This window comes from Chiloscyllium plagiosum, unplaced genomic scaffold (genome assembly GCF_037043375.1).
Source record: "Chiloscyllium plagiosum isolate Xiang-an unplaced genomic scaffold, Cpla_swu_hap1 HiC_scaffold_23, whole genome shotgun sequence".
NCBI lineage: Eukaryota > Metazoa > Chordata > Chondrichthyes > Orectolobiformes > Hemiscylliidae > Chiloscyllium > Chiloscyllium plagiosum.
Genome location: NW_028270161.1, coordinates 10,668,420 through 10,812,598, shown reverse-complemented (window position 1 = coordinate 10,812,598; position 144,179 = coordinate 10,668,420). Strand labels below are relative to the sequence as shown.

The following is a 144,179-nucleotide window of genomic DNA, read 5'->3' as shown; positions in this document are numbered from 1 at the left end:
ACTTTTCTAATACACAGGCATTTTGTGAGAGTGGGGAGAACTGAACAGTCAGTCCATCAGTCCGAGGGGGGAGGGGTACTGATTGTGCCACTCTGCACCATGGAGTTATGTCGATCTGAAACCTAGTGTGTGCCTTCGGTCTGCAGGACAAATGAATGAAAGCCAAAGGGAGCAAATTGTACTCAGGTGAAGGAGAGATTCAATAGTGGGCACCACCACAGTCAGTCAAAGGGCTCACCAATTAGCGTTCAGGAGTTGGCTAGAGTCACTCAGAAACTTGGTTCTACCAGATTCTGGGATTGTGTCCTTACAGTCCAAGGGATGTCACTGTTGTAGGCTGAGTGGGGATTATAGGCCAAGGCACCGTGGCGATATCAACTAGGGGCTCAGATGGGGTATGATGGTAGTTTAGTAGTTAGCAATGCTGCCTCACAGTGCCAGGGACCTGGGCTTGATTCCACCCTTGGGCGACTGTTTGTGTAGAGTTTGCACATTTTCTCTGTAGGTTTCAAGGTCAGAAGAGGGCAAGCAGGAAGCTGGTTTGAAGTGTGTCTAACACAATGCCAGGAGCATCCGGAATAAGGTGGGTGAATTTGCAATATTGGTTTGGTACCTGGGATTTCGATGTTGTGACCATTTCGGAGAGATGGATAGAGCAGGGACAGGAATGGTTGCTGCAGGTTCTGGGATTTAGATGTTTCAGCAAGAACAGAGAAGTTGGTAAAAGAGGGGGTGGTGTGGCACTATTAATCAAGGACAGTATTACGGTAGAAGAAAGGATATTTGAGGATTCATCTACTGAGGCAGTATGAGCTGAGATTAGAAACAGGGAAAGAGAGGTCACCCTGTTGGCAGTTTTCTATTGGCTGCTGAATAATTCCGGACATGTAGAAGAAAGGATAGCAAAGATAAATTTCCTTGTTAAATGGAAGAGGGCGGCCTATGTAAAGATGAGGCATGAAGGTTCAATTGGGGTGATTGAGAGTTATAAGGTAGCCAGGAAGGACCTGAAGAGAGAGCTAAGAGCAGCAAGGAGGGGACATGAAAAGTCCTTAGTTGGTAGGATTAGGGAAAACCCTAAGGCTTTCTATAGGTATGTCAGGAATAAAAGAATGACTAGGGTAGGAATAGGTCCAGTCAAGGATAGTAGTGGGAAGTTGCGTGTGGAGACTGAAGAGATTGGGGAGACACTGAATGAATACTTTTAATCAGTATTCACTCAGGAACAGGACATTGTTGCCGATGTGAATACTGAGTCACAATTAAGTAGAATGAATGGCTTTGAGGTATGTAGGGAAGAGGTGTTGGAAATTCTGGAAAGGGTGAAAATAGATAAGTCCCCTGGGCCTGATGGCATTTATCCTAGGATTCTCTGGGAAGCAAGGGAGGAGATTGCAGAGCCATTGGCCTTGATTTTTATGTCCTCGTTGTCTACAGGAGTAGTGCCAGAAGACTGGAGGCTAGCAAATGTGGTTCCCTTGTTCAAGAAGGGGAGTAGGGATAACCCTAGTAACTATAGGCCGGTGAGTCTCACTTCTGTTGTGGGCAAAGTCTTAGAGAGAATTGTAAGGGATGGGATTTATGAACATCTGGATAGGAATAATGTGATTAAGGATAGTCAGCATGGTTTTGTGAAGGGCAGGTCGTGCCTCACAAACCTTATTGAATTCTTTGAGAAGGTGACTAAGGAGGTGGACGAGGGTAAAGCGGTAAATGTGGTGTATATGGATTTTAGTAAGGCGTTTGATAAGGTTCCCCATGGTAGACTACTTCAAAAAATACGGAGGTATGGCATTGAGGGTGAGTTGGAGGTTTGGATGAGGAATTGGCTGGCTGGAAGAAGACAGAGGGTAATAGTTAATGGTAAAGATTCATCTTGGAGTGCCGTTACTAGTGGTGTTCCGCAAGGATTTGTTTTGGGACCATTGCTGTTTGTCATTTTTATAAATGACCTGGAGGAGGGGCTAGAAGGTTGAGTGAGCAAGTTTGCGGATGATACAAAAGTCAGAGGAGTTGTTGACAGTGAGGAAGGATGTGGCAGGTTACAGCGGGATATAGATAAGCTGCAGAACTGGGCAGAAAGGTGGCAAATGGAGTTCAATGTAGCTAAGTGTGAGGTGATTCACTTTGGTAAGAGTAACAAAAAGATGGGGTACTGGGCTAATGGTCGGATACTTGGTAGTGTGGATGAGCAGAGGGATCTTGGTGTCCATGTACACAGATCTTTGAAAGTTGCCACCCAGGTAAATAGTGCGGTGAAGAAGGCATATGGCGTACTGGCTTTTATTGGTAGAGGAATTGAGTTCCGGAGTCCTGAGATCATGTTGCAGTTGTATAAGACTCTGGTGCGGCCGCATCTGGAGTATTGTGTGCAGTTTTGGTCGCCATACTATAGGAAGGATGTGGAGGCACTGGAACGGGTGCAGAGGAGGTTTACCAGGATGTTGCCTGGTATGGTAGGAAGATCGTATGAGGAAAGGCTGAGGCACTTGGGGTTGTTTTCATTGGAGAAAAGAAGGTTTAGGGGTGACTTGATAGAGGTGTACAAAATGATTAGGGGTTTAGATAGGGTTGACCGTGAGAACCTTTTTCCACGTATGGAGTCAGCTATTATGAGGGGGCATAGCTTTAAATTAAGGGGTGGTCGGTATAGGACAGATGTTAGGGGTAGATTCTTTACTCAGCGAGTCGTGAGTTCATGGAATGCCCTGCCAGTAGCAGTGGTGGATTCTCCCTCTTTATGGGCATTTAAGCGGGCATTGGATAGGCATATGGAGGATAGTGGGCTAGTGTAGGTTAGGTGGGCTTGGATCGGTGCAACATCGAGGGCCAAAGGGCCTGTACTGCGCTGTATTCTTCTATGTTCTATAATTCTGGTTAGGATTAAGAGTAATAGGGTTGCTGTTATGTGGACCTTTAACTTTCCAAATATTGACTGGAAATACCATAGTTCAAGTACTTTAGACGGGTCAGTTTTTGTCAACCCTGTGTTGACGGTTTCCTGACACAGTATGTAGACAGGTCAACAAGGGGCAAGGCCACATTGGATTTGGTACTGGACAATGAACCTGGCCAGGTGTTAGATTTGGAGGTAGGTGAGCATTTTGGTGGTAGCGATCACAATTCGGTTATGTTTACTTCAGCGGTGGAAAGGGATATGTATATAACGCAGGGCTAGAGGTATTGCTGGTGGAAAGGCAATTATGATGTGATTAGGCAAGATTTAGGATGCATAGAATGGGGAAGGAAACTGCAGGAGATGGGCACAACTGAAATGTGGAATTTGTTCAAAGAACAGCTTCTATGTGTCCTTGATAAGTTTATATCTGTCAGGCAGGGAGGAAATGGTCAAGCAAAGGATCCATGGTTCACTAAAGAAGTTGAATCTCTTACCAAGTGGAAGAAGAAGGTTCATGTTAGGGTGAGATATGAAGGCTCAATTAAAGAGCTCGAGAGTTACAAGTTAGCCAGGAAAGACCTAGAGAGAGAGCTAAGAAGAGCCAGGAGGGGACATGAGAAGTCATTGTCAGGTATGATCAAGGAAAACACTAAAGCTTTCTACAGGTATAGCAGGAACAAAAGAATGTGTAGAGAAAGATTAGGGCCAATCAAGGATAATAGTGGGAAGTTGTGCGTAGAATCTGAGGAGATCGGGGTCATGCTAAACGAATATTTTTCATCAGTACACACTGGAAAAAGACAATGTTGTCCAGGAGAATACTGAGATACAGGCTACTAGACGAGATGGGATTGAGGCTCGCAAAGTGAGGTGTTGGCAATTCTGGAAAGTGTGAAAATAGATAAGCCCCCTGGGCTGGATGGGATTTATCCTAGGATTCTCTGGGAAGCCAGGGAGGAGTTTGACGAGCCCTTTGCTTTGATCTTTGTCATTGTCGTGCCTCACAAACTTTATTAAGTTCTTTGAGATGGTGACCAAACAAGTGGATGAGGGTAAAGCAGTTGATGTGGTGTATTTGGATTTCAGTAAGGCATTTGATAAGGTGCCTCATGGTAGGCTATTGCACACAATACATAGGCATGGGATTGAGGGTAATTTAGCAGTTTAGATCAGAAGTTGGCTAGCTGAAAGAAGACAGAGTGTGGTGGTTGATGGGAAATGTTCATCCTGAGTTCAGTTACTAGTGGTGTACTGCAAGGATCTGTTTTGGGGCCACTGCTGTTTGTCATTTTTATAAATGACCTAGATGAGGGGGTACAAAGATGAGTTGGTAAATTTGCAGATGCCACTAAGGTCAATGCAGCTGTGGATAATGCTGAAGGATGTTGCCGGTTACAGACAGATATAGATAAGTTGCAGAGCTGGGCTCAGAAGGGGCAAATGGAGTTTAATGCTGGAAAGTGTGAGGTGATTCACTTTGGAAGGACCAACAGGAATGCAGAGTACTGAGCTAATGGTAAGATTCTTGGTAGTGTAGATGAGCAGATGTGTAGCTGTAGATGTCCATGTACATAGATCCCTGAAAGTTGCCACCCAGGTTGACAGGGTTGTTAAGAAGGCATACAGTGTGTTATCTTTTATTGGTAGAGGGATTGAGTTTCAGAGCCACAAGGTCATGCTGCAGCTGTACATATCTCTGGTGCCGCCACACTTGGAGTATTGCTTACTGTTCTGGTCACCGCATTATAGGAAGGATGTGGAAACTTTAGAAAGGGTTCAGAGGAGATTTACTAGGATGTTGCCTGATATGGAGGGAAGGTCCTCTGAGGAAAGGCTGAGGGACTTGAGACTGTTTTCGTTAGAGAGAAGATGGTTCAGAGGTGACTTAATTGAGACATGCAAGATAATTAGAGGGTTAGATAGGTTGGACAGTGAGAGCCTTTTTCCTCAGATGGCGATGGCTAGCATGAGGGGACATAGCTTTTAATTGAGGGGTGATAGATATAGGACAGATGTCAGTGGTAGTTTCTTTACTCAGTGAGTAATAGGGGCATGGAACGCACTGCCTGCAACAGTAGTCGACTTGCCAATTTTAAGGGCATTTTAATGGTCATTGGATAGGCATATGGATGAAAATGGAATAGTGTAGGATAGATGGGCTTCAGATTGATTCCACAGGTCAGCACAACATCAAAGGCCAAAGGGCCTGTACTGTGTTGTAATATTCTATGTTCTATGTTCAAACCTCCATTAAACTGTAGGACTGGGTGGAATAATGGCTGACCTTCTTCTTGTCATATTGACATGGCCAAAGCTTAATGTTGGAACAAACTAGGAGGAATGAAATCTCCTACCTCTTTTCTTTCTGCCACATTATAAGGTTAGATAATGTTCACCCAGGCCGTGAGTGCAGGCAGTGCTGTAATGACACTCCACACTTTGGTAGTGAAACTAGGAACTCCAGAGTGCCAATTTCAGAAAAAAAAAGAAATATTTACCATGGAGGTGTTTCTATGAATTTTCCATGAAGCTGCTTGAGGATAATCTAACCTGGAAGTGTTTGGCACACACCCAACCCAAAACAAGGGAAATGGACCTATTCCGCAAAACATCCAAGCTTACATTTGAATAGCATCTTGCTACATCTTTCAGAAATCTCCCAAGCTGCCTCACTATGTTCTATAATTGAAATGAATTGAATTGAATTTATTGTCACGCGTACCGAGGCACAGTGAAAAGCTTTGTCTTGTGAGCAATACAGGCAGATCACAGAGTTAAATAGCACAGATAAGTAAATAATAGGTAAACAGCGGCAAAACAAAAACACAGGTACAGGCGAATGTTAAGAGTTTGTGAGTCCATTCAGTATTCTGACAACGGCAGGGTAGAAACTGTTTCAAAACTGGTTGGTGCATGTGTTGAGGCTTCTGTACCTTTTCCCTGGTGGTCGAGGTTGTAGAAAAACGTTGCCAGGGTGGGGTGAATCTTTGAGAATGCTGACAGCCTTTCCTTGACAGTGGGCCTGGTGGTGGATTCTATAGATGGGAGGTTTCTATAGATTGTGTTCAGTTCTGGGAATTCACTACATATACATTGTCAAGACCTTGAGAGAGCGCAGAAATGATTTGTGAGAATGGTACCAGTGCTTTGGAGAGCCTGAAGAAGTTGGGGTTATTTTCTTTACGAGTAAGGGAAAGGTGAAGTCACCATACTCCCAGAGGGCTGCTATTTTGTTGGAGAGAGACAACTAGTGGTGGTTTAACATGATGGTCACCACACCCCAGGCAAGAGGAGAGGTTGAGAAAGAGAGGCCTTCATGCTAACCTTAGTTGGGGTAAGAGTTTAACCTACACTGTTGGCATCACTCTACATTTCAAACCAGACAACTGAGCTAACTGACCCCAGCAGTGAAGGTTAAAAGGATGTTTGATGTATTTGAACATATCAATTTAGGAGCAGGAGTAGGCTATTCAATTCCTTTAGCTCAGACCACCATTTGAAAAGACCATGGCAGACTTGACTGTGGCCTCAACTTGCTGATTTAATTCAACGAGATAAAATTTTATTTGGAAACAAACCAATTTTTCAATATTGCCTTAACTAAAAGAAAAACAGCAAAAAGGTGGTGGAGCTTCTCGTCAAAAGAAAGAAGGTAGCTTACATAAGGTGGAGGAAGCTAGGGTCAAGCTTAGCTTTAGAGGATTACAGGCAGGTGAGGAAGGAGCTCAAAAATGGTCTGAGGAAAGACAGGAGGGGGCACGAGAAAGGCTTGGCTGAACAGATTAGGGAGAACACAAAGGCATTTTACACTTATGTGAGGAATAAAAGAATGGTCAAAGAAAGATTAGGGGTGATCAGGGATAGCATAGGGAACTTGTGTGTGGAGTCTGAGAAGGAAGGGGAAGCCCTAAATGAGTTTTTTGCTTCTATCTTTACGAAAGAAACGAACTTTGTAGTGAATGAAACCTTTGAAGAGCAGGTGTGCATGCTGGAATGGATAGAGATAGAGGAAGCTGATGTGCTGAAAATTTTGTCAAACATTAAGATTGACAAGTTGCCAGGCCTGGACCAGATTTGTCCTCGGCTGCTTTGGGAAACGAGAAATGCAATTGCTTCACCACTTGCGAAGATCTTTGCATCCTCGCTCTCCACTGGAGTCGTACCTGGGGTGTGGAGAGAGGCAAATGTAATTCCTCTCTTCAAGAAAGGAAATAGGGAAATCCCTGGCAATTTCAGACCAGTCAGTCTCATGTCTATCGTCAGCAAGGTGTTAGAAAGGATTCTGAGGGATAGGATTTATGACCATCTGGCAGAGCATGGCTTGATTAAATGCAGTCAACACGGTTTTGTGAGGAGCACGTCATGTCTCACAAACCTTATCGAGTTCTTTGAGGTTGTGACTAGAAATGTTGAAGAGGGTCGAGCTGTGGATGTGGTGTATATGGACTTAAACCAAGTGGACAGGGTTGTTAAGAAAGCATATGGTGTTTTGGCTTTCATTAACAAGGGGATTGAGTTTAAGAGTCGTGAGATCTTATTGCAGCTCTATAAAATTTTGGTTAGACTGCACTTGGAATACTGCGTCCAGTTCTGGTCGCCCTATTATAGGAAAGATGTGGATCCTTTGGAGAGGGTTCAGAGGAGGTTTACCAGGATGCTGCCTGGACTGGAGGGCTTATCTTATTGACTGAGCTCGGTTGACTGAGGTCGGGCTTTTTTCATTGGAGAAAAGAAAGAGGAGAGGGGACCTAATTGAGGTATACAAGATAATGAGAGGCATAGATAAAGTCAATAGCCAGAGACTATTTCCCAGGGCAGAAATGGCTAACATGAGGGGTCATAGTTTTAAGCTGGTTGGAGGAAAGCATAGAGGGGATGTCAGAGGCGGGTTCTTTACACAGAGAGTTGTGAGAGCATGGAATGCATTGCCAGCAGCAGTTGTGGAAGCAAGGTCATTGGGGACATTTAAGAGACTGCTGGACATGCATATGGTCACAGAAATTTGAGGGTGCATACATGAGGATTAATGGTTGGCACAACATCGTGGGCTGAAGGGCCTGTTCTGTGCTGTACTGTTCTATGTTCTATGTTCTATGTTACAGATGTGTGAAAAAAAAAGTTACAAGCCTGTACTGAAGCACAGAGCATGTTCGATCTTTCTCTCTTTTGTTAAATATTGTAGCTGTGAGAGCTACTGATCCAATATTAGAAACTTAGCTCTGATTTCTTTCTGGTTAATGCTCAATCTTTCAATCTGTGACAGGTGTGTGCTCACAGAAACTGATGCTGCTAATCCTGATGATCTTCTGCCACTGAGATCTTGAATTCTATTTTTGTACAAGTGACCACCATTCGTAACCAAGTTGTCATATTATTTTCCTCTGGCAAAGTATTTTATCTAATGCGGCAATGCTTCCATTATCTCCCATAACAAAAGAAGCTGAGAAAGGGCAGGAGAGTGGACATGTGGAATATCAGACCAGCCATCACCCTATTGAATATTGGGACAGGCCTCAAGAGTTAAACAGTCTACTCCCGATCTTATTTCTTATAGTCTTATGGAAGTGGATATTGTGCATTGAAGAATACAACTGTCCTAACGAATATATACAAATGTTTACAGGCAGCTAAGTATCTGGAAAAATATTAAATTGTTGGATTACAGCAGAACAGCATGCTTTCAATAGGGGGTCATGCTTCAAGTGATTCCAGGATAAGCTGGAGTATGTGACCATTATGGCCTCAAATCACAAGCTATGATACAGTGAAGATATCATGAGCATTCACTCAAACGTTTATTGAGCCATAACATATGTAAATCACATTTATTAAGCTTTCAACATAATACAGTCACTATTAATCCATTTGTTAATTCTTGGTACAGAAATCATTGCCATATATTACCTTGTAGAAATGTAACTCAATGTTTTCATGTGAATTCTGTTCTTGATAGTTTTAGAAGTCCGTGAGCAGACTGGATGATTGAGCAGGTTGTGCCACAAAAGCTACAAGCAGGCTATTTTTATTCAGAGTTTATGAAAATCATTATCCATATGTAACATTTTGAGATAAAGTATCTGTGTTTGTGTTCATGAAACCAGAATGCAATTTAAAATTAATTTTCTTTTTTGAGAAATTCAAATATGAAGCTTCTGGCGTTTAATTTAAAGTACTTTTTTTTTTCAAATTTCTCTTGCACAGTATGCTAAACATCACTGACTCTTACTGGGTAACCAGGGATTGTTTTACTTATTTCAATCAAATGACAACAGCTTAGAATTTCTAAGGTTCTCTTGTGATTGCTTAGGTTGACTAAGGGATCATGAGTGAGGTTGTGCACTTTAGAAAGTATTAATGTGAAAGATTCAGTAGTTTTCTTTCAAACAAAGAATTTTTTCTGTGGAGTTTCTCTGAGAATAATTAAGCACCAGTTCAACAAATAAAATCCTGTTCAAAGTGATTACCTTAAAGTCTGCTCTGATGAGTTCTGATGAATAGTCAACAGATTCAAAATGTTTATTCTGCTTTCTCCCCACAGATGTTGCCAGAGTTCAACCAGCAATTTCTGTTTTTTGTTTCAGATCTCCAGCAGTTCTTTGTTTTGTATTAGTTTGTGACAGGGCTTTGGATGTTAAAGACATAGTCACCTATCAATTGCTGATCGTTATCTTTAATGTGGAGAAGGGGGAAACCACAAGCTGTTAAACCTTGGAATAGAGAATCTCCTGGCACTCCATGCAACCCAACCCATCTCTATATGAATGGTCAGAAAACTATCATTTTCCTGCACCCAGCTTTAAGTTATTTTGCCTCATTGTTCTTCCTCCTCACCCACGTGCTTCCAGCAGTGAAGGATGTGCTATACACTCCTTTCGGGCTTTCTTCGATGTCCCCACATGGGTCTCCTGTAGTGACTCACCCCTTTACATTCTCTTCCGAGCGTGTGGCGCAGTGTCTACTCTGCACAAAATCATGATAACTTTGGTTAAAATGGAAGCTAGCCAGCATGGGGATCAAAGGTGTGCCTTTGACCATTCCATAAAGCCAAACACAAGCACAGATTTCACTGTCTCGATTTCCCAACTGTAGGATTTGCATGAGAGGCTATTTTCCTACTTTAGAACTAATTCTACTCTTGCAAAGTAATTGTCTTAGAATGTTTAGCCTTTTCTGATTTACAGTACTGGGCCCTGGAAAGTGAGGAGCAGCAGTATTACAGCATGGAACCCTCCCATCTCAGCTACATAGTGTCATCAGCCTCCACTCCCTTGATATAGGTAGCAGGAGTAGATGGAGAGAAATCTAAGTGTGCCTTCACCCCAACCTTAGAAACTAGCCATCCTGTATCACTTAGGCAATTTACATTCTCCCCACAGGTCTGAAGATCAAAATACCTTTTTGTTACCAAAATATTAGAAATGATTTTATTCTGTACAACCAAGTTTATTGAGAATGAGTCAAGCAATCAAATTTATATGATGCAAATATTTTTTGCATGATGAGACTTATCCCATTATTTATGAATGGGATTCAGAGAGAAAAGGCCAATGTGTCCAGAGAAAATTCTCTCCATTGAAATTTATTTAAAAACGCATGGGTAGAAACTTCACAGTCTCTTGGATTGTGGTTTAAAGACAGGACTGGTTTAAAGGAGTCAAAAGGTGTTGCACTGGAAAAGCACAGCAGGTCAGGCAGCATCTGAGGAGCAAGACAGTCAATGTTTTGGGCATAAGCTCTTCATCAGGACTGGTGTAAAGCTAACTTCAGATATCAAGGGATTATGGTAACTGCTCCTTAGCTATCATTTTGTTAATTACAGTTGGTGCAGCCATATTGAACATGTAAGATACTCAACTGCAATGCGAGAGAGACTTAATTATATTCATTCATCCATGGGATGTGGGAATCACTGGTAAGGCCAGCACTTGTTGCCCATCTGTAATTGTCATTGAAATTAGTGGGCTTGCATTTCAGAAGGTAGTTAAGAGTCAACCAGGTTAATGTGCATATGGAGTCACATGTAGGCCTGAAAGGTAAGGGTGCAAATTCCCTTCTCTTGAATCAGAAGACTCTTTAATGGCAATTGATGATAGTTGTCATGGTCACCATTACTCAGACTAGATTTATTAATTCAATTTAAATTCCATCAAGTGCTGTGATAAAATTTGAACCAGCATCACCAAAGCATTCGCCTCTGAATTACTAGTCAAGTGACCTATCCATCGCCCCCTCACACTGAAGCAACACCCAACACTTTGCAAACAATGGATGACTCCTGAAGTGCACTTCCAGTTGCTATGGAAACAAATGCTGTGGTTGAGAAAGAAACGGCCAGGAAGTATATTGTGGAAAGGTACATGTCTCTAAAGAGTAACAAGACTGAAATGGTGAACAATTTTGGGATGCTGGAAGGCAAATAAGGGTGATGAAGCAGAGAATCTTGATGGTAACACACTAAGGATGTAGAGGAGAATGATTTTGGAGAATGGCTGTGTGGAGTGTGGAGGCAATGAAAGGTTGAGCAACAATAGATAACACAGCAAGAGAAAGGTCTCTAATCAGACAGCAGATATCTTGTCAGATTCTAGCCCTTTGCACAAGAGCTCCACTGTGGATTATTCAAGCATAGTTTTACAGTACAATGCAGCAAATAGTGCACATAATATTTCTTTCAAGCTGCCTCTAGGAATTACAACTATGTATTATTATGATACCTGGTCATAGCAGGACCTACTAGACTGCTAGATTTAAAACGACAGAAAGATTGCCAGACGCCATCTATAAAGATCTCTTGATATTAGTCCCCAAAGGCATATCTTTAGAGATGGGTTGACGTGCACATTGCCTGCTATTAACAAAATACACGGACAAGCCAGTTTTACAAAAGATAGACTTATTAAAGCAGTCATTGAGGGCAGAGTACTCCTTTCATCTTTAGGCAAAGGACTAACTGGAGCACTTCATATTTTATTGTATGAAATCATAAATCATCACAGCCACAGATCATCCATTTCAATTTGTACTCAGGTTTCAAACTTGCTCATCATTATGCAAAAGAAGTCTTCTGCACTGCACTTCAAGAAGATCAAAACATAGTGAAATATCCCATTTATATTAAACTGCAGCCATCCATCTGCTTCCATTCCTTAGACAATAAACATGACTCGGACAAAAGATGCATAGGGAGATTACTGACAGATACCAGTGGTAGTGGAGGAGCATGCAAAATAGAAGTTCAAAGAGGCTACGATTATGACTGAGGAAACCCAAAGGAGTCCAGGCTGTGAACAGAGCACTTGGTGCTTTACTTTTATAATAGCTGGTCAGCATGGTGGCTCAGTGGTTAGCACTGCTGCCTCACAGTGCTAGGGATCTGGGTTCAATTCTACCCTCAGGTGAATTTTGTAGAGTTTGCACATTCACTCTGTGACAGTGTGGGACTCCCACACTCCAAAGATGTGCAGTTTAGCAGGATTGGCCATATTAAATTGCCTACAGAGTCCAGGGATGTGCAGGCTAGATGGGTGAGCCATGGGAAATGTAGGGTTACAGGCATAGGGTAGGGAGGTGTGCCTGGGTAGGATGTTCTTCACAGGGGTAGTGTAGACTTGATGGGAATGGAATAAGGACAGTTATGGGGAGAAAGTAGGAACAGGGATACTGAGTTGGATAATCAACCATGACATTATAGGGGCTGACCGGCCTGCTTCCACACTATACATATTCTATGGATAGTTGTAGCATGTGTCAGAATAGCTCCTGTTCCTGCTTACTGAAGTTAAAGAAGTTCCTTTCGTGTTTCCTCTTTAAAACCTCTTGTTAATGAAAAAGGCACAGTCAACAGTTGCCTAAAAGTCGTTGGGTGACTTTACAAATGGCCATTCACAAGTTCCATGACAATTGGCACTGTTGGAGTAAGCAGTAATGTTCTCACCTGTGAGTCTGAAGGCAGTGGAGAGCAAAATCAAGGCTAACAGCCCCATTAAGGGAGAACTGCACCATCGGGGATGTCATTTCAGATGAGACATGAACCAAGTCTCCATTAACACTTCGAGTGAGTTGTGAAGGATTACCAATGACAATATTTAAAAATGGACAGGGCTATCATGGGTAACACTTGATCATCACTGATTAAAACAAAAATTAACCAGTCATTTCCTCATTGTCATTTGTGATACCCTTGCTGTGTACAAATTGATTATAACGTGCTTTAGGACCCTCTAGGTTAGTGAAAGAATCTATATAAATGTAACTTCTACTTATTTTTCAAAACCTAAGATGTCAACAAGCACTCACTAGTTATTTGAAAGGTGAAAGTAGTAATGGTGTCCTTGATTGAAGTCCCACTTTTTAAAAAAGGGGTCATTGAATGTTGTTCCAAACCACATTCCCTGACTGATTTGCTTTCCTTACAGCCTCCCCCCTTTCAACTAGACATCAACAATTGTTGGTAATCCAACATAGACTTGCTGGTTTACTTTGTCCCTCTGTTTTGCATCTAGGGATAGTAAGAAACAAATTAAATATTTTCAATTGATGACATACAAGGGCTACTGTTGAGGCATATGCAGCAAAATTGAACATTTACAGAAACATAGAAAATAGCAAGACTGGGCCATTCACCCCTATGAACCCGTTGTCATTCAACATGATCATGGCTGACCATCTAACTCAGTCTTTAGATCAGAGTGGTGCTGGAAAAGCACAGCAGGTCAGGCAGCATCCGAGGAGCAGGAGAATCGACATTTAGGGCAATAGCCTGATGAAGGGCTTTTGCCTGAGACGTTGACTTTCCTGCTCCTCTGATGCTGCCTGACCCGCTGTACTTCTCCAGCACCACTCTAATCTGATCTCTGGTTTCCAGCATCTGCAGTCCTCACTTTTCTCTATCTAACTCAGTCTACTGTTCCTACTTTCTCTCCATACCTTTCCTTTTTTTAAATTCCTTATTTTATTCTCACGACCTTTACCACTTTTACACAATATCCCTAACTATTCAACTCACTGCCAATCATTTTCAAAAAGGTTAGAATGTTCAGATGATTCATTGTAATTCTGATCAATAAAAGAATTGTCTCCAAATCTCCTGAAATGTGTTGTCTCTAAGAAGCTCAGCAGTCACAGTTCATTAAAAACTTCACGATTATATTCTTATACTGTCACATGGTTTAACCATTCTACTATTGAGCTATATTAAAGCAGGACATTTTTGGCACATCATCACTCAAAAAAACAGCAAGTCCACACAGCCTGCCCTCTTCTCGGACAAGGTTCTTGGTTTTATTTAGCATCGTATTGTGGAGATAAGGCCACATCAATTAGAAGCATTCACAAAGCATCTGGGACAGCCCATCCAAAACATGGCTACGAGCAGGTTGTTAACTCTGGAGAGTGTGGAACTAGGAGTCACAGATCACGAGCAGGGTGGGACATTTCGAAATAAGGTGTGCAGAAATTTGCTAATCCTTGGCATACTCTATAACAAAGAACTGTGGACGCTCAGTAGGGGTTTTATGAGGAAAATTGATAGATTTTTGGACACCAAGAAAGAGGATATATTGAAAAGTGGGATCAGTATAGAAGATTGATTATTTACTGGATGCAGGAAAAGGTTTGAGCAACTAAAGAGCCTATTGTTTTATTTCCTGCCTTCTTACATAACACTTATGCAAGCATACATAGTGTAGTCAGACTTGGGCTTATTTCCTTATGGAACTTGCTTGGCTGATATCTCAGACACTAGGCTATGTGATTTACAGCTGGTTATTCTATTGGGAATGACAATCCAAGGCAGAGTTTAAAGCCTCCTATTTCCCAAACTAACACAATCTTAATGCTGCAGTTATCTGCATTATTCCTTAGCCGGGAATGTTTACACTGATGCCTGAAATAGCTGTTATATCCAACTGAGGAAATGTGAAGCAGGATCCCTCTTTTCAATCTTCTCAACCAACCACAACAAAATGTATTAATTCCTTTTAGAAAGCTGTTATTTTTCCCTTCACCTAAACTGCGGCTCACTAATTAGAGTCATAGAGTCATAGAGATGTACAGCATGGAAACAGACCCTTCGGTCCAACCCGTCCATGCCGACCAAATATCCCAACCCAATCTAGTCCCACCTGTCAGCACCCGGCCCATATTCCTCCAAACCCTTCCTATTCATATACCCATCCAAATACCTTTTAAATGCTGCAATTGTACCAGCCTCCACCACTTCTTCTGGCAGCTCATTCCATACACGTACCACCCTCTGCGTGAAAAAGTTGCCCCTTAGGTCTCTTTTATATCTTTCCCCTCTCACCCTAAACCTATGCCCTCTACTTCTAGACTCCCTGACCCTAGGGAAAAGACTTTACCTATTTATCCTATCCATGCCCCTCATAATTTTGTAAACCTCTATAAGGTCACCCCTCAGCCTCCGAAGCTCCAGGGAAAACAGTCCCAGCCTGTTCAGCCTCTCCCTGTAGCTCAGATCCTTCAACCCTGGCAACATCCTTGTAAATCTTTTCTGAACCCTTTCAAGTTTCACAACATCTTTCCGATAGGAAGGAGACCAGAATTGCCCGCAATATTCCAACAGTGGCCTAACCAATGTCCTGTACTCAATACTCTGAACAATAAAGGAAAGCATTCCAAACGCTTTCTTCACCATCCTATCTACATGCGACTCCACTTTCAAGGAGCTAGGAACCTGCACTCCAAGATCTCTTTGTTCAGCAACACTCCCCAGGACCTTACCATTACGTGTATAAGTCCCTGCTAAGATTTGCTTTCCCAAAATGCAGCACCTCGCATTTATCTGAATTAATCTCCATCTGCCACTTCTCAGCCCATTGGCCCATCTGGTCCAGATCCTGTTGTAATCTGAGGTAACCCTCTTCGCTGTCCACAGTTAATCATTAGGCTATTTCAAATGAAAGGAAGAGTACTTTTATTACATGTTAATCCTGGGAAAAGTAATTAAGCTGCACCATCAAATGCATGTACATAAACATCCGTACAAAATTAGGTTTTCACCTGAGATTATGTTCGGTTATGGATGTCTTTGATCAACAGCAACCATAAATATCGTAGATATCATCGAGTTACTTGAGTGTTTGGATGTTTCTTCAATTTCTTTTGGCAGTGGTCTATATCCCTTCTGAGAGAGGGCACAGATAGAAAGAGAGAACCTTCTCCAGTTCCAGTCACAAATTTACAGCCCCAGTTCTGCCAATTCTGTTGTTGGCGCAGCACAGTGTCTCAGTGATGAGCACTGCTGCCTCACAGTGCCAGGGACTTGGGTTCAATTCCACCCTTGGATGACAGTCTGTGTAGAGTTTGTATGTTCTCCCTGTGTCTGCATGGGTTTCCTCCAGGTGGTCTAGTTTCCTCCCACAGTCCACAGATTTGAAGGTTAGATGAATTGACCATGGGAAATTGCCCATAGTGTCCAGGGATGTGTTGGTTCAATGGATTAGCCATGGGAATGCAGGTAGGGTGGGCTGCTCTTTCAAGGATTACTGTGAATTTGATAGGCTGAATAGCACATTGTAGGAATTCTATGAAATGTAGCTCATTTGTTTATTCTGGAGTCTGGGTTTATTGTTTCAGAGCTGAATAATTATACGTGACCTTCTCATCAAAGTTAAAGTCAACCAATAGATAAGTTACGTTGTGCCATGCTGTTTTCAATGTCTTCATAAAAAATATTCATTTCCGTTCAGACTGCTACTTGTTTATGCTGTTTGAGAAGGAATTCCAGGATTTTGACCCAGCGATATTGATGTTACGCCAATATTTTTCCAAGTCAGGATGGGTAGAAATAAACAGTTGGTGGTGTATCTCCTGCCATTGTTTGGCTGAAGGTTGTCAAAAAATCTTCAATCTTATCTTTTACACTGAAATGCTAGGCTCCCCCATCATTGAGGATGGGGATATTTGTAGGATCTCCTCCGCCAGTGAGTTGTTTGATTGTGAATCACTATTCATAACTGGCTGGGCAGGACTGCAGAGTTTACGTCTGATCCAGTGGTTGTGGGATTGCCTAATTCTGTCTATGACTTGCTGCTTATGCTATTTGGCAGACAACAGTCTTGTTTTGTAGCTTCACTAAGTTGACACCTCATTTTTAGGCATGCTTGATGCTGCTTCTGAGATGTCCTCCAGCACTGTTCATTGATCCCATGGCTTGATGATAATGATACAAGTTGGGGTTTATTGCCAGGCCATGAGGTTGCACATTGTGTTGCAGTGTGATTCTGCTGCTGCTGTTGATGGTGCACGTTGCATCTTAAATGCCCAGCCTTGCGTTGCTAGATCTGTTTGAAGTCTGTCCCATTTAGCATGGCAATAATACCATGTAAAGCATAATTTGCATGTGTGCCAAGTTTAACCCCCTTCACAATTATTACACAGTGCAGCATTTCAAATACCATAATCCATACCTGACCTGCCTGTTGAATCCTCATATTTTTGCCATTCAATCTCCCAGAAGTGATGAACGCTTTTTTGTAAATAGACAATCCTTTAGTTTATACCTTTTTCATGACAATTCTGTCCTCGTCTGAAAAGTACTTCAGGGACACCTGTCCTTAAGTCATGGTTAACTTGTTGATGCAGTTGTATTTATAAGCTACTTAATCAGTGTTAGTGAGCCCATTTTGTTATTTTTTTTAAAATCCTAAACTCCTTTGTTCAGCGAGTTTATGACACACCTCTGGATCAGGTCGGACTTGAATCTGACTCCCCTGGTTCAGAGATGAGGAAACTACCACAACGGCTGCAGACAAGCTTACTTTTCGTTTAATTTAACTGGGTTTTGCTAATGAACCTGTTCAGAGATGCTATTACACAGCCATGGAGCAGGTGGGACTTGAACTCAGGCCTCCTGGTTCAGAGATAGGAACACTACCACCGTGCCACAAGAGGGTACCTTTGTAAATGAGCCGGGCGAATTAATGAAGGTCAGTGACACACATAAAGCTGTGTTGACATAAAAACCAGCAGCTCCCAAATAGGAAGGCTAACCCAGGAAGCATGTAGAGAGTATATGCAAATCTCAGTGCGTAAATTATACCTGCACAACCTCCGCAGAGAGAGAAAAAATGTAAGCAGACTTCTGAAAACTAGGTCACCTTCATTCCAAGTGACTGAAGTGGAAGTGAAAACTACTACCATCACTGAAGGCTGGTATTTGGTGCTGAGACAAGGAGCATTGCAAATATTAAACCGAATGCTGCTCTTCCTGTGGAAATGATGCCAATTCTTGTGATTGTCTCTCAATCACGATTTCAACATCAAAGCCTGAATGAAACACTGTAATTTTAAATCTCGATGACACATCAAATATATTTACTCAGCATTAAATTGAAGATCCAGAAAATGAAAATACACCAAATCTAAACGGGTAATTGAGCTCAATCTCCAGTTGTGTCTTCCTTACTGAGGCTGGTCACAAGAATAATAAAGGCTATTCAGTCCCTCATGCCAGCTCCACTATTCATAGGTGATCTGTGTCTTCACTCAATTTGAGTACCTTAACTCCACATCTTGAATGTTCATATCTAACAAAACAGCACACACAAAACCGCTCCACAGGCCTGTAAACATCCAGTATTCTCAAGGTTGAGATTCTGGACTCAAAGGAAGTTGAGGAATATTTGGTGTGCACGTATTGAGGTCAAGAATTACCATTATACATTCTGGCTGGTGTAGAAGGATCAATGAGCCATATGGTCAACTTCTGCCCCTATTTCCCAGTACTATTCATATTAGATGTCATTGATTCATCAGAGGAGGCCAGCATAAAAGTTATAACAACATAAGAAATAGGAGCAGGAGTAGACCATCAGTCCCATTGAGCCTGCTCCGTCATTCAATAAGATCCTAGCTGATCTTTTCATGGACTCAGCTCCACTTACCCACCCACTCACCATAACCCTTAATTCCTTTACTATTCAAAAATCTAAAATAATTCAACAAGGTAGCCTCAACTGCTTCAATGGGCAGGGAATTCCACAGATTCACAACCTTCTGGGTGAAGAAGTTCCTCCTCAACTCAGTCCTAAATCTGCTCCCCCTTATTTTGAGGCGATGTCACCTATGTAACCATGACTTAAGGACAGGTGTCCCTGAAGCACCTTTCACGTGAGAACAGAATCGTCATGGAAAAGGTATAAACTAAGGGATTGTCCATTTACAAAATATGTTCATCACTCCCAGGAGCCTGAATGGCAAAAATATGAGGATTCAAAAGGTGGGTCAGATGTGGACTATGGTATTTGAAACACTGGACTGTATAATAATTGTGAAGGGGGTTGAAATTGGCACACATGCAAATTATGTGTTGCATGGTATTATTGCCATGCTAAATGGGACAGACTTCAAACAGATCTAGCAACTCAAGGCTGGGCATTTAAGATGCAATGTGCACCATCAACGGCACAGCAGAATCACAATGCAACACAATTTGCAACCTCATGGCCTGGCAATAAACCCCAACTCGTACCATTATCATCAAGCCATGGGATCAATGAACAGTGCTGGAGGACATCTCAGGAGCAGCAACAAGCTTCACCCGTCAATGGAAACAACATCATTGCTTCTATCTTATGTATGCCCTTCATAATGTTGACAGACTCTTTACAATAACAATTGTGGCAAAGCACTTCCAGATTTTAATGGTCACACAATCCATTTCAGAAATCAGGCTTTATCAAATGAAGCCAACAATGCTTCAGCAAGGCTATACTTTAAGACTCAAATAACGGTCAGCCTCTGTTGGTAGCGCTGCTGCCTCTAGGTCAGGAGGTTATGGATTGAAGCCTCACAACAGCATGAGCAGTAAATCCAAAATCTACATTCAGGAGCACTGCCCGTAAAAGAGGGGGAGGAGGCTAGAGGGATTTTGATTTAGTGGCTCTTACGAGGGCAGCTCAGGTGTTTGATAAAGACTCCAGGATTAAAAAGCTCAGTGGGTTTTGGCATAGAGATTTCAGCTGTAATCTTCCAGTTCAGCAAATATTACCAAGAAATCACTGAGTTACTGCTGGTTGTGCGATCTTTCTGAGCATTGTGGGTCTCCTGTGTTTGCATACAAAGCAAGTCCTTCTTTCTGGCATAATGATTTGGAAACACATTGATGTCCAGATTACTGGATTTAGAGCCATCCAGATATAGAGATCTACAGCTCAGAAGAAGGTCCTTCAGCCCATTGAGTCTGTGCCAGTCAAAAACAAGCATCTTACAATTCTAATCCCATTGCCCAACACTTAGCCTATAACCCATCATAAACGTACAGCCAAATGCTTCATAAACGTTACGAGGCTTTCTGCCTCTACCAAACTCACATGCAGATTCTCACCGCCCTCTAGATGAAAAGGTTTTTCTTCACATGTCTTCTACACTTCCTGCCCGTTACCTTCAATCTATTCCCCTGGTCATAGATCTCTCTACCAAACTGAAAAGTTCTTTCCTGCTCACCCTACCTAAATCTCCGCTGTTCCAAGGAAAACAAGCCAAGTTTGTCCAATCTCTCTTCAGAACTAAAACTCTCCAACCCAGGCAACATCCTGGTAAATCTCGTCCATCCTGATAAATCTCATCCATCCTGATAAATCTCGTTTTCTTGCTTTATGAATGTTTTAGGTAGGGCACACCTTGTCCAATTGGTGGTTCAGGATGAGGTATATATATCCTTTGCATAAATACATTACCAGATCAGAACTAATTGTACAGGAAAAGGAGAACACAAAGAATAAAATACCTGATTTCTACGACTTGCAGCCTCTTTGGGGCTCTTTTATTAGCAGCTCTATAAAGAGAAGCACACACTTCAACAATAATCCCAGCAGAATAAAATCCCCCACCAAAATAGTTTTTAGCAGGTGAAATTCTTCAGTGAAACACTGCAGTGTGTTCAGAGAATAATATGAATTATAAAATGCTGAGAGTTTGAAAACATTTTCCTAATTCTATTCCATAATACACTTCTGCATTAAAAATTCATTCGCTGTACATATTTTTCTGAATATTTTATGTAACAGGTGACATGCACATTTTGAAAACTGTAAAAGATACTTGGTTCTGAAGAGGGTTAAAGGACCATATTAATTAATACACAACAGAATTTCAACATCCTCCCAAAATGCTGCATTGCGTTCTAGTAAAGTCGCTCCACAATTAAACAATGCGAGAGGTAGTCATTAGATGAGAAATTCAATTGAATCCAGAACCGGATGCTCTGGGGGAGAGATGCTTATGGTATTCTTTTATTCTCATCTGAAATATGGGAAGGTTGGTATTGGTTGCCCAGTTACCCTTTAACTGACTGACTGACTTTTTGGTCCATTTCAGTGTAAGCCGTGGGCCTGGAGTCACATGTAGGCTAGATCTGGTAAGGACAACAGACTTCCTTCTTTACAGGACATTAGTGAACCAAACAGGTTTTTACAACAATTGATGTACAGTTGCCATTAAGCTAGTTTTTAATTCCAGATTTTTTAATTGAATTCACCACCTGACATGATGGGATGTGAGCCCCCCACCCCAGAACATCAGCCTAGGGCTCAGTGACATTAACACTTTACCACTATGCCTCCAATGCTGCTATTGTTCCTATACGTCATGCAAGATTGGTCATAATGATTTATATATTAATGGATTGTAATCTCTCAACATTGACACCCAACCAGTTTGAGCCAATAATAGTTGCAGCGATCCATGTGGTACTCTGCAGCATGTGGAAGGCTGCAATGAAGTTGAAATCAAATCCTAGCTGGTCCTGCATCACTCTGTTCCTGGGGAATGGGATGCTGGAGCTCTGACATAGGCAGGGAACCTTTATGCCCTTCCTGACACATTTTGGGCAGTTTGCTTAGGGAGGCCTTCAAGTGTTTATGAAAAAGATTTACTAGAATGGCGCCTGGGACGTGCGAATCCAGTCAGTGGAGAAACTGAAATATCCAGGATTGCTCTCCTCGGAGTAAGGAGATTTGCTGAAGGTGCTGGCAACATTGAAAAGTCTGATCAGTGTGACTAAAGTGAAAAAGGGAGTTGGATAACTGTTCGATAGGTGTTGGTTCCGAAAATGTTAATGTTGAAATTGCATCAGCTTCACCCATTCATTTGTTGTCACAAGGTGGCTCAGTGGTTAGCACTGCTGCCTCAGAGCACCAGTAGTCAGGGCTCGATTCCAGCCTCAGGTGACAGTTTAGTTTAGTTTGGGAAACGTGGTTAGCACGGATGAGTTTGCATGTTCTCCCTGTGCGGATTTCCTCCGTGTGCTCTGGTTTCCTCCCACAGTCCAAAGATGTGTAGGCCAGATGAATTGTCTACGTTAAATTGCTTATAGAGTTCAGGGATGTGTAGGCTAGGTGCATCAGTCAAGGATAAGTATAGAGTAATAGGGGTAGGGGAATGGGTCTGGGTGGGTTACTCTTCAAAGCGTTGGTGTGGACTTATTGTGCCAAAGGGCCTGTTTCCACACTGTAGTGATTCTATGATTCATACACACATGCTGGAATCGAACCTGAGTCTCTGACTCTGTGAGGAAGCAATGCTAAACACTGAGCCACCCTAACTAGACAGCACAGAGGTTCCTAAATCGGACTCCAGATGTGTATTGATCAATTTAATCTTGCCCAGCGTAAATGCTTGGGTGTTCAAGGTTATCTGAGTACTTTGAGGCCAGGGATGAGTATAGGAGGTGCCTGAATGAGAGAGTGGGAGCATTACAAAATAAGGTAATTGCTGATAGTTATTGTTCCACCACTGCCACTGCGTAGGAAATAATGAGCAAGGACCACAGCAGTGATGACCCCACTGATACACATACACAAGAATAAACCAATCAAATGAAGCAGAATCATAGAGTCACACAGCACAGAAACAGAACCTTTGGTCCAACTCATCCATGCCAACCAAGTTTCCCAAACTAAACAAGTCCCACTTGTCTGCATTTGGTCCACATCCTGCTAAATCTTTCCTATTGATGTGCTGTTAAATGTCTTTGAAATGTTGTGACTGTACCTGCATCAATCCTAATAATTCATTCAAAAGCCCACAGCTCCAACAACACAAACCTCAAGACCCCAGTGGGGGCACTTGAACTCAGAACCTTCCCGATTCAGAGGTAAATTTATTACCAACTAATCCACAACAGTGAAAGCCATTCCAATGCTGAAATAAAATGGTACTGATCAATTGCTTCAACAATTGTCTGACAGCTTTTCATCACAGTACTTCGCTGTTATAATCAGTTCTGCTAAAATGCGTTACTTCCGTTCCTGTGCAATCCTGTGTTGAAGAATATCATGAAATAGCAGCACCATTTAAACTAATGGTGTCAGAATTGTGTTATAACCAATACACTTTAAACGTTTGTGCTTTAGAAACAGTGTCCCCAATCGCGTTGCAGTGAATTTGCGTTAACGAAACGTGCATTATAGCCTGTATTTGAGTGTTATTTTTGTGAAGTTGACTGACAGATAAGTATCAGTGCAGGCACCAGGGACAATTTCCCTACTCTTCAAAATAATGATGCAGGTTGATTTTCTTTCACCCAAATTGCATCAGTCCTAACAATTCACTCAAAAGACCAACAAAGCAAGCCTTAAGGCCCCATTGGGGCACTTGAACTCAGAACTTTCCTGATTCAGAGGTAAGTTTATTACCAACTTATCTACAACGTTGAAAGGGACTCCAATTCTAAAATAAAATGGTGCTGATCAATTACTTCAACAATTGTCTGACAGTTTTTCATCACGTTACACACAGAGAAGAGAAAGAGTCTGATTTACAAAACCTGGTAAAGAATGCCAAGCTCACAACTCAGTCTTGTGCACAATCATATCTTGTATCTTGGTAGGGTTTTTAATTTTGTCCAAATAAGGACAGAGAATGTTTTTATATCTCTGCAGCACCAAATCAGTCACACAAAGGCGATAAGGGGGAAGCTGCAGTCAAATCTACAATTTCCATTAATTTTCAAGGTCTCGCTTGACTGAGGAAATTAAACATCGAGACTGGAAATGTCATGAGATGCCCTATTTCTGCAAAGAGAACACTTTCATTAGCACATCCCATTTCTCTCATTCGGTGATTGTACCCAGCATGGTGCTGTCGTAAGATGGCCTCTCGTTTCCCAGAATATACAGCAAACTCAAAGCACTTGAGCACCACTGATGTGAAGTTCACAGAAAGTGGAAGGATATCTGGACCAGTAACAAAGCAGTGCCTTTCCACAGTGTCAATTTGAAGCTGTCACTTAAAGATGTGACAGAGGGACGTGCTGCTGAAAAGCTTGTGTTTTCATTCCCTCTGCAGATGCTCAGCTCCTTAACGTATTCTGACCATCTTGCAGCAGGAGCAGGCTTCCCACGACAGAGGAGGCTATTCAATGAATTCTTTTCTTGCTAACTCTTTGAAAGAGTGAACCAATTAGTTCCAATCTCCTGGCTCGTTTTGAGAAGCCTATTAAGCATTTTTTATTTTACAAATATTTGACCAATTTCCCGGTTGACCACGCTTAGATAGGACCACGCTTAGAATACTATGTGAAAGAATAAACTGTCTTCCCTTCTGAAAAAGGGCTAAACCCGAAACATTGATGTCTCTACCTCCTGATGCTGTCTGGCTTGCTGTGTTCTTCCATCCTCCTGTTTGTGTCCTGTATTGGTCAGTCGTGAGAAGGTTACTTTGGTCCCAAATCAAATGTAATTATGGTGTAATAAAAGAAACGCACACACACACACACAGGTGAGTCCAAACAGTAAAAGTTATAAACAAGAACATAAGAACTAGGAGCAGGAGTCGGCCGTCTGGCCCATCGAGCCTGCTCCAACATTCAATAAGATCATGGCTGATCTTTTTGTGCCTCAGCTCCACTTACCCACCATCTGGTGGAAGAGACTTTAAACGACAAGGAGCTAGTAGGATAAGTATGTACAAATGATGCAACATATCCATGAGAACCTCTTCTGTCATTCATGCCTACACCAAATGGATTACAATAATTCAAGAAGGCAGCCTACCCCCTCCTCTACACATGCAATTAGAGACAAGCAGAAAATATAGTGATGCCCACATTCCATGAATGAAGAGAAAAATCATATTTAACAGCTCTGTATCTTAACTGCAACTCCGTGCAATTTGTTCTGTAATCATCAAAAGCAAAACTCGATTCAACCACAAAAAGAAAATATATCAAGTGCAATTTAGCAATTTTCAATTGCCGCCCACCTGAGCAGTATTTTCAGGAAGAAAATTCCAGACTTCCACAGTCTTCCATGTGAAGACGCATTTCCTCCTATCACTCTTTGAATGGCCTTGATTTAATTATAAGGTTCCTCCCACACTCACCATCCCACCTCACTGCCTACTGACAACAAAGGACAAAAGATAGGAGAGAGAGCCAGGGCAGTCCCAAACAATACCAGGCAACTCATCTTCGAAATGCCATGCTGGGCTGCCATTAGTTTCCACAGCCACAGTCAAACACCTGACAGATGACAATACACATATACTTTGATATTAAAGGTAAACTCACAACTGCACATCTGTCACTACTTGTAGCTAAGGTCCTGATTGATAGCCCACTGTTCTACCTATGCATATGCAGAATGGCACAACATCGCATCCTGGCTAATGGGCTCAATGGTCTTTTCTCATTGCGGATTTAATGGTGGTGCCATTCCGAAACACTGATGTCAGAGGAAACTCTGAACCAATTGTGCCTTTTGAGTTTGCAAATATTGAATCACTGGAATTAAGTAAAAGCCAAGAGCTTTTAGTATCATTTTTCATCTATTTCAGAATAACTGAGCCGCAGTTTGTGAGTTCAGTAGCATCAAACGTCAATTAATTACAGTCTACATGAGACAAGACAGCTCTAATCATCATCAAATTATTTTATGTTTCTCAAAAAATAAGTATTCATTTAAGCCACTCAATAAATCAGAAACGTAAAGCCTTTGACACTTTATTGTGGTTTAATCAATTGACTTGCAATCAGCAGGAATATAATTCAGTGGTTACTGGACTGTTAAAACAAAAGAGGTATCATGGGAGCATAATAATAAGAGTTCATTCAAGCTGTGTTAGTCTCAAGTAAATTCCGTCATGGCAGCTGCTTGAGAAATTTGGTTTCAAGAAACAAAAGGAAGAAATCTCTATTACCACAAAAGAATCACTGAATAGCATTCCATTTGACCCATGTAAACTATTTCACTTTCTTGCCCCTGTACTGTACTGGAATATACAAGGCCATATTGCGGTGTATATATGCTCCATTTCCACTCCTCTCACCTTATCTACTGAAGATGCTGTTTTCTCTTGAACTTGCTCCCACTCCATGGACAGAACCTTGTGCTCTACACTGGGTTGTCTGCAGAAGGGCAGCAGTGCAGATTCCACCTCAGTCTTTACTCATTCCTATTAAGATGAAGGCAGATGGGTTACGGGCAGTCTTCACCCCCAACCCTGTCAATCAGGACCCCATTAAAAGACCTCATGCAGCCAATCGCTTGTATCAATACAATGGTGAGTCTTTGAGGGGGCACGGGTTGGGGTGGGTGCTCACCATGTGGGGAGAACACAAACTTGTGCACCATTGCCTGCGGCTTCCAGGAGTTGGGTGAGCATCCCTCATTCAAAGGCACACAACTTCTGCCCAGATTGAGCCAACATCTGATGTGGTGGAGGATATTGTGAGCGGTTTTGGGCCCCGTATCTAACAGAGGAGGTGCCGACACTGGAGGGGGTCCATAGGGGCTTTACAAGAACGATTCTGGGTATGAAGGTCTTGATATATGAGGTTAAAAATCACACAATACCAGGTTATAGTCCAACAGGTATAATTGGAAGGACACTAGCTTTCGGAGCGACGCTCCTTCATCAGGTGATTGTGCCTGACAATCACCTGATGAAGGAGCGTCGCTCCGAAAGCTAGTGTGCTTCCAATTAAACCTGTTGGACTATAACCTGGTGTTGTGTGATTATTAACTTTGTACACCCCAGTCCAACACCGGCATCTCCAAATCATGATTGATATATGAGGACTTGGTCTGTACTCAATGGAGTTCAGAAGGATGACAGGGGGATCTTATGGAAACTTACAGAATACTGAGACACCTTGATAGAGCAGACATGGAGGAGATGTTTCCACTAGTAGGAGAAACTAGGACCTAAGGACGCAGCCACAGAATAAAGGATGACCCTTTGGAAAGCCTTCAAAAATGAGATAACAAGAATCCAGAGACAGTATATTCCTGTTAGGGTGAAAAGAAAGGCTGGTAGATGCAGGGAATGCTGAGTGACTCGAGGAATTGAGGTTTTGGTTAAGGAAAAGAAGGAAGCATATGTCAGGTATAGACAGCAGAGATAGAGTGATTCTTTAGAAGAGTATAAATGTGGTAGAAGTATAGGGAAATCAGGAGAGCAAAAAGGGGACATGAGATAGCTTTGGCAAATAAGGTTAAGGAAAATCCAAAGGGATTCTATAAATACATTTAGGACAAAAGGGTAACGAGGGAGCAAATAGGACCTGTCAAAGATCAGCAAGGCAGCCAATGTGTGGAACCACAGGAGATGGGGGAGATACTAAATGAATATTTTGCATCAGTGTTTACTGTGGAAAAGGACATGGAAGTTATAGAATGTGAGGAAACAGATGGTGACATCATGAAAAATGTCCACATCACAGAGGAAGTGGTGGAAGTCTTAAACTGCATAAAGGTGGATAAATCCCCAGGACCTGTTCAGGTGTACCCTAGAATTCTGTGGGAAGCTAGAGAAGTGATTGCTGGGCCTCTTGCTGAGATATTTGTATCATCGAATGTCATGGGTGAGGTGCTGGATGACTGGAGGTTGGCCAACATGGTGCCACTGTTTAAGAAAGGTGGTAAGGACAAGCCAGGGAACTATACACCAGTGAGCCTGACGTTGGTGGGAATCCTGCGGAACGGGATTTACATGGACAAAGTGAGGACTGCAGATGCTGGAGATCAGAGCCGAGAGTGTCGTGCTGGAAAAGCACAGCAGGTCAGGCAGCATCCAAGGAACAGGAGAGTCTATGTTTCAGGCATAAACCCTTCATCAGGAATGAGTCTTGTGGGCCAAGAGATTTGACCTGTCCATCTTCCTTCCTCCCTATCTGCTCCAACCTCATCTCCAACCTATCACTTTCACCCCCACCCTCATCTACCCATCACATTCCCAGCTCCACTCCACTCCCAGTTATCTTTCAGACCCCCGGCCCATAAGCCTCATTCCTGATGAGGGACACGATGTCCAAGTATTTGGAATGGCAAGGACCGATTAAGGATAGTCAACACAGCTTTGTGCATGGGAAATCATGTCTCACAAACTTGATTGAGATTTTTGAAGAAGAGGATTGATGAGGCAGAGCGGTGGATGTGATCTATATGGACTAGAGGCCATAGCTTTAGGGTGAAGGGTGAAAAATTTAAAAAGGACATAATTGCCAACTTTTTCACGCAAAGGGTAGTGCATGTATGGGATGAGCTTCCAGAGTAAATGGTGGAGGCTGGTAAAGATACAAGATCTAAAAGGCTTCTGGATGGGTATATGAATAGGAAGAGTTTAGAGGGATATGGGCCAAGTGCTGGCAAATGGGACTAGTTTAGGATATCTGGTCGGCATGGATGAGTTGACCGAAGGGCCTGTTTCCATGCTGCACATCTCCATGACTCTATGGCTCTGTAACTGAGATGAGGAGGAATTTCTTCAGCCAGAGGATGGTGAATCTGTGAAAGTTATTGTCAAAGAAGGCTGTGGAAGCCAAATCACAGGGTGTATTGAAGACAGAGATAGATTCATGATTAGTTGGGGGAATCAAAGTTTATGGGAAGAAGGCAGAAGAATAGGATTGAGAAACATATCAGCCATGATTGAATGTGGAGCAGATTCAATGGGCTGAATGGCCTAATTCTGCTCCTATACCTTATAGTCTTATCAGAAGTGGCTGCACTGAATCAGCACCTTCCCACAACACTCACCCATAATCTGCCTCTTTCACTTTCTCATGCCTGGCTTGGGATCCAAGACGATGCTAAGCCTCGGGTGGCTGTCAAATCAGGAACAGCTACCATCTTTCCCCCGCTGTTTGATAATGCTGTCAGCCTCCAATTGGCTAGCAGGTCTGGGCAAGTCGAACTCCATAAGAACATAATTCATAGGAGCAAATATTAGGCCATTCAGCCCATTGAATCTGCTCCACTATTCAATAATGGATTATAAATTGCACAATCCCATTCTCCCTCTTTCTCCCCATTGTTGAGTATCCTCTTGATACTCAGGAGCTATCTCTCTCACTCTTAAATATCCTCAGTGACCTGGCCTCTACAGCCTTCTATGGCAATGAAGTCCATAGATTCCCCACTCTCTGGCTGAAGAAGTTTCTCCTTATCTCCATTCTAAAAGGTTTTCCCTTTCCTCTAAGGCTATGCTCTCGCGTCCTAGTGTGTCCTACCAATGGAAACAACTTCCCAACATCCACTCTGTGCAGACCATTCAGTATTCAGTAAGTTTTAATTAGATCCTCCCTCATCTTTCTAAACTCCATGGAGTATAGACGCAGAGTCCTCAAATGTTCCTCATATGTTAAGCTTGTCATTCCTGGGACCATTCTTGTGAACCTTCTGGGGACATGCTCCAGGGCAAATATATCCTTCCTGAGATATGGAGCCCAAAACTACCCATAATACATTTCCCCACATTCCGGGGCAATTATGTGGCGAAAGGCCCATCTAGTTGCCCTGAGTGGAGCAAAACATGGCGGGTTTTCTCACAAAGTGGTGGCGCGGAGCCCTCACCATCTCTCCTGCCAGTGTCTTTGCCCAGGTGACCTCTGCAGTGTTCCACCCTAATTGTCAATTCGATTATCCTCTACCTAATGGCAGGTCTTGGGGAAGGCAGGGGGATGGTGGTGGTGGTGGGATGGGTGTGCACCATGTGGGGAGAATGTAAACTTTGCACAATATTGCCTGCTGCTTCCAGGACGTGGGGCAACGTCCCTCATTCAAAGGCATTCAGTGGCTGCTCAGATGGAACCAACAGCTGGTGTGGTGGGGGATACTGTGAACAGTTTTGGGGCCCCTTATATTAATTTAACCAGCTCTAAGCCAACTTTTCTAGCTTCCAGCTGTATGAGTGGGAGTGAAGAATGACACAATTGGGGAATTAGATGATATAACAGCAAGAGATCGATGTGATTCTGGTAACAAGGATCTAATTCATGAGAATAGTCCAAATGCCTGCAGTTGTTCACCTTGGGCAAACTGACCTTCTCAACATGAAGTAGGGAATGAGCAAAATTGATTCAAATAAATTGTTGACAAGGGTTATAATTTCAAAAGAGCCAGGGTAGCTCAACAACATTTCAGCGGTGAGCAGTAATTGAGGAGATTGCTTCATCCCAAGTCCACCAGAATTCAGCTACAGTCTTAAGAAGTAGGAGCACCGACAAGAACATTATCTCACTAAAGAGGATACGCTTCTGAGAGAGGGCAAGACAGAAAGCAAGACACATAGAAACGCACAGAGAACCGCACATGCACAGATTGTCAGAGACAACAGACAGACACAAGTGGTTCAATTTCCTCTCTTTGAGACGAAGTGTAGGAGCCAGGAGAGTTAAGAGTCACTAACTCGGTATCCCTACCGCAGAGAAAATTCGATCAATTGTTAAGAGCTGTCTGGTGAGTGTGTGGCCTATTGCATACCTCAACAGGAGAGTCTTGGCTTCTGAGAGATTGTTGCTTCCTAAAGACCATTGTTTGAGACCATCTCTTCAGGGGTTACTATGGCATTAAAGTAAGTTTCCTTCTTTTGCTTCTTACAGATTAGGGGTTGGAGGAGAGGTGGGGAGCGACAGGGACTATGGAGACAGTGGCTTTCTGTGATAACCCTCTTGTCACTCCCATCCTTGCCTCTAACTAGCCCCACATTTGGGACAATTGAACGGTGCCCTCCTGGGGCCAGCTGATTACCCAGTTAGCATTTTCAGGCAGTCAGGGAGGTATCGAGCTGAGCTTCTTAAGTGTCTGTTAATTGACCACTGAAGGGACTCACTTGGTGGCTAGTCAAGTAAATCTTGAATGGACCTACTCATCCAGAACTGAATTGGTGATGTGGTTGGGGAGTGGGGTGGGATTGCGGGGATGTTAGGTGAACATCTCTCTGGGGCCAATTCATCCAATTATTTCTGCTTCCCACCAATTCTCTTGCCTCTTTTGGGGGATGAAAACTTTGCCCATCGAGAGAAAATGAGAGATGAACGTAAAGGTAAATACACAAACAGAACAACAGACAGAAATTTACAATCAAGAAATATGTGATAAGCATTCAACAATTCACTCACTCACTCACGCACGTATTCATTCACTCACACTCACATTCACGCGTTCACTCATACAATTGTTCACTCACTTACATGCTCATGTTCCACTCACTTGCTTGGAAATGGTAGCAGGGCAGATCGAGAAGGTGTTAACATAACTGTATAAAATGTTTGATTCATAAAATTAGAGATGTAATCACATCCAACACTGGTCAGGCAACTGTTGGAATTTTGTGTATGTTTCATGTATTACAGGAAGCATATTGTTGGTGTTGAGATAGTAAAGAGAAAATTTACAAGGACATTTCTGAGGCTTGAAAATTACGGTTATTAGGAAGGATTAGATGGGCTGAGGCTATTTTAATTAGAACAGAGGAGGCTGAGAGGTTACTTAATCAAGATGTGAAAAATAACAAGGGCCTTGAATTGAATGGACAGAGAGAGCACGTTTCCCCTCATGAAGAATTAGTGATTATAGAATCCCTACAGTGCAGAAAGAGATCATTTAGCCCCATTGAGTCTATGTCAACCCTCTGAAGAGCATCCTATTCAGACTGTTGTGAAAGTATGGGGTACTGCATCTTTATGAGAATTGAAAGCTAGACTTAGAGAGGCACAGAGAGTCCGGAAAAAGGTAACACTGTAATGCTTGGACAGAACAGCTGGCACTGGCTAGGTTGCTATGAGACAAAACCAAATTCAAATTCAGCCAATTAGTTTAAATTATGCCCCAAGATACCAAACTCTAATCAACTTTGAATTTGATATTTTGACAATATTAAGACCAATGAAACAATCTGATGCTTTGGGGTATAAGACAGGGGAAAATTGAGCATTCAGAGAAGAACTACCAAGCCACTAACATTTGCAGACTGCCCGTAGAATAGCTCTCTTAAAGGTACCTTTATCTATCAATGACCTATGAAACAGAAACCCTAAGAAGAAGAAAAGAAGACAGAGGAAGATACAAAGAGAAGATTCGACAGCTGGCTGGTTGTGAAGTTTGATTTTTTTCTGTAAATCTTAATCAGGGGTTTTATCAGACTCGTGTTGCAGAGGGGAAAGTAAAAGAAAGGTTAGCGAAAGGAGTTGTGAATAATTGTTAATTAATTATTTTCTGTTAGAGTTTAAAAATAAAGTTGTTAGTCTTTACTTTAAATAGTGACTTTTGGGATAGTTCTTTGCCTCTCAAATTTTCAAAGATTACCGCATGGAGTAAATCTTTTCTGTGTTGCTGGTTTAAATTAGCTTGGTGGGGTTACCTTGTGTTGTAACACAGACCTAGGCCCCCACCCTAACCCCATAAGTCCACATTTCCCATGGCTAACCCACCTAGCCTACAAGCCCCTGGACACTATGGACAATTCAGCATGGCCAATCCAGCCTAACCTGCACATCTTTGGACTGTGTGAGGAAACCCACGCAGACACAGGGAGGACATGCAAACTCCACACAGACAGTCATCCAAGGGTGGAATCAAACCTGGATCCCAGGTGTAATGAGGCAGCTGTGCTGACCACCGTGCTCTGTGCCACCCTTGTCAGAGGGCACAGGTTTAAGGTGACTGGTCGAAGGATTAAAGGGGACATGAGGAAAAGTGCTTTGACCCAGAGGGTCATGGCTAGCTGGAATTCACTGCCTGGTTTAATTAGTGAGGAGAGAGAATCTTGATTGATTTACCTGAATCTGCAACTGATGTACTATAACCTGCAAGGCTATGAGCCAGGAACTGGGATTAGCTGAATGAATTAGAGTTGACCATTAGTTTTTTTTTGTTAGTACAGGCAGGTTGGGCTGGGTGGCCTCTTTCTGGGTTAGTTACATTTTTATTGTTATGGGTGCATGAATAATGCACATAATTTTTTTTTCTCCTGTGACGCAAGCCGTCAGTTAAATTACTTCATGTTGATATTTGCTCTATCAGGACCCCCAAGCAATTCTGTCATCCACAGCAGTGTCTCAGAATTTCTGAATTCCAGTGCATTCTTCAGCAATCAGTCTCCTGTTCATTCTGATGGGTAGCAAGCCAATTATTTTTACTTAAAAAGCTACCATAACTGACCGTTTTTACTTTTTGTTTTGAACTGCACAGCATTCATAAAGCTTGCACTATCATACCGCAACTTCCAAAATTATGACCCTATTTAGCACACTGAAGGAGCTAAGCATTGCTCCTTGACGTGAGTGGGAAACGCAGTCTCATTAGTCTCCTCAAACTAGTGACATAAGTTGGTCCTGATCTGACACTCCAGACAATGATTCACTGTCTGCAGCACACAACAGTGCACAGCTCACACAGCGCTGTGTCGGAAGTTCCAAATTTGTTGCAAAGTTTTGGAATCAGCGATTGCTCAGCCCTTCATTGAAGTAGGCCAAAGGACTTGTATTTATGTCAACCCTTTTACAATCTCTGGGTGCACCAAGACATGCTTCACAGAGGACTAAGCCAACATGGTTGTAATGTAAAGAATAGCAGCAGCCAATTTTCACACAACACGGTACCCAAACACCAATGACCACAGAGTCTGCCTAACCCACAGTTATAATGTATACCCATGTTCAGTGCAGCCACATCACCATAGGCCTCAGGTTACTCATTCCTCTATTTGTTACTATTATTGAGGCACATGTTCAAGTATCATAGGTCACATGCTGCTCTTTCTCATAAGAATTGCATATATTTTCTTATCAGTCTATTTGGAGATGTTGCTACACAGCTTTGCAGCCTGACACCCTGTGCATACTCAAACTGACAAAGCCATTGTCTCTTTTATGAATGTGCAAGAGCTTTTCTCCTCTACCTCTTCCATTTTGCCTTCCTTAATTACCTTGAGCTAAGAGAGCAACAGGTTATTATTCAGATCACCAGCCTAAAAACAGGCCGATTACGCTCGTCTATGGACATTTTTTGCATGGAAGAAAACATCAATTTCTACTGCTTATCATTTTTCAGCAGCACCTTGTAACTATTCTTCATCCAGAAAGATCCAGCCACTCACTTCTGAGATGAATGACCATGTAATTTGGTTCTTTTGGCAGTGTTTGTAAAGGGAAGAATGTTAGCCTGTATATCAGCAGAAGGTGAATTCTTTCTGAATTGCTCCATCTGGGCTTTTTTAACATTCAATATTTTGATAGAAACTTAAAATGCAAAAACCAGGATGCTGGAAGGACACTCGGTTTTACGCTGCAGCTGTAAAACAACATTTCAAGTAAATTTCCCTCTGGGAACAGAAGGACGTCACCTGAAATTTTAACCCAGTCTTTCACAATGCCAAAGTAGCCTAGATTCTTACTGTGCTTATATTAGATTCCCCTTCAGCGGCAAACAGGTCCTTCGGCCCAACAAGCCCACACTGACCCTCCGAAGAGTAACCCACCCAGACTCATTTCCTGCTGATTAATGCACCTAACACTATGGGCAATTTAGTATGGCCAATTCACCTGACCTGCACATCTTTAGACTGTGGAAGGAAATCGGAGCACCAAGAGGAACCCCACGCAGACACAGGGAGAATGTGCAAACTCCACACAGACAGTTGCCCAAAGCTGGAATCGAACCTGGGTCCCTCGTGCTGTAAGGCAGCAGTGCTAACCACTGAATCACCCTGAAACAACTTGCAGTGGTACTTGTGTTGCCCTGGTGCTATATTAATGCAAGAAGGAGCACTTTCTGACCAATCTGTTCAGAGATGTTACTGGACATCTCTAGACCAGGTGGAACTTGAACCCAAGCCTCCTGGGTCAGAGGTAGCAACATTATCACTGCACCACACAAACCTTTGGAAATTGCAACACACATCTCTCAGCATGAACAATCAGACACAGAGTACGTAAAATGAAAACTGTGGATAAATTGACAGCTATGTCCATGCTGTTATCTCATTACAGAAAGGTAATCCAATGTTGAAAGGTGAAAAAAATTGCTGAACTGGAAATCTAAAACAGAAACAGAAATTGCTGGAGAAACCTGACAAGTCTGGCAGCATTTGTGAAGGGAAAACAGAGTCAACGTTTTGGGTCCAATGATCCTTCTTCAGAACATGTAATTCTGCTTTCTCTCCACAGATGCTGCCTGACCCCTGCTGAGTTTCTGCATTGGATAATAAAGGTAAAGTCACAATACTTCCAGAGGACCATAGGACTGTCATCTCATTGGAGAGAGACAGACAGACAGACAGACAGAGAGATGACTGATTTAACCTGAGGATCATCAGGCTTCACTCTAAGGGAGAGGTTGAGAAGGAGAGCCCTTTATGGTAACCTAAGCTGTGGTGGGTATTGAACTGACTCTGAATAAAACCAAAGAAATTAATGTGTTTGCTGGAATGGGAACATTCAAACTTATAACCTTCTCATATCCCAGCCCACCAATACCCTTGCCATTCTTTTCTTCTGAGTCTCCTGATGACCACTCCTGCTCAATAAACCTTCAAGCATTCATAAGACAATCATTGGTAGACTCAGACAATGAAGGAATAGTATTTATTTTTTAATCAGTGAGCCAAAGTGAGCCAAAGTCTTTTACCACCACAGAAATGGCTGGAAGAGATCTGCAGGTCTGGCAGCATTTGTGCAGGGAAATCAAAGTTAACGTTTCAGGTCCTAGTATCCCAACAGTGTGCAAACAGGCCATTTAGCCCAACTAGTCCACACCAACACTTTGAAGAGAATCCTACCCAGACCCATCCCTCTACCCTATATTTGCCTTGGCTCATCCACCTAGCCTGCCCATTCATAAGACCATAAGACATAGGAGCAGAAATTAGGCCATTCAGCCCTTCAAGTCTGCTCCATCATTCAATCATGGCTGATAAGTTGCTCAACCCTCTCCCGCTTCCTCCCTGTTCCCCTTGATCCCTTGACAATCAAGAACCTATCTATCTCTGTCTTAATGACCTGGCCTCTACAGTCTTTTGTAACAATGAATTCCATAGATTCACCACTCTTTGGCTGAAGAGGTTTGCCTTTATCTCCATTCGAAAAGGTCTCCCCTCTACTCTCAGGCTGTGCCCTTGGGTCCTAGTTTCTCCTACTAATGGAAGCATCTTCCTAACATTCACTCTGACCATACCATTCAGTATTCCCTAAGTTTCAATTAGGTCCTCTCTCATCCTTCTAAACCCCACCGAGCATAAATCTAGCGTCCTCAAACATCCCTCGTATGTTAAGCTGTTCATTCCTGGGACCATTCTCGTGAACCTCCTCTGAACACGTTTCAGGCACAGTACATCCTTCCTGAGATATGCTGCCCAAGACTGTGCACAATACTCCAAATGTGGCCTGACCAGAGCCTTGTAGAACCTCAGAAGTACATTCCTGCTTTTATATTCAAGACCTCTCAAAAGAAAAACCATCATTGCATTTGCTTTCCTAACTACTGACTCTACCTGCAAGTTTACCTAGAAAGAATCTTAGACTAGAACTCCCAAGTCTCTTTGCACTTTAGACTTCTGAATCTTCTTCCCATTTAGAAAATAAGGCAGAATCGTATGGGTATTGCAGCATGGATAATCCACCTAACTTGTACACCTTTAGACTGTGAGAGGAAACTGGAACACCCAGAGGAAACTCACACAGACACAGGGAGAATGTGTACACACTACACACATAGTCACCTGAGGCTGGAATTAAACCCAGGTCCTTGGTGCTGGGAGGCAGTAGTGCCAACTGATGAGACACAGTGCTGCTCCAGATCAAGTGGCCCAAAATGTTAACTGTAATTTCTCTCCACAGATGCTGCCAGACCTGCTGAGCTTTTCCAGCAGCTTCTGTTTTTGTTTCTGCATCCGCCGTTCAGCTTGTTTGTTTCAAAGACCTTTAACAAAAGTGAAGTAGGTTTTTTTTGCATACTCCTTGCTATGATGTTGTAAAGGCAGCAGGCAAATTGCACACATTGAGCTCCCACAATAGAAATATGATAATGGCCATTCAATTTGGTTCTGTGGCTTTAGTTGGAGGCTGAGTCTGGAATAATGGGGTAAAATCCTCGACTCTTTGTTGAGAAAAGTGTCAGCAGGAATTTTTGTGTCCACGTGTGAAGGCAGACACATATACTGACATCTGACTGAAAAAGATAGCACCTTCAACTGTCTCCCAACTTTATGTCTCAGAAGAAAAGGCGCTCTCAATTCAGCTACAGTAGACAAGCAGAGAACACAGCAAGCCAGGCAGCATCAGGAGGTGGAGAAGTCAACATTTTGGGTATAACCTTTCTTTAGGAAGGTTTAGCTGATTCCAGAAGAAGTGTTATACCCAAAACGTTGACTTCTCCACCTCTTGATGCTGCCTGGCTTGCTGTGTTTTCCCAGCCTACTGCTTGTCTACTTTGGATTCCAGCATCTGTAGTCTCTCAATTCAGTGACAGCTCACACAAACACTGGTACCCCACAGCTTTGTCAATCAGCAATTCACTTTTATCCAGCTCCTTGGTACAGAGAAATTAGTGACGCTTGCCATTGCTTTAAATGTCACCCAGTGATGGAGGTTCACAGCTGGAAGGGAGACATCAAAGAGTGTAACAGGCTAGGGCTGGCTGAATCATAGAATCCCTACCGTGTGGGAGCTGGTCATTTGCCCCAGCAGTAATACTAACCAACTGAGCCACTGTGCCAGATGGTGGAGGATACAATGGCTGACAGGAAACCAAGCCAGAGTATGAATAGAAGATTAGATTAGATTAGATTACTTACAGTGTGGAAACAGGCCCTTCGGCCCAACAAGTCCACACCGACCCGCTGAAGCGTAACCCACCCAGACCCATTCCCCTACATTTACCCCTTCACCTAACACTACGGGCAACTTAGCATGGCCAATCCACCTAACCTGCACATTTTTGGACTGTGGGAGGAAACCGGAGCACCCGGAGGAAACCCACGCAGACACGGGGAGAATGTGCAAACTCCACACAGTCAGTCGCCTGAGGCGTGAAATGAACCCGGGTCTCTGGCGCTGTGAGGCAACAGTGCTGCCACCGTGCCGCCCACAAAGAGTTAAATGTGATGAGCTAATCAATGCTTGGAAAATTGCTATATAGAGATATATATTTGATTTGATTTCATTTATTTATTGTTACATAAACAGTGAAAAATCGTCACTCTTCAGAAAAATAAGCCTGAAGTGTGGAATACAAAAGCAGAAACAGAAAGAAATAAAGAAAAAGTGTTCACATTTGCAGTCCTTCTTATTGAGTGGTTCATTAGGGGACATGCGCCTGGTGGCCAGGCTGTGTCTCCTTCGCCGTGTTGCCACTACAATGGAAGTTGATGCACTTCAGCACTATCTCACTCCACCGACTGCCCTCACCATTCTAAGTCCTTGCTGGGCCTTGCCAATGCAGATGCCACCAGTCACCCATTTCAGGGCGACTCCACCAATGGCTGCTGATGCCACAGGGTCATGTACTGGGCTAACACTCACCTCTGCCGCAGTAGCCATGAGTCAGCACTAGGGTGGCCTCATCGATGCCAGAGTTGCCGGGAATCCACAAGTCCCCGCTGCTGGGCTCACTCACTGCCACTCACCAAGCTCCTCACCAAAAGGTACTAAAATAAAATAAAACAGAAAAAAAATACGGAAAGAGAGAAAAACAAGTAAAAGAAAAACAGGCACAGTGGTAGGGTCTCAGCTCAGAGGTCCTACTCCACTGCCATCTTGCTGGAAGATAAACCTTCTTTTATTCGTTCACAGGATTTGCATGTCACTGGCTAGACCAGCATTTATTGCCTTACCCTAAATGCCCAAAGGGCAGTTGAGAGGCAATCACATTGTTGTGGGTCTGGAGTCACATGTAGGCTCGACCAGGTAAGGATAGTAGTTTCCTTCCCTGAAGGACATTAGTGAACCAGGCAGATGTCTCCTGGCAATCAGTTCATGGTCATTGTTAGACATTTAACATCTTTATTGAATTTAAATTCCACCATCTGCTGCGGTGGGAATTGAACCCAGGGTATCCAGAACATCAGCTGAGTTTCTGGATTAATAGCCGAACAAATATACCTCTGGGCCATTGCCTCCTGTAAAGGAATATGTTCTGCTGATTCAGATGGAGGCTGCTTACCTGGTGTTGCAAGTTTTCAATAGTTTGGACATCTTAACCCAGGCAGCATTTAACAGCGCGGTGTTGTTTCCAAAGCCTGAGGTGCCTTCACAGCAGTATTATCAAAAAGAAAAGCCACCATAACACATGAGCAGATAATAGAGCAGGTGAGGAAAAGTTTGGTCAATGATGTAGGCTTTAGAGAGCAAAAAAGCAGAAGGAAAGGTTGAGATATAAAGAGATAGAGGCAGGGAATCCTAGAACGTGGGGCCCAAGCAGCTGAAGGTATGAGTAGGAGACAGTAAGGACTGCAGATGCTGGAAGCCAGAGTCAGTAGATGTGAGGCTTTGCTGTTCCAGTTTTATATCTATTGACACTGAAGGTATGAGCGCTCGTGGTGGGGAAATAAATACCAGGGAATGTGCAGGAGGTCAACATTGGATAAGAACAGGGATCTTGTGCCGATGTAAAGTAATCAATTGCAAACTTATTCTCTAAATTTCACAACCCAGATTGTATTATTGATGCGTGTGTGCTGCATCGCACAAGGTAATTTGTTTCTCAAACCTTCCCACTGGAAAAAATGCAAATACAAATGCACCACCTGGGAAGTTTACAACTAACCAATGAATATATATAAGGAGCAACTGAAGTGCCAGAAATAGTCAAGGGATAAAACTGGCCACTTCATGAGTCCATAGTTAGGTTGGTGAATGAGCTCTTCCACTCTTTTTCAACAATATTGCCTTTACACCAGCCTACAGTTGGTCTTTTGAAAGGAAGTTGCAAGCCAAGTTCATAAGAATGAAATGAATTATATTTTAATAAGGTGTCAAGTCAATGATTGCAGATGAGGCTAAACAGTCTGGTCAGACAAAGACACTTCTGTATCTTGTCCAAGTGGAGCACTTTGAAACTTTCAAAGACATGTCAAAAATGAGAGCGTTAAGGGAGGGATTGGATTGAGTTATGAATTCTCATCAAACATATAGACGTTCCAGGATGAAAAGCTTCTGTGTAGGTTTTCAGTCCTTGTCAGATTATATAGCAACTCAGTGGGGTAATTTTTTTTCCTTTATACACCATTCAATATTAGAAAGGGTCAAATTGTGTTTCGGTCTCCCTTTCCCAGTTTTTCTCATGCTTGTCACAACTCAGAGCTGATCTCCTTTCTAGTCACATCACACTTTCACAAATAACAGAATTAAGTCCATCATAATCGCACAATGCAGTGGAAAAAGACAAGGCAAATTGCGCTCCCTCTCACTCACTCAAACCTCTTCTCCGAGTTAACTTCAATTTCCTCCAGTGTAATCATTTTCATTTCCTCCCAATCTAGGTTCCTCCATTTACAAATCATGATGCATTTAAATTACCGTTAATAGCAACTTCTTCAGTAAATATCTGTACATGTCAATTAGGATCCTGCTGGGATTCAGGCTCTGAAGGTTCATTGCCTACTTACAAGGACAATTGAAAACAAGCGCTGCATGATTCAATTGGCTTTCTAGCAGGGCTGGAAACTTGGGCTAACTTAACTGATGACCGCATTTCAGGTTAAAATCCCACCCACGCCTAATTTTTAGTGATGAAGTTCTGCACTTAAATCAAAAACAAATGATTTTGTCCTTGCTGCTTTAAGATTCGAAAATGTTCAGAACGGGCTATGGTTTCTTTACATTTCACTTGGCAGGAGACTGTTAACTGTGCTAGTATTATTGTCTATCAAATATCTCTCACTGAGAGAGCATTTACCTAGGTATCTCCCATGACAAGGGACTGACACACAGCTCTTTTATTCCCCCAGATGAATTATCCATTAATGTCATCATTGTCAGGGATGTCTTCAAATCACTGTCTTGAAGCAGATATCCATTGTCATTGTCGCCTCGTTATAAGTGTTATGGACCTGACAAAATGCCCTCAACATATATTAAGAAGGTAGCCTAGACCCTACCTTTTTCTTATTTTAAAGGTAAATATCAGATGCTGTATTCCAGATGCAATTTGATTGGTCGAACTACTTGAAACACAATTTATTCAAACACTATTGTTAAAATACAACAAAAGAATGAAGAACTTTGAATAAGTTAAAAATTACACAACACCAGGTTATAGTCCAACAGGTTTATTTGGAAGCACGAGCTTTCAGAGTGCTGCTCCATCATCAGGTGGTTGTGGAACAGGATCACAAGACACAGAATTTATAGCAAGATCACAGTGTCATGCAACTGAAATGATATATTGAACAAACCTAGATTGCTGTTAAGTCTTTCATCTTTTAGAATGGGTTGCATTTCAGTTCATTAATATGTGAATCCCAGAACTTCTTTTAAGTCACATTCTCGAGATAACTTAGGGTTTTATTTTTAAGAAGTGCCATCTCAGCTCAGACAATGCTGAGGTGTGAGGTTAGAGTTGTCTGTATCCCACTTGAGTCAGACTGGTTCTATTTCCAAAGTGGAATTTTTAAAATGTTACATGGATTGACTACCTGCATTGACTGTCTGCAGATTGGGTGCTTTTTGAGCAAAATAGAATGTATCTGCGAATACAATTCTGCAAATTTGGTCCACCTCAGTCCAACACCAGCCCCTCCACATCAGAATTTGGAGTAATTTAACTTAACAGAATAACAGATACAGTAACTATTACTAATTAATTGTTCAAATATAGTAACTTCCCATAAACACACTGTTGGCAAAAGGCAAACTCAGAGAACAAACTTTGTCTCAAATGCAATCTAGCAGTCTAGGAAGAGAACCCCCCAGCTTTTGGCTGTAATCAAGAGAGAGAAAAATAGCTTCCACTTCTTCAAGACCCCAACAGCAATGGCAGATAGAGAAGTCTGAAAATGCTTGGGCCTATGACACTACACTGTGGTAGTCCTGTATGGATGCCCTGGAGCTGACAGAACTGATCTCCAGCAACCTTGCAGCCATCTTCTGGGTGCTGGGTACAACTCAAACCAGTGAAGATTGTGAAAGACTGGAGAGATGAAACAGGCTGGGACCCAGCTTTAAAAACCTGAGAGGAAGTGTAAAGGGGAAGGGAATGATCTGGGGAGGGTGGGGGGAGGGGTGGTGGTCCTGTAATGTGTACATAGGAACTCTCTGAATGAGTTATACACCTTCCTTGCCTGGTAGTCGCTACACAGTGAAAGTTACTGGAGTACCCTTTCTGCTACTGCCTTCTGTTGCCACATATAAATTAATGGTGCACAGTGGCCCTCAAGTAGCCATTAATTGGCTGATGAAGACCTCAAGAGGTTCAAGTGTTAGTTGCCTGTTGCCTCCCCTGCTTGGTCTAATCTGAGGGACAGGCCAGGGTTTGAGGGGACAACAGTGGGGCCACCATCGTTTCATTTTGACAGTCCCACCACCATCACATGTGGAGAACCCTACAATCTAGCCCCATGGAAACTGTTTAGCCATTGACATTGTGCCTTGTGCTTGTGCAGGATGAATGTCAACGTGAAGTGAAGATTGTGATGCGACTTCATAGCTTGATATGACTGAGGAAAAGGAAACTGGACATTGTTGACTGAACAATACCAGAACCTGTTCTGAAGCAGCAATGTGATCATTGTGCAGCAGAGTGATGACTCTGAGCTGGTGTGGGGACTGGTGACTGGGTGACAGTGATTAACTCTGTGGAGGTTACGATGTCACTGGTCTGGTCATCCAGAGCTCTCGGCTCATCTTCTAGTGATGTGAATTCAAATTCCACCATGGCTGAGGTGAAGCTTGAATTTAACAACCTTATGGAAGTGGTGGAGGCTAGTACGATTACAATATTTAAAAGGCATCTGGATGGGTATATGAATAGGAAAGATTTGGAGGGATATGGGCTGGGTGCTGGCAGGTGGGACTAGATTGGGTTGGGATATCTGGTCAGCATGGATGAGTTGGACCGAAAAGTCTGTTTCTGTGCTGTACATCTCTATGACTCTATGACATAATCAATGATAGACATATAACCACTGTTGATTGTTGTAAGTACCCCTGTGGTTCACTAATGTCCTTTAGAAATAGAAAGCTGCAATCCTTTCCTGGTCTGGCCTACATAAGGCTCTAGAGCCCTCAGCAATGTAGTTAACTCTTAACTACCTCCTGGGCAATAAGTTCTGGTTCAGTTGGAGACACCCATAACCAATGAATAAAGAAGTACTATGTTTTAACAATGCACCACAGCAACGTATTTGTATAGCTCCATTAACAAAATGAAACATCCCAAGGCGCTTCATAGGAGTCTCATAAAGCAAAGCCCTGCACTGAGTCACATAAAGAGATGCTTAGTCATGCTTTGTATTGAATTAAATATTATTATATTTAAGGAGTACCCTTGAGGAAAAAAAAAAGGTAGAGATATGGAAAGATGTAGGAAGGGAAATTGGGAGCTTGGACCACAATGAAGGAGTGGCCACCAAAGGTGAAGTAATTATATAAAAAATTTATATACACAAGAGGACAGAATTCAATGAGTGCGGAAATCCCATAGAGTTGTGAGGCTGGAGGTGGCACAGATATTGTGGGTAGCAGGGGGAGCAGGCAGACAATATTATGGAGGGATTTGGAAATGTTAAAAATTTTAGAATGAAGATGTTGCTTCACCAGTGCTCAACAAAACTCAATGAGCACAATTGGACAGGGGAATGGGATATGTTGTAAGGTCCCTAGAGTCAATGGGAAGTGGGCAGTGGGGTGGGGGGGGGGGTGTGCTGTGGTGGAGGGCGGCGGGAAACGGGTGGATTTCCACTGCTTGGAGCTATACCCAACACACCAGAAATTGAATGTGGTTGTTGGAGGTCAGTCATCTCAATTTCGGAACATCTCTGCAGGAATTCCTCAGGGTAAGCCCTCGGCCCAATCATCTTCAGCTGCTTCATCAATAATCCTCTCTCCATCATAAGGTTAGAAGTTGGGGGATGTTCATTAATAATTGCACAATGGGTTAGGATTAGGATTAGGAATAGGGTTAAGGCTAGGGTTAATGGTTAGGGTTAAGGATGTGGTCAAAACCACTTGCAAATCCTCAGATATTGAAGCAACCACATCTAAATGCAACAAGACTGGACAATATCCTGGCTTGGGCTCAAAAGGGGCAAGAAACATTCATAACACACAAATAACAAGTCAATGACCATCTCCAATGAAAGGTAATCTAACCAGAGAACTTTGAGTTTCAAAGGTATTCTCATTACTAAGATCCCCACTATCAACATCTGGTGTGTTATCATTGACCAGAAGCTGAACAGGACTTGGCTGTGGTTATAAACGTAGATCAGAGGCTAGGAATCCTGCAGTGTGTAACTCACCTCCTGTCTACCAGGAGTGAATCCTGCCATGGCAGAATAATAAAATTTCAAATCAATCAAAATCTGGGATTAATAGCAAAATAACGATCATGAAACTGTTGCTTATTTTCGGAAAAACCCATCTGGTTCACTAATGTCCTTTAGGAAAAGGAATCTACCATCCTTACCTGGTCTGTTCTATATGTGACTCCAGATCCACAGCAATGCGAATGTCTCTTACTCCCTTCTGGGCAATTTGTGATAGGAAATAAATGCTGCACAATCCTGTGATGCACACACCCTATGATTTTTTTTTTAAATTACTAAATATAGTTCAAGAAAGCTCAACACCATCTGCTTGAGGGTAACTAAGGATGGGCAATAAATACTGGCTCAACCATCAGACTCACATTCAATGAATGAATATAACAAAAAAAATCATAGAGTAGCAAGGTTATGACTTTTACAGAGGGTAGAACCTGGGAGACCAGTCAGGAGCCCCCTTAGGACAGTTAACCTCAGAGGTTACAAAGTATGAATGGGGTTTTTAGAGGCAGAATTAATTCAGACTTTAGGGGTAGATGAGATATATGGGGTTAATAGGAGCCTTCCTCCGAGAGGAGCATGCTGACTGTAGTCAGATTTAACCCTTCATTAAAAGCTTAATTGTCTTCTGTCAGCGAGCAGCTTTCAATATTAAAAACAGTTACAGAAACATTACATTGTGCTGGTAATTATATTGCCAAAGTTACTTTGTGTGTGGCATAATCTGTATGATTTTATGGAACAATATTTTGCGGTAATGCTACCTCACGTGGAAAGATAAAGCAGATTGACAATAAATGTTTACACAAATTAGAGCCTGGTGGGATAACAAGTGCAAATTACAGTGACAATTATGACTTTTAATAGACAATTCCAGGAACCTTGATGTGAGATGGAAGAGTGGAATGGTCCAGGGGTCAACATTGGCACTCCTGCTGTTTCTAATTTATATTAATGACTTCGATGCAGAATGTCAAAGCAAATTGGTCAATTTGCAGAAGCTACTAAACAGGGATGTCCGGAGGTCTACCAGATAAATTAGATGAAATATGTAGGTGGGACGAGTAGTTTAATTGAAGTTGTATGTAGCCGTGTGAAAAAATACACAAGGCATCGTGAGAATTCCATAGCTGGTGTCAAAGGAGTAACTTGTGAAGTTGAAGGAAGGTTTTAACTAGGTACTGTACTGTCCAATAGCTGGGGTCATACCTGACATGAAGGTCAGTTTTCTCAACCTGGGAAATTGCTTCAGGAGTTCCTCAATGGAGATATTTTTAATCAACCTGTTCAGAGATGTTAAGACATATCTCTAGAGGAAGTGGAACTTAAACTTGAGCCTCCTCACTCAATGTTAGGGACACTACCATTGCATCCCAAGAGCCCTGAGTTCCTCTGTATAGTGCCCTTGGCTCAAGCATTTAAAGCTGACTCATCAATCACTTTCTATCCGTTGTAAGGTTAGAAGTGAGGATATTCACAGATGAACAGCACAATGATCAGCACCATTTGTGACTCCTCAGATATAGTAGCAGTGCCTGGCCAAACATAAAGTTACCTGTCAAACTTTGTTTAAACCTGACAACAAATGCAGGACTGTCAATCAGACTCACAAGCTCTTCCATGATCTGAACACTACATATATTAATACTCTATATTCCTTGTTGTCATAAAGTTACCCTTTGCCTGTTTGAACTGAGCAATGTAGGTGAGAGCCTGTCTCTGATTCATTTCTCAGGCAATGCTTTGACCAGCCTGTATCAGCATTTTCAATTTTCAAAGAGGCCTTTCAGTCCATTGAATCTGTACTGCCAAATATACACCACTACCTACGCTCGTCCCACTTTCTCACATTAGTCCCATAGCCTTGAATGAATGACATTTCAAGTGCTCATCTCAGTACTTTTTAAAGATTGTGAGGTTCCCTGACTCAACTCCTAGGCAGTGCATTCCATACCCTACCAGACACTGGGAGAAAAAAACACTCTCCTCAAATGTCCACTAAACATCCTGCCTTTCACTTTAAAATTATGTTTTTTTTTGACTGTTCAACTAAAGGTGAAAAACTGTTTTCTGTTCACCTAGTCCATGTCCCTCATGTTTTTGTACAACTCTATCAGGTTTCCCCTTCAAGCTTCTCTGCTCCAAAGAAAACAGCCTGATTTATCCAGTCTCTCTCCACAGATGAAATGCTCTATCCCAGACAACTATACCTCGACTGATAACAGCAAGTGACCCATTGCCTTCTTAACCAAACTATTAACCTGTCCTGTCCCAAATACCCCAAGATCTTTCTGTTCCACTGAGCTTAATAACGTCCCTTGTCTTGTTCTTTCTTCTACCTCACTTTTTTTATTGGAGTTAACTTCCATCTGCCACTTATCTGCCTATCAGACCAATCCAGTTCTATCCTCCTGTAACCTACCACCTTTCTTCTCACTGACAACCACCTGGCCAATCTTTCTGCCATCTGCAAACTTACTTATCACGCTGCTCCACAATATTCTCATCAATATCATTGATGATTATCACAAACAATAAGGGACCCAGCACTGATCCCTGTGGTACACCACAGAACACTGGGCTCCAGTCAAACACACACACAAAAAATGAATGTGTTTTTACTTTCCTTTTACTTTGGTATTTCTTGCAAATTGTCCAAATTCGTACAAGATGAAAAACTTTACCATAATATGTCTTTTTTTTCAGCAACACTCCAGGTTTGCATTGCCAAATGACTACATGGGGCCTCTATGCTTCTGACATCAGTTTAGATTATCTCATTAGATCATGGTTACAACATTGTAGGAGGCCTTTCAGCTCCTCATTTCCATGCTCTCCTCCTGCAGGAGCAACTCATCCAATGCTACTCCTCCACCCGAGCGGAAAGTGTGAGACGGCCAATGGATTCATCTGCTCTGGATTCACAGTGTAGTGCATTGTACACTGGGCTATACAAAAGCAAGCAGCATGAACCCCTCCCTCAGGTATTAAATATTGATTTACACAGCAACATTAGAGTAGAGGAAATGCACTTTAAGAAGTAATGCCTCCCTCAAGTTATATATTAACTGATTAGGTTTATGATGGATGGATTTTCGCATTGCACATTTTATGCCAGTGCTAAGTTTCAATGACAAGAAAATGTAATTCAATAGTTAAAGCAAGGAATCCAAAGACAGCGGCTAGCAGAGGTTATTCCGGACTGCCTTCAACAGGATGGAAAGCAACCCCTACAGGTTTTCCCCAAATCAACATCCTTCGCACACCCCATTGTGGAAAAGTCAAGATAGACCCGTCGAGAGATTACAAGTAATTTGCAAAGGAGTTAAATTAGGTCTCACCTGAGTAAAGTCAACCTTTACAAGGCGTACTTTTCTTTTCTATATGCCCAGGAGGAGAAGGAAACCTAATACAGCAAGTCGAGAGAACAATTAGTCACAGGAAACCCAAATCTGTCATAAAGGCAGGCAATCAATAAATGAGGTAAAGTCTCTGCATTCGGATGACTAATGCAAACAATGGCCACACAGAGTGAGTATAATGTACCTTCAATGATTTCAGTCAAATATAAAAAACTCTCCAAATCAAATTAAACAATAACTGGTGTCATACAATAGCAATTACAGGAATGGGAAAGGCACACTGCATCTCCATTTTCAGAAGAAATCTTCACAGTTTCGCTAAGTATTGCAAATGTCACAATTGTTCCTGCTGGGTTAATTTTTCAGTCTGGGTATTCTTTATAGACAGACTGCTGCACATCTACCGCCTCCTGCCCCACATCCCTTTGTGATGAAAAGAGAAGGAGGATGGTTTCTATAAGAAACCCACAGGGTGAGTTTGATTCTCTTGCAATTGATGATGAACTCTGTTTAGCAGCTTCTTAATAAATAGCCCTTTCTCCATCACCTTGACCTCACTAAACAAATCATCAAGGTGATATATGATCAGAATAAAACTGATTGTATTAATCCATTTGAAAGTGAAGGTTCAGAGAATCAAGATCAACCCGAGAAACTAAATTATATAAACTAGGGTGTTCCTCTATTATGGTATAGCGGATATGTGGAAAGATCAGAAGCACAAATTATTGAACCAAAACACTGTCTGTCTTCTTGGGTGAACAGAGACAATCTCTTCTACCACTTCAGGCTCTGAAGAAGACTCATATTAGCCTTAGAGTCATCGAGTCATCGCGATGTACAGCACAGAAACATATCCTTTGGTCCAACTCGTCCATGCTGACCAGATAGCCTGATCTAATCTAGTCCCATTTGCTAGCACTTGGTCCATATCTCTCGAACCCTTCCTATTCATATACCCATCCAAATGCCTTTTAAATGCTGTAATTGTACCAGTCTCCACCACTTCCTCTGGCCGCTCATCCATACACGCACCACCCTTTGTGTGAAAAAGTTGCCCCTTAGGTCCCTTTTATATCTTTCCTCACTTACCCTAAACCTATGCCCTCTAGGTCTTTTCCCAGCCCAGGAAAAAACCCTAGTCCATTTATCCTATCCATGCCCCACATAATTTTATAAACCTCTATAAGGTCACCCCTCAGCCTCCAACGCTTCAGGGAAAACAGCCCCAGCCTATTCAGACTCTCCCTTTAGCTCAAATCCTCCAACCCAGGCAACATCCTTGTAAATCTTTTCTGAACTCCTTCAAGTTTCACAGCATCCTTCCAACAGGAAGGAGACCAGAATTGCATACAATATTCCAAAGGTGGCCTGGCCAATTCCTGTACAGCTGCAACATGACCTCCCAATTCCTATAGTTGAGACATTAATTTGTTTCTCTCTCTCTATAATTGCTACCAGAACTGTTGAGCTTTTACAGCACTTCGCATTTTCATTTCGGATCTCAAACATCCACACTATTTTGATTTTATCTTAATGAAAATAACTTTTGAAGAAGGGCATGGTTGATCTTCCCTTGTTATGGCCACTTACTATTGTCTGAAAATACCCCACCGTTATAGGTTAGTCGGTTTAGTCGGTTATCTCATTAATGTTTGTCGGACCTTGCTGTTTGGGTGCTGCATTTCTGACATCACCATAATGATTTTATATTGAGCTTACTTCATTGGTCAAGTACAATACGTTGGAATGAGGTTATGATATAATTAAGTCCATGAGTATACTATGTATAATTATTTAATTTTGCTTTAAAACAGTTGTCGATACTATACTAGGAGTCTGAACACAGACTGAGGGATTACTTTGCAGAACACCTCAATTCAATCCATAGACTTGCCCTTGAGCTCCCAGTTGCCAGTCATTATAATTCTCCACATTGCTCTCAACCTGCCTGGTCTGTCCATGGCCTCATGCATTGTCTCATTGAATTTTAATGTAAATTCCAGGAAAACAAAAACCTTCACCTTTCCATTAGTCACTTTACAGTCTTTCAGCTTAACGTTGAGTTTGACCATTTCAAAGTCCAATGTCTCCCTCTGTTCTGTTCCCATTTCTTTATATGGTTTGGTTTGATTCTTACTTTACTCTCATTTTGCTTCTGGTGACTCTATGTGACATTCTGCCATTCTGCACCCATCCAGTGTTTCTTCAGTTGCTACATTCTCATTCCATTTGGCCCTACACCACCAATTTCTTTTGTTATTTAATCTCTCCTCGTCTTCTCCCTTATCTCAGACTTCTCTTTCAGTTCTTTATCACCCTCTCCCCTTTTATTTGCATAAAAACCTGTGGGATTTCTCAACTTTCCCAATTCTGCTGACTGTCCCGAAGCCTTAATTCTGTATCTCTCACCAGAACCTACTGGAGCTGCTCAGCATTTCCACCATTTTCTGCTCTGATAACAAAGTTGGTCATCTGTTGTCATGCACTCAAGAACTTAATTCCTTCACGAAAATAGAGAAAAGAAAGTAAAATAAAAGATGGCACGATCTAAAATCAACTAATTTTGGCTAATTTTGAAAAAGTCTGCATCCATGAGTTTCTGCAGAGTGTAGTTTGATTCTCACACTAACATTACAAAGAGGAGCCCAAACTAAAACACAGAAAAGTACAGCACCCACGGGATCATTCTTATTTCCTTCATGGTTTGTGAACAGAGCTCAGGCAGGCTGCAGCTGCACACATTTCATATCAAACAACGTGTGCGTCAGGCCAGGTCTGTGCTCTGCTTGTCCAATTCCGCACAACTGACTTTCCCAGCAGGAATCTTATCTGACAGCATAAATGCAGCTGCAAATCATTCACGGCTCCCTCCAGAATAGCAATAACATTTGTTCTTTTCATTAACAAATAAGAATTTCATCTAATTAACATCTGTCTCGTAAGCTGAGGAACATGAGGCTTAGAGTGTGTGCGTGCATGTGTGCGTGTGTGTGTAATCTTTTCCTCCCTAAAGAGCCATGAAGGACAGCGACTCATGCTTTTTTGTGCACATCTTATGATCATTAAAGAGAGGGGAGTTAGTGCAGTGAAATGGAACACTTTCATTTTGGTCTCTCAGCTTCAGAATCTTTGCCACGCAACATAGATCACAATTAAACAAAGTAAAACAAAAACACCCTCTACTCTTGCCCAACAATGAATATTAAAACCAGCATTCGAGGAGAAAATCCTTCCACATAATTTCCCAAATCAGACATCTTGTGATCTTGTTGAGTGAATTCGCTAATGTCATGTCAGTTTTGGTGGCATAGACCATGTGATTATCAGCAATATGTTTTGCAAGACAGTGCTTGACAGCTGTCTCCAATCTTTTTGTCATAGAAATGCCACCTTGACTCCACTCTTTTCCAAGTTGTTTGGTGACATAGATATCTGCTGTAAATTGAATTCATGACTTAATTCCGGAGTCAAAGTCTATCAGCTGAACTGAACTACAACCAGACTCACAAGGGAGGGCTTCATCGAGCAACCTCAGCTCTGGCGTAGTCAGTTCCTTTGGTCAAAAACATCAGGGTACAACATCGCTTGATGTAGCTCAACCAGAACTGGCAATGAATGGTGAACGCAGACGTCCGCCATCAATCTTGGACTTCAAGCAAGCAGACGCTCATACCACGGTGGAAGAAAGCTGTCAAAACTGGTTGGTATGAGAAATATTGAAGAAAGAATCATGAGGTGCAGATATGGATGCTCTCCCAAGGTTGGATGGGAGTATTTTACTGAACCTCTGTTGGTTGACCAAGAAATATTTGATGCCAAAAGTGCTCAATTCCCACAGTATTGGCATATGTGACCTATCAATAAAAAGCAATTTCCTCTAACCATCCTCAGAGCATGCACTGGAACAACTGATGTGCCCTTGGGTATCAGTGATGGACAGGAGATTTCTTGTCAGCAAGAGACCTCTACTTTCAGTGAAAAGTCTCTCATTAGGATAAAGAAAACTTGACTTCAAAATATACTGGTTGACAGGACAGTGAAATCGCAATGTATTGGTGTGCTGGAGGGGGTTTAAGGACAGATTGGTGACAGTTAAAGAGAGAAAGAGCCTATTTCCAATCCTCCCGTGTTGTCTGCATTCCCCAATTAATCACTGCCTTGATATCATTATTGATTCTATAAGTTTGGAAAAATTCTCTGCTGATTGCAAGGACTTGGCTTTCCCATTATTGTACTAATTCTTTCAGACTGAGATAGTAGATACTTTAGTTACATCTTTGTGAAACATGTTGACTTCAAACAGCTACCAGAAATTTGTTTAAACAATCTTTTGTGACAACATTTTAACAGCCAAATTATTGCAATTATTAACATTAACTTGTTACATGGATATTAATCCATAAAATATAATTTGAAGGTTGCTCATAATCAGTATGTAGATATGGATGAAAAGGGAACTGTGTATAATATCATAACAGCTTAGGAGCTATCCTTTTGTCTGTTTAAATCAGATAGATAAAGAGAATCCATAAGCCAATCCTACCAAGCACTGTATGAATGCAGATTAACAGCAACTGCAAAGCAAACACTTAAAAGTCAATCTTCGTTTTTAATCTGTTTTAAGTTCATGAAGGTGATTCTATCAGCCTTTTCCCAACATTCAACAGCAGACTAGCATTTGGGGATTAGCGATGCCAAAAATGAGGGCTGAAATTGGAAAAACACCTCATGCAGCATCAATTAAATAAGCAAACTTGACAACATGCAAGAATTCTCCTCCCAAATTTCGGAGATGCCGGTGTTGGACTGGGGTGTACTGTGATTTTTAACTTTGTACCTCCCAAATTTGTTATGCAATAAAACTCTCTTTTTCCTTTTACAAATTCCTCTGCGACATTGTCCCTCCCTATTGCTGTGTTCTCCTGCAAGCCTCCAAGATCACTGGTGTCCTGCAATGCTGACTGGTTGGGTAAACCTTAACTTTCCATAAGTTGCAGTGTTTTCAGCTGCATAGACCCTAGACTCTGGGATTAATTCCTAAGTTTCTTGAAGCTGACATCATCGATCCCTTGATCATCTTTCCTCATATTGTCTTAACTGCCTCATTCTTGGATCATATTTAATACTTTGAGAAGATTTGAACTATTGATGGTGCTATATAAGTGCAGGTTGTTGTATCATGCAGGAATGGCACAAGTTGGAGGCTGAGGGGTGACCTTTTAGAGGTTTATAAAATCATGAGGGGCATGGATAGGGTAAATAGACAAGGTCCTTTCCCTGAGGTGGGGAATTCAGAACTAGAGGGCATAGGTTTTGGGTGAGAGGGGGAAGATTTAAAAGGGACCTAAGGGGCAACCTTTTCATGCAAAGGTGGTGCATGTATAGAATGAGCTGCCAGAGGAAGTGGTGCAGGCTGATACAATTACGACATTTGAAAGTCATCTGGATGTGTATATGAATAGGAAAGGTTTAGAGGGATATGAGCCAAGTGCTGGCAAGTAGGACTACATAGTTTACGATATCCAGTCGGCATGGACGAGTTGGAGTGAAGGATCTATGACTCTACGACCACCATAAAATCAAACAACAGAGTACTCAACCCAGGAATATGCTCAAAAGGAATAAAACGGAAATGAATACTAAAATTTATCACAGCATTTAATGGAATGACAGCTATTAATTTATACCTTTCCACTCCACAGAATTATGGAAGGCATGGACAGAACTCTCTGTCATAACATTTCAAGAGTGCAGGAAATGGTCTTCATTTACTATGCCTTTAGCTGTGTGGGTGGTACATCATTACTTATGATATAAAAATATCCTTGGAACCTTGTAAATATTCAACCGTTCTTCCTCAGCAGCTTATAAAATGTATGCAGTAAATAGATAGCTGGAAGTAAGGTAAAAAAAACACAAAGAATAATTTTGTGCTTTGTAAAAAAACAGTCAATTATTAATAAAGCCTCAAGAAATGAGACCTTGAAAATCAAATCTTGTTAAAATGAAAATTAGCACACAACGTTAGATTAAGGTCAACTTTCAATACGTCAAGATGCAATTTAATGAGCTTCAGAATCATCATCTTTCAATTAAAAGAAATACATTAATTTTTAGCGCTCACTACTTTCTGCGTGGGGGTGGTGGCATTTGAGGAATACTTCGATAAATATGCAACAGTTCAATACTACACAAGTACTTCTAGAAGTCATAATAGTTTGCAGAATAAGAACAGTTATTGACACTCCTGTCGATCATTACATTTTGCTTCTGGCAAAAATAATGTTTTGTTGTTTTTCTTCCCTGCTTAATAACTCATTCAAAATGTAATATTACAGTTGCAGACCAAATGCTTTGTTAGGACAAAAAGGTTTGTTAGGACAAATCTAAGGCTTTGTAAAATTAAAACTCTTTAGTTTTAGTGATTGCTACTGCTATTCTACACCAGGACATAATTAAGAACTAATTTTCCCTTGAAATATCTGTCAAAGGTCACTTGCTTTGAAATGGTTGTCATGATGTATCTAGCTCTGGTTACACAATTATTGAGCATTAAACAGACCTACTACCCTGGAGCTGCAAAAAGTTTGTGTCTGTAATTGTCTGAGAAAATTAGTGATAAATGGGTCAACTGAAGGACAAGACTCAATATCGAAGCCATGAATTATATTTACCATGGAATTCCCAATCTGGGAATTAAACGCACTGTGAAGAACATAAAACTTCAGGGATGGTCGACAACATGACAAAATAGTTGAAAACTCAAATGTAACCTCTATTATCCTGGGACACATTTAGTTTGGATCTTGAATGACCAGTGTCATTGTTTGTAGTGATAAACCGAACTATCTTGTAAGAAAATAAGTCTTGACTTTATTTAGCATTCTTTACAACTCCTGCCATTCCGAAGTGCTCTACAACCGTTAATGTACTTTTAAAGTCAGTCATTGTCTTCAGGCTTGTTTTCGCCTTCACATAGAACTCTTTTGCCTTATCCACTAGCACTTGTTCAGAGGTACATGCACCTTCCAATTTCATTAATGAAAACCTTTTGTGCAATGCATGATCCAAGTCTTCTTGTTTAGAAGTATAAACTGTGTGATACTACATCATGTTTTTATCACTCTAGAATTCCCAAAGAACTTGTTTAAACTTTCCACTTTGTGCTTGTGTGCCACAGATTGTTGATGAACCATCATTGAATCATCACAGATTAAACACCCAGTGTTTAATCTGTGGTGGGTGGGGGAATTTGTTCTCTGGGGACTGATGGCACGGGACTGTCTGTAGACCTCTGGGACAGGAGCAGGAAGGTGAGCGATGATGGACCCTTGATCACAGAAGCACTCAGTGCCTGATTGATACTTCTCTCCTCTTGATCCTGCATCTATTATCACTCACTTGAGCCTGGGATCTAACAATGGTCCAAGGCCTCAGGAGGGTCTCTTATATACAAGCCCTCTATCATTCAACGAAGCAGCCAGCCTCTGATTGACTGACAGGTCTTGATCATAGAATCACTACTGTGTGGAAGCAGGCCATTTAGCCCATCAAGTCCACATCAACCCTCTGAAGAGCGTCCCACCAGACCCACTCCCCCACCCTGTCGCTGGAAACCAGCATTTCCCATAGCTAATCCACCAAGATAACATGGGCAATTTAGCATGGCCAAAGCATCTAACCTGCACACCTTTGGACTGTGGGAGGAAACCACACCACCCACAGGAAACCCTGTGCAAACACAGGGAGAATGTGCAAAACCCACACAGACAGTCTCCCAAAGGTAGAATCGAGCTCCCTGAATGTGGCAAGATCTGCTGTGGTCAGCTCCGCAGCCAATACCATGGACCCACAAAGCTCTGTTAAATAGCACCCAGACTAAGTGGGTATGTGGAGCTCCAACAGTGTGTGATAATACATGGGAACCTCAGCCAATATTTCCCTCTTAGGTTTGGAAAATCCTCAATTAATAACAAACCACACATTTCCCCAGTGATGGGACTCTCTAATGCAACAGGGATCAAGGATTGAATTTGCAATCTGTCTCATGCAAAAGTTCTATGTTGTACCACATAATGATTTTAATAACTGAACCAATCCTTTTCTGAGGCAGTATAAGGGGAGAGGATGAGCACAAACATGTAGAATCGGCTGCTTAGCACCGTAAGGATCAGAAGATAAGGCTGATCGACAACTTTGAAAAATCCAATGCATTTCTTACTCATCAATCATTTTCCATGCCAAATATCATTTTATTTCCCTCTTAAGTGGATTAGTACAATCACCTGCACTGTCTCCTGCTACAGTCAGATCATATACTCACATTTCTCTGTGTAAAAGAAAGGTGAACCAACTATTCTCAGGTGCTACTCTTAATACTTTTGCCAAGATCAATTATAAACATTGAACAGTAAAGTCCCACTTCTGGACTCTAATTTGCTCTGCTGTCCAATTAGAGGGTCTATCATTGATCGCTGCCCTTTGTTTCTTGCTATTTCGGCAATTTATTATCCAATTTAGTCCTTCTTTTATCCAGGAGCTTTCAGTTTAGCCACAAACCTCTTGTGAGGTCTTCTGAAAGCCAAGATATATAGCATGCACCAAATCTGTTACATTTTTCCAAAATTTCCAATAAATTTGTTCAGTTTGACCTGCCTTTCATAAAGCCATGTTGGATTGAAATTATTGTCTGTAGTCTTGTAAAAAGCTCTTGAATTACTTCCTTTATAATAGACTATACTGTTTCTCTTACCCTGGATGTCATGCTAACAGGCCTATAATTCTCAGATCGTGTACCTGACCTTTTGTTAGAAAAATGGAACATTAGCTGCTTTCCAATTTTCTAGTACAAGCTCTGCATTTAATGAGCTGCAAAAAATGTTAGCTACAACTCCCCTCAGAACTGCCACCAGTCTTACCTCAAAGTATTTTTTTTCCAATTTTAATCCAATTGTATATATTTATATATTTAAAAACACGTGTTTAGTCCCTTTGTTGTTCCTGTTGTTGGCATTCTTTACCTGTTCTATCTGTCAATCTTTACCATGAAGCTTCATGAACATAAAAAGAATTTTAACACTCCTTAAATTACGAGGTGAACAGGTGATGGCAAGAGGGAAGTCTGTCATGGAATAATCACACAAAACTTTGGACTGCGCAGATTTAAGAGTCCCTCTGGATTATTTAACAAATGCGGTAACTTTGTAGAATCGCATCTATTGTTGGATGCTGAGTTTTGAGGTTTGAGTTGGGTACCTTGCCCTCTACAAAGGTTTGAAGGGATATGCTGCTTGATATGATTTGTCTATCTTTGGGGATATAGGAATGACAGACTTGGTATCACACTGGCACTCAAATTCATATACCACATTAACCAATTGCCTGGCAGGCAGAATGTCAAATTGGTTTGTTGGTAGCATTAAGGTAGTGGTGATCAGACATATGTTAAATAATGCCAAGAAGAGTTATTCTGACAACCAGTTTAGGATTATCAGTCAGCCTCAATGGATGTGTAGTGGAAGCTCTGTATATTGATAAATGAGGCCCTGTTTTTTGCAGACAGAAAGAACACTGCAGCTGGCTCAGTTCAACAATAGGTAATAGCCAACCACTGATTCATTTCTCAGGGCAATGCCTTGACTAATAAGAGTCAATCTGCCTGGGTTAAAATTTAAACAACGCTTGACTATTAATTGTCAATCATCATCCTGGTGGTGCATTCTTCATGTCCTTGCTTTTTCCATCAGAATCCACTTGCCAACCAATCAGCTCTCCTTTCTCATGCAGCACAGGGGTTGGTGGGCTGGGTGTTGTGGGTGAGGGGAGTTGGAGGCAAGTACAGACAGCCTTGTCTCTGTATCAAGTGGATGTTAAATATCCCACAATACTATCCATAAAGGAGTCCTGGTCAATATTAATGATCTTGTAACATAAGGAACCCTTAAGTTTGCGCAAGACCGAGGCAGACTGAGAACCTATACTGGGGAACCTTTACAGACTAAGTATATAGCTTCAGTCTGGTCATACATGAAAAAAAGCTGGTTCAGCTATCAGTGACTATAGTCAAAGACTCAGAAACAAGCTTGATGGGGCAGGAGATTCACCTAGATTGGTTCAATGTTTTTAACTTAGAAAATGGATGCCTGAGTGAAGTCCTAATTAAATTGTCAGAAATTTTCCAGGAAAGTCCAGGGACTTTCAGAGGAACCAAGGCCACTTTATACATTGACCAGGAAGCAATTCCACCATTCTGCCAGGCTTGCCCAGTGCCATTTGCCTAATGGGCAAAAGTAGAGGCAGAAATCAGGAGGCTGGAAAGTGAAAGAATCATCAAACCAGTCCAATTGCGGGATGGGCAGTACCAGTCGTACTGAGATTGAAGCCCAACAGATGAGTTCACCTTTGTCGGGATTTCAAACAAAAGGTGAACCACATTTTGCAGCTGGATAAATACCTAATCCTTTGGATAAAGGACTTTTATACAAAGTTGAACATGAGCCGTGTTTACTTGCAACTGTGTTTTGATGAGGATTCCCAGGAGTATGCTACAATTAATACTCATAAAAGTTTGTTATGAAGCTGCCATTTGGGGTATTGTCAGCATGTTGAACATTTTAGAGGATGATAGAAAACATTTTGCAAGCTCTGCCTCAGATCACCATCTACCCAGACGACCTTCTTGTAACAGGGAAAGCTTTTTCCAAAGCAGGGATAAATCTTGCAAGGGAAAAAGTGACCTACTTGGCCTGCAGAGTTGACAAGACCAGGATACAGACTTTGGAAGATAAAGTGAGGGTGATCAAATGTGCCCCAGCTCCCACATCTGTCCAGGAGTTTAGGTCATTTCTTGGGCTGATGAATTACTGTGGAAAGTTCATCCATAACCTGGCCTCCATCCTGGCCTCTTTGCATCAACTCCTTAGAAAATTTCAGCCTTGGAAATGGTCACATTGACAAACCTTACCTTCCAGTGAAGTCAAGAAACAGCGATCATTCTCTAAGGTGTTGGTGCATTATTATCCCAGGAAAGATCTGGTATTGACATGCAATGCCATCATTTAGCAGCATGGAATCTGACTATTCCCTAAAGTCGAATGGTATTTGATGTATAAAGGCAGCTCAATTCCATCCATCCCCCAATGGTCTGACTGAAAGAGTAGTCCAGGCTTGAGGAGAAAGTGAGGTCTGCAGACGCTGGAGATCAAAGTATAGTCCAGGCTTGAAGAAACAGCCTACAGCTTCATTAGATACAAAACTATCCTGGTTCTTATGTGATTATTGGACCACACCAAATGTAAATCCAGGGATTGCACCTGCAGAGTTGCTTATGAGTAGAAGACTCCACACCAGGTTAAGTCTGATTTTCACAGGCCTGAGGGTGGTGATAGTTAGAAGGTTGGGGAGGGGGGGTTTGTGAAGCTGAAACGGCATCAGGAATGATAATGCTGGACACAAGACTCCGCCAATCGAGAGAGACAGTTTGACATAGGGGACAAGGTTTTGTGTAGGAATCGTGGCAATAGCTCTGCATGAGTAAGAGGCATGGTCAATGTGAGCTCAGGACCAGTGACGGTAAAGTTCGGGTAGGTATGATGGTCCTGAACAAGCATGTGGACCATGTGAAAGCAGTGAATTTGCCAACGGTGCGAGAACATAACATGCCCTACCCCTTGAGATAGTTGGAAATTGTGCTGGAATCCGTGGTCCACCCTCCCCATCAAGCATTAGAAAATCTTCTGAATCAGGGATGGACAAATTGGATGCAGCCATCTTGATGCTTTCATCACTGACCCAATGTTTTTGCTCAATTCAGTAAGACTTGCATTCTATATTCCACTCACAAATCATGATGGAACAGTTCCTTCAGACTCAGTTAATACTGATATATAATTTTATGTGAGAGATATGTACACACACACATACACACACACCGCTGCACTACATTGCTTCAGACAGTATGCTAATATACTAAGGCTAGATATCCCCTTACAACCAAGTGCTAGTTAACATTCAGAAAGGTTAAAGCAAACTGTTAGGAATCTGAAATATCATTTCTAAAAAAGAAAGCAAAATGAGAATTAAGCCAGTCCAAGATGAAATGGACAAGAAATAGATTTGTAAGAAATTGCACTGGTCCCCATTATTGTAGTTAATGCAAGGCAGCAGTGACAGAATCTGGCGTACAATTCTCCCCTGTGCTGCCTTCAGCCAAGCAGAAAAGCTGGTGGTCTCAAACCAATTAAGTTTCAAATGAAATTGAAAGACAAGGGATCTGAAGGGGAAGCCAGTTTGTTCCTGGCCTTCTTCCACTCCCTCCTTTCTGCAGTCTCTATGGTTTTAGAACTGACAGTCTCTGGTTTACAGTATAATTCTCCCAGACTGAGGCATACAATCAGAAAGGTTAAGGGCAAAATATAGAATTGAGCAGAAAAAAGCCATGAAGATCTGATAATTTATTTGTTGCAATGACTTTTGAAAACTCAGGATAATTATTTTGACGTTGTGTCCGTTCTGAATCTTATCTTGATTTCATTCTTTCTTTTCCACAAAATGGAACACTGAGTATGCTGAACTACAGAATTTGGTATGAATTTTAAACATAAAAGTAAGAAGGGGACTGAAAGCATCTTTTGTAGGAATTAATGCATTTTGTATCTAGATTGACAGTAGTCTTCAATAATATTTAATGCTGCATAGTCGAAGATTCTTCCAATCAAATAACCTTTATCATGTCCCTCATAATAAAACCTCCTTTCAAATCAAAGAACTACAGTGAATGGATTCATGTTGGACATGAAATTACAATTGAGTCTTCCTCCTGACTGGACAATCTCTGATTATATTTTAGCAGTAGAAAACTCAGGACGTTGTCAGTTAGCGGTTTGACTGAGGTGATTATGGTAGGATTTGTGATGGAACCTCATGAGGAATTCAACGAGGGTTATCTCATGTTGGGTTTTTTTTACTCTATCTCTTCATGCTTCTGACAAACAATGTGCAAAGTTTCTCACTGGTTTGTGGCAAATTGCCAAGTAAAAGGGGTTAATGCTTATTAAATACCAGATTAGGACCACAGCTTACTACTTTAATATTCACCTTCCATCTGAATTTGAATTTGAATTGAATTTATTGTCATGTATACCAAGGCACAGTGAAAAGCTTTGTCTTGTGAGCAATACAGGCAGATCACAGAGTTAAGTAGTACAGATAGTAAATAATGGGTAAACAGCGGCAAAACAAAAACACAGGTACAGGTGAATGTTAATCGGAGGAGCTTCAAACCTGTGAGTTTAGATAAAATGTAGTTATTAGTAATTTTTTAAGAGTATGCTATTACATTTAAAATGTGTAGAACGATCATAGGCAATCAGAAACTCAGATCTGCATGCAGAAGCTCGCAAGGAGTCGACCATATCCAGCACCATCTTGCATCATCTTACCTTATGTGCTAAGCAAGCTAGGCATTCAGAAAGGTTGGAGTCGAGAGTGTGGTGCTGGATAAACACACAGGCCAGGCAGCATCTGAGGAGCAGGAGAATCGACATTTCAGGATGAGTGCTTATGCATGAAACGGCGATTCTCCGGTTCCTTGGATGCTGCCTGGCCGGCTGTGCTTATCCAGCACCACACTCTCGACTCTGATCTTCAGCATCTGCAGTCCTCACTTTCTCCTATTCAGAAAGGTTGGCATGGAAATCAGAGCTGATACTTGGTGACCTTCGCTCAGCACTTGCTCCAATGGATCTCCATGTTGCTTTGGACCAAAAACATCTCAGGGCATGATCTACAGAAATCAGCAGCACGTACCTCATTCTGTGGAAGTGTTCAACAGGCGCATCACTTTCTGGGTTAAAAAAAGTTCTCTTAATCTCAGGTTTACCTCATCTTGAAACCATAATCCCTTGGTTCTAGACTCTCACCCCATCGAGAACATCCTTTCTCAACTCTCGATGTGAATGACAGAGGTCAGCTGCATCTGACAAGACAAGGCAAACAGGACCTGATTGACACCAGGGTCCAGGAGATGCAGTGAAGACTGTTGTGGTTGATCAAAGTCAAGCTGCCAGCATTTGGTTTTCATTGTAAGTCTGAACTGCAGACTCCTAGAATTCCTATAGTGTGGAAACAGGCCATTTGACCCAACAAGTCCACATTGACCCTCAAAGAGTAACCCAACCATTCTCCTACCCTATTATTCTACATTTACCCCTGACTAATGCACCTAACCTACACATCCTTGAACACTATGGGCAATTTAGCATGGACATTTCACCTAAGCTGCACATCTTTGAACTGTGGAGGAAACAGGAACCTGCAGAAGAAATACATGCAAACATGAGGAGAATGTGCAAACTCCACATAGACAGTTGCCCGAGGCTGGAATCAAACCCGGATCCCTGGTGTTGTGAGGCAGCAGTACTAACCACTGAGCCACCATGCCGCCCTTCTGACCTTAGCTATCTAAGGACCGGCCGACTGTGCGACATGGAGTTTACATGGCATCCAAGTTGAGAGAATGGTAGAGTATGTGCGAGGGAGAGTCAGCCATGTTGTCCATGTGCCATGGCAGCGTGGCTCTGTGGCTGCTGTGGTACTATTTTCAATTCTTGGCCAGGTACTCAGTGGCCTCTCAAAGATGGCGCTAGTGGAAGGGATGCTAACCATCGGACAGATATCCAGTGTGTGGCAAGTTATTCTGGGAAAGGCACATGGCAAGAGGGGGCTAGGGATAGGACACTCTGGGGTGGGGACAGTAGTGAATGAGGTGTCGCAAGTTATGGTCAGAAATCGCACTAGGTCTAAGGTAAGAAACCGTCCACAAAATCTGATTCAACTCACAATTAGTCAAAAGAATGTAAGATTCAGCCCTTAGATTGCTTCTAGGATTCACCAGGCTATTGGCAATAGGTCACTGTTGCCTGCAGGATAACAGAGATCTGTAGATGCTAGTAGTAAGCTGAGCTTCTTGCAAATAAAACATTATCAGAGATTGAATAGTCAGGAAAGTAACCCAATTATAATTTTCTGACCAACATAAATTCAGTCTGTTATAAAGGTATTTTGATTGGAGGAAGCCATGGGTATGCAGCTTTAAATAGTCGTTCATTTTATTTTGAAGATTAATTTCCAGCTAGATAGCAAATGCTTTGGAGCCCTCAAAAATGCTGTACATGTCTCTCTCTCTCTCTCTCTGTTAGAGAGTCTTTTAGAGACTTAAAATGTATTTGGGGTTCAAGTGAATTACATCTTTATAAAAGGAGCTAACTAAAGTCTAAACAAAGTGGATTCCAAAATCCAGGATAGGTCAATGCTCTCTGAAGAAAATGTTTCCTCTGATACAAGATTGGCAAGAAAGGAGCAGAATTATCTTCAATGCTATGAATGGCAATTCCTTGAAAGAGGTTTGTATAAGTATTGTATAATAATATAGGTCACTGTGTACTGAGGTTAATGTGCTGTGCTCTAAAAGAAAAATCAATATTATGTGACAAATGCTCATCATTGAATAGTTTTGGGTTTCTTTGGCTATGTAATTCACTTAGACTGTCATGTACATCTACGTTGAGTAATCAAAACATTAATGATTTCCCATTTACTTCATGTATAGGACTTCTATTCATAAGAGTAGAGCCATCACTCATAGGTGGTATGGTGGCTCAGTGGTTAGCACTGCTGCCTTACAGCACCAGGGACCCAGGTTCAATTTCATCCCCAAGCAACTGTCTGTGTAGACTTTGCACATTCTCCTGTGTCTGTGTGGGTTTGCTCAGATGCTCTGGTTTCATTTCACAGTCCAAAGATATGCAGGTTAGGTGCATTGGCCATGCTAAATTACCCATAGTGCCCATGGATGTGCAGTCTAGGTGAGTTGGGAAAAGCAGGGTTATAGGGATGGGTGTAGGTCTTGGTGGGATGCTGTTTAGAGGGTCTGTGTGCACTCGATGGATCAACTGGCCTGCTTCCACCTTGTAGGGATTCGCTGATCTATCACCTGCTCTTTGTTAGAGATGAGCATAAGAACTCAGTGCAGCAGTAAGTAATTTAATCTTTCAAGTGTGCTCTGCCATTCAACACAATCATAGCTGATCTCTACTCCACTTTCCTGCCTGCTCTGCATAACCCTTCAAACAATTATGAATTAGAAATTTGTTTACCTCCTCCTTAAATTGACTCAATGTCTTAGTGTCCACCACACTCAGGGTGGTGGTGGTTGAATTCCACAGACTCATGACCCTTTGAGAGAAGGAGCTTTTCCTCAACTTTATTTTAAATCTGGCACCCCTTACCCTAAAATTAAGACCCTTCATTCTAGATTGCTGCACAAAAGAAAACATCTGCTCTGTATCTACATTGTCAATCCCCCTTAGCATCTTATTGACCTCAAACAGATCTCCTCTCATCCTTCAAACTCCAGAGAATATAGGCCTAAACTGCTCACTCTCTCTTCAATAGACAAACCCCTCATCTCTGGAATCACTCGAGTGAACCACTGTCTTTTGGCATTAGGTTTTTAAATTAATTCAGTGGCAAATTGCTGGAAGAGGAAGTTGATAATGTCATATTGAAGGAGCCTGGGGAGCACTGCAAATCACTCTGCCTTTATGAAATGTACCAGGTTGAAGGATTGTAAAATAAACAGTGCAAATGAACGAGAAGGAAGTGTAAAATGGCATGGATGAATTCAATGTTAAATCCAGTACAGAAAAGGAAATGAAGAGAGGAAAGAAAGTTTGGATTAAGAAAACTTGGATGAAGAAAGGGCTACAACAAGGAACAGAAAGGAAAATTACTTTTAAAAAAAAAGCACGCTTGTCTTATTCTTGTCTTAAAATTAAAATTTGAAAGAATAACAATTCAATTTGGTGATAGATTTAAGACAGATGTCAGAGGCAGGTTCTTTACGCAGAGAGTGGTAAGGGCGTGGAATGCCCTACCTGCTAATGTAGTCAACTCAGCCACATTAGGGAGATTTAAACAATCCTTAGATAAGCAAATGGATGATTTTGGGATAATGTAGGGGGACGAGCTGAGAATAGTTCACAGGTCGGCGTAACATCGAGGGCCAAAGGGCCTGTTCTGCGCTGTATTGTTCTATGTTCTATGTTCAAACATGTAATCATTAATTTTCACTCCCAGAGAGGTTGTTTGCCAATGCTTAAAATTTATTAAAAAGGATACTTGAGCTGGAGTAGATGAGTCTCTCTGTGACAGGAATAGCTCATATCTACTGCACTGGCACAGCAGCTGTAAAGTATTCAAAGTATATATCAAGTAAAAAGCCAGACAGTGCAGTACAGCACAGATTGCAACTGTTGGATATTTTAGTTTAACTGCACATTTGCCCCCACTGAAATGTACTTTTTACATAAAGAATGAAGAGTGCCTTTAGCCTCATCGCCATTTTGACAGGGAAATCTGGGCCAAAATGTCTCTTGTTGGTGATGGGTAATCTGTTAATTCCTGAATGTAGCCCAGTGATAATTCAATGCAATTTAGGGAGCTGTCACCTTTCCAAAAATATCACATCCAAAACCAGCAGGACAACAGAAAGTCAGTGTAACTCAAATATAATCCAATTAAAATCAGTGCCCAAAGGGACTGCATGGCATGGTGGGTTGTGCTGTTGGCTTTTTAATTCTCAAAGCTGGGCTGGAATCCAGCTTGGACCATATAAGTTTCTTCTATCAGATGACTGTACAGGTTTGCACAATGCTAACTACAGTTAAGTTGGTACCATTTTTAGTGAGTCCACTCACTGCATAGATCAGATTATTTTATTGCTGAACATCTCTGTGTGAAAAGCTTGCCCCTCAGGTCCCTTTTAAATTCTTTTATTCTTCTGTGGTAGGGGTCAGACAGTTATTGGATGATAGTAAGGCTGTAGTTATTTGTAATAAATGTGACCTAGCAGTGGTTGGAACAAAAGTGATAATTTCTACATTCGTGATTCCATCATGAACAAGTGATTATCTAGTGATTCACTCACACCCACTAAAATCTTCAACTTTACATTCCATGCATACCACCAATGTAGTATAGTGCCTCAATGGTGCACACAAATGACAACAAGATTACAACATGGACTTCAAAAAATGTACTTAACCCTTCTGATAACTTGTTATAGTTTTTTGACAAAGAACTACAGTGGTCAGAACATTGAGTACAGGAGTTGGGAGGTCATATTGTGGCTGTACAGGACATTGGTTAGGCCACTTTTAGAATATTGTGGGCAATTCTGGTCTCCTTCCTATCGGAAAGATGTTGTGAAACTTGAAAGGGTTCAGAAAAGATTTACAAGGATGTTGCCAGGGTTGGAGGATTTGAGCTATAGGGAGAGGCTGAACAGGCTGGGGCTGTTTTCCCTGGAGAGTCAAAGGCTGAGGGGTGACCTTACAGAAGTTTATGAAATCACAAGGGGCATGGATAGGGTTAATAGGCAAGGTCTTTTCACTGGAGTGGGTGGGTCTAGACCTAGAGGGCATAGGTTTAGGGTGAGAGGGGAAAGATATAAAAGAGACCTAAGGAGCAACATTTTCACACAGAGGATGACGCGAGTATGGAATGAGCTGCCAGAGAAAGTGGTGGAGGCTGGTACAAGTATAACTTTTAAAAGGCATCCGGATGGGTTTAGAGGAACATGGACCAACTGCTAAGAAATGGGACTTGATTAGATTCAGATATCTGGTCAGATCGAAGGATCTGTTTCCATGCTGTATATCTCTATGACTCTATGACTCTGTGCTGGAAATCAGAAATAAAATCAGAAGCTGCTGGTAAAGCTCAGCAGATCTGGTGGTATCTGTGGAGAAAAAGGACAGTTAAAGTTTTAGATCCAGTGACCCCTCTTTAGAACTGATAGTACGTTGGAAAAGGTCTTCAAGGAGAATACATATTTTGCTCTCATAGACTGCAGTTATATGACAATAAATGCAAGTGATTCAGACTTGATTGGCGTTCCTATGATCTATCATCCTCCTTGTCAATGGAAGTATCCAAACCTAATGTCCACCTAGAGAGTGCATCACATATTCATCGTAAAGATTTAATAATATACAGATCCTATAGTCAGACCAGGTACTTGCATGGTGAGAGTCCCTGTTCTCACATAGACCTTCAATCCAGTTTCTTCACATAGACAGATACATAATAAAATACCACACTGCAACTATCTATACACAGATAAAGCTGAAAGCTCTTCACTCTGCCTGAAATGTATATCCCGAGCCTTATCATTCTGAAAGTCTGTGTGACAGTAAAACAACTGAAGTCTGCAAACAAAAATGTTTAATTGTGTATTGCTGCAGGTTGGTCAGGAGTTGTGTGTTCTGTGGACCCCTAGAGACTCATCACTTCACTGCCCTGCTTCACTGTTTTATAGTGCACTCTTCCCATACATTATTCCACACAGTGCCTTTTGTGGAGGGAGGGAGCTCGACCTTGCACTGAAATACACATTGCAAACAATCAGGGGAAGTTCATTCAATGTCAAATAGTCTGACAGTCATTCTCATGCACTTCACAAAATAATCAGAACACCAACGATGTACTACTAGGCTCAACAAACAGTCTCTGAAAGGGTGCTGGGAGCTCCTGCAGCTCTGTTCAAGAATCTAGTATGGAGCAGTGCAACAGGGTGTGGTTCAAAACGCTGAAAATACTGAGGAAGTATGAAAAGTATGTTCGCTTCATTTTCATCTATATATGTTACAAAACCAGACTTGCCCTCTAAAATCCTAAGTAACCTTACAATTCTCAAATATCTATGCCCACACATTACTTGGAGATCTGCTTTCAGAGCTCAAAATGTTAAAGGTTGTATCTGACCCCAATTACAGCTGACCTGGAGTTGAGGTTGTACTTTCTGCTCACAAGATTCCTCCATCTTGGTCCTGATTTTCTCTGGAGTGTAGATTAGATTAGATTCCATACAGTGTAGAAACAGGCCATTTGGCCCAACAAGTCCACACCGACCCTCTGAACAGTAACCCACCCAGACTCAGTTCCCTCTGACAAATGCACCTCACCCTGCGAGCAATTTAGCATGGTCAAGGATTCTGGGTAATCCAAAATGGAGGACTGGAAAAATTTCTGGCTGTAACAGCTGCTCCTTTTTTGAAGTATTTTAGGTGTTGGAGGTGATTTCCTCGAATTCCAAGGAGCAGCAATTGCTGTTTTATATGCTGTTGCACTGTTTTGGAACTTTGGAGAAAAAAAAAAGTCAAATCAACAACAGTTTTAAAAGGGAGAAGAACAGACAAAGGAAGCACATGGTGAGGATAGTACAGAAGAGAGAGAGAGAGAGAGAAACTGACTGAGCAGTGAATCTGCGCAGTTACTGCCTTTGCTGTTTGAATTCATGTATCGCTGGACATTGGAGTGCATCCAGGGTTGGAGGATTTGAGCTATACTGGGGCTGTTTTCCCTGAAGCATCAGAGGCTGAGGGATGACCTTATAGAGGTTTATAAAATCATGAGGAGCATGGATAGGATAAATAGACAAAGTCTTTTCCCTGGTGTGGGGGAGTCCAGAACTAGAGGGCATAGGTTTAGGGTGAGAGGGGAAAGATATAAAAGAGACCTAAGAGGCAACGTTTTCACTCAGAGGGTGGTACGTGTATGGAATGAGCTGCCAGAGGAAGCTTTGGAGGCTGGTACAATTGCAACATTTAAAAGGCATCTGGATGGGTATATGAATAGGAAGGGTTTGGAGGGATATGGGCCGTGTGCTGGCAGGTAGGACTAGATTGGGTTGAGATTTCTGGTCGGCAAGGATGAGTTGGACCGAAGGGTCTGTTTTCATGCTGTACATCTCTATGACTCTAATTCACCTGATCTGCACATCTTTGGACTGTGGGAGGAAACTGGAGCACCCAGAGGAAACTCACACAGACACAGGAGGAATGTATAAACTCCACACTGCCAGTCACCCAAGGCTAGATTCGAACCCGTGTCCCCTCTGATTTCAGTGGCTTCTTTTAACTAGTTATCCAGGTCATTTCCCAGCACAGTGGCTGAACAGTAGTTTGATGTTACAATGTAATTAGCATAATTTAAATTAAGCTTCTATCTCAGGAAGGTTTGTTAAAAAGACAGTATTAGATATTGGAATTTACCCTACTGATTGACCGGACTTAAGGAGCCGACTGTCTTAAAAACAGTTCAACTGAAGCTCAGATCTATTGTTCCACCCAAAACCTTGCAGCACTCTCTCATCAACAACCCATTCAATGGTCAGTCAAGAGGAATAGCTTCCATATCTTTCTGGTTCAACCCAATTTGCTAGTGAATTCTGCAAGCTTCCTGACATAATATCTCAGTTCCACTCTCTCATCAATACCAATGCGATATAACCAATCAGGCTTACAAACCCTGTCTATCTGGGCCTGATCCAACTCCCAGCACACTGTCCAGGTGGCCGGTTTTCCCAACATGCCATTCAGTTAGCCAATATGGCTTTCAGTGTTCCCAAGAAAGCTGTCATTTATTTAGAGGGTCATTCCACTACCTATAAAGATAGAAACATAGAAGATAGGAGCAGGAGGAGGCCATTCAGCCCTTTGAGCCTGCTCCATCATTCATCACTGACCACCCAACTCAATAGCCTAATCCTGCCTTCTCCTTGCCCCATTTGCCCCAAGTGCTATATCTAGTCGCCCCTTGAATACATTCAATGCTTTGCCATTAACTACTTCTTGTGATAATGAATTCCACAGGTTCACCACACTTTGGATGAAGAAATGTCTCCTCATCTCCGTCCTCAATGGTCTACCCTGAATCTTCAGACTATTTCCATTGCAGTTTTGTTGAATTTGATAATTCTCTCAATAAATGGAAGCAGTTTGCACAATCAGCAGAGTCTCCACCTTATATTTTTTTTAACTCTCCTTTCCACAGATTGTGGCACTTTTGCAGTGAGGTGTAGGAGGATACAAAAAAAAAATCACACTGGCAATTACAACGTCAATATGTCCCAAAATACGTCAAAGTGAGTGGACTACTGTTTGAAGTACAGTATGATTGTTACATATGGACCGGTGGCAGTTAAACTGCGCACAGAAATTTCTGAAAAGCAGCGATGAGGTAAATAATCTAAGAGATAATCTGTTCTTCTGTTCTTTCACAATGGAAATTAAGTATATTGCAAGTTGTAGGCAAAGTCGACCACAGTTAAAGAATGAGTAGAGAACTGAAACAATTCATTTCTTAGCCTCACCTAATTCCTTTTGATATATTTGAATATTGCAGTGAGATTGAAGCTAAAAAGAATTAACACGGCAGAGTTTGTTTCTTTTTCTGTAATTTGGGAATTCTATTGCTCAATGCTGACTGAATTTCTTTCTGTATCAAATAATCTTTCCATGTTGAACTTCAATTTGAAGAATAGCTAGCACATGTTTAAGACAGAAATGATTGTTGCAATACTGAGGCTTCTACTGATCTTTGTCTGACACGAGTAGCTTTGTGAAAGAACAAAGTTCAAAATATTTAGGATGCATCGGAATATGAGGTTAAATGCTGCCTTTTAAGAAAGCTTAACAGCAATTTGTTTTACTCGAGAAGCAAAACTGCAATCAGAAAAAGGAATGGCAAGTCTTCTGTTATCCATGTGCAAGCGTGAGTGATGGATCCAGCTGTAGCAGAGATCATTGTCACTGTAGTCATCATATATTAAAAATGCAGAGAAATGGAAGAGTTACACATTCCTAATGAAGGGCTTTTGCCTGAAATGTTGATTCTCCTGCTCCTCGGATGCTGCCTGACCTGCTGTGCTTTTCCAGCACCACACTCTCGACTCTAATCTCCAGCATCTGTAGTCCTCACTTTTGCGGAGTTACAGATATGCCACTCAAGCTCAGGATCTTTATCAGCTTTCAGCAGCTGCCAAATAGCAGCCAGGTGAAGACCTCACAGCTGAAAGCTCCCCAGAAAGCACAGGAGATACAGGAGGCCTAGCGCATGTTGTCCTTAGTGCTATTTCCTTTGGATGAGTGCAGACTGAGGGTGTTCTGGCACCCTGTCACAGAACAGCACCACCTGCTGGAGAGGGACGTGCTGCGCTGAAGGAGTGGGTGATCTGCCCATTGCAATGGCAGGGCAAGGTGGTATCAGCATTGAACTTTGATTTGACTGGCTCTGTCCTTGGACCCTCCGGTAACCTGTGGGGGGATCTCAGAATTGTTCTCCTGCAGAAGTATCAAGGCTGTGACCGATGCCAGATCGCACTGTTCCATTTCAGTTTCCCTGCGGAATGGTCAGTGCCACACCCTGTGCAGCAGAATTCGAACACATAGCGGTGTGCTGCCTGAGCATGGTCTGCATTGAGAGGCCCAGCTCAAAATGTAACTGTTGGAAAGGGTTCTATTCCATCAATGTGGAAGCGATCTGTCATCATTGGTGCAAGTCTTCGAGGTTTACGCCCAGGATTTGCTGTGATCCTGGAGAACTCTTATCTTCCTGATGTGTTTGGGTGCCAAGTGGCTTACAAGGATGGTTGCTAGGGTCTATCCTCTATGACCATGGCTGATGACACCATTATGCACCCCCTTGATTGAGGTGGGACATAGATACAGTGCTGAAAATGTGTTGCTGGAAAAGCGCAGCAGGTCAGGCAGCATCCAAGGAACAGGAGAATCGAAGTTTCGGGCATAAGCCCTTCTTCAGGAATCCTTAAGAAGGGCTTATGCCCGAAACGTCGATTCTCCTGTTCTTTGGATGCTGCCTGACCTGCTGCGCTTTTCCAGCAACACATTTTCAGCTCTGATCTCCAGCATCTGCAGCCCTCACTTTCTCTCATAAATACAGTGCAGCCCATTCTTCAACCAAGGCCATGGGGAGCAGCGGATAGGCCTCTTGAAAATGAGGTCCTGCTGCTTGTATCAGCCCAAGGCAGCCTAACAGTACAGTCCGAATAGAATGTGCTGCTTAATCCGAGCATGCTGTGACCTTCTCAACTGAAGCCTCCTGCTTGTCTACCATCTGAACTGAAGCAGGCAACGAGGTACTGTAATAGAGGCTTAAGAGCAGGGACAGAGGGATCAGTCCTCTGAGAAGGAGGACCATGAGCAAGAGGAACATCACCTTCTGCATGATAGAGAGCTGCAGCAGCTGCTGCTACAAGCCAGACAGGACATCACTGACATCCCTGTCCAGTAGATGAGAGATGGGATCATTCATTGACAGTAAAATTGCTGGTTCTTGACTTTCAAGCAGTCTGTTTCTGTTACTTTCCTTTCTGGATGTAAGTTTGCTCGCTGAGCTGGAAGGTCCTTTTTCAGACATTTTGTCACCATACTAGGTAACATCATCGGTGAGCCTCTGGTAGAGCACAGGTGGTATGGTCTGCTTTTTATTTATCTGTTGAGGTTTTCTTGAGCTGGTGATGTCATTTTCTATGGTGATGTCATTTCCTGTTCTTTTTATCAAGGAGTGGTAAATGGGATCCAAGTCAATGTGTTTATTGATAGAATTCCGGTTGGAGTGCCATGTTTCTAGGAATTCTTGTGCAAATGACATTACCCACTCTCACTAGTATCCTTAAATACAGATGAGGAAGGACACCATTTTGACTGGGACAACACATCCATCCTAGGACGAGCCAAGCAGAGACATGTGCAAGAATTCCTAGAAGTATGGCACTCCAACTGGACCTCTATCAACAAACACATTGTCTTGGATCCCATTTACCACTCCCTGAGAAAAAGAACAGGAAATGACATCACCAACCCAAGGAAACCTAGACACATAAATAAAAAGTAGGCCATACCAACAGTGCTCCACTTGAAGCTCCATGATGATTTTACCTAGTATAGGTTAGGTGAAATGGCCATGCTAAAATTGCCCATAGTGTTAGGTGTAAGGAAATGGGTCTGGGTGGGTTGCTCTTTGGAGGGTCGGTGTGGACTTGTTGGGGCCTGTTTCCACATTGTAAGTAATCTAATCTAAAAAAAAAACTTTTTTGAGTTTTCCAAAACGTGATGGTTCCACATTGAGCAACAGGAAGATACTGAGCAACAGGGGGCATTTGAGAGAGAGGAGCAGTGACATTGAGGGTTAGAAGAGGGAACATAGCGAAGGACATGTAATCAGTGTGGCTCTGTGCTTAAACAATGGTTGGGGTAGGAATGAGATGGGTTGTTGCTGCCCACTGTACTACTACAAACATACTGAAAGGCAGCTCCAGGCTGCCAACACTTGTCTGGGTATACAGCTTGGGGTCAAAGTTGAAGCCAGTTCTGGGGATCCCTGGATATCCCAGCTATGACAAGCATTTCTATCTATGGAGAGTGGGAGACTCTAGGTAGTCTCAGGGTCGTGGTACCTACTTATTGACATGAGTTTGGGAAGATCACTTAGAGAAAAGTCCTTCATGAAGCTCAGCAAAAATGACACAGCTGATTTTGGGTCAAATACAATCACATATTTTTAAAACTCATGATTTAGTGCTGGGATAAAAATCTGGAGCTCAATATAATTATTGTTACGAGCCGATAAGTAAGGGTGAACTTGCTCCTGTCTTCTGGATTTCTTCAGGTGGCTGCAATAAAGATTTATATTCTCATTCGTATGAGATCTTGCCTCTCTATGTTAAGATGCAGTTTTTTAATTTCTATGGTAGCAATAAAAAGCAAAAATTACCTTGAGAGAAATAAAGAGCAGTTTTATTGTCAGCTCATTCTGAGAAAAAAAATGACAAAGTTCCGATATCAAGCATACACAGATACAACTTTATAAAAGGATTATGTCCATTCAAAAGGAAAATGAAAGGAATTTAGTGTTAATATACATACGTTGTCCTTAAGACACAAGGTTTTAATCTGAGACTACAATTGTTAAGTTGGTATTTTTCAGTCTCACTGAGGTTGAGCGATGGAGATAAACCTACTATTCCCAGAGTCATTGCAGAATTTAAAAGGTTTATAAAGTATACAATGTTTCCCAATTTACTGATATTCAGGCTCAGACTGTTAGGAAGTATGGACCAGGTTTCTGTACTGAACAAGAACTCTTACTTATTATAAGGAAATCAACTCTAGCTATAGGTTCCACCTTCGGGTGATTGTGCAGAATTTGCACATTCTCCCCATGTCGACATCGATTTCCTCTGAGTGCTCCAGTTTCCTCCCACAGTCCAGGTTCAGAGGATTAGCCATCAGGAGGACAGGCTTACAGGGATGGAGTAGGGGATGGGTTTTGATGGGTGCTCTTTGGAAGATTGGTCTGGACTGAATTGGCCAAATGGTCTGTTTCCACATTGTAGAGATTCTATGATTCTATGATTTAGCAAAAAGTAAAGTTCCATGCTTAAGGCTAAGTGCATTGTCAGATAGTTTGAGTGATCCACTGCATTGTAGAAAGGGCAGCGCAGTGGCTCAGTGGTTAGCACTGCTGCCTCACAGTGCCAGGAACCCAGGTTTGATTCCACCCTCGGGCCTGTGTGGCGTTTGAACATTCTACCTGTAACTGTGTGGGTTTCCTCCGGTTGATCTGGTTTCCTCCCACAATCGAAAAATGTGCAGGTTAGGTGAATTGGCCATGCTAAATTGTTTGGTGTCCAGGGATGTGCAGGCTAGTGGGTTATCCATGGAAAATGCAGGGTTACAGGCATGGGGTTGTGGGTCTGGGTAGAATGCTCTTCAGAGGTTCGGTGTTGACCTGATGGCCCCAATGGCCTGCTTCCACACTGTAGGGATTCTATGATTCTCCAGGTAAACAGCTATAAACCACAAGCATACAGCATTGCTAATTGAGCTCTAATGCTGTTGTAAATTCCTCCTTACACAAACAGACAGGGTAAAATAGGTAAGGACAAAAGAGAAAACTAGCATAGTTCCCAGTTCTGTGTCTGAGATTATCCTTAAGTTATCTGGTCACTAGTTCATAGACCAATCCATTTCTTGCTGACAACAACGGCTGAATGTGTGTACCTGCATGCGCAACTCAAATAGGTCAGACCACACTGAGAGTATTGCATTCAAAGATGTGCAGGTCAGGTGAATTGGCCGTATTAAATTGCTCATAGTGCTAGGTGCATTAGTCAAAGGGAAATGGGTCTGTGTGGGTTACTCTTTGGAGGGTTGGTGTGGACTGGTTGGGCCAAAGGGCCTGTTTCTGCACTGTTGGTAATCTAATTCTGGTTGCCACATTACAGGAAGGATGTGGAGGCTTTGGAGAGAGTGCAGAAGAGGCTTACCAGGATACTGCCTAGATTGGAGGGTACGAGCTGTAAGGAGAGGCTAGATAAACCTGGGTTGTTTCTCTGCAGCCACGGAGGTTGAGGGGAGATTTGATAGAAGTTGATAAAATTATGAGATGCATAGATAAGGTTGACAGAATATTTTTCCCAGCGTTGAAACTTAGGGGCATGCATTTAAGGTGAGAGTGAGAAAGTTCAAAGGAGATGTGAGGGGCAACTTTTTTACACAGAGTGTGGAACGCACTGCCAGGGATGGTGGTGGAGGCAGGTACGATAGAAGCATTTAAGGGACTTTTAGATAAGTACATGAATATGCAAGGAATGGAGGGATATAGACCAAGGACAGGCAGAAGGGATCAGTTTATTGGCATCTTGTTCAACAACTTCATGGGCCAAAGGGCCCGTTGCTGTGCTGTACTCTTCTATGTTTTATGCTTGTTCAATCAGTTGTTTACATGATATCAGCAAGGGATGTCAGGTTCTTGATTTTCTAAACCTACAGACACCCTTTCAAACATTGGTTTTAAAACAGTTTTTTTTTCATTTTAATCCACAGATTTTTAAAATAACACAGAATAAAACACAGTCATTTCAGTGTCTTGAATCATCAGCAGTAGTGAATGTTGAAGTTATCCTTTTACGTGTTGGTGTTCTGATGCGTCTTTTTAATCCGTCTCGTAACCAGACACTTGTATTGCTTGAAAGACAGAAAAGAGAGAGAGAGGGGAGAGTGATCTTCAGCTTCAGTTCTGCAGTCACAAATCATCTCCTGCTGTAAGAAGCTCCTTGAAATATAAGGATACTGAATGTTTTGTGTATTGCATCGGCAGAAGTTGTGTATTTTTGTAGGCTTGCTAATTGCTGGTGAGGTTCCATCTGTGACGTGAAAATTCCCATCGAGGGGTAGGTCAAAATCGGAGATAAAAGCCTTTTCATGCATTACTGAGTCCCTTTTGATAAAAAAAATAATTTTAGTTCAGATAATTGCATTTCATGTCAGTTGCACAAGGTTTGGATAATCTATCTGGGCAGCTGATTCATATGGCCAAATCAAATCAATGGTTTCACAGAATCCCTACAGGGTGGAAACAGGCCCTTCAGCCCAACAAGTCCACACTGACCCGCTGAAGAGTAACCCAGCCAGACCCATTTCCCTATCCTATATTTACCCCTGACTAATGCACCCAACCTGCACATCCCTGAACACTATGGACAATTTAGCACGGTCAATTCACCTAAACTGCACATCCTTGGATTGTGGGAGGACAGCAGATCAAACTCCACACAGACAGCCGCCCACAGCAGGAATTGAACCTGTGAGGCAGCAGTGCTAATCACTGAGCCACTGTGCCGTCCTTTTTGACCCTTTTGAAAACCAATTCATTAAAGTCATAGATATTAAAATCAAATGATGAAGGTAAAGCAGCAATAGCCCATGTTTTATCACCATAAGACATAAGAAACAGGAACAGGCATAGGTCATTCAGACCCTCAAGCCTGTTCTGCCATTCCATAGGATTATGGCTGATCCAACATTCCTCACGTCCACTTTCCTGCATTTTCCCCATAACCATTGATTCGCCTTCTGTCCAAGAGTCTATCTCAGCCTTAACTATACCCAAGGACTCTACCCCCACAGCTGTATATGTCAAGGAATTCCTAAGACTCACAACCCTCTGAGAGAAGAAATTCCTCCTCATTGCAGTCCCAAACTGGCACTCCATTGCTCTGAGACTATGCCTTCTGGTCCTAAACTCTCCCACGACCTGCAAATTGCCTTAGGGATATGAAAATTAGGGAGGTAAACACATGGCTAAGGGAGTGGTGTGGGAAAGAGGAGTTCCATTTCATGGGGCATTGGCATCAGGTTTAGAACCGGGGGTGGGGGATGAGGTGTACCGATGAGACGGTCTCCACCTGAACTGATCTAGAGCCAGTGTTCTAGCGAAAAGAATAAATAGGGTGGTCACTCGAACTTTAAATTAGTGAGTCAGGGGGATGAGAAAGGGAAAATGGCAGGGAGTATGATGGTACATAAAAAGATAAGCAGCAGGTTAGCATGTGTGCAGGAGGGTTTAACTACAAGGCAGACTATGAAAGAAATAAAAAGGAAGGATAACTCAGGAGGTATTTTTAGAGATGTTGGAAATCATGAGGGTCAGAAAGCTAGCAGAAGGTCACTCTACCTGAATGCTGATAGTATTTGTAACAAAGTTGATGAGTTAATGGCACAAATCATCACAAATGAATGTGATTTAGTAGCCATTACAGAAGCATGGTAACAGGATGGTCATGACTGGGAGTTAAATATCCAAGGGTATCAGGCTATTCAGAAGGACAGACAGTCAGGAAGGTAAGGGAGGTGGTGTAGCTCTGACATTCAAGGACGACATCAGGGCAGTGTTGAGACATGATATAGGTTCTATGAAGAATAAGGTTGGATCCATTTGGGTGGAACTTAGAAATTCGAAGAAGGAAAAGTCACTAATAGGTGCAGTCTATAGGGCACCAACTAACAACATCATATTAGGCCGGGCAATAAACAAATAATTAATTAATGCTTGTAAAAATGGTACAGCAATTATCATGGGGGATTTTAATCTACATCATAGAATCTCTACAGTATGAAAACAGGCCCTTCGGCCAACAAGTCCACACTGACCCTCTGAAGAGTAACCCACCCAGACCCCTACCCTATTACTTTACATTTACCTCTGACTAATGCACCTAACCTACACATCCCTGAACACTATGGGCAATTGAGCATGGCCTATTCACCTGACCTGCACATCTTCAGATTGTGGAAGGAAACCAGAGCACCCGGAGGAAACCCACGCAAACACGGGGAGAATGTGCAAACTCCACAGACAGTCATCTGGAATTGAGCCTGGGTCCCTGGTGCTGTGAGGCAGCAGTGCGAACCACTGAGCCATCGTGCCACCCAATATTGATTAGTCAAACCAGCTTGGTCAGGGTAGCCTTGAGGAGAAGTTTGTTGAATGTCTCCATGATAGTTTTCTTGAACAGTATGTAACAGAACCAATGAGGGAACAAGCTATCCTAGATCTGGTCCTGTGTACTGAGACAGGAATAGTTAATGACCTCATAGTTAGGGATCCTCTTGGAAGGAGCAATCACAGTATGATTGAATTTAGAATATAGAAGGAGAGTGTGAAGATAAAATCCAATACCAGGGTCCTGTGCTTAAACAAGGGAGATTACAATAGAATTTGGGAGGACTTGGCTAAAGTAGACTGGAAACAAAGATTTAATAGTGGGATAGTTGATGAGTAGTGGAGGACTTTCAAAGCAATTTTCCAAAGTCCTCAGCAAAAGTATATTCCAGTGAAAAGAAAGGACTGTAAGAAAAGGGGCAAGCTGCCAGTGGTGTCTAAGGAAATGAGGGAGGCTACCAAATTGAAAGAGAAAGCATAGAAAGTGACCAAAAATAGCAGAAAACTAGAAGTTTGAGTAAACTGTAAAGGTCAATAGAAAGCCACAAAAAGTTCTATAAAGAAAAGTGAGACAGGACATGAGAAAAAAACTAGCACAGAATATCAAGACAGATAGCAAACATTTCTATAAATATATAAAACAAAAAAGAGTGACTAAAGTAAATGTTAGTCCTTTAGAGGGTGAGAAGAGTCATGGGATATGATGAAATGGCCGAGGCAGTGTACAGGTATTTTGAGTCAGTCTTCACAGTTGAGGATATGAATTACATGCCAGCAAGTGACAAAAGAGGACCTGAAAACAATCATTATTACAGAAGTGGTGGTGTTGGGCACGCTAATAGATTCAAGGATAAACATGTCTCCTGGCCCTGATGGGATGCATTCCAGGATACAAAAGAGATGGCAAGAGAAGTAGTAAGTGCACTGGTGGTAATTTTCCAAAAATTCTCTGGACTCTGGGGCAGTCCCAGGAGGTTGGAAAACAGCAAATGTGACACCCCTTTTTAACAAGGGAGGTAGACAAAAGATGGGGAATTATCGACCAGTTAGCTTAACCTCTATAGTGGGGACGATGCTTGAGTTTTTTATCAAGGAAGAAATAGCAAGGCATCTCAATAGGAATTGTCCTGTTGGGCAGATGCAGCATGGGTTCATAAAGGACAAGTCATGCTAAAAGTAGACAATGGGGACCCAATGGATGTAGTGCATCTAGATTTCCAAAAGTCCTTCAATGAGGTGCCACACAAGAGGCTGCTGCATAAGATAAGGATGCATGGTGCCACAGGTAAAGTATTAGAATGGATAGAGGATTGGTTGATTAACAAGAAGCAAAGAGTGGAAATAAATGAGTGCTATTCTGGTTGGCAGTCAGTGACGAGTGGAGTGCCTCAGGGATCAGTGTTGGGACCGCAATTATTCATAATTTATATAGATGATTTGGAGTTGGGGACCACATGTAGTGTGTCAAAGTTTGTAGATGACACTAAGATGAATGGCAGAGCAAAGTGTGCAGGGGACTGTGAAACTTTGCAGAGGAACATTGATACATTGAGTGAGTGGGCAAAGGTCTGGCAGATGGAATGCAATGTTAATAAATGTGAAGCCATCCATTTTGGTAGGAATAACAGTAAAAAGGATTATTACTTGAATGGTAAAAAGTTGCAGCCTGCCATTATGCAGAGGGACCTGGGTAACCTTGTGCATGAATCACTAAAGGTTGGTCTGCAGGTACGACAGGTAATTAGAGATGGAAATGTGTTGCTGGAAAAGCGCAGCAGGTCCGGCAGCATCTAGGGAACAGGAGAATCGACGTTTCGGGCATTAGCCCTTCTTCAGGAAGGGCTAATGCCCGAAACGTCGATTCTCCTGTTCCCTAGATGCTGCCGGACCTGCTGCGCTTTTCCAGCAACACATTTCCATCTCTGATCTCCAGCATCTGCAGACCTCACTTTCTCCTCAACGACAGGTAATTAGGAAGGCAAATGGAATTTTGTCCTTCAATGCTAAAGGGATTGAGTTTAAAAGCAGGGACATTATGTTGCAGCTGTATAGGGTGCCGGTGAGGCTACACCTGGAGCACTGTGTGTAGTTTTAGTCTCCTTCCTTGAGAAATGATGCACTGGCACTGGAGGGGGTGCAGAGGAGGTTCAGTATGATGATTCTGGAGTTGAGGGGGTTGGCTTATTAGAAGAGACTGAGTAGATTGGGATTATATTCATTGGAATTCAGAAGAATGAGGGGGGAATCTTATAGAAACATATAAAATTATGAAGGAAGTAGAAAAGATAGAAGTAGACAGGATGTTTCCACTGGCAGGTGAAACTAGGACAAGGGGGCATATCTCAAGATTAGAGGGAGCAGATTTCAGACTGAATTGCAAAAGGACTTCTTTACCCAGAGGGTTGTGAATCTGTGGAATTCCCTGCCCAGTGAAGTAGGTGATGCTACTTAAGTAAATATTTTTAAAGTTAAGATAGATATTTTTTTTGAACAGTAAAGGAATTAAAGGACACGATGTGAGGGCGGATAGGTGGAGCTGAGGCCACAAAAAGATCAGCCATGATCTTAGTGACGCAGGCTCGAAGGGCCAGATGTCCTACTCCCGCTCCGAGTTCTTATGCTCTTGAATTCTCAACATCTGCTCAGCATTTACCCTTAAGAATCCTATAGGTTTCAATGAGGTCACCTCTCATTCTTCTAAACTCCAGTGAGTTCAGCCCCAACCTGTTTAACCACTGCTCAGGAGACAATCTCTCCATACCAGGGATCATCCCAATGGACCTTCTCTGAACTGCCGCCACTGTACTGATATCTTTCCTTAAACAACTGTACAAAAAACTGTTCACAGAGTGGCCTCACCAGGATTTTGCACATTTGCAGTAAAACATCCCTACTGTTATACTCTCAGCCTCTTGAAATATGGGGCAATATTCCATTCACCTTCCTGATTACCTGCTGCACCTGTGTGTTAGCTTTCTATATTTCATGTATAATTACCCCCAAGTTCCTCTGTGTTGCAGTTTTTTACAGTTAATTTTTCTCCGCTTAAATAGTCTTCTGCACCTTAGTTTCAACATGAACAGCTTCATGTTTTCCTACACAATACTCCATTTTCTAATATTTTTGCCCATTAACTTAACCTATCAATATCACACTGTAAACTGCTTGTATCACCATTATGTTGCAGAGTTTACAAATTCTTTCTAGGAGGTTAAAGTTTAACATGTTTGGTTTTTTTCATGTTAAAGTACTGGTATTGATTAAATATTGTATAGTTTACATTAACACTACCAGCTCTGTCTTCAATGTCATGTCTCATGTTTTGGACTCAACCTGAGGGTGAATAATTAATGATCAGTTCCTACTATTAGCCAAATGCGACAAAACTTTCCTACATATTGCAAAATATTTGAATTTTACTTGTTATTATTCCCATTGCAGCATCTTTTTTAAAAAATAGGCTATCTGTTAGATTCTGGATGTAGGTTTGCTCGCTGAGCTAGAAGGTTTGTTTTCAGATGTTTCGTCACCATACTAGGTAACATCATCAGTGAGCCTCCGGATGAAGCACTGGTGGCACGACCTGCTTTCTATTTATGTGTTTAGGTTTCCTTTGGTTGGTGAAGTCGTTTCCTGTGGTAATGTTATTTCCTGTGGTGATGTCATTTCCTGTTCTTTTTCTCAGGGAGTGGTAAATGGGATCTAAGTCAATATCAGCTAGATTGCCACAACTTAAAAAACAAAGGCATCCTCTTAACAATGCTATTGAAAGTAGTATGTAAAGACACAGGAAGAACTTGCAAGGTTCAATAATACACCCAGGGGGTGTAACATATGTCCACTGTTTGGTATATTCAAAGATCAGCAACGGCGGGGGGGCTCATGAAATAAAATAAAATAAGGGTAGCCTAACTGAAGGTGTGGATCCCAAACGGGACCCCTCGGCTTCGAGATTGGTCAAAAGAATCAATGAAATGCAGTTTGTATAAAGCAAGGTTATCAGTTTAATAAAATAAGGCAGTCTGATGCAATTCTGTCTAGCAGCACAGAGGTTAAAGTTCCTGTGCTCTGTGATGGAATTACATAATTACAATTGAACAATAAGCATCTTTTATATGTTTTTTTAAGAGACAGTACAGCCTTAATTACAAGAAAAGACCAATCAACTGCAATATGATGACATGACTGACAGCCAGTAATCCAATGATATGTGCTGGGAAATGGTTCTTGTTTTACGTAGACCATCATCTTATGCTAGCAGGTCAAGGTTAGTTCAAATGGTCAATTAATGTGTTAGCATTCATTTTATGAAAACTCCATTGTTTGCTTGATTTGCTATTTCAGCTAATTCAGCAAAGCAGCAGTACAGGTTCACAAAGTCAAATCAATCATTTGTCCAATCAATCTGGCAACTGTCAAGATGTTCGGCTCATGCAGAGGAAACTGACACTGTTCTAAAGTAGTGGGCAAGTAGATGCAGCTGCTAAGCAGGCAGCGCTACACCCTAAACTTCTGGTCCCATTGGGTCCCCAGCCAAACCCGGTCAGACATAGTATAAGGACGGGAATGCCAGACCTGGGTAAGATGCAGAAATCATGGGGGAGGTCTCTGCTGAAGAGCACAAAGTATGGCCTCCAACAGGGTACTCCTTCGATACTTAAACCAGAATATGGGTGAACCCCCCCCCCCCACTACTGGTTTGGTTGGGGTTCCTTCTTTGCTGCTGCCTATTTTAATTGATTATGTGTATTTTGTATATACTTGGACAAGGAGGAAATGGTTTATACTGGATTACAAAGGACACTCCACAAACTCCATCCTCTTTGGGAAGGACCCTTACAGGTCCTCCTCACAATCCAACTGCTGCTAAGGTTGCCAAACGTTCATCTCCATCATTGCAAGCTCTTCAGACGAGCCCCTTGCAAGGGGGAAGACAATAAAGATCGAACTTGCCCTGCTGTGTGGACTTGCCATTGCCAGCATTGGTGCACAAGAAGGGACAGTTTATCTGTGCAATCCTGAGCAAACATAGACTGTGTACCAACTATGCCAGGAAGATGTCTTTGTGTGCCGAGAGACAGAATGTTACCAATAATGATTATTGCAGTGGTCAACTGCGTCAAAAAGATTGAAAGGTTCATTTACAGAACAAGTCTAAATGGTCTTTACCCTGTAAAGGTGTTGTGTGCCAGTTTGATTCTAGTTATGCAATGGGCAACCCTGGTAGGCCGTGCCCCCATCCAACTAATTAATCAATATGGCCTTGTACGCTTCTATTATTTTTGTTGGTCTTTGTGTTGGTATTGCTATTGTTAAGTGTATTATTGCTATGATATTAGTTTCTATTGACAACTTTGATTCCACACAGAAAATGCTTCTTCTCCACTTAGATGAAGATGAAGAAACACCATTGCCTGCCCCTGGTCCCTCTTTAGAAGAAGAGGAAGTATGGCAGTCTTTGGCTGCCATCGAATTGGATTAATTTGATCCATGCCTTCACATTTATGTTGTGGTCATGGAGTGACCAAAGTGGGGGGAGATGAGAATTCAGATTTTGCATCCTCAGACGCAACAAATATATGTAGGTTTTTGTTATTAACAACAAAAAAGCTTTTCAATTTAAAATAACGCAACAAAATGGCTGCAGGTTATGATTTGACTTTGTGAATTAGTTGAAATAGAAAATAAGGCAAAAAATGGAGTTTTCATAAAATGAATACTGACACATTAATTGACCATTTGAACTAACCTTGAACTGCTAGCATAAGATGATGGTCTATGTAAATCATTGGATTAATCGGCTGTCGATCAGGTCATCACATTACAGTTGATTGGTCTTTTCTTGTAATTAAGGCTGTTCTGTCTCTTAAAAAACATATAAAAGATGCTGATTGTTCAATTGTAATTATGCTATTTCGCCACGGAGCACAGGAGTTTTAACCTCTGTGTTGCTGGACAGAATTGCGTCAGGCTGCCTTATTTTATTAAAGTGATAATCTTGTTTTATACAGACTGCAACAATTTGATTTCAGATAGTCAACATGGTTTCGTCAAGGGCAGGTCGTGTCTCACAAATCTCATTGAGTTTTTTGAGAAGTTGACCAAGCATGTAGATGAGGGTAGGGCAGTTGACATGGTATACTTGGACTTCAGTAAAGCCTTTGATAAGGTTCCACATGGTAGGCTGTTGGAGAAAATGCAGAGGCATGGAATTGAGGGTGATTTAGCAGTTCGGATGAGAAACTGACTTTTTTAAAGAAGGCAGCAAGTGGTGGTTGATGGAAAATATTCAGCCTGGAGTCCGGTTACTAGTAGGGTGCCACAAGGATCTGTTTTGGGACCACTGCTGTTTGTCATTTTTATAAATGACTTAGACACAGGATTAGTAAATTTGCAGATGACACTAAAGTTGGTGGAGTAGTGGACAGTTTGGAAGAATGTTACAGATTGCAGGAACTCTTGGATAAACTGCAGAATTGGGCTGAGAGATGGCAAATGGAGTTCAATGCAGCTAAATGTGAGGTGATGAACTTTGGTAAGAATAACAGGAAGTCAGAGTACTGGGTCAATGGAAATATTCTTGGTAGTGTGGATGTGCAGAGGGATCTTGCAGTCCATGTACATAGATCCCTGAAAGTTGCCACCCAGGTTGATAGTGCTGTTAAGAAGGCATACAGTGTGTTAGGTTTCATTTGTAGAGGGATTTAGTTTTGGAGCCACAATATCATGCTGCAACTATGTAAAATGCTAGTGTGGCCATAATTGGAATATTGTGTACAGTTCTGGTCGCCATATTTTGGGAAGGATGTGGAAGCATCGGAAAAGGTGCAGAGGAGATTTACCAGGATGTTGCCTGGTCTGGAGGGAAGGTCTTATGAGGAAAGGCTGAGAGACTTGGGTCTGTTCTCTTTGGAAAGAAGGCAGCAAAGTGGGGATTTGATAGAGACATACTAGTTGATCAGATGATTAGATAGGGTAAACAGTGAAAGTCTTTTTCCTAGGATGACGCTGTCAGTTTGTACAAGGAGGCATAACTACAAATTGAGGGGTGATAGATTTAAGACAGATGTCAGAGACAGGTTCTTTACTCAGAGAGTGGTAAGGACGTGGAATGCCCTACCTGCCAATGTAATTAACTCAGCCACATGAGGGAGATTTAAACAATCCTTGGATAAGCACATGGATGATGATGGGATAGTTAGGGGGACGAGGTGAGAATAGTTCACAGGTCGGCATAACGTTAAGGGCCAAAGGGCCTGTTCTGCACTGTACTGTTCTATGTTCTATGTTCTATGATTCTTTTGACCGATCTCGAAGTCGAGGGGTCCCGTCTGAGATTCATATCCACTTGACCAGTCCTGATTGTTGTAAAGCATTAGGCAGACTGCCTGCTTATTGGCCTAAAAAGGCCGTTATCTGACTGAGCACCAAATGGTCCCATTCAGTCTCTGTATATGTCACAGAAATAGACAGAAACAAAGCAGACTGCCTGGCATCTTGCAGTCTACAAAGTTCTGGTGGGTAGCAAGGTGTATGGCTGCCTTTGTCCATCAGAGACATGCCCCACCCAAGGTCATACTGCTATTACACTCTCTTAAGCCACCCACATGACCTCAAAATTGCTGGTTTCCATTCCCAGGCATCTGCCATCTAGAAGGAAAGACTAGTAAAACTTCCAAATGATGCATTCTGGTCTGACTAATTTTGTCTCCTTCAGAACAGTGCTTCACATCTGTAAGAAAATAGTGCTTACAGACTTCCCAGTTATTGGGTGCTGTTGGGGAAGAGAGTAGTCTGTCACCATACATAGCTCCCTTTGTTTTCCCTCTCTGATGGTATAAGTATCGTTACCTCAATCAACCAAGTTAGACAGGACTTGAAACCAGAAATAAAACAAAGAACTGTGGATGCTGGAGATCTGAAACAAACAAAAACAGAAAATACTGGAGAAGCTCAGCAGGGTGACCATCTTCTGAAGAAGCACCGCTGGACTCAAAACATTAACTCTGTTTTTCTCTCCACAGATGCTGCCAGACCTGCTGAGGCTCCTCAAGCATTTGGGAATTGAACCATGAATGTCTGACCCAGAGATAGGGACACTACCACTGTACTGTAAGATCCTGCTTGGTATATATACAGAGGAATGACACGGACGGGGATTATTTTGTTTGGATAAGTGAAATTCGGATAATCGAATGCTGGATAACACAGTTTAGCCAAGCATTGAGACCTTGCAATCTTGTTGGATAATCTGAAATTTGGATAATCAAATGCCAGATAATCGAGGTTCCTTGGTATTTGGTCACCTCGTGTGGACAAAATGCACAATGTCATTTTCAACAGACTATACTTTGCTTTCATGTCCGACAAGACAATGATTGGCATCTGTCCCTTCTCTGTAGTTAATAACATTTACTGCCAGAGACACTTTCAAGACAGAAATATTAGAGTTTTACTTCCTCTCCATGGCACTTGGAATAATTCACTTATCTCACAAATGTCGTACATTAGTTTCCAACACACACAAACATCACATTCAGGTTGGGAGTTCAGTTGTGGGTGGAAACAGCAGGGGGTGTGAAGAGGAGGATGTGGAGGAGGTGTGTTTTGAGTTGAATACAAAATTTCAAATGCAGCAATTAAGAGGAGGTGTGCTATTAATGTTAAGAGTCCTGGTCCAGTCTATCATAATGCTTGACAATTCTGTTCCAATCTCTGCAAGCAATTATACCGACTGTCTCGATCATTGAGGTTTTTAAGGGATGCTCACTCAGCACAGTGTGACTCTGCTCTGCTTCTCACTAAAGAAAAATGTGACGCTACCAGACATTGATTTCTTAAAATCATGAGCTGGCATTTTTGCAATTTCTTTTCCGGACTGCAGAATTTAATTCTTATCTAAGGCTTGAAAATGTAACCAGATTGCTCACACCATCTGGAATTCACAAGACTACTGAAAATGTGACAGAACTCTCTATCTTAATCTTATCCAGAGAAGGTTGGGCTCTGAGCATTGCATTATATCAGACAAGGACCCAAGAGAATTCTGATTGCCGGACCTCACTCATGTTTAATTCATTATTGTACAGGCATGGGGAATGAATAGAAAGTAGCTATTTTGATTGGGTGCAGAGGAATAGGTTTAAATGAGGCGAAGAGTTGTGGATTAATGTAAAAACATAGAGCCCAGATATGGAGGTCAGTGCTGAGCACCTGCTGCTAACTTTTACTCTTGACCGCAGAACTTCTATGGGCCTTTGTACTCAAATCTCAATCTCAGGGACTCAGCACTGTGTCAGAACCCTGTATAGGGGAACTACATCAACAGCAAGCGATGGTGCATTCCCTTAACAAAGCAGATTGAAGAATTCTCCCTGACATCCCTCTGAAATTCAGCTCTATACTGCTGGGCCACTTAGAGACATAGAGTCATAGAGCTGTACAGCACGGAAACATACTCTTCGGTCCAACTCTTCCAGATATCCTAAATTAATGTTGTTCCATTTGCCAGCACTTGGCCCTTATCCCTCCGAGCACTTCCTGTTCATATACCCATCCAGATGCCTTTTAAATGTTGTAATTGTACCAACCTCCTCCACACCTTCTGGCAGCTTATTCCATACACTTTGGGACATATTCATCCTTGCTTGTGCAGGGTACTCTATTTGCAAGGGCACCAGTGTGGAATGTGCCACGTACCCATCAGAATCAAGTGGAACGAACTGATTCATTATTTTCAACAGCCTCTGACAAAGTTAAGCCCTAAATATGCTGTTTACAATTCTATAGGTCCTGATAATACTGCTGTTTTACTCACTCCCCGACTGAGGAACCATCAATTGGGTTTTTGATGGGATTACCATGGGACTTACACTGAGATGTTTCTGACTGTGTTTTTTAACTGCTGCACGGTGTATGAATCCATTGTGTGCTCTGTGTTACTGGAAATGCTTCAGGAATCACAAGGGAGTGCTGCTGCATTTTGAGAAGAAAGTTGGAGAGGAGCTATCAGGAGAGACCCAGCTTTCAATAATGAGGGTTGGGTGGGATTGCTCTGATGGTAGATCCTCTTGATGTAAGGCATCTTTCCTGATGAGGGGCTTTTGCCTGAAACAATTTTCCTGCTGCTCGGATGCTGCCGGATCTGCTGTGCTTTTCCAAGCACAACACTCCTGACCCCAGGATCCTGCAACAGGCAACAGAGGGAGGAAGCTGTGAGCAGAGACACCTGGAGGGCTCTTAATGCTGTACCCACTAATGTTCCTCTCAGTACATTTCTTGTACCATCATCTGATTCAGGAGAAGTTGGCTATCTTTCCACAAAGGGATGGTGACTAAACTGTGCCACCTTCTGAAAACTGGTCCACAGCCACAGAGCAGAGGGACAGAAGTGCTGTCAGTGACTTGGACAATTACTTTGGCTCTCAATTTCAAAGCCAGGTGACTCTTTCCAGGCTGACATCGCCAATGTTTGACAGCTTGCTGCATCAGGAAGGAAACAGCAGAGGGGGAGACATCAGTGAAACCAGAATGCTGTGGATGCCAGTAATGTGAAGTAAGAACATTGGAAACACATGTTAAGTTATCACAGCATCTGTGGAGAGACCAGAGTTAATGTTTCAGGTCTGTGACTTTTCATCTGAATTAAGCATGCTTTCATCTGCCTTAATTGACAACTTAAAAGATGTACTTGCGTGTTGTTCTCCCATTCGATAATAGGGCTGCATCACTGCTTCTTCAATGTAGATGGTGATAAGTTTTCTGTTGTGATGAGAACTTAAGGTAGCACAAAGAGGAACTGGCAATTATTTTACAATTGGGAAAATGGTGTTAGATTAATCAAGTCTCACTGAAGAATGGTTACAAAGGCCCATCGATGTCTCTTCTTCCTCAGGCAGCTAAGGATATTTGGCATGACGGCGAATACCCTTGCCAACTTTTATAGGTGGACTATTGAGAGCATTCTGTCTGGATGTATTACTACCTGGTATGGCAACTGTACCATTTAAGATCGGAGACAGTTACAGAGAGTGGTGAACTTGGCCCGGACAATCACAAAGGCCAACCTCCCATCTGTAGAATCCATCAACCAGGGCCACTGTCAAAGAAAGGCTGCCAGCATTCTCAAAGATCCATCCCACCCCGGCAATGGTTTTCTACAACCTCTCCCATTGGGGAGAAGGTACAGAAGCCTGAACACACACAGCAGCCAGTTTCATAACAGTTTCTATCCTACTGCTGTTAGAATACTGAACATACTCACAAACTCTTAACATTCGCCTTGTCTGTGTTTTTTGTTTTTGCCACTGTTTACCTATTATTTACTTACAATACTACTTAACTCTGTGATCTGCCTGTGTTGCTTGTAAGACAAAGCTTTTCCCTGTGCCTCAGTACACATGACAATAAATTCAATTCAATTCAATTGAAGAATTACTCCTGAGTTTTAACTTATTGTCTCATGCCAGGCAATTTTGAACCAGATCCATTGACCCACCATGCACAACTCTGGTGCTTCCTCAAGACTGAACTGTATTTCTTATGGACAAAGTTAAAAATCACACAGGTATAGTCCAACAGGTATATTTGGAAGTACTAGCTTTCGGAGTGCTGCTCCTTCGTCAGGGAGCTAGTGGGGCAGGATCATTAGACACAGAATTTATAGCACAAGATCATAGTGTCATACAACTGATATAATATATTGAACGACCTAGATTGCTGTTAAGTCTTTCATCTCTTAGAATGGGTTGCAGGTTTTGATTAATTAATATGTAAATCCCAGAACTTCTTTCAAGTCACATTCCTGAGATAAATTAAGGTTTTATAAAAAGAAGGTGACATCTCAGCTCAGACAATGTATTAAAGGTGTGAGGTTAGAGTCTGCATATATTACCTCACATCTTTAATGCATTGTCTGAGCTGAGACGTCACCTGTTTTTGACAAAACTTTATGTTATCTCGGGAATGTGACTTGAAAGAAATTCTGGGATTTACATATTAATTAATCAAAACCTGCAACCCATTCTAAAAGATGAAAGACAATAGCAATCTAGGTTTGTTTAATATATCATATCAGTTGCATGACTCCAAGATCTTGTGCTATAAATTCTGTGTCTTACAATCCTGCCCCACTAGCTACTTGATGAAAACGCAGTGTTCCAAAAGCTAGTACCTCCAAGTAAACCTGTTGGAATATAATCTGATGTTATGTGTGATTTTTAACTTTGTCCACCCCAATCCAACACCTGCACGTCCTCATTTTTTATTATGAGGATATTATCTTTACATTGTGTTGTAATATGATACTGCACAAGAAGACTGAGACTCGTTTTCTGAGATTTTCCCAGAAAAGTACCTTAATTCTAGTTATTACTCTCCAGTTCTGCTGAACAGCTTGCAGTCTCTATGTATACTTGCAGTTTACACCATCTATATATAGTATCACATTCTGAAATGTAGACATTGATGTTACAGTCTTTGTGCTAAAGGGAACAGAAAAGCAAGGCTCAAATGGCTCATTCCAGAAACTTCAATAATGCAGATTTCCTAAAGGCCATAACATATGTTTGTAAACAAATACCAGAAATTAGTGTAATGTTCAATATTTTGCCTTAATGCTTCCATCAATTTCATTGGTGGGTAAGTTTCTAGAAACAATTATTCCGGATAGAACTAGTAGTCACATGGAAAAAGGTTGGTTGATTAGGACAGATCAGTATGGACCTCTAAAGGGGAAGCAATGTTTGATTAACTAACTGGACTGTTTAGAAGAGATAGCAGAAAGGCTTGATGAAGGGAACACAGTTGATATGGTGTACATGGACTTCTAGAAGGCATTTGAAATCGTGCCGCCCAAAATACTTCTGAGGAAGACTATAGATTATGGCAGTGTAGCTACAGATTTGGACCGAGTAATAAGAAACAGAGAGTAGTGGTCAATGGATATTTTTCAGGCTGGAGGAAGGCTTGCAGTCGCGTTCCCCAGGGATCAGTATCAGGACCCTTCCATTTCCTGATATATATTAATGATCTGGATCGTGTTATACAAGAGAACACTTTGAAGTTTAGAGGAGTCATGAAACTTGGCAGAACGGTAAACTGTGAGGACTACGGTGTAGAACTCCAAAAGGAATTGACATGTTAGTGGATGGTGTCGGTAGAGGTTCAATGAAGAGAATTGTGAACTGATGAACATGAGTAGGAAGAACATTGACAGAAAACCTGAAGTAGGAGGTTCAATTCTAAAGGTGGTGCAGGAGCAGGGAGAGCTGTGCACAAAGCACGGGTAGAGGGTGATGTTGATAGACCAATTAATAAAGCATATAGCATGCTGAGCTTTATTTGTAGAGGCTCATTTTGAATTGGATGCTTGTTAGGGACTCAGCTGAAGTAATATGTACAGTTCTGGGCATCACATTATTATAAGGATATGAACATATTGGAGAGAGTACAGGAGTGATTTACAAGAACAGTTCCAGGAATGAAAACTTTCAGTTGAAGAAGTTGACACAGTTCACCTTGGATTGAAGAAAGATGACAGAAGATCTGATAGAGGGGGCGAGGTAGGGTGGATAGGGAATATCTGTTCCTGCTTGTAAAAAGGATCCAGACATTGAGGGGGTAACCTCATAGAGGTTTATAAAATCATGAAGGGTATAGATAAGGCGAATGGCAGATGTTTTTCCCTAGGGTGAGGGAATTTCAAGACTAAGAATGTACATTTTATTAGGTGAGAGGAGAAAGATTGAAAAAAGGTATGAGAGGGAATTATTTTTACACAGAGGTTGATTTGGCTGGAGGAATGAACTTCCAGAGGAAGTGGTGAATGTAGGTATGGTTACAACGTTTTAGCGATATTTAGGTAAGAACATGCCTAAGAAATATTGGCGAGATATGCAGGTGGGTGGGACTAGTTTAGTTTGGGGTTATGGTTGGCATGGATTGGTTGGACCGAAGAAACTGTTTCAGTGCTGTATGACTCTATAACTTTCTAACCAGAGAGCTCTGGTTGATAGTGATTTGCAAAAGCAGTAAATGCGAGTTTAGAGAAAAAAAGCTCTCACACCAGTGAGTAATTAGCCAGAAGTGAATTGCCTGCAGTTGTAATGGAGGCAGGTTCAACTGAGGCATTCCAGAGGGAATTGGATGATTATCTGGATAGAAATAGTGTGCAAGGATATGAGTAAGGCAGGATATTGGCAGTAGGTAATGATGCTCACTTGAAGAGCCTATGCAGACACAATGGGCTGAATCGCCTCCTTCTACTAACACTTTAGTCTGTGATTCTGTGACCACTGATCGACAGGGGTGTAGTCTATATTTTACTTTGTCTGATGCTGATTTAATGGTCATCCTTCAATAAGCATTTCCAATATTTTATCGATAGACCGTGGCTTTAAAACCCACTCAGTAATCACGGAGGATAAAGGTTCAGGTTTTGATTTATGAAGGAGTTAAGTGAGTGGGAAAAAAAAACCTGGCTAGATGGAACACAATGCTGGGAATTGTGAGATTATGTACGTTGGCGGGAAGAACAGAGGAGCTGAATAGCATTTACATGAAGAGAGACTGCAGAAAGCGACAGCCTAGCAGGGTTTGAGAGTCTTCTTCTGTGAATCATAAAAATCTAACATCCAAGTTCAGAGAGTAATGGGGAAGGCAGTTAAAATATTGTCCTTAATTTCAAAGTGAGTAAACCAGCAAAGTAAGGAGATTTCGCTAAACCTATATAAGACACTAGTCAGACCACAGTTGTATAACTGTGAACAGTTTTGGCCCCTTTATCTAAGGAAAATATTGGCATTGGAGGGTTCAGAAAAAGTTCACTAGGTTTTTGTGAAGTATGGGAGGGACTGTATTCCGAGGAGAGGTTGAGTAGATTTGGCCTGCACTCACTGGAATATGAAAAGTGAGATCTGGGACTTTATTGAAACAAGATTCTTTAGAGACTTGACAGGACAGATGTGTAAAGGTTTATCCCTCTTGTGGGGCAGTCTAGGATTGGAGTGTATAATCTCAGAATAAGGGATTGCACGTTTAAGGCAAAGGTGATGAGAAATGTCTTCTCTTAGATGGTAGTGAATTTGAGGAATTCTTTACCACAGAGGGCTGTTGAGGCTGGTCATTAAGTTTATTCAAGGATGAGACAGACACATTTTGAATCAGTAAGGAAATCAAGAGTTATGGACAAAATACAGGAGAGCGGAGTTGAGGGTTAGCAGGTCAGTCATGATCTTACTGAATAGTGGAGCAAATCTGATGTGCTGAAGGGCCTACTGCTCCTACATCTTATGATCTTTTCTTGGACCACTGAAGGCAACTTATTAAGCTACTTATATTGATGTTAGAGAGAAGGCTAAACTACAATAAATATTAATACACTATTTAACACCATGAGCACCAAGAATGCGATGACTAAATAAAGGGAAACAATACTTGAGATTACACACTGCATAAAAGATGTTCTGTACTGCTGGTATCAGCAGGTGCAGAGCTCACTCCACAGCACATCCTCACCTGTTGCAACCATTCAGTTAGATACCAGGAAAGTACAGCTTCTGTTTAAAATTCTGGGAGTGACCTTTTGATAATTTTGATATAATTCTTACCAAAATAAATAAATGAATGCAAACCTCAAGATCTCAAACATAACTGATCTCAATCATGCACTAAACTGTAAATAGATGCTCCCATAATATGATTGTGCTATGTCCTGGTCAGATATTCCCTTCATTCAAGGATTAACTTTGACTTTAACTTTAAGCAGCTAAATGCATCTTGTGGGGATCTCAGATTCTGGATAGAAGTTTTTTTTTCTTTTATGTATTCAACAGGATGAGGGCATTGCTGGCTAGGCAACATTTATTACCCAGGAGAAAGTGAGGACTGCAGATGCTGGAGATCAGAGTTAAGATGCTGGAGGATCGATGCTTCAGGCAAGAGCATTTCATCAGGAAACGTAGATTCTCCTGTTCCTCGGATGCTGCTTGACCTGCTGTGCTTTTCCAGCACCATGCTCTCCACAACATTTATTACCCATCCCTGATTCCCCAGAGGGCAGCTGAGTGTCAACCACATCCTTGTGGATTTGGAGTCACATGTAGCCCAGGCCAAGTAAGGATGGTAGTTTTAAGGGAAATGAATTATTTTAAACATCTTGCTATTATATATTTTGCAATTAGTAGGCAGTAATGCTCTGTGTAAGATGCAGCTGAAGGAAGTTTCCATGCTGATTAGAAAGTCACATATTGGATTTCATTCTAAAAGCCTCGGAAATCTGCTCAGAAGAAACATTAATTAGTAGGAGAGGTGTTATGCAATATACCTTTAGGAGACATGGTTTTCATAGCACCAATCTAACACAACATCTGACCCAAGGGTATAAAGGACTCAGACTTCACCTTATGTGATGCTATTTTAGACATGACATATTGGTGAAAGTGCATTACAGTTTGTAATCAATTTTTCAATCTGAGCCCAGGTACTGAAGCGTCCATGACTGTACTATTTGTATTTAAATATCAGGAGCTGCAATAAACTTTTTTTGAATCTTTCAATACCATGTTACTCACATCTAGTTCGCAGGTTATGGAGCCAATGCAAACATTACTCTATCAGATACAAGTACCCTCATAGAGGCAAAGATTACATCACAACGGCAGTTGACTTTTAGCATGTAATAGCTCTTCTACAGTACTTCATATTAATAGCTATTTCCAGGTCCTTGGTTCTTGCTTTTACCTGAAATATAAAGGAACTTCAAGAAAATGTCTTAGTAATATATGCAGGATATTGAGGCCTTTCAAGCCTGTTCACCATTTTATTAGATCATGGCAAATTTAAACTTACTTTCCTAACTTTGGGTCTATAACTCCTACAATACTAAGCTGACAAAACAAAAACTTGGAAGTTTTCTATTTGCCTCCATTCTCAACAGATTTCTCATGATTTCTACCATCCTCTGTGTGAACAAACAGTTCCTCATCTCACTCTCCCTTCAATGGTTCAAGATGATGGTTTACCAGTACCTTCTCTAGTACAATTGGAGATGGATACTAAATGTTGGTTTGGTCAGTGATGCTCACATCTCATTAACTAATTAACAAAAAGCTGAAAATGTGTTGCTGGAAAAGCGCAGCAGGTCAGGCAGCATCCAGGGAACAGGAGAATCGACGTTTCGGGCATAAGCCCTTCTTCAGGAATGAGGAAAGTTTGTCCAGCAGGCTAATATAAAAGGTAGGGAGGAGGGACTTGGGGGAGGGGCATCGGAAATGTGATAGGTGGAAAGAGGTCAAGGTGAGGGTGATAGGTCAGACTGGGGTGGGGGCGGAGAGGTCGGGAAGAAGATTGCAGGTTAGGAAGGCGGTGCTGAATTCAATGGATTAGACTGAGACAAGGGGGGGGGAGGGGAAATGAGGAAACTGGTGAAATCCGAGTTCATCCCTTGTGGTTGGAGGGTTCCTAGGCGGAAGATGAGGCGCTCTTCCTCCAACCGTCGTTTTGTTGTGGTCTGGCGATGGAGGAGTCCAAATACCTGCATATCCTTGGTGGAGTGGGAGGGGGAATTGAAATGTTGGGCCACAGGGTGGTTGGGTTGGTTGGTCCAGGTGTCCCAGAGGTGTTCTCTGAAACACTCCGCAAGTAGCCGGCCTGTCTCCCCAATATAGAGGAGGCCACATCGGGTGCAGAGGATGCAATAGATGATGTGTGTGGAGGTGCAGGTGAATCTGTGGCGGATATGGAAGTTTCCTTTGGGGCCTTGGAGGGAGGTGAGGGGGGAGGTCTGGGCGCAAGTCTTGCACCTCTTGCGGTTGCAGGGGAAGGTGCCGGGAGTGGATGTTGGGTTGGTGGGGGGTGTGGACCTGACGAGGGAGTCACGGAGGGAGTGGTCTTTACGGAATGCTGAAAGGGGAGGGGAGGGAAATATATCCTTGGTGGTGGGGTCCGTTTGGAGGTGGCGGAAATGACGGCGGATGATGCGCTGAACATGGAGATTGGTGGGGTGGTAGGTGAGGACCAGTGAGGTTCTGTCCTGGTGGCGGTTGGAGGGGCGGGGCTCAAGGGCGGAGGAGCGGGAAGTGGAAGAGATGCGGTGGAGGGCATCGTCGACCACGTTGGGGGGGAAATTGCGGTCCTTGAAGAAGGAGGCCATCTGGGTTGTGCGTTTTTGGAACTGGTCCTCCTGGGAGCAGATGCGGCGGAGTTGAAGGAATTGGGAGAATGGGATGGCGTTTTTACAGGGGGCAGGATGGGAGGAGGTGTAGTCCAGGTAGCTGTGGGAGTCGGTCGGTTTGTAGTAGATGTCCGTGTTGATTCGGTCGCCTGAGATAGAAATAGAAAGGCCGAGGAAGGGGAGGGAGGAATCTGAGACTGTCCAGGTGAATTTGAGGTCGGGGTGAAAGGTGTTGGTGAAGTGGATGAACTGTTCAATCTCCTCGTGGGAGCACGAGGCGGCGCCGATACAGTCATCGATGTAGCGGAGGAAAAGGTGGGGGGTGGGGCCAGTGTAGTTGCGGAAGATGGATTGTTCCACATATCCTACGAAGAGGCAGGCATAGCTGGGGCCCATGCGGGTGCCCATGGCTACTCCTTTCGTTTGGAGGAAGTGGGAGGATTGGAAAGAGAAGTTGTTCAGGGTGAGGACCAGTTCAGTCAGTTGAAGGAGGGTGTCAGTGGAAGGGTACTGGTCAGTACGGCGGGAAAGAAAGAAGCGGAGGGCTTTGAGTCCTTCGTGATGGGGGATGGAGGTGTACAGGGACTGGATGTCCATGGTGAAAATAAGGCGCTGGGGACCGGGGAAGCGAAAATCATGGAGCAGGTGGAGGGCATGGGTGGTGTCCCGAACGTAGGTGGGGAGTTCTTGGACTAAGGGGGACAGGACGGTGTCAAGGTATGCGGAGATGAGTTCGGTAGGGCAGGAGCAGGCGGAGACAATGGGTCGGCCGGGGCAGTCAGGTTTGTGGATTTTGGGCAGGAGGTAGAAGAGGGCGGTGCGGGGTTGTGGGACTATGAGGTTGGAGGCGGTGGATGGGAGATCCCCCGAGGTGATGAGGTTATGGACGGTCTGGGAGATGATGGTTTCCCCTCCCCCCACCTTGTCTCAGTCTAATCCATCGAATTCAGCACCACCTTCCTAACCTGCAATCTTCTTCCCGACCTCTCCGCCCCCACCCCAGTCTGACCTATCACCCTCACCTTGACCTCTTTCCACCTATCACATTTCCGACGCCCCTCCCCCAAGTCCCTCCTCCCTACCTTTTATCTTAGCCTGCTGGACAAACTTTCCTCATTCCTGAAGAAGGGCTTATGCCCGAAACGTCGATTCTCCTGTTCCCTGGATGCTGCCTGACCTGCTGCGCTTTTCCAGCAACACATTTTCAGCTCTGATCTCCAGCATCTGCAGACCTCACTTTCTCCTCAAAGATAATTAACAAAAAGACCGGACCTCTAGAATTGGAGAATGCAGTTGAAAGAACATCTTCAAAACATTCTAAGAAAATGATGGAAAGATATAGAGATCTCAAAGAAAAGTACTGAAGCCCTTTCAAATTGCCAACGCTCTAATGAACTGTATTATTGATAATGAGAAGAATTCAAATGATTGAGTTCTAGCAAAGGTTTAGATTTTGTCTTCTTTCCAGTTGTGGGACATTGGTTTTGCTGGCTGGGAGAAAGTGAGGAATGCAGATGCTGAAGCTCAGAGTCGAGAGTGCAGTGCTGGAAAAGGACAGCAGGTCAGGCAGCATCCGAGGAGCAGGACAGTCAATGTTTTGGGCATAAGTCCTTCATCAAGAATAGCTGGCTGGGCCAACATTCATTGCCAAACCATGGTTGCTGCTAATGAGGCAGTGGTGAGCTGCCTTCTTGAACTGCTGCAGACCATATGATATTGGCAGACCCACAATGTCATTTTGATCCAGCGACAATGAAGAAACTACTATATATTTTCAAGTCAGGATCGTGGTTGGCTTGGAGGGGAACTTGTAGGTGATGGTGTTCCCATGTATCTGCTGCCGTTGTCCTTCTGAATGGAATTGGTTGTGAGTTTTCTATGCTGTTAAAGGATCTTTGGCAAATTTCTGCAGTGCATCGTGTAGACAGTACACCGTGCTGTTCCTGAGATTTGATGTTGGAGGGAATGGATATTTGTGGATGTGATGCCAATCAAATGGGCTGCTTCGTGCAGCGGAGAGCAGCGGGAGCTGGGCGGAAGTGAAGTCGGAGCGCAGAGCTGGTTGGGAAGGTAAGTGATTGTTATTTGAGTGGAGAAGGAACCCGAGACACTACACATGTAGTATCTCCCACCCTCCCTCCTCCTCTAACCTAAAAAAAAGGACTCAGTTGGCTGAACAGGTAAGCTTAGTGGATGTTTGAGGTAGGGGTGACCACCGATGCTCCTGCCGACTTCATCTGCAGGAAGTGCAGCCAGCTCCAGTCCTCACAGACTGCGTTAGGAACTGGAGCTGGAGTTGGATGAACAGAGAATTATTCAAGAGGCTGAGAGGGTGATAGATAGAAGCTACAGGGACATAGTCACGCCAGAGAATAGAGGTAGCTGGGTAACAGTTAGAGGTGGGAAGGGGAGGAAGCAGGCAGTGATCGTTCCCCTCAAAAATAAGTATACCGCTTTGGATACTGTTGGGGAGGATGGTCTAGCAGGGGTAAGCTGCAGTGACCGGGTCTCTGGCACGAGGCCCGGCACTGAGGCTCAGAAGGGAAAGGGGGAGAGGAGGAGAGTGCTGGTTATGGGAGACTCTATAGTTAGAGGAACAGACAGGCGGTTCTGTGGACATGGGCGAGACTCTCAGATGGTTTGTTGCCTCCTGGGTGCCAGGGTCCGAGACATCTCGGACCATATCTTCAAAATCCTTAAGGGGGAGGGTGTGCAGCCAGAAGTCGTGGTGCACGTTGGCACCAATGACATAGGTAGGAAGGGGGGGGGAGGGGGGAGGTCATTCAGGAGCTCAGGGAGTTAGGCTGGAAGCTAAAAGCTAGGACGGACAGAGTCGTCATCTCTGGGTTGTTGCCGGTGCCACGTGACAGTGAGGCAAGGAATAGGGAGAGAGTGCAATTGAACACGTGGCTGCAAGGATGGTGTAGGAGGGAAGGCTTCAGGTATTTGGACAATTGGACTGCATTCTGGGGAAGGTGCGATCTGTACAAGCAGGACGGGTTGCACCTGAACCAGAATGGCACCAATATCCTGGGAGGTAGGTTTGCTAGCACTCTTTAGGGGGGTTTAAACTAATTTGGCAGGGGAATGGGATCCGGACATGTAGTCTAGCAAGTAGGTTAGCTGTTTTTCAGGATGTCCAAGAATGTAGGGAGGCTGTGGAGAAGGTAGTACTGACAGGGAATACTTGCGGACACAGAGATGGGTTCAAGTGTGTATACTTCAACGCAAGGAGTATCAGAAATAAGGTGGGTGAACTTAAGGCATGGATCGGTACCTGGGACTACGATGTTGTAGCCATCACAGAAATGTGGATAGAAGAGGGACAGGAATGGTTGTTGGAGGTTCCTGGTTACAGATGTTTCAGTAAGATAAGGGAGGGTGGTAAAAAAGGAGGGGGTGTGGCGTTGCTAATTAGAAATGATATAATGGCTGCAGAAAGGCAGTTCGAGGGGGATCTGCCTGGAGGTAGTATGGGCTGAAGTCAGAAATAGGAAAGGAGCAGTCACCTTGTTGGGTGTTTACTATAGGCCCCCCAATAGCAGCAGAGATGTGGAGAAACAGATTGGGAAACAGATTTTGGAAAGGTGCAGAAGCCACGGGGTAGTAGTCATGGGTGATTTCAACTTCCCAAATATTGATTGGAAGCTCTTTAGATCAAGTAGATTGAACGGGGAAGTGTTTGTGCAGTGTGTCCAGGAAGCTTTTCTAACTCATTATGTAGATTGTCCGACCAGAGGGGAGGCCATATTGGATTTGGTACTCGGTAACGAACCGGGACAAGTGATGGGCTTGTTAGTGGGTGAGCATTTTGGGATGGTGACCATAATTCTGTGACTTTTATCTTGGTTATGGAGAGAGATAGGCGCATGCAACAGGGTAGGTTTTACAATTGTGGGAAGGGTAAATACGATGCTTCAAGACAGGATCTGAGGAGCACAACTTGGGAGCATAGGCTGTCAGGGAAGGATGTCATTGAAATGTGGAACTTTTTCAAGGAACAGATACGACGTGTCCTTGATATGTATGTACCTGTCAGGCAGGAAAGAGATGGTCGTGTGAGGGAACCTTGGTTGATGAGGGAGGTTGAATGTCTAGTGAAGAGGAAGAAGGAGGCTTACATAAGGTTGAGGAAACAAGGTTCAGACAGAGCGTTGGAGGGATACAGGATAGCCAGGAGGGAGCTGAAGAAAGAGATTAGGAGAGCTAGGAGAGGGCATGAAAAATCTTTGGCAGGTAGGATCAAGGATAACCCCAAGGCCTTTTATGCATATGTGAGAAACATGAGAATGACAAGAACGAGGGTAGGTCCGATCAAGGACAGTAGTGGGAGACTGTGTATTGAGTTGGAAGAGATAGGAGAGGTCTTGAATGAGTACTTTTCTTCAGTATTTACAAATGAGAGGGATTGTATTGTTGAAGAGGAGAGTATGAAACGGACTGGTAAGCTAGAGGAGATACTTGTTAGGAAGGAAGATGTGTTGGGCATTTTGAAAAACTTGAGGATAGACAAGTCCCCCGGGCCTGGCGGGATATATCCTAGGATTATGTGGGAAGCAAGAGAGGAAATTGCAGAGCCGTTGGCAATGATCTTTTCGTCTTCACTGACAACGGGGGTGGTACCAGGGGACTGGAGAGTGGCGAATGTTGTGCCCCTGTTCAAAAAAGGGAATAGGGATAAACCCGGGAATTACAGGCCAGTTAGTCTTACTTCGGTGGTAGGCAAAGTAATGGAAAGGGTACTGAGGGATAGGATTTATGAGTATCTGGAAAGACACTGCTTGATTAGGGACAGCCAGCACGGATTTGTGAGGGGTAGGTCTTCACTTACAAGTCTTATTGAATTCTTTGAGGAGGTGACAAAGCATGTGGATGAGGGTAGCGCAGTGGATGTAGTGTACATGGATTTTAGTAAGGCATTTGATAAGGTTCCCCATGGTAGGCTTATGCGGAAAGTCATGAGGCATGGGATAGTGGGAAATCTGGCCAGTTGGATAGAGAGCTGGCTAACCGGTCGAAGTCAGAGAGTGGTGATAGATGGTAAATATTCAGCCTGGAGCCCAGTTACAAATGGAGTTCTGCAGGGATCAGTTCTGGGTTCTCTGCTGTTTGTAATTTTTATTAATGACTTGGAAGAGGGAGTCGAAGGGTGGGTCAGTAAATTTGCAGACGATACGAAGATTGGTGGAGCTGTGGATAGTGAGGAGGGCTGTTGTTGGCTGCAAAGGGATTTCGATATGATGCAGAGCTGGGCTGAGGAGTGGCAGATGGTGTTCAACCCTGCCAAGTGTGAGGTTGTCCATTTTGGAAGGACAAATAAGAATGCGGAATACAGGGTTAATGGTAGGGTTCTTAGTAAGGTGGAGGAGCAGAGGGATCTTGGGGTTTATGTTCATAGATCTTTGAAAGTTGCCACTTAGGTGGATAGAGCTTGTAAGAAGGCCTATGGTGTATTAGCGTTCATTAGCAGAGGGATTGAATTCAAGAGTCGTGAGGTGATGTTGCAGCTGTATAGGACCTTGGTAAGGCCACATTTGGAATACTGTGTGCAGTTCTGGTCGCCTCATTTTAGGAAAGATGTGGAAGTTTTGGAGACGGTGCAGAGGAGATTTACCAGGATGTTGCCTGGAATGGAGAATAGGTCATGCGAGGATAGATTGAGAGTACTAGGCCTTTTCTCATTAGAACGGCGAAGGATGAGGGGTGACTTGATAGAGATTTATAAGATGATCAGAGGAATAGATAGAGTAGACAGTCAGAGATTTTTTCCCGGGTACAACAGAGTGTTACAAGGAGACATAAATTTAAGGTGAAGGGTGGAAGGTATGGGGGGATGTCAGGGGTAGGTTCTTTATCCAGAGAGTGGTGGGGGCATGGAATGTGCTGCTTGTGGGAGTGGCAGAGTCATCATTGGTGACCTTTTAGTGGCAATTGGATAGGTACATGGATAGCTGCTTAAGCTAGGACAAATGTTCAGCACAACATCGTGGGCCAAAGGGCCTGTTCTGTGCTATATTGTTCTATGTTCTATGTTCATCTCTTTGACTCAGTTTTGTCATATATCCAAATGCTTGAACTGAAAGGAAACTGTACAGAAAAGACTCAGATACAAGACGGCAGCCAAAAAATATTTGTGATTTTTGTAGTTTATGAGTGTTGTTTTCATCGTTAGCTGTTTTACATTTTGGAAGGTCAAAACAGGGCAAGACTCATGCAGTCAATGATAGAGCAGTGGGGAGTATTATAGAACAAAGAGATCTAGGAGTACAGGTTCATTGCTCCTTGAAAGTGGCGTCAAAGGTAATGAAGGGTGGTGAAGAAAGCTTTCAGCATACTTGCCTTTGTCAGCCAGAGCGCTGAGTGGAGGAGTTGATGTCCTGCTGCAGCCACATTTGGAGTACTGTGTGCTAATATGGAAAGAGTGTTATTAAACTAGAAAGAGTGCAGAAAAGATTTGCTAGGGTGCCACCTTGACTGGAATGTTTGAGTTGTAAGGAGATGTTGGATAGGATAAGACTTTCTGCCCTGGAACGTAAGAAATTGAGGGGTGGCCTTATAGATGTCTGTAAAATCATGAGAAGTACAACTAAGGCAACAGCTTTACCCCATGGTAGGGAGGTTTAAAACTAGAGGGGTTAGGTTTAAGCTGAGAGGGAAGAAATACAAAAGAGTATAGAGGGACAATTTTTCCCACAGAGGATGGTGAGTGTTTGGAACAGTCTGCCAGAGGTAGTAGTGGAAGTGAGTACAATTCTGTTATCTACAAAACACTTGGCCAGGTACACAGATGGGATAGGTATGAAGGGATATGGGTCAAATACAGTCAATTTCAACTAGTTTAATTGTGAAAATTAGATGGCATGGAAAAGTTGGGCCGAAGGGCCTGTTTCCATGCTGTAAACCTCTATGGTTCTATTCCTATGTCATTTATAATTCATAGTTTTCATTCAACTCCGTGATTTGTGACTTTTGTTCCGACTTAACTATTGATTCATATGTCATTTGAATTACTCTTATACAGGTTGGTAATATACCAGTCACGTGTGAGATTCACACCAATGTGGAAAAGACAAAAATGCATTCTTCATAATGCTTCAGATTTCAAGGTATGAGATCGCTTTTGGCATTGATTATCACAATTCAGAAGGCGAGCTGTTTTCTGAAATAAAAGCTTCAGCACATCCTTTGGCTGAGGCCCCTTTATTGTTTAAGAATCCAATTGTTAAGCAAGCCCGAGTCAATAACTTTATTTATTGTTTGGGTAGGAAATGTTACAGATTGAGAATTGCTCAGAAATGTCAGGTTGCATTTCAGAAGCACCCAACCTCTCGACCTACTTCTTGTTGTTAAAGATTGCTTGCATTGGCAAAGTTTGACATCTGACATGAAGTATTCATACCTCATCATTTTTCCATCCCAATTGGTTAAATCGGATGTTCTCCCTCTGGATTTCTCTTTTCCTTCACAGTGCATCCAAAGATAGCCTTGTGGTTAGAAGGATTATTAAAGGTAGAACACAATGCGCACAGCGCAAAAAATATCACTGGGTAATTTAGCTTATAATTAAAACCATAATAATGACACTAGAGTATCAATCTATGTAGGCTCTCTTACAGTATTAATGTTTTAAGGACATATAGTACTTGCATGTGTAATTATGGCTTTCATCAATTTAATGGTTTGGGATTCAAAACAAGGACAGTGTTAGTTCAGGCTATTAAGAAATGTGAATTTTAAAATGGGAACATTGCATATCAGCCTCAGCCTAAGGACAGTTCACTAATGGGATACATCAGTATATAAAGATCATTGCTGATTATTAGCACACAGATTCACTCAATGGGAGAAGTTTTACTTTCCCTGCTAATTGCGCTGACCGTAGATTTTAAAGGTGCAGATGTTATCACATACAGTCATTTGTACACTGCAATCAGCAATACACAAGTGAAATCCCATTACCGTTACCGAAACTCAATCGTTTTCGAATTGGCTTGTATTGGATGAGTAATCTGTAAATTGGACTGTTAATGATGCATTCCATCTCCACTTAGTTGGAGGAGGTAAGAAGAAGGTTCCAAGGGCAAACAACATCGCAGTCGTAAAAACATTGTCTTGTTAATCAGCTGACAGCAAACCAAGAGAGGCTGTGGACTAGAGGGAGGCAGTGTAGAAATCACAAAATAACCTGGTCAAGATGGGATAGATTTTGCTTCATAAATTTTGGTGAGGCTAATGGGGTTATCTGTTATTTATGTGTAAATATTCAAGTGAAGGTTTAATGTGCACATTCAAAAACTGGAGTCCTGATTTTTTTTTCTGCTCTGTTACTGATTTTTGCAAAAACGGCACATTTCACCATCTGTCTCCTAATTAAATATCATAAGGCTACTGAAGCTGCGTGGTGGATACAAGCTAAATCTGCCAAAGGATACCATGGCTAGAGACGAGTAGCAGAGGTACCTTTCAACAATGGGCCAATTGCTAATACCTGCCAATCAACCTTCTTGTCACTAATAATTAACTCACAAATGTGGAGTCACATTCCTTCAGTTTTTGACTGTTTTAGTCAGTTTTTTTCAAAATATCTGATTTAAAACTTCAAATTTTATTTTCTTGCTTAACCAGTCTGGCTCTATTTTCTTCCTCTTGGCTTCCACTTGATTTTCCCTCTCCATTTTCTCTTTGCAACTGATTTGGTATTTAATTCATCTGCTTCAATCCTCCTCCTTTTCAGTTATTTCTGAATGTATTTTTCAATCACCAGCCCTCACTGATTCAGGACATATTCTATTTGTCGATCATTTCACTCAGATCATAAATGCCTTCTTTCCATTGTTGTGCCATTGTCAGATGACATTTTCGACAAATACTTAGTCTGATTATGAAGAATCAACAAAATTGGACCATTGAACACATATCTGAGGTGATCTAAAGGGAGGTTATTTAGGAATAGAAAATGGAAAACTTTCAAAATTAACTGGGACTCTGAGAAAGGATTGCATTATCAAATTGGCAGAAAATTGTGAAATAATGCTCTCCCTGGGAAGGAAGGAGTTGAAATAAAGCTTTTAGAGATTGTACTTTTTCCCATCCAAGTCCACAATCAAAAATACAGAAAATAAAATGATCTATACAATCAGAATGTTAGGGACTTTGAGACACAAATGGCTTCCCAGGTCATGTGACCAAACCTCCAATGCCAACAGCTTGCGCCATAGGGCTGTTTCCATCACCCCAGCTGTGGAACCCAGGACTGTACTGAGAAGCAGTGAGAAGGAAAGAAAATAAGTAACGCTTCTTAGAACATGCAACTGACATGCATTAGCACAGTGGCTCAGTGGTTAGCACTGCTACCTCAGGGACCCAGGTTTGATTCCACCCTTGGGTGACTGTCCGTGTGGGGTTTGCACATTCTCCTTGTGTCTGTACGGGTCCACTCTGGGTGCTCTGGTTTCCTCCCACAATCCAAAGAAGTGAATTGTCCATGCTAAACTACCAATAGTGTTCAGGGATGTGTAGATTAGATACATTAGTCAGGGGAAATGTAAAGTAATTGGGTAAGGGGACAGGTCTGGGTGGGATCCTCTTTGGGGGGTAGTTGTGGACTTGTTGGGTCAAATGGTCTGTTTCCACACTACACAGATTTTACAACAACCTTTCAAATTTGTAAAGGTAAATCCCTTTTCACCATCTGCTGTGTCTGTCTAGCTGCAACTGCATCATTGAAGTTGCAGATCCTAGCCGTCCTTAGTGCTCCACAATGTCTGCTGGTCCAAGGTATTGAGTGAGCTCCTGCATCACATGCAAGCTGTGGGTACTACATAAAACTTGTGTTTCAGTTTTTGTGCTTGTGTAATGGTGTTACCCTTTGAAAGGCAACTCAAAACAAAAGCCCCATCTCTCACAGAATGAAACACCATTTAATTCCATTCTGGTCACACCGATTTTCATCTCTATTGGCAAGCTGGAATCACCAAGTATGGATTCTGACTTTCACGTTGAGTATTCTTGATGTCTAGTTTCTATTTGGCAGCTGTGAGATTGAAAGCCTGCATAATAGTGAGGTGGGATTTGGTAGGAATGAGGATGATAATGGCCAAAAATCCCCGTCAATGGACTTCTGGCCAATCACTTGTGAATCTTGTCTCAATGGCTGGGGTGTGGTTGGAGAATGTGACTTTTTTGGCTCAACATTAAGAAAGGCTTGACTAGACATTTTACTTGATTTTCCAAAATTTTCGACCTTGCCCATATTGTTCAGAGCCTGATAGGATTCCATCTATTATTTTCCTATAGTTAGAATGTGGAACTGTTTATTGAACTTACTTCACTGAATCCTCTTGAGAAAATGGAAGTAAGACTTGAGAGTTACTGAGGCTTGGTAGAATAAAGATCACTATTATACACTGGTAACCATGGATCCTTCGCAGATGAGGATGACTCTGTTCCACTCTCAGGGGGAGTCCGTAGGTGGCTGTACAGACTGATGGGGCTACTGCAGGCTCTGTTACACTTGAGGCAGAAGGTGGTCATGGGAAGGGATGGGTGGAGCATTGGTGTAGCAGTGGACTCCTTTCCCTGTTCTCACCCAGCTTCAGCTTTTTCCCGATGACAAGTCTCGCGGTGCTGGATGGCTTCCTGGATGCTCCTCCCCCACTTTGAGCCAGTGATTCCCAGGTGTCTGTGGGAATGCTACACTTCACTAGTGAGGCCTTGAGGGTATCCCTGAAGCACTTCATCTATCCATCTGGGGCTCACCAGCATCAGATAACTGCACATGGATAGATGTAACTATCAATGAAATCAAACAAGATGAAATAGATGTTTGTCTTTGCAACACATCACTCAGGATGCTTTCAAGAGTCCTGTCTTGCAACTCTCCTGGATCAAAATCAAAATAAAAAAATGTGACCATGGTCACTAATTTATTTGCTGTTTGTGGGATCTTCCTGTGCTCATATTTGTTTCCTATGTTTTGTTGCTCACAAATAGGGGTCAGTTAGCTCCGATGGCCAGTCTGCGATGCCTACAGTACTGGTTCAGTTCCTGTACTCGCTCAGGTAGCTGTGCAGTTTCCACCTTCTCAACCTAGCCTGAAGTGTGGTGACCCTAAGATTAAACCACCATTGGCTGTCTCTCACATGTGAGGGAGCAGCTCTATTATGCTGACTTCAGCTTCCATAACAGCTCAAAGAGCTTTGGTATAATTGTGAGAATCTGAAAGGACACTGTATTAATGCAATTTTGTCCTTTACCTTTGGAAATTACACTTGTCTCTGTTCTGTTTCTAATTATTAATAGACATCATAAGAAGTGACAATTTTCTGTTTATAGGTGGGAACGGTTAATTCCCTGCCTGAAATGAAACGTGACTAAAGCAGCACTGAAGCAAATACAAGTTTAATTTAAATACAAGCTTATTACCTACCTATTCGAATGAAATTGGTAGTGATTAAAAATTAGCAGTTATTGCTTCATCGCTCTATCTTACACTAATTTTCATCTCTCCCTTTGGATTTACTCTTTCTGCAACTGTTGCAATACCCTTGGCCAAAAAGTCTATTCTTCCACTTAGTTCAATCTTCACAAAGTATTCCTCTTCTTCTTTCAGCATACATACAAGCATCTGAAACCAGATATTGACACATCTCCTCTCACAGCCGGGTGCACTCCAAGACTTAATCATCCTTCATAATTACCTTATTATGTATGTGCTGCATGCGTGTGCCGCTCACTCTCAATTTAGTGGGAATAGTAGCATAGTCTGAAATGAAAGGTCTTTTGGCCTTTTAATTTTCTTTGGCACAGGTCTGATGGAGAAAGGTTCCCGTACCACCACACTAGTAAGTTCCCCCCAAGCTTGTTCCAAATCCCCTTCTATGTCTGTTGTCAGCACGCTGATGTAAGGTATCTGAGCATTTTCTGTACAAAATCCCTTGGTGCCTCATTTCTTCTTGGTTATGTATGAGAGTAAAAACATGTCTCTTTATTCCTTCTTTGATATACATTAATTTTTTTCTCTTTTTTTAAATCAATGATGTTATCCTTTTGCGTTGGGAGTTAGTGGTCTGCCACTGTTTAGCATATCGAGACATGGAAACTAGAAGGGGATGCTGATTAAACACTCTCCAACCTGGCTGTCTGCAGTCTGCCTTTTTGGATTTGCTTGGCAAGGTGGGGTCAGCTAAGCATCTGTCATAATATGATGCTCTGCACTGGTGTTTTGGAAATGTAGTGCACTGACTGGATCAGTTTTATTCACATATCTTTATTGTTAGCTTGAATAATTGTGCACTCCAGAGATCTCCTCAGGCAGAATAAAAAGAAAACATAAAATAAAGCTTGTGAAACTGTTCTCCTCCCTTATGAGACAATTTGACATAATTAATAGGTAAACCTGTTGTAAGACTTGCAATGGGGGTAACACAAAAGATGAAAGTGTGTCAGCCACTTGCCTCATATATGAGTACTATCAGGCTGTATTAAGCCTTTCCAAATGGACATGTTTAATAACTTGAGGGTTGGTGGGAGGGGAGGGGGGTAAAATTTCTTTAATTTCATGAAAAGTAGAGTTAAAACAAGATTTGGAAATGAAGGGATAAGTCCAGTTCCTATCCCAAAGATATAATCAGACTCAATTGGAATGCGGATTGGGGAATCTGACTGGAGTAATAACTTACATACTAAACAAGTAGGTTTCAATTAATGCAGATCAAGAAACATGGATAAGGGCTCAAATGTCAGCTCAGAGAGTACTAGAGATTTAAGTCACTGAAAAATTGGGAGTACCTCAAATCTCCACTGCTGACCTGCACGCTTAAATTCCTGATCTGCAATTGAAGTCAATCTTAGCAAAATCAACTGGGATGCTTGTGAAACATAGTCCAGGTTCATTACTTTAAAAATCAGTCACGATATAGTGGAACTATTATAGCTACTAAATCAATTAGGTGCATTCACAGCACTTACAATATCACAAATGAGGGTGCACAAATAAACATTTTATCCAAAAGTTCCTGTCCCTCGTCAAATCTAAAATGATATCTTCTAAACAGAGTATTTTAACCCCTTGTACACTGGCTCTATTAGAATGTTAAAACATTGTTTCTTATATTACTCAACCTGCAAATAGACTGTTAGCTTTAGCCTGGATTAGTTTGAAGGCATTTTTCCTTTTTAACATAAGGCAATATATGATGGGTCTTAGTACATCATGAGAATGCAGGAGGTCCTTCATAAATACAATGAGGGGTAGGCAGCAAATATATTGTCAATGACACCCATGTCCCATACAAGGACTTTTTTTAAAAAAACCAGCATGCAATTCTCTTTTTCTTAGTTCACGCTCAATAGGCTGAATAGCCACCTGTGTTTGCATGATTTCTGAGGATAAAGGATTTTCTTCAAGGTTTGTCACCTGAGCCAATATCAAACATCCCATGCTCAGGTCCTTCAATTTTCCTGTAAAAAGCCCAATAGTACTTCATAATCCTGAAAACATAGATTACATTTAGAATCAAAAGTAAGATCCATTAAAACTGAGTATGTGAATGATTGTTATTTAACTCAAATATTTTTTTTTGATCTCTGGTACCTTATTCCACAACAGTACATCTCTATTGGTGAGGCATTTCAGCCAACCTCCTCCCTTCATCAAAGGCTTCCTAATTTTTACAAATTATGCATTTGGTATTTGAACCTTTCATCATAATAAATTATTTTTTTTGAATTGTCAGTACTAATTACCTCCAAAGCTTCGATTAAGTCATAGAATCATTGGAGGTCTATAGCACAAAAAAACCCCTTTCAGCCTCTTGAGTCTGTATCAGTCAAAAACAACCATTGAGCAACCCTAATCGCATTGACCAGCCCTTGCCACAGAAGCCTGAGCATCGCAAATGCACATTTAAATTTTTCATGTATAGTCATCTTCGATACTCCTTTCCTGCACTCCCTGTCCTCCCTAAGCCAGCAAATATCTCAGAAAGGAACATTCCTGATTTGTTCTCAAAACATTCTGTCTCCTGAACTTGTGCAGACACCATGAATCTCGAATCCAGCCAAACAAAACATGGCAAATACAACATTGTTTTGACTTTTGTATGCCAGTGGCAAGATCGCTGAAAGTGCCAAATATTGCTAAGTTGAACTTCTTTTGAATTTTTTTCCCTTGTGGAATGGGGCATAGATTCCATCATTGCTCCTCTGTCTCTGGCACTTGGTTTGAATGCAGCTTGGAATGATGAGATGAAACTTTTCTTTAACTTGACAGCTGTGAAGGCCCATTTTGAAGTTGCATTCAGAAGTCCCATTGCAGCTCCTGATATGCATGGGTCGACAGCACTTATCTGTGGACAGTTCCACACTAATTAGATGTCTGCCTGAGAGAAGCCAGAAGGCTTGCTTTTGGGGGAAGTAGAAAGGTTGCACACATAAAGTGGAGGTAATCTGTTAAGGTATATTAAGACAATGGAGGATATTTACTCGATATGTAACCTATGTTGTACCTGAGCATGGGATCGACATTCCCAGCATAAGCCCTTCATCAGGAAGGAAGGACTTATGAATCCTAATGAAGGGCTTATGCCCGAGACATCGATTCTCCTGCTCCTCAGATGCTGCCTGAACTGCTGTGCTTTTCCAGCACTACACTGTCAACCCTGATCTCTAGCATCTGCAGTCCTCACTTTCTCCTGAGCATGGGATGTTTGATATTGGCTCGGGTGGCAAACCTTGAAGAAAATGCTTTATCCTCAGAAATAATGCAAACACAGGTGGCCATTCCACCCATTGAGCCTGAACTAGGAAAAAGAGAATTGCATGCTGTCTTTTTTAAAAAGTCCTTGTATGGGACATGAGTGCCATTGGCAATATACTTGCTGCCTATCTCTCATTGGTCTTCAGCTGACAGGGGATTCAAACCCAAACATTCACTTCAGGCTCTGGATTACTAACCCAGTGATATTATCATGATACCACTGTCTCCCATTTAAGACTGTGCTTACTATGATCATTGCAATTTGCTGTTTCAACTGCTTTCACATTTCAGGCATCACTTTCAAAATTATCAGAATTTGCTGAGTACAAAGAGATCTATTTATTTCCTCTGCTTATTCATCAGTTATTTGGAATCAGTGTCCTCAGGTTGCTGATCCTTGTTCTCGTGAAAGCACTGTCTTCCTAGCTCTTCTCTTAAAACCTTTCATAATTTTGATCACTTCTTTGAAAGCCCCTTAAGCTTTTTCTTCCAAAGGGAACAATCCCAGCCTCTCAGGGCCTGCTTGTCTCTGAAGACCTTCATCCCCATAATACCTCTAGCAAATCTGCACCCTGCATTTTTAAATGAACATAAAATTTTCACAAACAAGTATGAGATTTGAAAGTTTTCTTAATGCTCACAATGAATGATGATGGACTTTCTGGGCTCTGAGCACATGCAATAAGTTGTAAACTCCATTTAGCTTGCTGACCTTGGCTTTAGTAGAAGGAGTATAGAGGGTTCTTTGTAAGATAATGATGGCCTTCCTGCACTTAGGGTCAAACAAGTCACAGAAGGAAAGACTGGCCACACTACTTTGGCCACAGGCTATGTGAAATTGCTCAGGAAGTTATGTGTCACTGTAAAGGAAGGGCCCTATGAAGTTTGGATCATCCAAATTGGACCAGTGAGACCTGCAGAGAGCCTGGAGCTATTTGTGTGTGCGTGGCATCACCAAGGATACGCCCATAAAGCTCTGGGATAATTGAATCTTTGCCCAATGCTACTCCACAAATCACTGGTAGGGTTACATGAATATGGTCATAGCAAGGCGAGGCTAAATATGATTGGTGTTCAAAAGACAAATCAAGTGTTGTTAAAATCACAAATTTTGAAATATAATGGGGTGTCCAGCAGCTGGTGGTAACGGTGAGGGAGGGTGCTAAACAAGGAAGCTGAGCAGTTCTCTGAGATCTCCACCAGCATATGGTGATGGTAACAGTGATCACAGAGCAATGGAGTGGAACAGTTCACCAGGTCCTCCACCAATGGGTGGCGATAGTGAAGGATGGCCTTCTTCTGTTTCTACACCACATGGTCTTATGATCTGAAGGTGATGGAATACTTCCCACTCACTGGATGAGAGCAGCTTCAATAATGCTCAAGAACTTTGACAGCACCCAGGGAAAAAAAAAAGTCTTCTGCACCTACAAACATTAATTCCCTCCACCACTGAATCACATTAGCAGCAGTGTGTACCATCTTCAAGATGCACTGGAGAAGTTCATCAGGCATTCTTAAATAGCATCTTCCAAACTCATGGCTGCTAGAGTCTGGAAGGACAAAGGCAGTGGATACATGGAGACAGCAGCACATGCAATTTCCCCTGCAAGTGATTCACTACCTTGACTTGAAAATATATTACTGTTATGTCAGTGTCATTGGATTAAAATCCTAGAACTCCACCCTGAATCATGTTATGGGCTACCTACACCAAATGGACTGCTGTGGTTTGAGAAGGCAGCTCACCATCATCTTCTCGAGCACCCAATAAACGCTGGCCCAACCAGCGATGCCCACATCACATGGTTAAACAAAATAGGAATAAAAAGCCACAGATCTTTAGTCTCTTCATTGAAAATTGGTTTAAATTATCTGTCATTTCCCTGTTATTAATTCCCAGCATCCTCTAAGGGCCCCACACTCACTTTAACTACAGTTTCGTTTTATGTACGCACAGAAGCTCTTGCTCTTTCTTTCAATATTTCTTGCCAATTTATGTTCATGATCAACTTTCTTTCTCCTTGTTAGTTCCTAGCTGCTGGTTCCTAAAGTATTCCCAATCTTCTGCTTTACAAAGTTTTTGCTGCTTTGTATGCCTCAGTTTTTGATAGGATCCTCTCCTTGACCACCTTTGTTAATCATGGGTGGTCTCTGTCTCATAGAGTCCTTCTTTTTGACCAGAATAAATTTGATAGATCATTATTGAATATCTATTTGAATGTCTGTCACGGCTCCTCCAATGACTTACACTTTAGTCTATTGATCATAGTCCTCTTTAGGCAACTCTACCTTCATATCCCTTTAATTAGCCTTATTAAGGTGAGGGTCACTGATTGAGACCCAAGCTGCTCTCTCTCAAACTAAATTTGGAATTCTGTCATGTTGTGATTGCTATTCCCTAGAGGATCCTTATCTCCAAGATGTCTTATTATTCCTACCTCATTATGCTACTAGATCTAAAATAGCCTGGTCCCTGGGAGCTTTTGCAACATACTGCAATAAGAATCAATTCTGATGCACTCTACAAATTTGCCGTCCATGTTACATTTGTCCAACTGATTTGTTCAGTCAGTTTGCAGATTAAAATCAACCATGTCAATTGTATTACTCTTTTTAATAGCGTCCATTATTTTCCAATTTATTCTTTGTCCTACAGTAAGGGAACACTTTTGAGGCCTGTGGATGACTTCTATCCAGGATAAATTTCCTTTTCTATTCCTATCTTCCACCCAAATTGCTTCCATATTACAGTTTTTTGCACCTATTGCACTATTCACCACTCCATTGGTATCTTCCTTTATTAACTAACCTACCCCAATTACTTTCCCTTTTTGCCTATTTTTCTGGAACATTGAATACCCTTGAATTTTGACTTCCCAGTCTTGGTCACTCTGTAACCACTTCTCCATAATAGCCATCAAGTCATTTTCATTTGTTTCAATTTGTGCCCATTCAACTTATCTATCAATATTGTGGGCAGTAGAAAAAGGTCCTTAAACTGTGATTCTTACTGCTATTACTTGCAACAGGATACAACATAATGTGTGGATGAAATATTATTTGAAACATGGAAAAGAGGTAGCGAATAAATGAAGATATTAAACATTTGACATACACTGTTGCACTTACAAACTTGCACTGGCTACTTGGAACAAACAGGCAAAACAATTAATGCAAATAGAAAACCATTTACTCTGTTCAAATGCAGGGCCACTGGTTAAAAGTGAATGAATAAATCGAGTTCTATTTTCAGTGTATGGGAATTCAGGAACCTTGTGGATTGTAATCTGTGATTCACATAGTTTTACTGTGAAAGTAGAAATTCGGACAGATACTACTATTCCTGATAACTGGAGCCAATGAATAAATCGTATATCCTGTTATTCTATGGCATTTAGTGAGAGCGTTTTAGTGAATCCCAATTTATCTTTATTTTTTAAAAAATGAAAGCATTGTGATGGCGGCTTTTAAGCACTTTCAACTTGCCACACAGCTGACCGTATTTACAGAGTGAGTCATGACTCAGGCCCCAATATGAGGATATGACATGAATCTTTTTGCCTTTAGTTCTTCAGAGAAAGAGTACTCCGCACTTACATTGGGCTGATAATGTAAAACTGCCTGCAGCATGAAGTGAATCAGTGCAGCTGGAAGCATAAACCCCAGGAGATTCCATTAACTTTGGATCATCTTGATTCAAACTTAATGCACTCTCGACAGGGTTGGTGCTATAAATGGGCCTTTAGTATTTATTTATGGTCATCACCTTCTAATCTACAACGAAGGCAGCAAAGAAGCAAGACATGATTTATCTCATCGTACATCAAACAACAGGGAGAGGATCTTTTTCACAGGACTAATGAGGGTAATTGAGGATGTGTTCAATAAGAGAAAGAATCCCTACCTACTGTTCTCCTTCCCCTCTAGTTTCTTGGGCAGGACACCCTCTGTCTGAGTTACTTCAATGCCCTCTGTATTGAAAGCTTTCCCAAGTGAGTTTTTGATTTGCTGTGGTATGCTGAGTTTGGATGAAGGAGGCACACCTGGAATGATTTTGTGAATGATGCTCTCTGACCTACTGCGCATGGACTTTTTAATTTTCTGCTCTGAACACAGCTTGTGACACACCATCTGTAGAACCGTTTCAAATCTCCTTGGGTACTTCCCTTAAATTGCAATCTGTGACCTAATTTATCTGCAGAAGTTATGCAGGATTTAGAACAGTGCTTTCCAAACTATTTTTCAAAGTGAGTCCAGTTTAACAGTTGAGTGTTAAAGCAACCCCAGACAGCAACAAATGTAGAACAGCAATTAAGCAGCCTTGAGTATAGTTATAATCATTTATATCTGTATATATGTTTTGACAAATGATACATATACATGCATATGTACATTCTGTATATAATTATGAACATTTATTATGGGCCAAGAAATAATTCATCATATAAACATGTACAACTGTATTTTTAAAGTACATTTTAATTTGTAAAAGAAAAAATACTCATCTATTCATGAATAAGAAGGGTTTGGAGGAACATGGGCCAAACAAAGGCAAGTGGGACTACTTTAATTTGGGGAACTTGGTCAGCATGGATGAGTTGAGCCGAAGGGTCTATTTCCATGCTGTATGACTCTATGACCCATTCCTACAATTAAGCCAGGTTGATGTTAGAATTCAGGCCATTTAGGTAGGCAGGTTTGCTCTCAGACAGGCCACAGCTCAACATCTCTATCAGGTTTATGGATGGGGATTGGCTTTAAGGCAATTGGATGGCCATGGGCAACAAACCTAGGTCTGGCCAGCAAGGGACGAACAGGGGAAGAGCAGTAATGGATAGTACCATGGTCTTAGTCCTGGTGTGAGGCACAGTTTGGAAGGAGGGGAAGCTGGCAACCTGCATTTTCTATTCCTTTTATTCCAATCAGGGTCACATCCCACAGCTTAGAAACCACTCATATCAAAAATGCTGATAGAATGACATTTACAACAAATGTATCAACATGTGCAAGAAAATAAGTTCTCAATGAAAACATTACACTTATCAATTTATTGTATGAAAGAGTGGAATCTGCTTACCAGTTCAGAGGTGAGAGATTTGATGCCTGCTTCACTTTCATTCTAATTTTCCATCCTTCAGGATTAGAATTCAAAACCCCAGAACAGCAGAAGGAAAAGAAAACAGGGGTAGTCAAAAGTTCAATTCTTCTTTGTTGCTTTCAGATAAGAGGGAACAGTAAAAGAAATTTAACACAACATTTTTATACAAAGGATTGCAAATTCTTCCTCTGTCCCAAAAAGGCTGGAGGTACTGGGCTGGATTTCTTTTTGTTGTTGGAGGAGCATATCATGAGATTGGGAACAAAAGGAAGCAAATAGAAATGTTATTTTCATTTCCTTAATGGTTATGGATGTTGAGCACTAGGCCAGCATTTGTAGTTCATTGTTCAATGACCCTAAAGACATGGTGGTGAACTTCTTTCTTGGACTGTGCGTTGCATGTAAATAGCTGGGTATTGCAGGATTTTGGCTTAGTAATGAAGAAGGACGAGTTATATACTTTTGTGTCTGGATAATGTGTGACTTGGAGGGGAAATTGCAGGTGGTGGTTCCTAGGCGGAAGATGAGGCGCTCTTCCTCCAACCGTCGTGTTGCTATGGTCTGGCAATGGAGGAGTCCAAGGACCTGCATGTCCTTGGTGGAGTGGGAGGGGGAGTTGAGCCACGGGGTGGTTGGGTTGGTTGGTCCGGGTGTCTTCATCTTCTGCCTAGGAACCTTCCAACCACAAGGGATGAACTCGGATTTCTCCAGTTTCCTCATTTCCCCTCCCCTCACCTTGTCTTAGTCAAATACTTCGAACTCAGCACCGCCTTCCTAACCTGCAATCTTCTTCCTGACCTCTCCACCCCCACCCCCACTCCGGCCTATCACCCTCACCTTGACCTCCTTCCACTTATCGCATTTCCAACGCCCCTCCCCCAAGTCCCTCCTCCCTACCTTTTAAATTATCCTGCTGGGCACACTTTCCTCATTCCTGAAGAAGGGCTCATGCCCGAAACATCGATTCTCCTGTTCCCTGGATGCTGCCTGACCTGCTGCGCCTTTCCAGCAACACATTTTCAGCTCTGATCTCCAGCATCTGCAGTCCTCACTTTCCCCAACCAGTTGGACAAGTCAACTGACACTTGGGATCTTTACATTCCAGTGCAAAGCGGAATAGTCACGGGCCCCATTAGAAATGGAATAATTTGCAGAACTGGATAGACATTCAGCAGGGATGGCTTTTTGAGGGATATGAGGAATGGAGCTTTTTCAAATGTCAGGACTCCCTATGGAACTCAATCTTTTCCAGTTCTATACATGTATTTATTCCCAGGTAGCTCGCACCAGCATTAAAATTGGGCTACAAAGTTACAACATAAAACTCCAGTCCACCTCCAGTTGCCTTGCAAACACACTGCACAAAAGGGGTTTATTCAGCCCATTCTGTCTTATATTCATGATTCGGAGATGCCGGTGTTGGACTGGGGTGTACAAAGTTAAAAATCACACAACACCAGGTTATAGTCCAACAGGTTTAATTGGAAGCACACTAGCTTTCGGAGCGACGCTCCTTCATCAGGTCCTGATGAAGGAGCGTCGCTCCGAAAGCTAGTGTGCTTCCAATTAAACCTGTTGGACTATAACCTGGTGTTGTGTGATTTTTAACTCTGTCTTATATTGGTTATTTAACAGAACTTTCCAAGGGAGACTGATCCCCCGTTCTTTACCATATCCTTGAAAATTTCTTGTTCTCAAGTATATATCCAATCCCTTTTTGAAAGTTGCACCTGTTTCTAGCAGTACATTCTTGAGCTCCCCAACCTCCAGTCCAAACACCAATACCAATGAGGGGGCAACTGAAAAACTAGAGGCAAGCTATGTTGCATTTGCAGTCTCAGATTAATTCACCGGAAACTGGTTAAGGTGGAAAAAGCTCAGATCATTAAGACTATTACATTAACAGAGAGCTGATGTGAAAATAAAGTCCGCTAATGCATTGTGCCATGACGTACTTCAGAATACCATTAAAAATATAATCAGTTTGAAGCTGTAGAAGTGGTCTACAAGTATATACTTAACTGCATTACATTTAAAAAAATACACATGACATTTACACCACTCTAAATTTTGGAACTCAATTCTGATATTCCAAAACCAAGGGCAATCACTTCTTTTAAAATTATTTCAGGGTTTTGTATGCACAAAGCTGAAGGATGTCAATGTTGGGGAATATGCATTCTCTACTTAACGTTCCCAGTGGTAGCATCAACCATTTGCACATCAAATACAATTCAGGTTGCACAGAGCAAAGTGTGCTCGACAATTCTCCATTGATGTGCTCCGACTGCGATTGCAGATGAGCAGTCGTTACTGCATCAGTGTTAGCATTTTTTTTTCACACAATTCTTCCAACTTGCCAATTAGTGTGGAATTATCTTCTTTTGCTGTCACAGGTGGGGGGTGGAGGGGGGGGGGGGGGGGTGAGACAGTGCAAATTCATTTCACTCTGAATTCTTTCAGAGAGAGAAAAGTTCTACGAAGCACATATAATCTGGATTCAAACTTTCCTGGCCGATGAAAGAATTGTTACTCTACTCAGGATGTTATCTTTTCAGTGAACAGCAAAAAATGCAAATAATCATTGCAATAGCAGATGGGTATAAATCACATATTTAAATACCAGCCTGCCTCAGTGAGTTGGTGGAGAGATCAGGGGCCCAAGCACAGAGTTGACATGCAAATCTCCAACCTAAGAATAAATCGGCTGAAAGTTTGTTTGCTACAAAAGATGAGGTTTAGTATGTACGCAGCCTTTCTTTCAATGATGGGAATGGGGTGCGATTGTATATTACACAGTACAAATTTGCTAATAGCTTTTAAACAGATGACACATCTGAGTGCTGGAGAAACCTCAGAGCAGCGAACATGCTCATGCATTTAGCTAGCATTGTTTATGTCAAAGTTTATATCGCTTTAAAGCTCCAAGAGATATTTGGGGGATGGGGGGTGGGGGGGGGGAGGTTTATGTCAGGCTGCATTTAAATCCAGTCTGAAAAAAATACCATCTGTTTCAGAAGTGAGTCAACTGTAAAGCTGTTACAGAATCTCACTGAATTTGACTGCGATGATCCTTCCAAAGAGTGATGCTGGCCGATTAGACTCATTGCCAGGAAATACACAGCAGGAGGCCTGGTTGAAACCGGGGAGGTGCTACATTGCATGAACGCCAGTGCTCACAGCCAGAGCTGTGTCACGATTCAGGAAGGGAAGGTGCCTCAGCGGGTAACAAATCCTGTTGACAATCTGAGAAGTCTCTTCAAACATATGGCAATCTCAAGATGTCATCTGTTGCAGCATGCCTTGTGATCGTTGACTTCACTCGGTTGGAATCAGTGCGTTTGATTTTGCGGTCATGGTAGCAAGGATACAGAAGACATGGGGCATCTGTTCTGACAGCTTACCAGAAAACACCAAGCCTATGCAGCGGTGTGTTGGCCAAGCTCACACCCCAAAATAAAGATATTCCTGAAGCTCAGTTAAGGATTTTTAGTGACTGTGAAATGTGGGCTGTACACAGTCTGGGGACTTAGGCAAAATTATCAAACATGCAGAAAAGCATTTTTGCATCTTTAGAATAAAGCGACAGGTAGGTTTGGAGAGTATTACACTAGGGAGTATTCCTGGATGTTGGCACATCACCCATAATTGCGATGAAGGAGGTACAGTAATGTGATTCTGTTCTCACAACAGAAAATGGAGGAATGTTTCAGTCAGATTCACTGCTTGGATTTAAGTTGATGAATGTCCACCTTTACTTATAAGCTCTTTTTTCAACAAGACTTGAAATCTAGCCAAGAGAGATGATTGAAAATGATAGAATTAAAATGACTTTTACTACAGTTGGCTGCCAAGTAACAGTGGCCTCTTGTTGGCTGCCAAGTAACAGTGTTTTGGTTTGAGGTTTTTGCTTCTTGAGAGTATTCATGAGCAAATGGTCAAGTTAGTTAATGTCACTCAGTATTGTACATCAAACTGTCAAATATACACCAATAGCCTGGCCTGCCTTTACTGAAACAAACACTTATGCAAGAAAATAAGACACAAGAGAGGAGTAGGCCATTTGGCCCCTCAAGTCTACCCTGTCGTTCAAAAAGATTAGGCAGATCTACCCTAGGCTCCAACTCCTCTTTCATGTCTGCTCCTGATTGTTGCCAACTCCCCAATATTTCAAAAATCTATCCAGTACCTCTATAAATACTTTCAGTGACATAATCAGAATTAGCTTTACTAGAATTAGAATTAGCTTTATTGTCACATGAACTCAAATGAATACAGTGAAAAGTGTATAAGGTGCCATTTTGGGAAAGTGAATCTTGAACATGCACTACTCTCTGGGAGAAGAAATTCCTTCACACCTCGGTTTTAGTGAGGGTCTCCTTATTCTGTACTTAGTTCAAGACTCTTCCTCTAGTGGAAAAATCTTCTCAATATTTGCCATCCACCTCCCCCCTCAATCTTGCATGGTTTATTAAGATCACCTCCTTATTCTTCTCAACTCTAACGAATAAAAGCTAAGTCAACTTCACCAATCCAGGAATCAGCCTAATGAATCTCTTTTGAATAGCTTCAAATGTCAGTATATCCTTTACAGAGGAATCTTGATTATCTGAACGAGATGGATGGGCACTAATTCGTTCCGATAATTGATTATTCGGTTAATTGATTTCCTCTGGGGCTCGGAGTTTTCTGTGAAGTCTGCTCCCTGTTCAGGAGACTAGGCAGAAGCACACTGCATGCGAGATCCCAGACTGTACACCAACAGTAAGGCTGCTGCTGCCTTTGTGAGGTGAGTCTCCAAATAGCACGCTCACACACACACACATTGATATTCGGATAATCAAAGTTCCTCTGTATTTAATTATGGGGACCAAAACTAAACACAGAATTCCAGGTGTGGTCTCAACATCATGATGAGTTAAAACAAGACTTCCTTATTTTTAAACTCCAACTGCCTTACAATAAAGACCAAAATTGCATTTGCCTTCTTAATTACTTGCTGCAGCAGTATCCTGACATTTTTTTAATGTTGCATGCACAAGATAATTAGAAAATCTTTGCTCCACATCTTTGGAGTCTCTCTCCTTTTAATGATTCCTACCAAAGTACTTGATGTAACACTTGCCCACATTAAAATCCATTCTGTCTAGATTTTGCCCACTCACTCAGCCTATCTATCCCCTGGAAGATTCCATCCATCCTCATCAGAACTTGCTCTCCCACTTACTTTTGTATCATCAACAAATTTGTGGACATTGCCCTCCACCTCCTCCAAGTTGTTCAAATGGATAGTGAACAATTGAGGCCTTGGATTGATCCTTGTGGCACCCCACTGGTTACATTTTATACATCCAACTTTAACAAGACTTCAGTAAACTGCCAAACTGAAAGCCAAACTATTTTTTAAGCTATAGTTGTTTCCCCTCAACCCCTCCCCCATACAATAATTTCTGTGAAAGCCAAATGCTGTGCACCATTTACTTAATTTGCTTACAACCTCTTCCAGCGTAAACCACAACTCAGTATTTGTGGGGGAGACTCTCTCTAATAATGTGTTTTTTTTTAAAAATCAAACTTAATGGTAAGGTCCTATTGAGTGTTGCTGAAAAAAGAGACCTTCAGCTATAGGTTCATAGTTTCTTGAAAGTGGAGCTGCAGGTAGATAGGAAAGTGAAGAAGGTGTTTGGTATGCTTTCCTTTATTGATCAGAGTATTGAGTATGGGAGTTGGGAGGTCATATTGCAGCTCTGCAGGACATTGGTTAGGCCACTTTTGGAATACTGTGCGCACTTCTAGTCATAGAGATGTACAGTATGGAAACAGATCCATCAGTCCAATCCATCCATACCGACCATGGTTTCCCGCTATAGAAAGGATTCTTGAAAGGGTTCAAAAAAGATTTACAAGGATGTTACCTGGATTTGGTGGATGAGAGGCTGAATAGGCTCGGGCTGTTTTCCCTGGAGCGTCGGAGGCTGAGGGGTGACCTTATAGAGGTTTATAAAATCATGAGGGCCATGGGTAGGGTAAATAGACAAGATATTTTCCCTGTGATAGGGGAGTCCAGAGATAGAGAGCATAGGTTTAGGGTGAGAAGTGAAAGATACAAAAAGGACCTAAGTAGTAACTTTTTCACTTCGAGGGTGGTGCGCGTATGGGATGAGCTGCCAGAGGAAGTGGTGGAGGCTGGTACAATTACAACGTTTAAAAGGCATGTGGATAGGTATATGAATAGGTAGGGTTTAGAGGGATATGGGCCAAGTGCTGGCAAATAGGACTAGATTAATATTGGATATCTGGCAAGCATAAAGGGGATGGATTGGTGCTGTACATCTCTATGACTCTATGACTGTATGACCAGGGCTACAGAACTACAAGTTAATCATTAAACCTCTTCATATATAACGGAAAAAACCATATGCCACTGTTTCAAAACTCAAAAAATCCAAAAACAATCAATATTGAATTATGTATATAAATCACACACTTGACATCACAAGGTAAATAGCCTGTCTCACTCCAAGTCATATACACCCGTTAAAAAAAAGAACCAGGAGAAGGGAACTTCAAGTCAGCTTACAAAACCAACAACCTCAAAAATCGACTGTTCAACAGCCAAGATCAATGTTGTGAGCACAACCCAATCACTGTTGCAATGTCATTTTATCTGCTCTTGATGAACAATTCAGAGACTGATCCATATAATTTTTAAAAAACTTTCATCTTTTTGGACTCATGTCTTATTTGGTTGAATGTGTATCATTTTTCTAACTCCTCTCACATTTAAACATTAATAGACTCATTGTCTTTGATAATTCTAGAAGGCCTGGTGAAATTGGTTCCTTTTAAAACACAATAAGTCTGGGAGAAAAATATCCACAACTGAAGGATCCTTTACGAATTAACCTTGCTGCAACCAACCGAGGAGGTGGAGTCAAATTAAGAGGTAGAGCTAGTTTATCACCCCTCATCTGGGAGCTTAATAGTTTGGGATGTCCCTTCTGGAATTGCGTACACGTTGTGGATTCTACCTAGGGTCTGATCACAACACATTCCAACAGCATAATTAAATGATTTTATTCCAATCCTCACCCCATCTCATTATTCTAATTCCACATGACGCCCTATGTCCTCATCAAGTACAACTCTTCTCAATGTCACATCTGTCTGGATTTCCTCAACAAATTCTGGTGGTTAAAGTACCTCACCTAGCTGCAGTCTTCCTTCACATTTTTCCCCAACCACCTTTGCATAATAACCATTCCCCTCCCTACCCCTCCCCCCAAGAATGCATTCACCCTCCTACTCAAAGTCCCATCCTCAACTCAACCATTTCACTGTTGCACCTTTATTCTCCTCTTCATCAGTTCCAAATTACCTTCACCACTCTATGTTCATACCCTCATTGCATCCAGATTTAACTTTTTAAGTCCTCTTCTTGCCAACCTGCAGTGTTCACAAACCTCAAATGCACCATCCACACAAACTCACAGCTGATGGTTTTAATAAGTCTATATATATTTATCACAATGTTATGGCCTATGGCTCATCAATTTCAATTTACTTTTAACACAATGGAGAGAATGCTCACACTGCATGGTAAGTAAGACATCATTCTAAAAGCATTTTACCTTTCACACTTTCTGAAAGAGGTAGAAACCACATAATGCACCATTGCTTTGTCCAATCTATTCAAGATAAAGTGCTTGGGAATATTTCGGCTGCTGCACATCAGAGTGGAAGTAAGCCTCGAATTGCTTTAAATTGTTAAGATTTGCTCCACTATGGAAGACTACTTTGTTAGAAACACCTATTGTGTATAGTTCTGGGTGTCACACTGTAGGAAGGATTTGAATGCATTGATGAGACTACGCAAGAGGTTCATAAGAATGGCTTCAGAGAGGCGATACTTTAGGTACGTGGAGAAACTGGAGAAGTTGGAGGCTGAAGAAGTAAAAAATTGAGCAGGTTTTCTGACATGATTAGCAAACATTTAAACAAAGAAATTCTAGTCAATTCAAGGCAGTTAAAAAGGACAAATTCGAGAATTGGAATGAGTCTCAGGAGTATTTGATTACATGATGAAACAAGTAACTTTGACCTGATGTAGGTTATTGCAAAGGTCACATTTGGAATGTCAAATAAAATATTGAATACTGTACCTTTAAAGAGCATAAACAACTAGAAATGATTCAGTAAATAGAGGCTGGATGACTTCAGGAACTAGTACACAGATCTATAACTGTGCTTCTTGCAGCAGACTTCAATACAATAACATTCAATTTTATAACGTAGATGTAAGAAGATCATTTAATTTTTTCAGTTAACACCGAAATTAAAAAAATGCAAATAGACAGCGCAATAAGCTTACAAATTAGAACATTTTCTGCTGGATAGATGGACAGGTCTTTCCAGTTTGTAAAAAAAGCTTTAATGTCACATTGATTAACTGACGAATAAAACAATAGGCAGGGAACCAGAGGTTATACAAGTACAGTCAGAGATGATCAAGTAGTCTTTGGAAAAAGATGGTTCCTTCTCTGCTTAGACAATGAGAATGTTATCTGTGGAAAGCAACCAGCTAAAATTGAATAATGCAGCTAGCAAGATTAAGTAGATATTTGGAGAAATGATTCCCTCAGGAGATGAAGTATGATGGGCAAAGTGCAGATAAATCAAATTATACACATAAAGAATGGCCTTGATGGGGTGAATACCTTGTCTTATTCAGTCTTTTTTTAAAACCTCATACTTCTTTAAGGAACTAGTTTATCATTGAGACATATGGTGTGGTCAAAGCTTGGTGGAAAGATAGATGACCTGTTGGATTGTGGTTTTAGGAAACAATGATTTACAGTCATTCCAGAAGGCCTGTTTTCAAAGATGAAACTAGTAAAAAGGATTAGGGTCAGGCTTCGATATGCTTAGGGATGCTTTCTTTCTTCACAAAAAAAAAGGTACTGAATTAATGCAGGTTGTTATTCCAAAATTGAAAGTGGGAGACAAAGAACAACTTAATCAAGATATGGCACAGAAAAATGCATTTAAAATTTCACTAGACATAATGTTAATCTCAATAACAGAAGTACACATATGAGATTTCACATTACTTAATTGTTTATCTAGTAATTCTCCAAGTTTTGTTTATCAGCCCAGTAGCAAACAGAGACTTTCGGCCTCATAGGAATTTTATGGAAACAAAAATGAACATGTGCTTGTTGTGACTGTGGAACAGGCAGTTCGACAAGAAACATATTGTTCCTTCAGTCTGAGTCTTACCGTTTGTGCACATTCGGAATCAAAGCTGCAAACATTACCAGAATGTTTTGGATAGCAAAGCCAACCAATGTTCAAAAAACTGTTGTTGCCCTATGGTTTTGCTCGCAATTTGGAATCATCCCAGGTCAAAATGAAGGGATGGAAACTTTTAAACAACCCAGTCAGACACGGTATGACAGGCATATGGGGCAAGCTGGCAACTTGAACCCAGGCCTCCTGGTCCAGAGATAGGAACACTACCACATTCTGTTGAAAGTAAACCATTATCAAAACCCAAGTTGATATATAACAAAAAAATAATGTCTTTTTTGAACAGGGAACACAGATCTGCAAACATTGCTTACTTTGAAAACTCGAGATTACATTTCTATAGCATATATCTTCCACATTAATAGCTCAATTTGTTCAGTTTAAGGGGCACAGGAATTCAGTTTTGCACATTTTAACTAGCAGTAAAAAGGGCAGATATCTGGAGAAGTGAGACTGAACTTGTATTTAAGATGGTTCAGAACTCCTGAGAGCATCAAATCCAGGAATCTTGCACAAGATGTTAAAGAAATGGATTCAGAACCAAATGGTTCTCTCATATTGACTCTCCAGCATTCCAGACCTACGAATGGAACAGCGTTTGTGGCTCCCTCATTAACAGAGAAACTGTATAAAACAGCCTTTCCATCAGGTTATACAGCTCATAAAGACAGTTTTAGAAGGTTTACTGCACAACTCTGCTGTACATCAGTAGTAAACAGGCAATAAGTGACAATCTTTATAGAAAGTTTTGACACTTGCCTTGCTGAGTGTTTTACTGAGCTGCGTTAATATTGTGTCAAGATGTCAAATGTTATCGGACTGGTTGCTTATCACTTGGTTCTGCTCTGCTATTCAGCCCAATTATAAGAACAGGAAAGTAGCTGGTTAAAGTAGATTGTACTCACCTCAGATGTTTTACATGCTCTCAGATGAAATTAAAAAGTGAATTATCTTTAACATATGAGTGAGTCTACCTTGATCATTTAGATGTTGCACTGTAAAAGTAATAACACAAATAACATTAGAATTCAATGCCAACATCTTCTCCTATGTGCATCATTAAATGTAAAAAGCAAGAGGGCAAATTAAGATAAGCATTTCATTTATAAAATGTTGATGTAGACAATTGGAACGAATAGAGATGTATTCTGAGATGACTATAACTAACCACCTCAGTGGGCGGCACGGTGGCACAGTGGTTAGCACTGCTGCCTCGCAGCGCCTGAGACCCGGGTTCAATTCCCGCCTCAGGCGACTGACTGTGTGGAGTTTGCACATTCTCCCCGTGTCTGCGTGGGTTTCCTCCGGGTGCTCTGGTTTCCTCCCACAGTCCAAAGATGTGCAGGTCAGGTGAATTGGCCATGTTAAATTGTCCGTAGTGTTAGGTAAGGGGTAAATGTAGGGGTATGGGTGGTTTGCGCTTCGGCGGGTCGGTGTGGACTTGTTGGGCCGAAGGGCCTGTTTCCACACTGTAAAGTAATCTAACCTAATCTAATCTAAAAAGATATTTTCTTTCCCATAAAACAATTAACAATAGCAGTCGGAAATGAAAATCCCCTTTTGAAACAAGCTTTGGAGATTTACTGGTATCCTTTGGAGGATATGGTGACACAGTGGTTAGCACTGCTGCCTCAGCATACTAGGGATCTGGGTTTGATCCCAGTCTTGGGTGACCATCTGTGTGCAGTTTGCACATTCTTGCTGTTTCTGCTGGGCACTCTGGTTTCCTCTCACAGTCCAAAGATGTGGATTATTCATAGTGTCTTGAGATGTGGACTAACCATGGTGAATGTGGGTTATAGGGATAAGATGAGGGCTGGGTTTGAGTGACATTCTCTTTGAAGGGTTGGTGCAGATTTGATGGGCTGGATAACTTCGTTCAGCTTCGTGCAGGGATTCTATATTTGGAAGATGTATGTAAAAGCATACTTGCTATAAGTTGCAACTTAGTAAAGTTTGCAGGAAAACTAAAAGACTTACATATATTGTGCCTTCATAACCATTTGATTATGCTTGAGATCCATTGCAAAATGTTTGAAAATTAGTCACTATTAGAATGTAGGAAAAGTGGTGACCAATTTTGTACACCACCAGCAATGAGATAGCAACCAGAAAATTTATTTGTTCTTTACGTTAAAAGTGGGCTAGCAGCCTCTTCTGTATATGCACAGTTATTGATATCCACGGTTTAAAACAAGTCAGGACTAGCAAATCAGGATTCACACTGTAATCTGACTTGTTCAGCCCCAATGTCAGCTCTGATTATAACACAACTAAACAAAATAATTTCTGAGTTCTACCAAATTTCATTGAGAGAGTCACCTAGTTTCAGCAATATTTGTGATTTAAAGCAAAATCTTAGGACAGCAATGATCTTCCAAACATGGGATTATTTTTAATTTGTTCGCAGGTTGAAGGTGTTACTGGCAATGTAGAATTCAAAAGCCTTCACAAACTGGCTTGAGTGAACATTTTGAAGCCAAAGATATTGCAGTGGTCTGGAGCTACTTAAAGGAGGAGAAAGTGAGGACTGCAGATGCTGGAGATCAGAGTCGAGAGTGTGGTGCTGGAAAAGCACAGCAGGTCAGGCAGCATCCGAGGAGCAGGAGAATCAACGTTTTGGGCATAATCCCTTTATCAGCCCTTGATTCCTGATGAAGGGCTTATGCCTGAAACATTGATTCTCTTGCTCCCCAGATGCTGCTTGACCTGCTGTACTTTTCCAGCACCACACTCTCAACTCTGGAGCTACTTAAAGGCCAGATGAAGCAAAGATAGCAGATTTCATTCCCTAAACGACATAAGAGAACCAGGTAAGTTTTAATGACAATTTTGTTAATTATATGATCATGATTCCTGGAATTAGCATTTTGTTCCAGGTTTATTTAGCTGACAGAAGTTATATTCCACAATTGTCATGGAAGAAATTGAATTTGTGTCTCAGAATTATTAATCCAGGCCTCTGAGTGACTAATCCAGGAAACTACCATTCCTGTAATCAAATGCAGGCTTTGGTGCAATGTCGAACTTGCTCCACATTCAAGCACCAAGTGAGTAGAGAGAAATTAACACCCTGGACATTTGTACTCTCCAGGCTGAGGTTTACCTACCTTTGTGGAATTGATTTAATTTAGGGGCTTCCTTGATCTGTTCCCTATAATACTGGATCATGTATTTACCTGCTGAGCCATTTCAGTGAAGATTTATAATATATCATTATTTGATAACTTAGATGCTGAAGTAGATTAAAACGAATTTTAGATTTTAGTTCTGTGTAGGTGACGTTTTAGGATCAGATTCACATTTTTTTAAATAGCGAGTTAAAACAGCATTTTCAATAAATCATGTGACAACCCACCTGCTCATTTAGCTGCTGAAGTTGTTGAGCTTTAGTGGTCCATAGAAAGACAGGCTAAGGGTCAGAAACCCATTTAGTTCAGAAGAAAAGTCCCAAACCAGCAGATGTTTTGCATCACAAAAAAAATCAACATTGTTGAAGGAAGACATTTTCTCTCAGTGATCAGTGAAATTAAGTCAGTGAGTTAATCAAAGACAATAACAGGGTAAATCGTATTTCATGGACACATGGAAATCACCTGTGACTGTTTCAGAGAATACTGGAGAAGTATAACAGATGTGACAGCATCTATAGAGAGAAACAGAGTTATGTTTTGAGGCCAGTTTGACTCTTGAGTCTTAAGTTATGACCTGGTCAGTTGGGTAAGAAACGTTTTCATTTTGCTGCTTGTGAGAGTTTTCCAATTTGTCATATACAATCTGTTCATGTATAACACAATGGTTCTGTTTCTGTGCAATCCTGCATTATGAGAATATTTTGTAATAGCAGCACCACTTAAACCAATGGGACCATGGAGTCATAAAGTCATAGAGATGTACAGCTTCGGTTCAACCTGTCCATGCCGACCAGATATCCCGACCCAATCTAGTCCCACCTGCCAGCACCCGGCCCATATCCCTCCAAACCCTTCCTATTCATATACCCATCCAAATGCCTCTTAAATGTTGCAATTGTACCAGCCTCCACCACTTCCTCTGGCAGCTCATTCCATTCACGCACCACCCTCTGTGTGTAAAAGTTGCCCCTTAGGTCTCTTTTATATCTTTCCCCTCTCACTCTAAACTTATGCCCTCTAGTTCTGGACTCCCCTACCCCAGAGAAAACACTTTGTCTATTTATCCTATCCATGCTATTCATAATTTTATAAACCTCGATAAGATCACCCCTCAGCCTCCGATGCTCCAGGGAAAAAAGCCCCAGCCTGTTCAGCCTCTCCCTGTAGCTCAAATCCTCCAAACCTGGCATCATCCTTGCAAACCTTTTCTGAACCCTTTCAAGTTTCACAACATCTTTCCGATAGGAAGGAGACCAGAATTGCGTGCAATATTTCAACAGTGGCCTAACCAGTGTCCTGTACAACTGCATCATGACCTCCTAATTGCTGTACTCAATAAAGAAAAGCATACCAAATGCCTTCTTCACTATCCTATCAACCTGAGACTCCACTTTCAAGGAGATACGAACTGCACTCCAAGGTCTCTTTGTTCAGCAACACTCCCGAGGACCTTACCATTAGGTGTATAAGTCCTGCTAAGATTTGCTTTCCCAAAATGCAGCACCTCGCATTTATCTGAATTAAACTCCATCTGCCACTTCTCAGCCCATTGGCCCATCTGGTCAAGATCCTGTTGTAATCTGAGGTAACCTTCTTCGCTGTCCACCACACCCCCAATTTTGGTGTCATCTGAAAACTTACTAACTGTACCTCTTATTCTCGCGTCCAAATCATTTATGTAAATGACAAAAAGTAGAGGGCCCAGCACCGATCCTTGTGGCACTCCACTGGTCACAGGGCTCCAGTCTGAAAAACAACCCTCCATCAACATCCTCTGTCTTCCACTTTAAGCCGGTTCTGTATCCAAATGGCTAGTTCTCCCTGTATTCCATGAAATCTAACCATGCTAATCAGTCTCCCATGGGGAACCTTGTCGAACGCCTTACTGAAGTCCATATAGATCTACCGCTCTGCCCTCATCAATCCTCTTTGTTACTTCCTCAAAAAACTCAATCAAGTTTGTGAGACATGATTTCCCATGCACAAAGCCATGTTGACTATCTCTAATCAGTCCTTGCCTTTCCAAATACATGTACATCCTGTCCTTCAGGATTCCCTCCAACAACTTGCCCACCACTGACGTCAGGCTCAGTGGTCTATACTTCCCTGGCTTGTCCTTACCACCCTTCTTAAACAGTGGCTCCACGGGAGCCAACCTCCAGTCTTCTGGCACCTCATCTGTGACTATCAATGATACAAATATCTCAGCAAGAGGCCCAGCAATCGCTTCTCTAGCTTCCCACAGAGTTCTCGGGTACACCTGATCAGGTCCTGGGCATTTATCCACCTTTATGCATTTCAAGATATCCAGCACTTCCTCCTCTGTAATAGGGACATTTTGCAAGGTGTCACCATCTATTTCCCTACATTCTATATCTTCTATATCCTTTTCCACAGTAAATACTGATGCAAAATATTTGGTTAGTATCTCCCTGATTTTCTGCGGCTCTCCACAAAGGCCATTTTGTTGCTCTTTGAGGGACTCTATTCTCTCTCTAGTTACCCTTTTATCTTTAATGTATTTGTAAAAACCCTTTGGATGCTCCTTATTTGCCAAAGCTATCTCATGTCCCCTTTTTGCCCTCCTGATTTCGCTCTTAAGTATACTCCTACTGCCTTTATACTCTTCTAAGGATTCACTCGATCTCTCCTGTCTATACCTTACATATGCTTCTTTCTTTTTCTTAACCAAACCCTCAATTTCTTTAGTCATCCAGCATTCCCTGTACTTACCAGCCTTTCCTTTCACCCTGACAGGAATATACTTTCTCTGGATTCTCGTTATCTCATTTCTGAAGGCTTCCCATTTTCCAGCTGTCCCTTTACCTGCAAACATCTGCTCCCAATCAGCTTTTGAAAGTTCTTGCCTAATACCATCAAAATTGGTCTTTCTCCAATTTAGAACTTCAACTTTTAGATCTGGTCTATCCTTTTCCATCATTATTTTTATGTAATAGAATTATGGTCACTGGCCCCAAAGTGCTCCCCCAGTGACACCTCAGTCACCTGCCCTTCCTTATTTCCTCAGAGTTGGAACTTTGAGGGACCAGAATCACCTTAAAGCCAATACAGGAAAGGAAAGTTTGCGTTCTGTAAATAATGGTCTAAATTCTTCAATCATGTTATAGCCAATTCGTGTTGATGGACTGCAGGTTATAGGCGAACCGACTGTATATAGTATTTATATAGTTTCTTTTTTTTTGAATACTACGCTTATGTGCTTTCATTCAAATCAAATTGGCAACCTCGTGAGAACATGTTCAGTGACTGTCATGGTAACAAAATTGCAAAAATAAACCTTACAGTCGATCAAGCCAAGTTTCACTCCAGAATCTGATTTGTCCAGTATTATTAGCATTTGGGATCTTAATGACATCTAATTTCATATTGTCTTTTCCTTTGAGGTCTCACAATTTAATTGCTGGTTATAATCAACGAATACAGGTATAACAGATTTGCAGAGCAGGATAAAATTAGATTTTGCCTGCTCTTGTGTGAGTTTATTGGAACCTAATTAACGAAGTATGACAGTTATGTGAATGCTTTGCTTTTTTTATACACATGATCTTCAAAAGGACTTACTTCTGTCTGCAAGATTTCACAGAAACTAAGTTCCAATTCTCCAGTTCTGTCTGTTTTTCAGCAGAAAAAGAGTGAAGTATTTCTGAATCTCCTCTAGATTTAAGCCATCATATTCTTTCTTATCCAATTATTTTAAATTGTTGAATCAGAATTTATGATTAAAACAGTTATTATTTCAATACTTTAGTGAGGCTAGGAGGGTAACAAACTTGTGCTGAGAATTAAGCTTTGTTTCCAGGCTGCATTGGAAATTACTACAGAATAAATAAGCATCATTACAAAATTCAAGTTCTCCAGCAGACACAAGTCATTCTCTGTAACACTGTGTAGGAAGCTTTAATTACCAAAAGTGACTTCAGAATGCTTCAGCAACTGTTTAGATTCAACTTTATGTTAACACGTGCCATCCAAATCAATTAATCCAAATCTACTAATAAGATGAAGTATGTTCTTTGACCGACTTGATCCAAACCTTCTGACATAATTGTCTCTTCTCTTCACTTGAGCAAATAAACCAGACTTCAATGTAACAGCTCTTGATTAAATGGATTGATGCTGTTAGCGTCATCACCTTGAACAACAATATTTAAAGAAAATGGATTCACTTCTTCTGCATTTAACTGCCAGGTTATGGAGAAAACAGCCCCAGCCTATTCAGCCTCTCCCTATACCTCAAACCCTCCAAACCTGGCAACATTCTTGTAAATCTTTTCTGAACCATTTCAAGTTTCACATCATCCTTCCCAAAGGAGGTTGACTGGGTGTCTAACTTTTCTCAGATGTTTAGCTATCAGTTGGTGGGGAAGAGCTCAAAGAAGAATTTAAGAGTAATTTTCCCCCTTTTTTCATGGTTTCAGATCATGACCTGAAGCCAGATGCAAGGAATATCTCAAAGTGGCCCTCGGACAGAGTGGACAATGTGCAATAACAACTGTCTTCACACTTTCATTGGGTTGTGCTCATCTACCTTGAGCTGAATATTATGGGCCAAGATTAGAGTGGTGCTGGAAATGCACAGCAGGTGAGTTAGCATCCAAGAGACAGGAAAATCGACGTTTCGAGCAGGGGCCCTTCATCAGCCCCTTCTGCCCGAAAAGTTGATTTTCCGCTCCTCGGATGCCACCTGACCTGCTGTGCATTTCCAGCACCACTCTAATCTTGACTCTAACCTCCAACATTTGCGGTCCTCATTTTTGCCTGAATATTATGGGGTGAGGCATACAGCTCACCCCCAAGCTGTAGAAAGGTGAGTTGCAATGGTACACTGTAAATGTCCCGAACAAGCTCAGCATGGGGTTGCAATTTCTTAGTGGAAGGATGTTGTGTCCTCAAGAGTAACTAGTCTGTTTGAACAACTCTTGTAGGCCTTAACAGTGCCAGAATTCTGTAGTGGTTGCTGCTGGGACTGCAAGCAGTCCCACAATGATGACATTACTACAGCAGTTCAGGGCTCCCTGGACATTTTGGCCAGAAAGTGACCAGGCATCCCAGGGAGTGGTAAAGAGTCAAGATTTGAAAGTCAGGGGATGATGGAATAAAGTGTTATCTCTGAACTCCTGTCTGTCTTCCCACCAATTGCAGTGAAGCAGGAGACGTAGAACTGGGGCATTAACCACCACTTAATTGAGCAGATAATGGCCTCAATAAGTCTAAGGACTGTGGGCCATTAGGAACCTTATCATCCACCATTGTGTCAGGAAAGAGTCAGGATGAGTAGAAAGGCTATAGATTAGCCAATTTTGGCTATGCATAAAAGCCAACTTTTTTCTTAAAAACTACAGATATTTTGATATATTTAAGAATATCTAGCATTTGGAAGGCAGATGGAACTTTGGCATTTATTGTTCAGGGAATAAAATATAAAAGTAGGGAAGTGTTGCTTCAACTGTACAAGACATCAGTGAGACCAAATCTGGAGTATTGAGTATAGTTGTGGTCCCTTTGCTTGAGAAGGAATATAGTTGTATTCGAAGCATTTCAGAGACGGATCACTGGATTGATTCAGGGATGAGGTTTTTTTTCTTATGAATCAAGATTGAGCAGTTGAGGCCAACAGTCTCTGGAGTTTCGAAGACTGAGAGGAGGATTTGGACTGAAGGGTCTGTTTCCATGCTATTTGACTCGATGACTGTATGTCTCTACCTAACTGAAGTATCTAAGATGCTAAAGGGGATTGACAAAGTAGACATAGAAAGGATGTTTCCCCTTGTGAGGCAATCTAGAACTAGTTTTAGGATGAATGATATCAGATATAAAACAGAGATGAGGAGAAATTACTTCTCTCAAGGGGTCATGAATCGATTCACAACCCCTGAGTGTGGTGAATGCTGGGACATTGAGTAAATTTAAGGAGCAGATAGACAGGTTTTTAATTAGTGATGGATCGAAGGGTTATGGAGAGTGGGCAGGCAAATGTGAGATCAGCCATGATCATATTAAATGGTGGAGCAGGCTTGAGAGGATGAATTGCCTCTTTCTGCTCTTAATTCTGATGTTCTTATAAGGTATACAGTATAGCATTAATGATAGATTTTGCCAAACTGTGTTATTTTGAAAAGAAAATAGTTAATATGCTCCTATAACTGATATCTGTACCTTATTTTTACATATAAATGCTAAAATAATCAATGCTGTTGATACCAGTTCTTTGGATGAAATGCTAAACCAAAGTCTTATTGTTGACACAAACATTAGGAGCTTCAATTAGGTTGCAGACATGGTGCTATAGAAGGAGAAAATCAAATGTAAGAAACGTTATTCAGTTCCAACATGTTTGTGATCATGCCACACTGGGAAGGGAAGGAGGGGGGGGGAAGAGAGTCCAGATTTAAGGGTTATTGGATGAACAATTAGGTATTTTGGTTCCATGTATTTATGGATGCTTGTTTACACTTCTTCTATCCCAGTACAAATTTGTGGAAACTAAATTCACAAGAAATTGGTCACTATAGATTGTGAAACACAAGAAAATATTCCTACAAGCCAGCAATCCTGATAGATCTTTATACATTTACACTTTAGCACTAATTCAGCCATTTCTGAGTCTGCATTTGACAACTGATTTGTTATTCCAACCAGCTGTGGAATGGGAAGTAAACCCTGTACTTAAAATTGAAACAAGTAAAAGTGACAGCGGATTATTAGCATTCAACAGTCACACAATAACCAATTGTAAAGAACACGATAAAGGAGCAATTGGCAACATAAAATAAAATGCATCTACTGCAGTATAGCTGTTAAATGCGGAAAGCAACATCTGTGATTCAAACTAATTTTGATGTCATTGGATCTTGATAGTAATGGGTGTATGCTAAATTTCTCCATAAAACTATTGTTATTTTTGTTTTTTGAAATTGTACAAGAACTTGATGGCTATATTTCCACCTCTTTGTGCAAGGAATAGGAAAAGATGGAAGGATCTGAACAATGAATATCATTAATAACATAAGAGTTTAAGAGATTGAACTATAGAGAGAGGCTGAATAGACTATTTTCCCAGGAGTGTAGGAGGCTAAAGGTTACCTTATGGAGGTTGATAAAATCTTGAGGGGCATGGATAGGATGAATAGCTAAGGTCATTTTTTTTTCCCCAGAGTAGTGGCGTTCACGTCTCTGATCGTGTTTTCCAGGTCCTTAAGGGGGAGGGGGAGCAGCCTGAAGTCGTGGTCCACATTGGCACCAACGGCATAGGTAGGAGGAGGGCTGAGGATGTTAGGCAGGCTTTCAGGGAGCTAGGTTGGAAGCTCAGAGTTAGAACAAACAGAGTTGTTGTCTCTGGTTTGTTACCGGTGCCACGTGATAGAGAGTCGAGGAATAGGGAGAGAGAACAGTTAAATGTGTGGCTACAGGGATGGTGCAGGAGGGAGGGATTCCGGTATCTGGATAACTGGGGTTCTTTCTGGGGAAGGTGGGACCTCTATAAACAGGATGGCCTACACCTGAACCTGAGGGGCACCAGTATCCTTGGTGGGAGGTTTGCTAGTGCTCTTGGGGGGGGTTTAAACTAACTCTGCAGGGGCATAGGAACCTAGACTGTAGCTTTAGGGTGCAGGACCTGGAGTGTAAGGAGGTTAGGAACATGGCATCAATCTCAAAGGAGGGTGCCTGTAAACAGGAAAGTGTCCATATACACCACATCTACAACTTTACCCTCATCTACCCTTCAATGCAAGAAGTATATGAAATAAGGTAGGTGAACTTGCAGCGTGGGTTGGTACCTGGGACTTCGATGTTGTGGCTATTACGGAGACATGGGTAGAACAGGGACAAGATTGGCTGTTGCAGGTTCCAGGGTTTAAATGTTTTAGTAGGGTCAGAGGTGGGGGTAAAAGAGGGGGAGGTGTGGCATTGCTTGTTAAAGCTAGTATTACAGCGGTGGAAAGGACGATGGATGAAGACTCGCCATCTGAGGTAGTTTGGGCTGAGGTTAGGAATAGGAAAGGTGAGGTCACCCTGTTAGGAGTTTTCTACAGGCCTCCTAATAGTCCTAGAGACGTAGAAGAAAGGATTGCGAGGATGATTCAAGGAAAGAGTGAAAGTAATAGGGTGGTTGTTATGGGGGACTTTAACTTTCCTGATATTGACTGGGAAAGCTATAGCTCGAGTTTGTTAGATGGGTCGGTGTTTGTCCAATGTGTGCAGGAGGGTTTCCTGACACAATATGTAGACAGGCCAACAAGAGGTGAGGCCATACTGGATTTGGTTCTGGGTAACGAACCAGGCCAGGTGTTAGAAATGGAGGTAGGTGAGCACTTTGGGGACAGTGACCACAATTCAGTGACTTTTACTCTAGTGATGGAGAGGGATAAGTGTGCACAGCAGGGCAAAAGTTATAGCTGGGGGCAGGGAAATTATGATGCGGTGAGGCATGACCTAGGATGCGTGGCTTGGAAAAGTAGGCTTCAAGGCATGGGCACAATTGATATGTGGAGCTTGTTCAAGGAGCAACTATTGAGTGTCCTTGATAAGTATGTACCTGTCAGGCAGGGAGGAAAGGGTCGTGTGAGGGAGCCGTGGTTTAATAAGGAATTGGAATCCCTTGTTAAATGGAAGAGGGCGGCCTATGTAAAGATGAGGTGTGAAGGTTCAATTGGGGCAATTGAGAGTTATAAGGTAGCCAGGAAGGATCTGTAGAGAGAGCTAAGAGCAGCAAGGAGGGGACATGAAAAGTCCTTAGTTGGTAGGATTAGGGAAAACCCTAAGGCTTTCTATAGGTATGTCAGGAATAAAAGAATGACTAGGGTAGGAATAGGTCCAGTCAAGGATAGTAGTGGGAAGTTGCATGTGGAGGCTGAAGAGATTGGAGAGACACTGAATGAATACTTTTCATCAGTATTCACTCAGGAACAGGACATTGTTGCCGATGTGAATACTGAGTCACAATTAATTAGAATGGACGGCTTTGAGGTATGTAGAGAAGAGGTGTTGGAAATTCTGGAAAGGGTGAAAATAGATAAGTCCCCTGGGCCTGATGGCATTTATCCTAGGATTCCCTGGGAAGCAAGGGAGGAGATTGCAGAGCCATTGGCCTTGATTTTTATGTCCTCGTTGTCTACAGGAATAGTTCCAGTAGACTGGAGGATAGCAAATGTGGTTCCCTTGTTCAAGAAGGGGAGTAGGGATAACCCTAGTAACTATAGGCCGGTGAGTCTCACTTCTGTTGTGGGCAAAATCTTAGAGAGAATTGTAAGGGATAGGATTTATGAACATCTGGATAAGAATAATGTGATCAAGGATAGTCAGCATGGTTTTGTGAAGGGCAGGTCGTGCCTCACAAACCTTATTGAATTTTTTGAGAAGGTGACTAAGGAGGTAGATGAGGGTAAAGTTGTAGATGTGGTGTATATGGATTTTAGTAAGGCATTTGATAAGGTTCCCCATGGTAGGCTACTGCAAAAAATATGGAGGTATGGCATTGAGGGTGAGTTGGAGGTTTGGATTAGGAATTGGCTGGCTGGAAGAAGACAAAGGGTTGTAGTTGATGGTAAAGGTTCATCTTGGAGTGCAGTTACTAGCGGTGTTCCGCAAGGATCTGTTTTGGGACCATTGCTGTTTGTCATTTTTTATAAATGACCTGGAGGAGGGGCTAGAAGGTTGAGTGAGCAAGTTTGCGGATGATACGAAAGTCGGTGGAGTTGTTGACAGTGAGGAAGGATGTGTCAGGTTACAGTGGGATATAGATAAGTTGCAGAACTGGGCAGAAAGGTGGCAAATGGCGTTCAATGTAGCTAAGTGTGAGGTGATTCACTTTGGTAAGAGTAACAAAAAGATGGAGTACTGGGCTAATGGTCGGATACTTGGTAGTGTGGATGAGCAGAGGAATCTTGGTGTCCATGTACACAGATCTCTGAAAGTTGCCACCCAGGTAAATAGTGCGGTGAAGAAGGCATATGGCGTACTGGCTTTTATTGGTAGAGGAATTGAGTTCCGGAGCCCTGAGGTCATGTTGCAGTTGTATAAGACTCTGGTGCAGCCGCATCTGGAGTATTGTGTGCAGTTTTGGTCGCCATACTATAGGAAGGATGTGGAGGCACAGGAACGGGTGCAGAGGATGTTGCCTGGTATGGTAGGAAGATCGTATGAGGAAAGGCTGAGGCACTTGGGGCTGTTTTCATTGGAGAAAAGAAGGTCTAGGGGTGACTTGATAGAGGTGTACAAGATGATTAGGGGTTTAGATAGGGTTGACCATGAGAACCTTTTTCCACGTATGGAGTCAGCTATTACGAGGGGGCATAGCTTTAAATTAAGGGCGTGTAGGTACAGGACAGATGTTAGGGGTAGATTCTTTACTCAGCGAGTCGTGAGTTCATGGAATGCCCTGCCAGTAGCAGTGGTGGACTCTCCCTCTTTATGGGCATTTAAACGGGCATTGGATAGGCATATGGAGGATAGTGGGCTAGTGTAGGTTAGGTGGGCTTGGATCGGCGCAACATCGAGGGCCAAAGGGCCTGTACTGCGCTGTATTCTTCTATGTTCTATGTAAAACTAGAGGGCATCGGTTTAGGGTGAGAGGGGAAAGATTTGAAAGGAACATAAAGGGCAATTTCTTTTCACACAGAGGGTGATGTGTGTATGGAATGAGCTGCCAGAGGCTGGTACAATTACAGCATTTAAAAGGCATCTCAATGGGTACATGAATAGGAAGGGCTAAGAGGGATATGGGCCACATACTGGCAAATGGGACTAGATTAATTAAGGATATCTGGTTGGCATGGATGAGTTAGACCAAAGTTAGACCAGCTGTTTCTATTCTGCACATCTCCATAACTCTATGACTCCAATTGCCCTTGGCTGACTAAGTGCAGTAATGATTTGGAGATGCCGGTGTTGAATTGGGATGTACAAAGTTAAAAATCACACAACGCCAGGTTATAGTCCAATAGGTTTAATTGGAAGCACTAGCTTTCGAAGTGCTGCTCCTTGTGGACAACGACCTGAGGAAGGAGCAGCGCTCCGAAAGCTAGTGCTTCCAATTAAACCTGTTGGACTATAACCTGGTGTTGTGTGATTTTTAATTAGATTAGATTATGATTAGATTAGATTACATTACATTACAGCGTGGAAACAGGCCCTTCGGCCCAGCAAGTCCACACCGACCTGCCGAAGCGCAACCCACCCATACCTCTACATTTACCCCTTACCTAACACTACGGGTAATTTAGCATGGCCAATTCACCTGACCTGCACATCTTTGGACTGTGGGAGGAAACCGAAGCACCCGGAGGAAACCCACGCAGACACGGGGAGAACGTGCAAACTCCACACAGTCAGTCGCCTGAGGCGGGAATTGAACCCGGGTCTCAGGCGCTGTGAGGCAGCAGTGCTAACCACTGTACCACCGTGCCGCCCACAAGTACCAATTAAGTATGGTAAGTTTGGTAAGCTTGGAAACATAGAAAATAGGAGCAGGAGTAGGCCATTCAGCCCATTGAGCCTGCTCTGCCATTCAATATGATCATGGTTGATCATCCTACTCAGTATCTTTTTCAGCTCTCTCCTCACATCCTTACCCTTTAATCCCTTTATCACTAAGAACTACATCTAATTCCTGTTTGAAAACAAAATAAAAGATCAGGAAGAGTTTACCATGAAATAGCTGATTTAGTGTTCCACTGTTAAAATAAAGCTATGTTTGAATTGCTCTGCCCCTTCCAGATTGCACAAGCTTTTTGTTGGTTATTATGAAAATAAAATTGTGGAGTTTACTCCCAGAACAGAGACTGAATATGCTCCTGAAGAACAATGCCATGGTGACATCTGATTACATGGAAGTGGGGTCCAACTCTGGAGGATTCCAGTGATGCCTTTTCCTTCCATCCTTCCTGCAGTTATGTTCAATAAAGGCTGTTCATAAACATTCACCTAACTTCATTCCAGTTATCAAGAGTAATCTGAAACAAATTTGATGTGCATTTTCAGAAGAAGGTTACCATTTTGAAAGCACTTGGAAATTTATGACTTCAACTCTGAAGCAACTTGTTGGTGATGTTGCGTAAAGCTCAAAGGTTCACTTTTCCTTGGATCATCTTTCTCATCATGCTGTTTATGCTCAAAATACAAAGATATGGTTTTCAATATTCACACCACACACTGGGCAGAGGGATCATCTGCGATATTTGGTTTTCTTACTATTTTGATACAATGGCTATTTAGTTCTGTGATGGGTCTTTACAGGTCATTCATCCAGCACATCAAAGGGATATGCATTTCATGATTCAAGATTACTATAAGGTAGATGCCAGTATCTAAATAGCAAGACTGGGATTTTGCTTAAATGTCAGTGTGCTAGCATAAAAGCCTAATAAATGGCCATTCCTGGAAGACAGCCGTATAACCTAAAGGCTGAATCTTGTTTCAAACTCAGAATTATTTGACCATTTCACACCTCACAAACTGGATACCCCATCCACGTGCAGCCGCTTACACATTTTTTGTCTTTTCACATATCATCGGGTTCACAATATTGTTTGAGCACCCCATGACTATGAAATCCATTAGCACTTGCAGCTCAGCCAAGTTTTCATAAAAGTCACAACTGTCCAAACAATAGACTAGGAAGGGATGAATAGAAAGCGCTCATTTCAAATTCAAGGCACAGTACCAGTCAAACAATATAAGGGAGCAAATAGTTAGGGGTTTTGTTTTTCAAACGAAGATGTTTTCCATGTGTTAGAATAGAAGGGAGCAGGTGATTAAATTGTCTTCTCGTAACAAAACCTGATGTTTTTAATTGGTTAGAACCATTGCAATAATTGTAAAAAAGATGACAGCAATGGTTGACAAGTTATCTTGTAACATTTTTCACTGCATTATGATGCTTTCTCCAGTGGAAAAGTACAATAATGCATGTGAACAAATAGCCCATTTGTAAAGGTCAACTTAACTTTAAATGACAGATCCCTATGCAGAAACACACAGTGAAAATCATACCTGCCTTACAATGTAACACTTAATAGTGGAATTTGAAGGTGTGAAAACATTTACCCTTCTGCAAGTTCCAAAGTACTCATAAAGTCATTCCACTGTCTTTGTGAACTCTCAAACCTGGTGTGCTTTTAATGTGCTTATAAAATCCAACGCCACCAGAGAAAAAGACCACACGGGAATAAAATTGAATTTGGCTTCCCATTTAAAATGGGATCCTGACCTCAGTGTGTTTTGCACATGAGGCATTCCAAACCTACAAAAGGGCCAGGTAAATACTGTGTAAAGTTGTGTAATTTGAAAGAAAATTGGTTTCCCTCCAAATAAACTTGAGGAAGAGATTTGTATGAAAATGAAAGGCCTTTGCACCCTTGGAAATTGGCAGAGGTGAGCAGAAGTCAGATGTCCCACCCTGATTATGACTCTTGGCATTTTTGAAAGGATAGGAGTGGAGTCAGGTTGTCAGAGTGTTTTGATCACTCATGTTTACAAAGGAAGATGGCCATTTTATTATTGATCACCTCTACTGAAGTGGAACTTTGAGATCTCTGCAGAGTGGAACCTGGAATGTGCACATTAAACCTACCAATAGCAGGTCTGAACTCTGCAAAGCAGTTTGTATAGTTTAAGAAGTAAGGTACCCCTATGGATATGTTCCCTATATATCTTTGAGAAGCTCAAACTTCCTTAGTGGAGCTGATGGTGAGATGACAGTTTTTCTTTAGGGGGATCAGATTGTTAAAATTATACACAAATTTGCCAAAAAGCTGCATCAATCTATTAGAACTGTCAAATTGTCAAAGAACTGTCAGAAAACTGTCAACATAGTATCAGAAATATGTTTCACAATTAATTGGAGATTTTTTCTAATTGCAATGTCATAAATAGATACAATATTTACTTTAAGTCAACATGAATTTTGAGGTTTGTTCATGATGGATATGAAATGAGTTGTAATGGAGAAGGGAAAAGATTGGCATGTGCAGGGACATAGATTGGCAGCTGGCATTGATGCTATTAAGGCAAAGGGGATGATTGAGGGGCATATCCCATTATGAATACTTGGCTGAGCTTCAAGTGCTAATGGGTTTCATAGTCATGAGGTGCTCAAGCAATATTGTGAACCAAGTGCTATGTGAAAAGACAAAATTTGTGTAAGAGGGGATACAAGGTATCTACTGGATTGAAAAGTGTAGGGGCCATGGGTGGATTTAGATGACATTAGGAGCTTATAAGTGGCTATGAGGTGGGTAGAATGGAATAAATTAGCAAAGGTGGCATGAGGAACCATGGGTGCGGTTGCATAGGGAGACATGGAGAGCTGGGGGATATGGGATTTATGTACAGAATGAGATGGCATAGTTTAATATAGATCAGCAAATGGAATGTGTTCTCCAATTCTGAAGAAGGGTCACTGGACAAGAGCCATCATCTCTGATTTCTCTTCACAGATGCTGCCTGACCTGCTGAGTTTCTCCAGCAGTTTCTGTTTTTGCCTGTTTTAGATAGAGTCATAGAATTTTACAGTAAAGAAGGAGGCCACTTAGCCCCACATCACTGTACCAGCTCCTAAAAATGCTACCCATCTGGTCCCATTCTCCCAGTCCTATCTCCAGAGCCTGCTAAGTTCATCATTTTCAAATGTATATCTGACTCTTTTTTGAAGCCTCCCCTGGAATCTGCCTCTGCACATTCCAAATCCTAACAACTCTCTGAGTAAACAAGTTTCTCCTCATCCCACTCCCAGTTCTCTTGCTGACAGTCTTGCAATTGTCACCCTTAGTTACTGATATACTCATATGTGGAAAGAGAATATCCTTCTTAATCATGTCAAAATTGTTCCTAACTTTGAACACCTCAATGAGGCCACCTCTTAATCTTTTCTGCTTCATGGAGAACAAGGCCAATTTCTCTTATCTCTCTTGTATCTAAAGTGTCCCATTTCTGGAATCTTTCTAATAAATCTCCTTTTAACTTTCGCCAGGGCTTTAAAAACCTTCCTTAAGTAAGGTACCCAGATGTGAATAGCATCTACAGTTCTTTGTTTTATTTTACTTGAGTAGATTGGGACTGTACAAGTTGGAAAATAATAGTAGTAGAAGCAAACTATTGACAATGTAAGATTCTTGGGGAACTGGACAGAGTGAATGATGTTCCCCCTTGTTTAAGAGTCTTAGAATAAGAGGGAATAATCTCAGAATAAGGGTTGCACATTTAAGACAGAGATGAGGAGAAATTTCTTTTCTCAGAGGATTCTAAATCTGTGTAATTCTTTATTGAAGAGGACTATTGAGGCCTTAAGTATGTTCAAGGCTGAAATAGATTTTTAATAAGTCAGAGAACCAAGCGTCATTGGGAAAAGGCAGGAAACTGGAATGTAGGATTATCAGATCTGTCATAATCTCATTGAATAGCAGAGCAGATTCAATGGGCTGAATGGCCTACTTCTGCTGTGATGGTCTTAAGGTCTTATGTTTTTCCTCTTCCTACTGGCAAAAAATAGGACCTGTCCAAGATAGGGTCATGACCTCTCGCTCCACATTTGAAGTGTGTATGCCTGCAACTCTG

The 144,179-nt window shown here is 41.9% G+C and overlaps 1 long non-coding RNA gene across 1 annotated transcript; it reads right to left on the bottom strand.

The window, feature by feature from the left end:
- Positions 1-73,627: 73,627 nt before the first annotated feature.
- Positions 73,628-128,997, bottom strand: LOC122561513 (uncharacterized). The gene is made up of 4 exons (XR_006315025.2): positions 128,831-128,997; positions 126,378-126,467; positions 116,143-116,197; positions 73,628-76,128 (listed from the first exon to the last, which is right to left on the bottom strand). It is a non-coding gene; the product is annotated as an uncharacterized LOC122561513 (long non-coding RNA).
- Between the last annotated feature and the right edge of the window lie 15,182 nt (positions 128,998-144,179).